Source organism: Trachypithecus francoisi, unplaced genomic scaffold (assembly GCF_009764315.1).
Source record: "Trachypithecus francoisi isolate TF-2019V2 unplaced genomic scaffold, Tfra_2.0 Lachesis_group17, whole genome shotgun sequence".
In the NCBI taxonomy this organism is placed as follows: Eukaryota; Metazoa; Chordata; class Mammalia; order Primates; family Cercopithecidae; genus Trachypithecus; species Trachypithecus francoisi.
In genome coordinates, this window is record NW_022681462.1 from 88395393 (window position 1) to 88539082 (window position 143690).

The 143690-nt window shown below is 47.9% G+C and overlaps 1 protein-coding gene, 1 long non-coding RNA gene, 1 other non-coding gene and 1 pseudogene across 3 annotated transcripts in view; 3 read left to right on the forward strand and 1 right to left on the reverse strand.

The window, feature by feature from the left end:
- Positions 1-11919: 11919 nt before the first annotated feature.
- Positions 11920-12023, reverse strand: LOC117063112. The gene has a single exon (XR_004428735.1). It is a non-coding gene; the product is annotated as a U6 spliceosomal RNA (small nuclear RNA).
- Positions 12024-34674: 22651 nt separating this feature from the next.
- Positions 34675-39633, forward strand: LOC117062864 (annotated as a pseudogene).
- A 15606-nt stretch (positions 39634-55239) lies between these two features.
- LOC117063025 lies at positions 55240-61429 on the forward strand. The gene is made up of 2 exons (XR_004428677.1): positions 55240-55533; positions 60455-61429. It is a non-coding gene; the product is annotated as an uncharacterized LOC117063025 (long non-coding RNA).
- Positions 61430-137314: 75885 nt separating this feature from the next.
- The window catches only part of LAPTM4A (lysosomal protein transmembrane 4 alpha), a 19186-nt gene continuing 12810 nt past the window's right edge, over positions 137315-143690 (forward strand). Inside the window, exon 1 of the mRNA XM_033176480.1 lies at positions 137315-137957. Coding sequence (XP_033032371.1) covers positions 137847-137957 — 111 coding nt within the window. The 5' untranslated portion in view covers positions 137315-137846. The remainder of the gene's footprint in view (positions 137958-143690) is intronic.

Consider the following 143690-nt stretch of genomic DNA (forward strand, 5'->3'; position numbering starts at 1 on the left):
GTTACTGACTCACAGAACGGTCGTTAGTTCCTCAAAGGGACAGGAGCAGCAGCCTGGCAGAGACAAGTTACTGGGAGTTACTGGGAGCTCTCTGGTGGGTCAGTCACTAAGAGCGGGCCCCAGGTTTGTGCTGGGCTAGAAAGAGCTCAGCAACAGCGACCTGCACAAAGGTGGTCTGTGAAACCTAGGGCAAGGGTGAGCCCTCGGGCAGGAATTCAGGGGCCTCTGGCCTGGTCAGCTCCCTGAAGCCAGGGGGGATGGAGAGTGGGAGCCAGGGCGGAGGAACCACAGGCTGTCCTGAGGAAACAGTCCTGCCTGGAGACCCCGCTGAGCGCCAACATTGTACAGCCCCAGCTCCCTCCAGGGACCTCGCCCTTGGAGATCCCAGCATCCTGCCGGGAAGACACATATCAGACCTCGGGGACTTGGCTACCTGTGAGCCAGCAGGGAACGCTTGGTCAGGGGTCAGGGAGAGGCTTTCTGGCTGGCCTGGAAGGGTGGGTGGGATTTTCCCATGGGAAAAGTCTGGAGAACAGAAAAAATAGGAAAACCAGGTCAGGCAGGGAAGTGAGTTGGTGGGAGGGTGGGAGCTGAGGCCTGGAGCCTGCCTCTGTGGGAGAAGGGAGGCTGCGGGCAGATGCTGGGTCCCTGTTTCCCTGTTCCCCTGCAGCACCCACAGAGATGGCTAGAACAGGCCACCCTCAAAGGGCACAGTGGGCTCTCATGAGTCAGGGGCTAGGCTGGGGAGCACCCTCTGGGCCCTATTTCCCAGGTGGCCTTCCCACCATTCCCTCCCAGCTTGAAGCCACTTCCTGCAAGAGTTAGTCAGCTCTGCTCACATGCCCGGCTGGGGGTGCTCAGACAGCACAGTGAGACAGCTGTCTTGGGCCCCCTGGACGCTTCCTTTGTGCTGTCCAGGAGAGAGCCTACCCTCTCACCTGCCACCCCACCCCACGGCTCCAAGTCTGTGGGGCAGCCTGCTGGGAAAGGAAGTCCTCAGGTCACTCACCTGCTCAGCCAGCCACCTGGAGGAGCCTCAGAGATGAACTGTGGGCTTCTCCTCACCGTCTCTTCCTCCTCCTCCTCCTCCTCCTCTTCCTCCTCCTCAATCCTGCAGTTCTGGCCTTTGCTTTTCCCAGTTACTTCCTCAGCAGCTGCGCTTTGATTCCAAGACCGTCAGCACCCACAGGAAGGGCTCGCAGAAAGAGGCAGGCCCGGAGCTGCTTCCTAAGGTGCCAGGAGGACCTGTCTAGGACTCCAGAAGCTTCCAGGAGTCAGGAAACCTGGCGCAGAGACAGTCCTGAAGGCTGTCAATGGGGCAGCTTGGCCTCTCCTTCCCCGCCCTCCATTCTGACCCTCAGATTCTCTCCAGGCACAGCTGGAAGTGAGGTGAGGACAACAGCTGGGGGAAGAAGGCAGGACTAGGTCGAGGGATTCTGTCTGTGGGACAAAGAAGTTTATCTGCCTGATGGGGTCTCCAGGTGCAGCGAGCTACCTCTGAACATGCTAGGGTGGGGATAACACGGACAGGCAGGGGACAGAGAGAAGAACGGGCCACTCTTTCCTCATTGCCTCCACCATCCTGAACACACGGGCATTCCTGGCTCTCATACCAGCCAGGTGCCCCCTCTCGGCTTTTCCCTGGAGCCCCTGGTGATTTGAGGATGTCTTCTCCCCATGCTGGGCTGCTGTGGGGGATGTGGGGGGAGGCAGTCCTGGGGGCCCAGTGCATACAGCTGGAGGTTTAGCCAAATGCACTGAACAGAGGGACACTGCAGATGGGACTCATGACAGTTGCACAGCCAGGCCCTCCCCCGCCCTGCCAGTGAGACTGATGACTTCCTGAAAAGGGGTTACATGGAGAGTTTGCAACATGGAACATTTGATGTGACCTGTGAACTTCCTGTTCAAATGGCCCCTGGGGCTCTTGACCTACTCCCGAAAGTGTCACGTGCACAGTTGGAATGAGTCCTAGGAAGCGGGACTTCTCCGAGCAGAGCTGCTTGCAGGCTGTGCCCACCGTGAGCACCAGGATCCAGACTCTCCTACTCCAGAGGGCTCTTCCGAGTTGCTGCCGCAGAACCTGCTTGTGGCCTGTGGCTCACGACGTCAAAGGAGGAGCCAATGGGAAGTAGATCTTCCCAGCAAGAGGGCCTTCTGATGCCCCCCACCCTCCTCAAAGCACTAGGGAAATTGGGTCTTAAAAAAGGCCTTGGGAACCCAGTGCTGAGCCCTCGGGCCCTGAACCTCTCGTGTGTAAATCTGCTCTGGGCCCCTACTCAGGTTTATTGGGGGCCTTGGAAGATTCCCTGAGAATCACTGAGCAAGGCCCTTCTCTAGTAAGGACCATGGCTGTCATTGACCTTACTTACATTGAAGGATGGGCAGTGGGCTCAGCCCACTCTCTACTCCCACCCCGTCCATATCAGGGGCCTTTGCAAAACCAGGTTGGCCAATTCTTGCCCTGAGCACTCTTGTTCAAACCATCTTCTCTGAGCTGGGCCATCTATGCCTTGCTTTAAGAAAGTCTCTACCTGCTGGTGTCTATGGAGACTGTGCATTCCTCCAATGCTGTGATAGCCTGGCCGTTCCAGTATAAGATGCGGGCCCCTAGCTCTCATCTGAGCTCTGAGGGTGCAGTCTATGGGGATCATTGACCCTCCCAGTGTTTATGGGGAATTCTGTGATGGGGAGACCTGTTTCCTGCGTGGAATCTGAGAAGAAAATGCTTTGGAAGAAGCACAGTTACCCTAATTTCTTGTGTAGCGACATTAAATTCCGCCTTTCATCCTGATTCACACAACTGAAACCCTTGAATTATATTTTAATTTCTTCACGCCCAGAATGGTGTGGGTTCCACGGTTGAACCCCTGATGATCCTCTGGGAGGCCCGAGTCCTCGGCGGCTTCCATGTGCCCAAGAAGAAAGATCCAGATCGCCACGCTCAGCCACTCCTACACTACATGCTCTGTGCACAGGGAACAGGAGCGATTGCGGGGACACTAAGGAGGGGCCCCGGGCCTGTGCCGGGGCCCAGAAGCTCCCTGGGAAAAAAGCCTTCTTGAGTTTTTCAAGGTCTCAGCATGACCTGTCAAGGTGGGGCAGGTCAGGGCACTGTTCCCTGGGCCCTGACACTGTCTCAGCCCGCCAAGGTTAACGTCCACTCAGCCGCCCCTGTTACCTGCATGACATCTCATGTGACCAACCAGCTGCTCAGACCTGGGCTGCCCACAGCATTAGCTGTCTGCCCGCTGGGCTGCCTGTGAAGCAATGTGGCTGGATCAGGCCTCGACAGACACTAATGAATACCAGGCCCGTGGACTGGGGATAGAGGTGGTGGGAGTGGGGGGCTCAAAGGCAAATCGGCCTCTCAGGAGAGAGAGTCATGGTAAGTCACCATGGATAGATGGACTGACGCACTGTGCAAACTACCACCCCCTCAGACACGTGAGTATAAGATAAGCCTCTAAGGCCGCACCTGGCCCTCGCCCTCTGGGGACTGACCACAGGGTATTCTGTGGGTGAGAAAGGGAAGGAATGGCTGAGAGGCCATCTGAAGAGAGGCTAATGCATGACTGTGGTCAGGATGATGAGGTGAAGCCTGAGAGTGTTTGCTTTCCTGGGAGAAGGCAAACTGAACAGTGACTCAATTGAGAAATATGCCATCAAGTGCTTGTTTCTGAAAGAACAATGTAATCAGAAGGCAGTCCAATTGGGAACCACCAGTGAGGCCCGAGGAGTTAAGCCACCACCCTCTGCCACCTGTGGTTCCGCTCCAGCACCAGGGCCCACCTCCAAGGAAAGCCTAGATCTGACCTCCTGCCCCCTGAAAGCTCCAGGGAATGGATGGCTAAAGGAAGATCTAAGCCCAATGCCTCCCAGATGGAAGCACTGCAGCCTGTTCAGCTTTCCTGGCTGATGGGCAAAGGTGTTTTTTGGCTGGCAACTCTGGCTTTGTTTAACTACTGGCACCTCTGGGGATGGAGTCCTCCCAGACCTCTCCTGTGGGCACAGCAGGAGACCCAGGAACTCTAGGTTGAGTTCATGCATCTGAGAGCCTTCTTCCTGCATCTGAAGGGGAAGGATGAGGCCAGCAGCCATTATTCACTGACCCCTCTCCATGGCTCCCAGGCCATTCCTGACATGGCTTGTCTGGGAGAACTGGATGGGTCCTGGCTAAACATGGTAGAAAATCAGGGATTCAGGAAGGCTGGGTATACATGTGCATTTATCCACCTGGATGTTTGCAGGCACTGCCTCAAAGTTATCATTTCCATCCCAAACACCAGCCTCTCCCCCTGGGTATCCTCTCTCAGCATCTCCATCCCCTCCGTTGCCTGAGCCAGACGTGCAACTGCTCCTGGAGATTCTTCCCTCTCTGAAATGCTCCTGGTTCCACCTGTTGAATGTCTACATATGTCTTGGTTCCAGCTCTTCCTTCACCCTTGTCACCACTGTCCTGGTTTACTGCTTCATTTTCCTTCATCAAGATGATAGTAATAGTCTCCTAGCTGGTAACTTTCCCCAGTCTCATGCCCTCTATCAATCAGGCAGGTCGAATTCAAATTTGGATGATTCGAGAAGAGTGTACAAAGATGTGGGCAAGGGGCAGGAAGACCCATTGAATCTGAGGTGACCTGGGAGAGTGCTGTGCCTTTTCTGAAAAGATGCAGCCAGCTTGCATACAGCCTGCAGGAGGGAGTCAGGGAGAACCCTGCTCTCCTCCCTCCCCGCATCTCCTGCTGGGGCTCCCCAGTAGCTGGGTTGTCTGTCCACGGGAGGGTGAGGGAGCCCGTGGATGCTGTCTGCTCAGGTTGGTTTTCCTAGTACAGGGCAGCAGAGAGAATGTTCTGGAAGGTGAAGGAAGGGTGTTCATACAGATGCAGACCTATTCGCCACATAGTACCAGGGAGATGTTTCTAAAACACGTACCTGTACATGAGCCTGCTTAACATCCTGAGAATAACCGAAACAATTGTGTGAATGAACGGCAAACACCGTCGTCACCCCCGTGGGTCTCTGCTGCAGGCTCGGCACCAGCCTCGGCCCCTTTCACAAGATCTAACTCTCTCTCTCTGTGTGCATCATGACCTTCAAGGTCGATGGCAGTGTCCCATTTTACAGCTGAAGCAACTGAAGCTCGGAGAAGCAGACGCATGTGTCTCACATCCAGGACCTGGTAACACTAGAGTCTGAGCGTGGGGCTGAGTCAGCTGTGACAACATCTCTTCCTGGGGCCTTCGAGGCCCTATGGGTTTGTCCTCAGCCCTCTCCACTCTTGGCCCAGCCCTGCTGCTCCTCGCTCCTGGGGCTCCTGGGCTGCAGCCAACCTGAGTGACTGGTTCTCAGGAGCCTCCCTGCTCTCTCGCCTATCTGAGCCTTTTGAGGCAGGGGTGTATAAACGATGGCCCAGAGGCCACAGTACTGCCTCCATGCCTGCTTTTGTATGGCCTGTGAGGGAAAAACGCTTTTTACATTTTCAACAATTGAAAACTTCAAAAGAAGACTATTTTGTGACACGTGAAAATGTGGCATTTCAATGTCCATAAATAAAGTTTTATTAGAACACAGCCCCACCCGTTTGTGTGCCTCTTGTCTATGGCCACTTTTGTGCTGCCGTGGCAGAGTTGAGTAGTTGAAAATATTTCCAAATGGTTACTCTCTGACCCTTTACAGGAAAGGTTTGCCAACTCCTGCTGAGTTGTACGGCTTTATGACACACAACTCAGTCTTCACTGTATTTTTGTGTGTGTTTAAATTTCACCTGTAACTAACGAATATATGCACATTATGGAAGATTCAAACAAGGCAAGAATATGGGGGAAAGTATCGGAGTTCCCTGCCCCCACCTCCTTCCTCGGGTGATTGCCATTAACACCTCTGAGCCTTGCAGATACTGCTTCTGCTTCCTCTGTCTGGGTTGCCCTGTGCTGCTTCTGTTTCACAAAATCCCATCACACCTCAGGGCCAAATGCTGCCGCCATCTGGTCTACACCCTCTGAAAGCGGCCTCTGGCCCTGCCTTCCTGGCACATGTTGCTCCAAAGGTAGCATCTTGTAGAGACTGAGAGCATGGGTGCCAGACCGGCTGCCTGGGTCTGAACCGGGCTGTGCCACCTATTAGCTGTACCTCCCTGCGCAAGTTGCTTACTGTCTCTATGCCTTAGCCTTTCCCTCATCCTTAAAATGGTGGTCATGGAATGATCTATGTGCTTCACAGGCTTGTGAAGCTCATGTAATAAATAATTAAACACATGTTGGCCGGCACAGTGGCTCACGCCTGTAATACCAGCAGACAGATCACCTGAGATCAGGAGTTTGAGACCAGCCTGGCCAACATGGTGAAACCCTGTCACTACAAAAATACAAAAAAGTAGTCTGGCGTGGTGGCGTGCACCTGTAATCCCAGCTACTCAGGAGGCTGAGGCATGAGAATCGCTTGAACCTGGGAGATGGAGGTTGCAGTGAGCTGAGATTGGGCCATTGCACTCCAGCCTGGGCAACAAGAGCAAGACTCTGTCTCAAAATAAATAAATAAACAAACACATGTGATCTGCTAAGAACAAGGTGTGGTATACAGACGGTGCTGCTAGGGAGCCATCATGGTAGCTGGTGCCCATGCAGCCTGCATCCATGCCTGGCTCCCCCACCAGGGTGCAGGCCCCCGAGGCAGCGAGTGCGTCCTCTCTACTCTTAGCCCAGAGAGGCGTTCGGGAAACAAACAACGATGCTGCAAGAAAGGCGTGACAGGCCTCAGGGCCAGGGCCTCAGGTATCCTGAGAGAACGAGGGCACCATGGGAGCCAGAACACCCAGCTCTTCTCGGACTGGGCTGTGAGGATGTCCCAAGCACATGACCCAGAACTTGGGGTCCTTGAGGCTGGGCAGGTGAATCTAGGACAAAAAAGGACACAACTTCTCAATAAGCAGAAGCCCACCCTTTTTTCATTGTTGAGGGGCCTTCAGAGAATCTGAGGATCACAGTGTCTCTTGGCTGTGAGGAGGGGCCAGGGAGCTCTGGCAGGCCCAGGCCTGGGCACCCAGACTCCTGGGTTCTTTTAGAGGGGCACCCAGCAAGGCTGACTGAGCCCTCAGATCAACTGGGAGCCTCATCAGACTAGCAGGGTTCAGACTTTTCAGAACGCTGAGGAGGGGGGTGAGGGTGGGGTAAAGACACCTCCACCCCTCCCACCTTCACATAATATTATCTTTCCCCCTCCCCACCCCCACACACAGTGCTGCCCCCGAACCCCAGATGCACATCCAACCTTCTTCAGTCTTCCTAGCTTTTGAGGCAGTGAAGCTGGACCAGAAATGGACGCACAGTTTATTTAGGATAAAGGACTTTAGTGCTCCACTCAACAAGCAAATAAAAGGCTGAAGCCTCGGGCGAGGCTGGGGTGGACAGGTATGGCAACGTCGGCAAATCTGGAGGCAGATTTGGCTCCAAATGAGCTGTGAGTTCTCCACCACCACCACCATGCAGGCTCTGGCGCTTGAGACCCCGGACGCTCCCAGGGAGGGGCCCGGGGGCTGGTGTGGGTGTGGGCACATGCCTGTGCTTCCCCGAGCAGCCAGGGCCAGAGACCCAGCTCCACAAGGCTCAGAGGGTTCATAGAGAAAGGGGAGGAGGGGCCTGAGGTGTGTCTCCCTGTCTGCCACGGGCCTGGAGTGGGCGGGTCCTCCTGCATCCTCCAGTCCCGTCTGGAGTCTGATGCTCTGTGGCTGGAGCAGCGTGGGACAGGCTTAGGTGACACTGTTTGAGGAACATCCCCCTCGAGGCTGGTCTCATCCCAGCAATGGATGGCTGGCAAGAGGGGCTGGAGTATGCATGGGCTGGAGTGGGGGGATGGCATCAAATGTGATTGTAGTCACATCTACACATCTGGCCAAGCTGTCCCTTATTTCCCTCCAGCTTCATGTCCCTTCTTCTGGGAGCCCGCCTGGCCCTGCCCTACTGGGCCGGCCTCTGAGCCGGGTGGTGGGTGCGGGCGGCGGGTGCGGCCACCGTTGTGCAAGGGGTGAGCTCACCCGCCGTGCCCGGCCTGGCCTGCACTGACCTGCCCGCTGCTGGTTAATCATTGTTCAGACACCCTGGCAGGCAAGTGGGCTGTGGAGGGAGACGTGACAGGGCAGGGCCGCCTCTGCCAGGTCTCAGCAAAGCTCTGCCAGCAGGCCCAGGGCCGGAGCTTCTCCCCTGGACCCCACAGAGAGCAGCCTGCAGTGGGGCTGAGACCACCTCTCCTAATTCCTTAGGAGGAACTCAGTAAATATTTTTGATAGACTCAAAGAACACCCCTTTGTAGGTTTCTTGTGTTGGGGTAAACTCCCAGCAGTTTAGTAACATAGCTATGAGGGCAGGCCCCAGAGTCCAAATGCTTTGGGTCAAACCATAGCCCTGCCACTTACAGGCTGTGTGAACTTGGCAGAATTTCATAATCTCTCTGTGCCTCAGTTTCCTCGGCTGTACAAAGGTATTGATGATGACGATAGTGCCCTCCTCATAGGACTGTTGGGAGGATTAGGATATATATAAAGTGCTTACTAGGCCCATGACAAAGAAATGCCAGTGCCCGAACCAAGACTGAGACACTCATCACGGCTCCCAGCTCATTCCCAAAAGGAAGATGAGTGGCCAGCAGACGATGGGCTGGGCTGTTTGTACCCTCACATGTTCTCCTGTGAATTAGGTATGACTTTCCCCACTTCCCAGATGAGAACACTTGGGCTCAGGAGAGGGGTGGGGAGGGATGTTATGTGTGAAGCAGCTGCTGAAGGTCACAAGATAGAAATGACGAAGCTGGGTTTCAAGCCCACGTCCATCTGCACCCAAATGCCATGTTCTCCCTATCACCCAGCCCTGCCAGGTTTGCAGATCAAAGATGCAAATCTGAACTTGCCAGGCAATTAAATTCTGCCCATGCTCATTGACATTCTCTGAGCGCGGTGGGTAGAGGGGTGGTGAGGAGGCTCTGGACTGAGTTTGCTATGAGAAAGACAGAGATCAACAATGCCCAGCCCAGTCCCTGGCCCAGAGAACCCTAGATGGATGAGGAGATAGCGTGAGCTGTGCACTGCCCGGCAGAAGCCCAGCACCACCATGGCTGAGACCCAGGTGGCTCCAGGACCCCCAGACAGGCAGGGTCAAGGAGGAAGCTGGTGGGAAAAGGGCCCTGCAGCAGCACACTGGGTTTGATTTGTGTGATTGTTTTCAGTGTGTGTATATTTGGCATGGTTTAGTTAGGGGTGAACTGCAGAGATCAGAGGCCTAGAATCCCCTTCTCCTTCCCGAGGCTCCTTCACGATGCTGTGACTAGCTGGGACTGAGTAGAGACAGCCATAGAAACAGGTGCCAGACTCCTGTTAAGGGCCCTGACAGAGGAGCACTCGTCTCCTGGGAAGAGTCTCAGCCCTCGGCGCGGGCTCTGTGGTCTGCTTCAGAGCCGCACCTTGAGGGAGAGTTCCGGGCATCCAGCAGCTTGCCCCGGGGTCTGTGCGGGCATTTGTGGGCCCCATGGGAGCCTGTACACCATGGGATAGGCAGCTAGGAAAAATCCATGTCAGACACACAATCTGAGACCCTGGGAAAGAAAGGACCTTGAGGCCAAGGAGTGCGGCTCAGGGACCTGTGTATGTGTATGTGTGTGTATATGTGTGTGCGTGTGCGTGCGTGTGTGTGTGTGTCTCTCTGTATCTGTGTGTGCATGAATGTGCACTGACGGCCGGCTAGGGCAGCAATGTTCCTCCTCAGAACAGTGAAATTGGCAATGGCTATCTCATGACAGCCCCAGGAGCCTCCCCCTGCCTCACGGGCACACCACCCTTCCTTCTGGGGGCGCCCACTCACACCTGCCCTCAGTCTAATGCCCAGTGCCCCCTGCCTTCTCAGCCTCTCCTCATCCAAACAGGCTCTCAGAATATCCTCTGAGAAAGTCACTTCTCCTGAGCTGTTGGTGGCTGAAAATGAGGGCTCCTGTGTGGCCCTCCCAGCCATTCTCACCTTCCAAAGACAGTCCTCCTGTCCCTACATGCAAGGCAGCAGCTATGACCAGGAAGGACCTGGCTTTCTAGGACACAGAGGCAGCCTGCTCCTGCCTGGCTCCTGCTGGAGATGGAAGACATGCCCGGCTGTGGAGTAAAGGCAGCTGAAACCAGTCATGGCCACCATGACACATTCCAGCCCCTGAGGCCAGACTGAGCCATGAGACTCTCCTACCTACTTACTGACACACCTGAGAGGCCTCGGGCACAAGAGACACTTCCTGGCCATGGCTGAAGCCACAGATAAAGGTGTTGGGGGACATAGGTGAGACGCTGGTAGGGCAGAAAAAGTGTGTGTGATACATGGTGTTGGTGCCAGACGGGTGTATGGGAGATATTAGAAAGATCCTAAAGGAGGTGAAAAAGTTGTAATCTCCTCTCCAATCTGTCCTCCACACAGACCTCCAGTATTATCTTCTCTATCTCAGCCAGTCCAGCTGTTCAGTGATACATGGTGGTGGTGTTAGCGAGGTATGTGGTGTTCCTGGAAGACATGAGAAAGATACACAGATCATGGAGGAAGCGAAGGTTCTAATCTTGTCTTCAGTTTGTTCTCTACACAAACACTACTATTATCATCTTCCTCATCTTAGCCAACTTGGCTGTTCAATGATGATCAGGTTCTTAGGATAAAAATTAGTGTCTCCTAATCCCCAAAGGTAAGATGGAAAAGGGTCTTCAGGCCCATACCCTTGCCACAAGGAGATATGTTACAATGAAAGCAAATTTCAGACCATATTCTGCCACAATGACATACTTTTATTAGCAAATAGTCACAAAAATAGTCATTTGTCTGCCTCCACTAAACTTGGGCCATCCCCTTTCTCTACCACTAGGCATGCTGAAGAGCACTCACATGGGAAGTCCAGTAGCTCAAAGATGTGGCGATGTTCTGTCAGCGAGACCAACCGAGCTTCTGGTTTGACCAGCAGACAGAGTTGTCAAGGCCAAGAGGTGACTCAGAATAAAATAGGAATAGACCCAGAGCACCAGTCCCTGGTTGTCAGGCACCCAGGTTTGGTGGATTCCTCTGTCTTGTTCAAGCAAAGACATAGGTACCTAAACCATCTTTCCAGCTGAATATAGTTCTCGAACATCACTTACCTCACCAACAACAAATTACCTGGATATTGTTTATGCTAGTTAATTAATTTGGGGGAAAAGATTTAAATAAGTAAATTTGAAGCTCTTGCTAGCTACTTCTAGGGCGTGAGTTACTTTAAGTGTTAACTCATCACCCCTAGAGCATACATTACAATCAGCTCACACACAGAGACACTATCTCTTCTGTTCCTACAGTGGAGCTTTAAAGTAAGTCACAGACATTACACTAACCTGGGGTGTAACCCTTGGCACTATTGACATTTTGAGCCAGAGAATTCTTTGTTGGGGTTGGCGGCAATCTGAGCATTGCAGCCTTTAGCAATAAAAACTAATACTTGGCCTTTATCCAATAGATAATAGTAGCATACCCCCCTCCGCCTCCAAGTTGTGATGACCAAAAGGCCACCATACCTTGCCAACTGTTCCCTGGAGGCAAAATCTCTCCAGGTTGAGAACCATGGAACTAGAGTGACCATATTTATTGTCCACTCTGGGACACTTTCTTCTTAAACTTACATATCAGAAAATGTTAACTAAATACAAAAATAGAGAGACTAGTATCATCAATGTACCACCACCCCATGTATCCTGGTTTGAAGCAAGTTCTAGACAATATTCATCTCTAAATATCTAAGTGTATATCTTTATTTTTTAGATTTTTTAGTTGGCACATAATAATTGTACATATTTATGGGGTATATAGTGATGTTAGAGGCATATAATGTGTACTGATCAAATCAGGGTAATTGACATATTCATCTCTCAAACATTTATCATAGAATATGGAATGCTTCACAAATTTGCATGTGATCCTTTGTGCCGTGCCATGCTAATCTCTGTATCATTCCAATTTTAGTGTATGTGCTGCCCGGGTGAGCACTAGATCGATTGAACTATCTATCTATCAATCTATCCATCTTTAAAAGATAAGAACCCTTTTGTTTTAGATGAAGTCTCACTGTGTTGCCTGGGCTGGAGTGCAGTGGCTCCACTCAACGGAGTGAAGCCTGAATCCCACTGCACTCCAGCCCGGGCAACACAGTAAGAGTAGTCGATCCAGCCCGGGCAAGGTACCCAGAGCAGGTGCAATCCCACTACTGATCAGCACGGGAGTTCTGACTTGCTCCGTTTCCAGCCTGGGCTGGTTCCCCCTCCCTAGGCAACCTGGTGGTCCCCTGCTCTCAAGAGTTCACCATATTGATGCCAAACTTAGTGTGTACACTCAATTGGCATAATGCACTACAGCCCAGAATTCCTGGGCTCAAGTGATCCTCCTGCCTCAGCCTCCAGAGTAGCTGGGACTACAGGCATGCACTATCATGAACTGTTTTTTGTTTGTTTGTTTTTTGAGACAGTCTTGCTCTGTCCCCCAGGCTGCAGTGCAGTAGCATGATTTAGGCTCACTGCAACCTCTGCCTCCTGGATTCAAGCAATTCTTGTGCCTCAGCCTCCCGAGTAGCTGGGATTACAGGCATGTGCCACCTTACCTGGCTAAATTTTGTATTTTTTTAGTAGAGACAGGGTTTTGCCATGTTGGCCAGGCTGGTCTTATACTCCTGGACTCATGTGATCCACCCGCCTTGGCCTCCCAATGTGCTGGGATTACAGGCATAAACCATCATGCCTGGCCCATAATTCTTTCTTTCTTTTTTAATGTAACTATAATATTATTATACTTTAAAAATTAAAAATAATTCATTAATATCATAAAATATCCAGTAGGTAAAACCAGGATACTCTTGAGACTGTAATGGGCAATCAGTTTACTAGGAAAATCAGGCACAAGTTGGAACTGTCCAGGCAAACCAGGACTGAGCCAGGCACATGGAGCATTTGTTTTCCCTAAATATAACCCTTTCTAATGCACGTGTCTGAAAAGTCATTCCCCTGCTCAAAGCCTCTAAAGGCTTCCAGCAGCTAAATACAAATTCTTGACTCAGCCCAAGTCTCAAGGCCGTCTGTGGTGTGCCCCCAACTTGCTCCTGCCGTCTCCTCCGATATCCTCCTGCGGCTGATGTGGTTCCAGCTGGTGACTGCATCACCCAAGGAATCTGGTGACTGCCACCACTCCCTGCTGCTCGCAGATATTGCTGCATGGGGCATGGCACTGTGCATGCTGGAGGCACTGGTGGGCAACCTGGACATGGATTTTTTGTTCATTTGGATTTTAACTGTCCCTCTAAGTTACCTGAATTTGAATGTTGGCAGAAGTAGGATATTAGGGTTTGCTGTGAAAAGAGTTCTGGGCTAGAAGTGGCTCAACCCGGACTGATTTTTTTTTTTTTTTTTTGCAGGGGAAGGGGGTCTCTTCCTTCTTACCTTTCTTTTTTAAAACATGTATCTGGGGCATACTTTGCTCCTAATTGGCTAAAACTACTAACTCCCAAATGCAGAGGGCACCTGTCCATTCTCAGCCATGCCCAGGGCAGGGCACAGAGCTGGGGCTCCACCACGGTGTGCAGACAGAACTGCTGGGAGTGCAGGTGCCATCATCCCCGCACAGACAGATGGCAGACACACAGAGCTCAGCCTGTTAGATGAATGTCAGCTCCACTGCTTCCCCAGGGGCTTCTCAGAGCCCAGGGCTCCCGCTAAGGATCAACTGCCTTCTGTGCCTGGAAGAGGCAGAATTTCTTTCCTCTTTACAATCCAAACTCCACAGTCAGGTTTGCTGGGTGACTCCTGTCTCTAAGTCCCTACAAAGCTCCTGAAGGTTGAATTTGAGGACTTCTGGCCGAGTACAACTCTGAAGAATGAAAGAAAGCCATTCTACTTGACATGAAGCTAACAAATAACTGGAAAACTTTTCCAGGCCCTGCAAGGATATAATCCTTGGAGCTGTCTCAGCCTGCATGACCGGGGCCAACTGCAGACTGGCCATGCAGTTCCTGGTCATCAGCCACCAGGATGCCTGCCAGATGGACCTCACCCTCGTGCTGTCAGAACCCCTTTTCTCCCCACATTAGCCAGGCCGCCATCCATCCACTCGCGGAGAGGTCTCGTTTGTCTGGGTCCCCACCCAGCCCACAGCAATGCCCAGTAGCTGCCGCAGACTTGTGGTGGCCTGCTGCGTGCCCTGTCCTCTGCTGCGTGCTTGTTAGGGCCCTGGGGGTCCTTTCCTGCTAGTGTCCCTTCCCTCATTTACTCATCGAGGATCTGCCACGTGTGCCGGGCTCAGGAGTAGGTGCTGGGACACATTAACACCAATTCCTGCTGCATCACGGGGCTTCCGTCCCAGCGGGTTGAGCACCCGGGGCCACCATGATGAATTTTCACACAGGGGTTGGCTTCTCCTCTCTTCCCAGAAGCCCTGGGATCCTTTTGCAAATCATTCGCCTCTTCCCAAGGGACCTGGTTTGCAGACTAAAGGGCCTTAACAGAGGCCTGGCCGGGTCAGGCCACAAAAGGCTGCATTGCAATCTCACCCTGGGCAATGTCGCCAGTCCCTCCATCTACAAAATAGATCTGTCAAGTGGCCATTCTCTGAGGAAAGGAGATGGGGTTCAAGGTGATTTGCTATTTCCACTGGAGTGCAGTGTATGTTATGTGTGTGTTGTGTGTACAGCAGTGGGGATTTAGACTTCTATGAGCAATCTGGTGAATTCTATGAGGATTTTTATATGGCATCTAAGAGGATTCTATGAAGCTTCTATACGAATTCCATTAAGATTGCATAAGGATTTCATGTTCATCCACAAGAAGTAGGCATGGGTTCTATAAAGATTCTAAGAGGTGTTAGTGTGTGAGCAGCTGAAGCCTTGAAGTGTGGGTGTATGAGCCAGTGCTTTGCTTTCAGTTGCACCCGCCCAGCAAGAAGGGAGCTCCCACCCCCACTTCTCTTCCCCTATAACCTGAGTAGCATTTCTTGTCTGCTGGGCTCTTCTTTTGCCCTGTACAGAACCAATTTAATGAAATGAATTATAAAAGGAATAAAAGGAAAAAAGCAAACAGCACATGGGGCCCTTGGCAGAGGACAGCCTCCAACATGAAAGGTTCTGAGGCGCATCAAAGATGCCAAGAGACAAACACACAGCGCCCGCCCCTGCCTGCACCATCGCTGTGACTTTCCAACCCCCAGGAGCTCCCCAGAGCCCTCCTTTTCTGAGCCTTAGGGATGCGGGCAAGTGGGCTGCGGCCCTGGCAGCCTGAGGAGGTTCAGCTGCTCCCACGTCTGCTGGCTCCTGGGCAACTCTCTGCAGGTCCCCACAGGCCCCATTCTCCACCCAGGGTGGTGGAGGACAGCCACACACAAGCAGCCGGAAAGAAACCAGAGCATGCTCAGGCCTGGGGCTGGGCTTGGAGGGGAGAAGAGGGAGGGCCCAGACCTGGGGGTGGGCAGGGCTCCTGTGAGTTGGAACCTCAAGACCTTCCTCCTCCAAGAACCACTCCTCGGCAACTGGCTCCATTCCGGCGGGCAAAATTGTTGTTTTTCATTTTATCTGACTTTCCTCTAGGGCCAGTACTGTCCAGCAGATTTTTCTGCATTGATGAAAATGTTCTTTATCTGCACTATCTGACACAATAGCCTTTAACCAAAGGCGGCTGTTGAGCGCTTGAAATGTGGCTATTGTGACTAAGGAACTGAATTTTACATTGCACTTAATTTTAATGAATTTAAATATAAATTGTCAAATGCGGCTAGCAGCAACTGTGTCAGACAGTGTGGCTTGTGAGCAGGGCTCTTGTTTGATTCATTGGTGCCCTCCTCTCTAAAACTACAGCACCCCCAAGAGGGTCTGGCCTAGGCTGGGCTACAGCAGGCGTCAGCCTTTCTGTCTTGCGGGACTTCCTCCCAGCTCACACCTGTCTGCAGTAATGGTTTTGGTTTGTTGGTCTCCACTGGGCACAGGTCACCAGGGCTGAGGGTATGCCTTGGCCTGGGGATGACTGAGGAGACCCAGGTTCTAGTCTGAGCATAGCCCCATGCTTTGTGTGTGACCCTGGGCAGGTCTGCCCCTCTGCAGTGAGGGAGCAATGCTCGACTATGCCTGAGGTTTAATGACCCCCTGTACTATCCCCCCTCAATCTGTTCCAGTAGCCTGGGATCAGGGAAGTAAAGCCCACAGACGTTCTGGGTCAACTTCCTTGCTTCTCCTCTTCTCCCATCAGGCCCTCCAATGGAGATCATTATCCAAATGATAATGGTTAAGAACTTGGCTTTGGGCCGGGCGCGGTGGCTCAAGCCTGTAATCCCAGCACTCTGGGAGGCCAAGACGGGTGGATCATGAGGTCAGGAGATGGAGACCATTCTGACTAACACGGTGAAACCCCGTCTCTACTAAAAAACACAAAAAACTAGCCGGGCGAGGTGGCGGGCACCTGTAGTCCCAGCTACTCGGGAGGCTGAGGTAGGAGAATGGCGTGAATCCGGGAGGCAGAGCTTGCAGTGAGCTGAGATCCGGCCACTGCACTCCAGCCCGGGCGACAGAGCGAGATTCCGTCTCAAAAAAAAAAAAAAAAAAAGAACTTGGCTTTGGGGTCAGACTAGCTTTAGACCTCAGCCCCACTACTGACTGCCTGTGGAGCTCTAGTACCTTTGGCTGTGTTCAATGGGGGTTGCATTTGGTGTCAGAGGTCCTGGGTTTAAATCAGCGGTGTGCTAGAGACAACTTGTACACACCCATGAGAATAGCTTGTCCTATTTTCAAGGGATTTTCTGAGCCAACTGATAAACACAATTGTTTAATATAACAATTAAATTATATGTAATTGTTAAACACCTCTATGTCATCTACTATATGTGTGGTTCTCGAGGGCAAGGATAAGGTGGGAGTTATTTATGACAGTCACTCCAGGGACTTTTCCAAACCCTCTTCCTCCTGCAGTTCCAATGTACCTGTTCCTCCTTCAGGTGTGAGCAGAAGAAAAACAGGGTGGGGACCACCACGCCATCCCTCACTGTGTCAAACGCAGAGAGACTAACGGGCCCCACAGGGCCTCTTGTTCTGTTGTGTGGCTGCCCTGGGACCCTGCCCAGCTGTCCCTGGGGCTGTGAGAAGGCTGGGGGCTGCTGTAGGGAAGTCTGGATTCTGGGTCTCTCCATCCAGGACCCTGGAGTCCACCCATGTCAGGAGCAGGAAGGAAACACTTGTTTTCCTGCACATGGTGTGTTTGCGGGGAGGTGCTGGCTGACACAGCACAGCATGGGACTTCCACAGCAAGCCCCAGGGTACTGCCCACAGCAAGTCCTTCTCCCAACCCGAGGCTGAGCTGCACCACGCACTGGCTGCCCTAAGTGCGGTGGCTGCGCCAGGGGCAGGCTGAGCTCACAATTGGTTAGTGCAGCCTTATATTTTTGGTTATACTGTTCTGCTCCCCCACACACATATAGACCCAAGATTTAATGCATGCGCATTTTTTTCCGGGAAAATTGTCTATGGATTTCATCAGATGCTCCGAGGGACTCTGATCCCTTTATCATTGCACAAAATGGTGACTAGAAGGAGGCTTTGGCCTTGGAGCTGGGAGATGTGGCTTAGAATTCTCATCAGTTCTAAATTGCTGCATGAACTGGACAAGCCACTTTATTTTTTGCTCTCTAAAATAAGGCAACAACCTTGTCTTGAGTGGTGATTTAAAAACAGGTTCACAATCGTGTTCACATATCCTTTGACACTCTTTCCATGAAAAAATGGAATCTAATTGTCCTTCCTTGAATATGGGCCAGGTTTGAGGAGACATTTCTAATTAATAGAGGCGGAAATGGTGCTGCGTGACTCCAGAGTCTAGGTTAGAAAAGGGGATGCGGCTTCGGCCTGGCTTGCTCTTGCTCAGGACGCACACCCCACGAGCCCTGAGCCCACGTAAGAGGTTCCAGCTACCCTGACACCGCCATATTGGAGGGAGGCGTGGCTGCAAGGAGATAGACAGAGCTGTGTAAGGCACCTCAGCTGTGCCTGCCCCCTGCATCGGGTCTTCCCACCCCAGGCACAGGCATGTGAGTGAATGAGCAGCTTCAGATGATGATAGCCTCCAGCCTCCAAGCTGCCCCAGCTGAAGCCAAGTGGAGCAGAAACAACTGCCCCGCCCAGCCCTGCCCACTTTGCATATTCATGAGCAACACAAATACTGCTGTTTTGTTTTAAACAAAACAAAAACATGTGGGTGGTTTGTTGTGCAGGGTTAGGTTAATATCTGGGCACCTTGCCTACCTTCAAGGGAAGTCGTAAGCATCACTTGGTATAATACTTTCACATGTCAGGTACTCAGCAGCACTGAATGTACGGGACCTGCAAATTGGCCAGGTGATGGGGTAACTGGGACCTGATGGGACTTCTGCTTAGTTACTAAGCCATCTAAGTTACTAGGAGCTTTCTGGAGAAGAGGGTTATTTGCGCCAGCCCAGTGGGTCCACAGGTTTCCTGGAGAGGGCATGTGTCCCCAGACCAGAACCAGTCTCTTTGGGGGAAGACCAGAAAGGGAGGTGTTCATTTTCCTGTTGACTGTTGGCCATGACAGGCATCCCAGGGAGAGGTGGGGAGCATGAGGAGGAACTGGGAGCAGTGGGCCGAGGCTGGGTTGGGATAGCAGTGATCCCAGCAGGCCCTGGAGCCTGGCCTCTCTTCAGTCCGCAGCCTCACTCTGTGCATTGTGTTATCGCGCAATCACCCCGACTATTTACTGCTCTCGCTCCCTCACAGCCCAGGCACTCCTCCAGGGAAGGGACTGTATTCGGCAGATTTTGAAGCCCCAGAACTTAACACACAGCCTACAGGGAGTTAGGTGTCCAATAAATGTGTGTTGAAAGTTGAACTTGGTGCATCTTACTGAGTCGCCAATGCCCAGGACCAAGGGCGGGGTGGCTGGGAGGTGAAGTGGCCCATCAAAAGTGGTTCTGCAGGCATCAGAGGGAGCAGAGTGGGAGCCCTTCTCCCTGTGGGGAGTGGAGGCCTAGAGGGCAGTGCTGTCACCTCAGGCTGAGTTTGGGGGTATCCCTGTTTTGGTTTGTACCCCATACTCCATGGCCAAATCCCTGTGGCAATAACTTGCCCAGTGCTGCTGGTCCTGTGGGATGAGGGTCCCACTCCTGGGGCCCTGCTCCTCAGGGCCAGACCCCTGCCCACCACCCGGGCCAGGCCCCCGATCCCCTGCCCCACCACAGCTGACTGGCTGAGGTCCCCCTCCCTGGCTGGTCATACAGCTCTGACTGCATGTTCTACCCGCTCATGACTTCTCACACAAGGAAGTTTGCCCAGGCCCAGCACTAAGAGCCACATGAAGAGGCTGCAGAAGAAAATGATGAGTCGTCTGAGGCTCTTAGACCCTCAGGAAGCAACCCAGGCTGCCCTGCGCCCACACCCCAGCCTGGATTTCCTATCAGACACGGAGCTTTACGGCAGGAAAGCCTGCCCGCCAGAGCCTCGGGGCCCGGCCGCTCCATCCGCCTGCCCTTGGCCTGGATGTCTGCCCGAGCAGATGCAATTTAACTTGCTGCAGGAGGAATATCTATAAAAAGTTAACATCATCATAAGAGCAGCCTGTCCACCCAGGGCTGAGCTGCTGGAGGGAGGCCCAGCAGCTGGGTCAGTCCCCACTTTGGAGACCACGACTTTAACGTCCAAACGCCCTTCCCATGCCCCCAACTCATCTCAAAAAGATGTCTTGACTCCTGATGTCAGAGCTCCCTGACGGGCAGCAGGGTGACCCCGTGCTGCGTGTAACAGCCATCCTTCAGAACTGTCCATGCCATGCAGGGAGGGACCTGAAGCCCCGTGCACTGGAGACGGGACCACATCATGGGGCGGCGGGTATGGTCCAGCGTCCTGCAGCAGAGGTGCGGGCTGGGCTGCCTCAATGGGGCTTCTCTCTGGGGCCTTTTAGTCTGAGAGAAAGCATGAGAGCAAGGAGGGTGGTGTTCCACAAGTGTGTGGACCGGCAGACCGCTATCTCAGGCCTTTGTTCGAGCGGGGATTAGGGGAAACGACTCCCATGGAGGAGACTCTGTTTGTTCGCCCCAGTCCAGCACTGCCTGATCCCCGTGTTGCTGGAATTGCCACTAAGCTTTCAGGGAGGGGAGGTTCCAGGGGAGGTGTTCTTGGCTGGGGAGGGTTTACCCCTCAGCCAAATGCCGCTCACAGCTGTGGTGGCCCTGCAGCACCCTCCCTCCTGTGCAGTGCTCAGGGCCCCCCACCCTACCCACCAAGTTGGGAAAGGTAAAGACAGCAAGGTGAGCTGTGGCTGGCTCATGGAGCCCACTGTGTCCATCTTCAAGTATTTGGAGGGCTTTTTTCTTTCTTCCCACACTGCCCACATCCCCTTTTCTGGGCCTGGCCAACCCCTATATCCTTGGCACACAGTGATGGCCACGGATGGGCATTGGACTCCAAGTGAAGAGACAGAGACTCAGCCTCATTCCGCGCTGGCCTCATGCTGACAGGGGCCGACTGGCCGATGTGATGGACACATTCCTGGGATAGCTTCTGTCTGTGAAATCTGAAGTCAGACCCCCTCATTCTCTGGGCAGAGTCAGAGAGAGGATGGATAGGACATAACAGCCAAGGCAGGGCCTGAAGAAGAGGAGCAGAAGGCCTGAGTGGCCACGCCTGGATACAGAGGGAGGCCTGAGTGGGAGGCTTGCTCCCCTGTAATCTCAAGAATGGGTCCCTGTGAGGACATCTGGGGACAAGGGGGTAAGAGGAATGGCGTGGAGGAGGCACAGGGGACCTGCTTCTACTGAGGCTTCCAGTGGACTGGGAGACATGACCCTGGAATAAAGGACTGTCTGTGGTTGCTTCAGGGCTCTCTGTCTGTGCCTGAAAGACTGAGAGGAAGGTGTGCAGTGGTAGTAACACAGGCCAGGGGTGGTGGCGCACCCCTGTAGTACCAGCTGCTTGCGAGGCTGAGGTGGAGCATGGCTTGAGCCCAGGAGTATGGAGTTATGTCCTGGAGTCATACAGTTATGCTGTAATGAGTTATGGTCACACCACTGCAATCCAGCCTGGGTGACAAAGCAAGACTCCCTCTCAAAAAAAAAAAAAAAATTATAACACCATTAAGAGCAAATATGGGAGCTAGACTACCTTGTACACACACACACACACGCTGGAATGCTCAGAAGCTCTGAGCAGGGCAGGTAGTAATTATTATGCACCTATTGTATCTCTGTGAGGCCACTGAGGAAGGAGAGGTCTCTCTGCTATAGAGGGATTTCAGTCTATCCAGGAAGGACACACACACACACACACACATACACACACCAGACACCCAGGCTAGAAGGCAGTGCATGAGTAAGCATTAGACAGTGGCTGTGTCACCCTACTCTATGGATGTGAGTAACGGGGCTGATCAATGCCATGGGGCAGGCGGGGCTCGTGAATCTCTTTCTTCTTGGTTTGGTATGAACCACAGCCGCCCTTTTCCAGACATGAGCATCCACAGATTTCTGAGGCCTTTCTCCCTAGATTGTGACAGGCTCCTGCTGTCTAATTTAAATGAGAGTGCGTCTCATTTAAACCCTGCTCCCTCACAGTGTCCCTGGCAGGCAGGGTCAGCCCCAGGAGATGGGGAGAGTTGAAGTGGGTTCTACCATAGAGCACAGAGACACAGCGGCATGGGGCGGGGGAGGGGAGCTGAGCACACAGGCCGGTGCTGTTATGACCACGTGCTCCTGCTTGGCCTCTCGGCTCAGAGACAGGGAGCATTGCTTGAAGTCCTCTGAAGTCTTGGGTTGAAGATCCCCATCCCCTGAAAAGAGCTGAGTTAGCAAGTGGAAGGGGTCAGTCATGCTTTGCTGAAGCTGACAAGGTGTGTGTGTGTGTTGTGAGTGTGTATCTATGTGTGGTGCATATGTGTGGTGTGTGTGTTGTATATGCATGTGGCGTGTGTATATGGTGTGGGTATGTGGGGTGTACTATATGTGTGCATGTCTGTGGTGTGGTGTGGGTGTATGCTTGTGTGATGTGTGTGGTGTGAACGTGGATACATGTATGTGTGTGCTGTGTATGTGTACAGTGTGTGTGTCTTGAGTGTGTTGTGTGTGGTGAGTGTGGGTGTGTGTAGTGTCTGTGCTGTATGTGGTGTGTTGTGTGTGTTGTGAATCCATGTTGTAAGGGAGGTATGAGTGTGTTGTGTGTTGTGAGTATGATGTGGATGTGGTGCGTGTATTGAGTGTGGTGTGTGTGGTGTGGGTGTGGTATGAGTGTGCTGTGTGTTTTGTGTGAGTGTGGTATGAATGTGCAGTGTGTGTGATGTGTGTTTGAGTTTGTGTGTGGTGTGAGTGTGCTGACTGTGGTATATGTATGTGGTGTGTCGTGTGAGTGGCTGTTGTGTGTTGTAAGTGTGTATTGTGTGGTATGAGTCTGTGATGTGTGTTATGTGTGGTGTGTATGTGATGTGAGTGTGTGGTGAGTATGGTGTGTGTGTGGTGTCAGTGCATATTGAGTATAGAACGAGTGTGTGTTGTGTGTTGTGAGTGTGGTAGGGTGTGAGTTGTGTGTAGTGAGTGTGCCATGAGGGTATGTTGTGTGGCATGTCTGTGGTGTGAGTGTGTGTTGTTTTATGTGTTGTGAGCATGGTGTGTGTTGTGAGTGTGATATGTGTATGGTGTCAGTGTGTGTTGTGAGTATAGTGTGTGTGTTGTGTTTGGGAAGTGTGTTGTGTGTTGTGAGTCTGGTGTGTATATGGTGCAAGTGTGTGGTGAGCATGGTGTGTGCGTGATGTCAGTGTTGTGGGTATGGTATGAGTGTGTGTTGTGAATGTAGTGTGTATGTGGTGGGAGTGTGTGGTGAGGATGGTGTGTGTGGTGAGCGTGGTGTGTGCGTGATGTCAGTGTTGTGAGTATGGTATGAGTGTGTGTTGTGAATGTAGTGTGTATGTGGTGGGAGTGTGTGGTGAGGGTGATGTGTGTGGTGAGTGTGGTGTGTGGTGTGGTGTGTGCATATGGTATGTGTGGTGTATATGTGGTTGTGTGTGGTGTGTGGTGAGTGTGCTGTGTCTGTAGTGTGTGTGCTGTGAGTGTGGTGTGTGTGTGGTGTATATGTGGTTGTGTGTGGTGTGTGGTGTGTGTTGTGAGTGTGGTGTGTGCAGTGTGTATGCGGTTGTGTGTGTGGTGAGTGTGGTGTGTGTGTATGGTGTGTGTGGTGTGTATGTGTGGCGTGTGGTGTGTGTGTTGTGATTGTGGTGTGTGGTGAGTGTGGGGTGTGTGTGTGTGTGGTGTATGTGTTGTGAGTGTGGTGTGTGTGGCGTGTGTGTTGTGATTGTGGTGTGTGGTGAGTGTGGGGCGTGTGTGTGTGGTGTATGTGTTGTGAGTGTGGTGTGTGATGTGTGTGGTGAGTGTGGTGTGTGTGTTGTGATTGTGGTGTGTGGTGAGTGTGGTGTGTATGAGTGTGGTGTGTGTGTTGTGAGTGTGGTGTGTGATGTGTGTGGTGGTGTGTGTGGTGTGTATGTGTGGCGTGTGGTGTGTGTGTGAGTGTGGTGTGTGATGTGTGTGGTGGTGTGGTGTGTGTGTGGCGTGTGTGTAGTGTGTGTGGTGTATGTTTGGTGAGTGTGGTGTGTGGGTGGTGTGTTGTGTATGTTGTGAGTGTGTGTGGTGTGTATGTGTAGTGTGTGGTGTGTGTATGGTGTGTAGTGTGTGTAGTGTGTGGTGTGTATGTGGTTGGGTGTGGTGTGTGGTGTGTGTTTGGTGAGTGTGGTGTGTGGGTGGTGTGGTGTGTGGTGTGTGGTGAGTGTGGTGTGTGTGCTGTGAGTGTGGTGTGTGTGGTGTGTGTGTTGTGATTGTGGTGTGTATGAGTGTGGTGTGTATGAGTGTGGTGTGTGTTGTGAGTGTGATGTGTGTGGTGAGTGTGGTGTGTGTGGCGTGTGTGTAGTGTGTGTGGTGTATGTTTGGTGAGTGTGGTGTGTGGGTGGTGTGTGGTGTATGTAGTGAGTGTGTGTGGTGTATATGTGTGTGTGTGGTGTGTGGTGAGTGTGCTGTGTCTGTAGTGTGTGTGCTGTGAGTGTGGTGTGTGTGTGGTGTATATGTGGTTGTGTGTGGTGTGTGGTGTGTGTTGTGAGTGTGGTGTGTGCAGTGTGTATGCGGTTGTGTGTGTGGTGAGTGTGGTGTGTGTGTATGGTGTGTGTGGTGTGTATGTGTGGCGTGTGGTGTGTGTGTTGTGATTGTGGTGTGTGGTGAGTGTGGGGTGTGTGTGTGTGTGGTGTATGTGTGTGAGTGTGGTGTGTGTGGCGTGTGTTGTGATTGTGGTGTGTGGTGAGTGTGGGGCGTGTGTGTGTGGTGTGTATGTGTAGTGTGTGTGGTGTATGTGTGTGAGTGTGGTGTGGTGTGTGTGTTGTGATTGTGGTGTGTGGTGAGTGTGGTGGTGTGGTGTGGTGTGGTGTGTGTTGTGAGTGTGGTGTGTGATGTGTGTGGTGAGTGTGGTGTGTATGAGTGTGGTGTGTGTGTTGTGAGTGTGGTGTGTGATGTGTGTGGTGAGTGTGGTGTGTGTGGCGTGTGTGTAGTGTGTGTGGTGTATGTTTGGTGAGTGTGGTGTGTGGGTGGTGTGTTGTGTATGTTGTGAGTGTGTGTGGTGTGTATGTGTAGTGTGTGGTGTGTGTATGGTGTGTGTGGTGTGTGTGAGTGTGTGGTGTGTATGTGGTTGGGTGTGGTGTGTGGTGTGTGTTTGGTGAGTGTGGTGTGTGGGTGGTGTGTGGTGTGGTGTGTGGTGAGTGTGGTGTGTGTGGTGCTGTGAGTGTGGTGTGTGTGGTGTGTGTGTTGTGATGTGGTGTGTATGAGTGTGGTGTGTATGAGTGTGGTGTGTGTTGTGAGTGTGATGTGTGTGGTGAGTGTGGTGTGTGTGGCTGTGTGTAGTGTGTGTGGTGTGTATGGTGTGTGTGTGGTGAGTGTGGTGTGTGGTGGTGGTGTGTGTGGTGTATGTGTAGTGTGTGGTGTATGTGTGTGAGTGTGGTGTGGTGTGTGGTGTGTGTGTGGTGTGTGGTGTGTGTGTGTGTTTGGTGAGTGTGTGTGTGTGTTTGGTGAGTGTGGTGGTGTGGTGTGTGTGTGTTGTGAGTGTGGTGTGTGTGAGTATGTGGGGATGGATCCTTGAGAAGGACCAGGACATCTGCCGCTGTGGCCTGGCAGAGGACCTCTGCTCAGCATGGCCAGGGAGGGTAATGAAAGGAAAAGTGAAAGCCTGAGTCCCCTTTGTAGGCCAAGCTCCCGCCCTTCTATGGATGGAAGAGGTTTCCTTGCCTGGCTCAGTGCAGACGGGAGAGGGAGGTGGAGAGGAGGGCCGAGTTCAGCTTGATACTCGTAAAACCTCTTCCACTGAGTGTCTCTGGGCTCAGGTCCCTGTGGAAAGCCTTGAACATCACGTAGCGGATTCCTGAGTGTTCCTAGCTCCTCTCTATGTCTGTAATACACTTCCCTCCCAGGCCACGCTAGTGCCCTCCTCATCACAGCCAGGTGGAAGACAGGACACAGGAAACCGGAGAGTCAAATGGCCAAGCCAGGGTTGTGGGGAGGGCAGGGGTGTCTAGTGTCCCGGCTGGAGGCTGCTCTCGGCATGCTGTGGCCTCCTCAGGAACTTCCACATCCCCTGATCATCTTCTGCCCAAGTCTCTGGTGGGGGACAGGCAGCCCGAGTGACATCCCAGGGTCTCTAAGCCATGTCCAATTCACCCGCATTCCAGGGAAGGCATGGGAAGTAGGGCTGCCTGATAAAACACAGGTCACTCGGTTCCATTTAAATTTTAATCAAATAATAAATACTTTTTAAAGGATGAGTATGTTCCCAATATTGCATGGGACATACTTATACTTAAAAAATCCTATTGTTTATCTGAAATTCAAATTAAACTGGGAGTGCACTGATTTTATTTGCTGAATCTGGCAAACTTCACTTGAAGGGAAACGACAGTTATTGTCATGCATCATTGAGAGAGCCCTTTCTATGTTCCAGGTACTGGGCTGAGTCTCTGAATGTGTTATTTCCATTTACACCTCCCCACACCACTACCCCGCACCCCAAACTTGGATCCTTTGCTTACCACATTTAAGATTTCTGCCTTGGCCAGGCGCGGTGGCTCAAGCCTGTAATCCCAGCACTCTGGGAGGCCGAGACGGGCGGATCACGAGGTCAGGAGATCGAGACCATCCTGGCTAACACAGTGAAACCCCGTCTCTACTAAAAAATACAAAAAACTAGCCGGGCGAGGTGGCGGGCGCCTGTAGTCCCAGCTACTCGGGAGGCTGAGGCAGGAGAAAGGCGTAAACCCGGGAGGCGGAGCTTGCAGTGAGCTGAGGTCCGGCCACTGTACTCCAGCCTGGGCGAGAGAGCAAGACTCCGTCTCGAAAAAAAAAAAAAAAAAAGATTTCTGCCTTGTCTTTTGCACACCACCTGTACAATTTCTTATTTCTTTTCTTTAAATCAATTTTCTTTTAAATCAATTACCTTTAGAAAAGCTTAAATCCACTCACCTTTTTTTTTTTTTTTTTTTTTAAGACGGAGTCTCACTCTGTCACCCAGGCTGGAGTGCAGTGGTGCAATGTCGGCTCACTGCAGGCTCTGCCTCCTGGGTTCAAGCAATTCTCGTGGCACGCGTACCACCACGCCCAGCTAATTTTTGTATTTTTAGTATAGACAAGGTTTCATCACATTGGCCAGGCTGGTCTCCAACTCCTGACCTCAAGTGATCTGCCTGCCTTGGCCTCCCAAAGTGCTGGGATTACAGGCGTGAGTCACCGTGTACAGCTCAAACCCACTTAACCTTTAAAGGAAGTTTTATATTCATTATCACTTGTCATGAATATCTGCAAAATTCAGTACGATGTTATCATTGCATTGCCTTTTGGATACCCTTTTTGAGGCTGAGGCATTCTGAGGAGGAGACTTTCTCCTTACGTCATCAGGCAAATTTGGGGGAAAAGAAAAAAGAGATGTATTTCTCACTGTGTTATTTATCTTGTTTAAAGGTATGGCCACGTACTGGCATAAAATAATCTATTCTACCACCCCGAATCTCCAGTGATGAGCATTCTACAATTTAGGGAATTGGGTAGAATTATTATCCATATTTTACAGATGGGAAAATAACTATGATCACAAAGCTAAGAAGCTAAATCAACTTCATTAGTAGCAAACCCTGAATTTGCATGGTGCAACTGAAATCAGCATTTCAGGCAAGGAAGAGTAGGTGGGATTCCAGCCTCAAGTCTCCTTTCTGAGGAACTCTCTCATTCTGCTTCCCACTGACACCTCTGCAAGATGCTAGCCCCAGGGTACCCATCCTGCCTCGCTTGGCCTCCTGACACAGACTAGGTCTCTTACTGACACCATGATGAATCCTGAGTGAGATAAGCAAGGAAATAAACAGAAGCCAAGGATCACACACATGATTAAGCTCCCCCAGCTCACTTCTAACCCACAGATGTGATCTACAGCTCTCTTGCTCCTCAGACTCCCAGACCATCCCACTCCGCACCGCACCTCATGTGCCTCCCAAACCACTGGCCAGACCTCTCAGTTTCTGCTCTCTGGCCTGCCTCCCTGTACAGGGTGTCATCACTCGCCCTGGTCTCCTTCATTCCTCAACCCCTTTGCTGCCCAAGCCAGGAATCTGGTTCTAACCTGTCTCCTCCATACGAATCTCTCATCTTGTCCTCAGGGAGTGCTCAGCCACCTGACCCCCATCACCAAACCTAGGGTTTAATGATCCTCTAATCTTTTAATGACCATAGCATCCATTTACCAAGTTGGGCTCTGCCTTGGTCACAGAGTCAGGCACTTGTCCCCCAGAAGAGAAAGGCAGACCTCGCCTGTGAAAAACAAAGGTGAAGCAGCAGGAAAAATGGGGCTGTAGTTAGGTCTTCCTGGAGTCTCGCTGGGAGGCCATGAACTGTCTGCTCGGTCCACACTCTGTAAGCCAAAGGGAGACCCTGCAGCTCCACTGTCTTCACACTCCAGAGCCTTCCCTGGAGTGGAAGCTTTCTGTGCCTGGCACTTAGAGCCGGGGGGCCTGCATTTGGCCCCAGACTTCCTTCTCTGAGCTTCAGTCTCTTCTTCCATAAGATGGTTCAAACATTGCTTACCACAGAGGGTTCCTGAGTATCTCATGGGAACAGCTAGGTGAAAGGCTATGTTCCTATATGATAGTGACCACTTGATATTATATGTTAACAACTTGTCTGTACAGCACAATTAAAATTCACAAAATATTTAGTACCAGTCCTGAAAAGAAATGGAAGAAACTTACGAAGAAAACAATAAAACGTAATGATGAACATGAAAGAAGACCTAAATAAAGGGAGATATATATTCTACTACACTGGGAAATTTCAATATTTTACAAATATCTCTTATAAAATTATCTATAAATTTGGTGCAATCCCAACAACCATCTCACTGGAATTCTTCATTAAAATAGACAAGGTGATGATTATATTCACATGGAAGAAAAATGCATAAGAAAAGACCTTTGAAAAGGAAGAACAGTAAAGGGGAACTTATCCTGCCAGATATCAAAACTATTAAGACTGTGGTCAGGCACGGTGGCCCCCACCTGTAATCCCAGCACTTTGGGAGGCCAAGGTGGGCAGATCACTTGAGGCCAGGAGTGTGAGACCATCCTGGCCAACACAGCAAAACCCCGTCTCTACAAGAAATACAGAAAATTAACCAGGCATGGAGGTGTGCACCTGTAATCCCAGTTACTTGGGAAGCTGAGGTACGAGAATCACTTAAACCCAGGTTGCAGTGACCCAAGATGCCGCCATGCACTCCAGCCTGGGTGACAGAGCAAGATTCTGTTAAAAAAAAAAAAAAAAAAACTATTAAAAAGATAAATTGAGGCACAACAAAATGTCGATACGTTTATTTGAGCAGACAGGGATTTATGAATTGGGTTCCAAACCAGAAGTGGTTGGGAAGTTTTCACTGAGGTAATATAAGAGGGAGGCTTTTATAGGATGAAAAGGGAAGTAAAGCAAAAAAAAAAAAAATTGGTTGTAGTTATACACTTGCCTTCTTTGGCTTACCCTGTTGGAAACTGCTTCTAGTTACATAAGTTTGTTGGCTGCTTCTGATTGGTTGAGCTTAAATTCTATTTTTCTTTAACAGAGGCATTTGGGGCCAGGCATAGTGGTTCACACCTGTAATCCCAGCACTTCAGGAGGCTGAGGCAGGATGATTGCTTGAACCCATGAGATCGAGGCTGCAGTGAGCCAAGATGGCACTACTATACTCCAGCCTGGGCAACAGAGCAAGATCCTGTCTCAAAAACAAAACAAAACAAAACAAAACAAAAAAGCATTTACAAGAAATGGCCCAGGTTAAGTTTCACTCATGTTTACAAATCAAGCAAGGTTAAGGTCACTTATCCTAACTGCCTTTGTCTATGTAGGGATTCTTCAGATCTGGTCTCCATTTTAATTTACTTTAACAAAACATGTTTTTAAGTTATAGAATTAAAAATAATAAAGGGGCCGGGCGCGGTGGCTCAAGCCTGTAATCCCAGCACTTTGGGAGGCCGAGACGGGCGGATCACAAGGTCAGGAGATCAAGACCACCCTGGCTAATACGGTGAAACCCCGTCTCTACTAAAGAAGACAAAACACTAGCCGGGCGACGAGGCGGGCGCCTGTAGTCCCAGCTACTTGAGAGGCTGAGGCAGGAGAATGGCGTAAACCCGGGAGGTGGAGCTTGCAGTGAGCTGAGATCCGGCCACCGCACTCCAGCCTGGGCGACAGAGCCAGACTCTGTCTCAAAAAAAAAAAAAAAAAAAAAGGAATAAACAGACAAATAGACCAAAGGAATAGGATAGTGAGTGCACGAACAGACTCTCGAATATGTAGAAACTAAGTGTACGATACAGTTGGTATTTCAGACGAGTGACAAAACATTCAATTAAAAATTTTAGGAGAAACAACTGCAAAAAATGAAAATCAAGTTTAATTTCTACTTCACACCAGTCATAATAATAAACTCCAGGTTACTTAAAGAACTAAATATGTTTTTTTAAACTGCAAAAGAATTAGGATAAAATGTAGGAGATTGTTTTTGTGGTTCTGTGATAGACAAAGCATATGAAGTAAATAATATACATATATTTTTGAAAAAGAAGAACTGGCCGGGCGCGGTGGCTCAAGCCTGTAATCCCAGCACTTTGGGAGGCCGAGACGGGCGGATCACGAGGTCAGGAGATCGAGACCATCCTGGCTAATACGGTGAAACCCTGTCTCTACTTAAAAATACAAAAAAAAACTAGCCGGGTGAGATGGCGGGCGCCTGTAGTCCCAGCTACTCGGGAGGCTGAGGCAGGAGAATGGCGTAAACCCGGGAGGCGGAGCTTGCAGTGAGCTGAGATCCGGCCACTGCACTCCAGCCTGGGTGGCAGAGCAAGACTCCGTCTCAAAAAAAAAAAAAAAAAAAAAAAAAGGAAAAAGAAGAACTAAGTGGGAATTAGCCTACTCAATTCCAAGATGTTATATAGCTATGATAATTAGGACTGTGTGGTATTGTGGAGGGATGGAAGCATAAATCAATGGTAGAGGATGGAAAACCCAGAAATAGACCTACACAGATATGCCCAACTGAATTTCAAAAAAGACGCAAATGCAATCCAATGGCTGAAGGATAGCCTTGTAAACAAATGGTCCTGGAACCATTGAACATCCATAGGTAAAAAAGTGAACCTTGACCTAGACTCCGGGCTGTATACAAAAATTAACTCAAAATGAATCACAAACATAAATGTGAAACCTAAAACTACAAAACTTTTAGGAAGAAAATACATGTGAGAAATATTTTTGTGGTTTTGGGCTAGACAGAGTTCTCAGCCTTGACACCAAAAGTATTATCCATAAAAGGAACATAAATAAATTGGGCTTCATCAAAACTGAAAACTTTTGCTTTGTGAAAGACCTTGTACAGAGAATGAAAAGACAATCCAAAGATTGGGAGAAGATATTTGCAAAACACAAAGGACTAGCACCTCGAATACATAAATTTCTCTCAAAACTGAACAATAAAAAACAAAGAATCAAATTCAAAAATGGGCAAAAGACTTGAACAGACATTTAGTCAAAAATGGTGTACTTCTGGTTATAAGCACATGAAAAGATGGTCAACATCCTTCGCCATTAGGAAAGTGCCAAGACTATCACATGAGATTTTACCACACATCTATCAAAATGGCTAAAATAAAAAATAGTGACAACATCAAATGCTGACCAGGATACGAAGAAATGGATCACTTATATTTTGCAGATGGGAATGTAAAATGGCATAGCCACTGGAAAATCATTTGGAAGTTTCTTAAAAAACTAAGTGTGCAACTATCACAAGTCTTAATTGTACTTTTCAATATTTATCCCAGAGAAATGAAAACTTAAGTTCACACAAAATCTTGTACAAAAATATCTGCAAACTGGAAACAACCCAGATATCCTTCAATGAATGGTTAAGCAAATGGAGTGCAACCACACCGCGGATTACTTCTCAGCAATAAAAGGGAACAAGCTATCGATACACAAAACCACTTGAATAAATATTCAGGGCATTATGTTGGCTGAAAAAAATGTCAATCTCAAAGGTCCCATACAGTTGATTCCTTTTATACGACATTCTTGAAATGACAAAATCATAGAAATGGAGAACAGACTAGTGGTTGCCAGAATTAAAGAGGGGGTGGCAGTGGGTGGGGGAGTGGGGAAAGGGAAGTGGGTGTGGCTCTAAAAGGGCAACACAAGGGCTCTTTGTGGTGGGAAAATCATTCTGTATCTTGACTGTATCAATGTCAAGTCCAATGTCAGTGTCCTAGTTGTGATATTCCAAGATGCTACCATTGGGGGAAACTGGGTAAAGGGAACATGGATCTCTCTATATTACTTGTTACAACTCCATGTGAATCTACAATTATCTCAAAATTAAAAGTTTATTTTAAAAAACTACAAAAGAATTAGAAGAAAATATAGGATATTATTTTTATGAATTAGCGATGGGGAAAGCTTGTGCAATAAGGCAGTTAATATAAAAGCATTAAGGAAGATATCAATAAATTTAACTACATAAAAGGATACCACCAACATGACCCAGTGCAGTGGCTCACATCTGTAATCCCAGCACTTTAGGAAGCCAAGCGGGGAGGATTGCTTGAGTCCAGCAGTTGGAGACCAGCCTGGTCAATAGAGTGAGACCCTGTCTCTACAAAAAAAAAAAATAGCCAGGTGTGGTGGTGCACACATGTGGTTCCAGCTACTTGAGAGGCTGAGGCAGGAGGATCACTTGAGCCCAAGAGTTTGAGGCTATAGTAAGCTATGATTGCACCACTGCACTCCAGCCTAGGTGACAGAGTGAGACCCTGTCTCTTAAGAAAAAAAAGACACCATCAACAAAATTGAAAATTAGCAACCAACTAAAAAAATTGTAATAATTACAATATACAAATAATATTCAAAATATGTAAAAATCTGCTATAAGTCAATATGAAAAAGTAAACAATGCTCAAGAAAACAGGAAAAGAATACGAAGGGAAAAATCACGAGAGGAGAGATTCAAATGGCCAAAAATCTATGGGAAGCTGCAATATCCCTGATAATAAAGGAAATGTAAATTAAAATAATGGAAGACCATTTTTTATTCTACCAGACAAGCAAAATAGTAAGTTTGATTGAATGTAGGGTGGGTGAAGATGTGGGCAGTAGTCTCATATTCTGCTGATGGGAGTATCAATTGGTGAAGTCACTTTGGAGGGCAATTTGATAGAAGCTACTAAAACTTCAAGTGTACTTCCCTTATGATCCAGCAAATCTACTTAGTGTATCTACGGAGAAACAGTCATGTGTGCATGAGGCAGAAGGCAAAGAATCCTTGCTGCAGCTTTCCTTGTCGTAGTAAAGAACTGGAAGTGACCTAGCTGTCATCACTGGGGAATAAACTCTGGTGCATCCATTCTGCGGAATGCTGAACGTACAGCACATAGGAAAGAGACAAAGCCAAGTTGCTAAATAATACACAGAGAATGATAGACACCATTAATATAAGCACACACACACACACACACACACAATTTCTGGAGGTAATTTTCATTTTATATGCATAACCACAAACCTCAAATGGTCACGCAACACAACCTGGTAATTCTAAAATGTTTCTCTACTAAGTTTCTTTTCTCTGTCTAAAATGATTATTTTGTACATTCTCGCACTTCCCATCTCCCATATCCTCTCCCCACGTCACATCCAGCTGATGACCTTTCTTAACACTTCAACTAAAAAAAATCCAGAAGCCCTCAGCCAGGGACAACTGTGCCTCCCACGATGAAATCTCCAATCCTTCTTGAATATGTGCCAACATCCATTTTCCCTCACCCTGCCAACCTCCCAACCTCCCTCCAGCTCCTTTCAAAGGACAATCCCTTCATCTGCTATCACCTTGCTAAAGACTTTGCTCCTGCAATTATCCTCTGTCTCCTGCATCATTAGATTCCCCCTCCCTACTCCGTCATTCTTGTCAGTACACAAACATGCTCCAGTATTTCCCATATTCAAAAACAAATCTCCTTTCACACATACTTTCTTACCATGTCTTTGCTCTTTGGGGCAGACAGACAACTGTCCACCAAAAATCCATGGCCTCTTTGCACAGTGTAGCGCCGCTGCTGGCAGTGGCTGCCCAGCCAGGGACCACATTTCTCGGCTCCTTTAGCATACTCATGGGAACATGAGACTGAGGTCTGGATAACAGAATGTGGGCGGAAGTGGTGTATGCAACTTCCAGGTATGGCCCATAAAATTCTACACGATCCTCCACATTCTCTTTCCTCTTCTGCCAGGTTGATGTTGACACCTAGGGAAACTAAGGGTGCCATGTGTTGAAGATGTCTAGGCCATAAGGTAAGTACTTGGATCCCTGAACGACTGTATGGAGCAGAGCTCTATCCTCACTTCTCCCACTCCTATCACTGACTGGAATTTAAAAGAGGAAGAAATAAACTTCTATTTAGTAAAACTGCCTAGATTTTGGTGGTTTATTTGTTATAACATCTGTCCTTATCTTAAGTAATACACTCTTTATTTATAACAAGACTTCTCAGAAGGGTTGTCTCTATTCCCTGGAGTCAGATCAACCAGTTTTTTCTGGGTTCAAATTCCAGTTTTATCATTTCCCAATGTGTGTGATCTTGGGCAAATTACTTAAAGTTCTATACCTTATCTGTAAAATAGGATAATAATTGTACCTACCTCAAACAGCTATTGCACAGATTAATATATGTAAAGCACTTAGATCAGTGTCCCTCACATGGTAAGTTTTATATAAATTCAGCTATTACTATCACGTTAAGCCACTCACACCATTCCAGCTCCCTTCTGTCTCCACCACTCTACTGAAACTGCTCTTGTCAAGATGGTCTCTGTGCTGCAAAATGCAAATGTACATTTCTCTTGCCTCACTTGATTCAATTCTCAGCAGCAACTGACACAGGTGTCTGCTGCCTCATTTTAAAAAGCATCATGGAAGAGAGATTGCAAACAGACACAAATGCATTTCCTTTTTGAAATAATTTTCTTCCTTTTTCTGGTTGTAGCGCTGTGCAGTGAGGATCTCTAATATATGCCTGTAGCCATGCTGTCCAAGGGCCTGCTGCAATATGCGCAGGTCTTTGGATGCAAGAAAAGGGCTACAGCTGTGACTCACAGCAAACACAGCAATGGCCTCATCAAGGTGAATGGGTGGCCTCTGGAGATGATCGAGCTGCGCATGCTGCAATACAAGCTGCTAGAACCACTTCTGCTCTGGGCAAAGAGCGATTTGCTGGTGTGAACATCTGTGTCCATGTGAAGGGTGGTAGTCGTGTGGCCCAGATTTGTGCTTTCCATCAGTCCATCTCCAAAGCCCTGGTGGCCTATTACCACAAATATATGGATGAGGCTTCCAGGAAGGAGATCAAAGATTTCCTCATCCAGAACGACCAGACCTTGCTGGTAGCTGGCCTGCTTCGCTATGAGTCCAAAAAGTTTGGAAGCTCTGGTGCCTGTGCTTGCTACTCGAAATCCTACCAACAGGCCAGGTGCAGTGGCTCACGCCTGTAATACCAGCACTTTGGGAGGCTGAGGTGGGCGGATCACCTGAGGTCAGGAGTTCGAGACCAGCCTGGCCAACATGGTGAAACTCTGTCTCTACAATAGTACAAAAATTAGCTGAGCATGATGGTGGGTTCCTGTAATCCCAGCTACTCAGGAGGCTGAGGCTGAAGAATCACTTGAACCTGGGAGTCGGAGGTTGCAGTGAGCCAAGATCGTGCTATTGGCACTCCAGCCTGGGTGAGACAACAAGACTCCATTTCAAGAAAGGAAGGAAAGGAGAGGAGAGGAGAGGAGAGGAAAGAGGGGAGAGAGAGAGAGAGAGAGAGAGAGAGAGAGAGAGAGGAAGAGAGGAAGAGAGGAAGAGAGAAGAAAGAAAGGAAGAAAGGAAGGAAGGAAGGAAGGAAGGAAGAAAGGAAGAAAGGAAGAAAGGAAGAAAGAAGAAAGAAAGAAAGAAAGAAAGAAAGAAAGAAGAAAGAAAGAAATCCTAGCAATAAGCTCATCACAAGGATCAGGATTCACTTGTATAATAAACAATGTTAGAGGGATTTTTAAGTTTCAAAAAAAAGAAAAAAAAGAATTTTCTTCTTGGATGTTATGATTTTTCACTCTCTTCAGCCTCTTCCCCCCACCTCTCTGGCCATCCCTTCTCAAGGTCCTCTGCTGTCTCCTCCTGCTTTTCTCAATGTCTAAATGTTGGTGTGTCCCGGGCTATATCGAATGTGCTTCTGTAGCCGTATTTCCTTCCTGGATGATCATGAAATATCATGAGGACTCCCACTGTTCTGTATCACATCCCACCTCTCTCTGAGACTCCAAACTCATATATCTCAGCTCTCTGACATCTCACCCAGACATCATAAACGTAACAGATCCAAAACAGAACCCTCTGTTACAGGGCTGCCCTTTCCTACTCCGCCCATGTCTTTTCTGAATTGGGCAACGGTACCACCCCACTCAACTGCGCCAGTCAAAAACCCAAGAATCATTATTGGTCTCTTTATTTCCTTTACGCTTTCATCACAACCATCACAAGACTCCAAAGTTCAATTTGAAGCCATTCACTTCTCCCTTCACTCTTGCTGCCCTAATTCGAGCCGTCCCCACCCTACTTTGAATATCTTCAACATTCTCCAAACTCATCTCTACATGGAAATCCTAGGAATATTCTAAAAATACAAGTCATTCACATTCACTCTCTTGCTAAAAATCCTGTAATCTTTTTTTTTTTTCAAAGATGGGGTCTCTTTCTGTTGCTCAGGCTGGAGTGCGGCGGTGTGATCATGGCTCACTGCAGCCTCAACCTCCCAGGCTTCTCACTCTGTGTTCCAGGCTGGAGTGCAGTGGTGCAATCATAGCTCACTGCAGCCTCAAACTTCTGGGCTGAAGTGATCCTCCTGTCTCAGCCTTCTGAGTAGCTGGAGTTACAGGTGTGCACCACCATGCCTGGCTAATTTTTTAAAATTCTCTTTTTGTAGAGATAGGGTCTGGCTATGTTGCCCAGCCTGATCACAAACTCCCAGCCTCTAGCAATCCTCCCACCTTGGCCTCCCAAAAGTGTTGGGATTATAAGCATGAACCACTGCATCTGGCTCTAACGTCTTCTAATTGCTCTTAAAATAAAACCCAAATGCCTTCTGTATTCATTCATTCTTGCATTGCCACGAAGAAATGCCTGAGACTGTGTAATTTACAAAGAGGTCTAATTGTCTCACAGATCCACGGGCTGTACTGGAATTATAGTGGCTTCTGCTTCTGGGGAGGCCGCAGGAAATTTACAATCATGGCAAAAGGTGAAGGGAGAGCCAGCACTTCTCATGGCCAGAGCAGAAGGAAGAGAGAGGGGAAGGTGCCACACACTTTTAAACAATCAGATCTCATGAGAACTCATTCACTATCTGTTCATTATTGTGACATAGTACCAAGGGGGGAATCTGTCCCCATGATCCAATCACTTTCCACCAGGCCCCAGTCCAACACTGGGAATTACAATTGAACATGAAATTTGGGCGGAATACAGATCCAAACCATATCACCCTCCCTAGTCTCCAGCACTCCGATCTCACTCTCATTCTCCTTTTGTGACCACTGTTGGTCACGCCTTCCAGGATTCTTTCTGCCCTCATACAGGGCAAGTTTGTTCCTGCCCCGCTGTTACCTCTGTCTGAATGCTCTTCCTCCAGGTCTTCAGCTGGATGGATGGCTTTAGATCTCAGTTCAAATGTCTCCTCCCCAGCATGGCCTGCTCTCCCCTCCCCCAAAGATCATTGTATCGTATCCTCCTGTTTATTTCCTTAGCAACGCTTTTCACAATCTAGATTTTCTTATTTACTATTGCATGCATCCTCCCCTCCCCAGCTAGAATGTAAATTCCATCAGGGTAAGGACCTTGTCTGTGTTGCTACCTCTGTGTCCCCAGGGCCTACGGCAATGCCTGGCTTATAGTAGACATTCAATAAGTATTTGTTGAATGAAGGAAATTCATGCAGATGTATGGGGAAAGATCTGGATGAATAAATACCAAACCGATAAGACTTTATCTCATGGGATTATGCTGGGATTTGGGAATGGAGCTTAAAGTTGACTTTAGCTTAACTGTATGGCTTGAAAAAAAATTTTAATTTAGTGAGGGGTCTATATTCATGTATTGCTTGTGACATTAAAAATAAAGCAAATACTTGTAAGTATTTTGTAAACTGGGAAGTATTCTACACAAGAGCAAGGAAATTGTATCAAAGGACACTATCAGGAGAGTGAAAAAACAACCCACAGAATGAAAGAAGACATTTGCAAATCATGTATCTGATAGAAATTAATATTCAGAACATACAAAGGACTCCTACAACTCAACAACGACAACAACAACAAAACACCTTGCTGGGCATAGTGGCTCACACCTGGAATCCCAGCACTTTGGAAGGCCAAGGCAGGTGGATTGCTTGAGGCCAGGAATTCGAGATCAGCCTGGCCAACAAGGCGAAGCCCCGTCTCTACTAAAAATACAAAAATTAGCCAGGCGTGGTGACACACACCTGCAATCTCAGCTACTCAGGATGCTGAGGCACGAGAAACGCTTGAACCGAGGAGGCAGAGGTTGCAGTGAGCCAAAATTGTGCCACTGCACTCCAGCCTGGGCAACAGAGTGAGATTGTCTCAAAAACAAAAACAAACACCTCAATTCAAAAATGGTCAAAGGGCTTGACTAGACATTACAGATGGCAATAAGCACATGAAAAGATGCTCAGCATTATAAGTCATTAAGGAAATGCAAATCAAAACCACAACGAGCTATCACTTCACTTCATTAGAATGGCTATTATTTTAAGATAAAGGGAAGTAACTAGTGTTGGTAAGCTTGTCTAGATATTAGAACCCTCATGCATTGTTGGTGGGAATTTAAAATGGTGCTGCCACTGTGGAAAATAACTTGGGAATTCCTCAAGAATTGACACATAGGATTGCCATATGACCCAGCAATTCAACTCCTAGTTACACACCCAAAAGAAGTGAAAGCTGTGATTCAAACAGGTGCCTTACATCAATGTTCATTGCAGCATTATTCATAATAGCTAAAATGTAGAACAACCCAAATGTTCATCACAGATGAACAGATAAACAAAATGTGATGTGTATATATATATACACATATATATGTATGAATATATACAATAGAATACTATTCAGCCTTAGAAAGAAATAAAATTCTTTCTTATATAGAATAAAATAAAATTCTTTCTTAAAACACAAGCTACAATGTGGATGACCTTTTAAATAAGATGCTGAATGAAATAAGCTGAACATAAGAGGACAAAGATATGATATCACTTATATGAGGTTCCTGGAATAGTCAAATTCATAGAGACAGAAAGTAGAATAAGGTTACCAGGTCCTGGGAGAAGTTATTGTTTAATGGGCATAGGGTTTCAGTTTGATACGATGAAAATGTTCTGGAAATGGATAGGATGATGGTTGCACAACTTGTAAATGTACTTAATGACGCTGAATTGTACACTTAAAAATAATTAAAATGATATATTTTATGTAATGTATATTTTACCCCTGACCCGCCCCCCAACCCCCCACCCAACACACACACACACAGAGTGAGGGGATTATTGTTAGAATTTCTCCCTGCTATGCATCAGGACCCACCCAGCTTACTGGGGCAGATGACAAAAAAAAAAAAAAAAAAAAATTACCTTGTTTCAAAGACATCCCCTCCCCCAGCTAGCACCAAAATAGAGGTGAAAATGACATCTGGCTCTAGGAGCGCGTGGGAGTTGGACGACTGGCTGTCTCGGTTCTCAGCAGGCGTCAGCCACCAGCCCCTGCACCCTGCATTCTGCATGCTTTGGGCTCCTGTGGGCTCTACCCATTTTCAGGAATTCTGGAATATTTGGGGCCTCAGAGGACTCAGGCTACCTCCTATGCCCATCAGCCTGCCCAGGCCCAAGACAGTCCATGTGTGGATACAGATGACAAAACTTTTGCCAGCAAATAGGAAGTGGCAGGGTGGTCTGTGGGGAATTCATTTGTCAGTTGGCAGCTTGTCTCAGCCCTGTCTCTGGCCCCCACATGTCCAGGTTTTAAGTTTGCCCATGCAATTGAGGAGCATTGGGATCTACCAGGCAGTCCCTGCAAACCAAGCCACAAAAACGAAACAGCCTTTGGCTCCTGAGAAGATTTTACACATCCCTCAAGACTTTCATTGCCCACATCTTCTGCCTGTCACCGTATGCTTTAGGAAATGTATGAGCAGTAAATCAAATTAACCTCAAGGAGTGTCCCTCACTTACCGAGCATGTGTATTCCATCAGAAATGGCTACAAGGCAATGGACTTTTAAGGGAATCTCATTTCCCCACTGATTTTCATTTTAAAATCAGGAATGTGTTCTTTTGGAGAAAAAAACAATTGACCATCCAGACATGACTTCAAAAAAAATCTTACTTAAGGATATAGAAGATCTTAACGTGTTATACACACAAAAAGGGTAAATATTGGATGAAATATTTGCATATTTCACGCAAATCTCAGTAAGATTTGCATATTAACAATGCTGCACTCTCAAACAGAAGATGAATCATGAGATGCCATATTTAAGTAAGTCCCATTCATGTGACAAAAAGAATGGAAGAGAGACTGCAGCACAGTGGTAGGAACCCAGGCACAACACCATTGTCCCCTCTTTATCCCCACTATAAGCTCCAGTGGCCCTAAAGCACCAGGAATGTGGTTAAACTACCTACTGACTTTAAATGCCTTCCTCATCTGTGGATTCCTGACCCATTTTTTTTCTCAGTTCCTCTAAGTACTTTATTATGAAAATAGCTCAGAAGAAATTGACCTCTCTAAGACTTGCTTGGCCATTTATTCATTCAAGCCACACTTATTGCACACCATAATAAGGCCATTCTTGAGAGCATCGAGGTAAGCAAACAGGAGTAGTCCTTGCCCTCATGGAGCTTATAGTCTTGGGCCAGGCATCAGATAAATAATCACACATACATACATGTATGTACATTTAAAATAAAGAGATAAGTAGGTAAGTAGTAGGAGCATTTCACAAGGAAGATGTGGCCCACAGAAGGCTGAACTGAGGAAGCAGGGTATGAACTGAAGTCTGAAATATTCATTCATTCATTCATCCTCTTGACAGATGTTTATTGAGTGTTAACTGTGTTCCAGCTATGGGGATACTTTGTTGAACCAGTCAGACAAAGTCCCTGTCCCCATAAAGCCTCTTTCTAATGAAAGTTACTGAGTGGTACTGGGAAGGGACACTGTGGGAAGGACAATTAGAGGGAGAACAGTAGCCAAGGGTCTGAGACAGGAAGGAACATGGTGGCCCCGAGGGACAGCCAGGTGCTATTTGGCTGGAGCGCAGAAAGGAAGGGAAAGGCAACTACAAATGAAGCTGGGTAAACAGGGACCCAGACCAGAGCCTTGTGACTTACGGTGTCGATAATGCAATCACTAGACTGCGTCTGTATTAACAGTTCTGTTCCCAAACATAATGCTTTGGTTTTATGCCCATTGGTGAATGGTGGCTTGCTGGGCTTGACAAAGCACTGATTGCTCTCAGGCATTATCTGATGGACTGAGTTTTGCTTTCCCATGTGCATGTGTAACAGATGGCAGCAGCCTGGGCAAGCCAGCCACCACAAGATGGACTCGTAGGACACCCGAATTTCTCAACATTTTTTTTTCTATGATGTTCCTTTGAGGAGATCTTTTACTTGGTTTGCTACTTCCTAACCCTGTGACCATGTGCAAGTTACATAACCACTCTGAGCCTCAGATTCTTTGGTGTAATACGGGGGATAATAATACCTCCACTTTGGAGTGGTTGTGATGACTCATTGAATGAAATGCAAAAATCTATGTGAAATTGCCCAGCACACTACCCAGAACTCAGTAGACATGCCTCACAAATGCTATTTCCTTTCACTGACCTCTTCTTTAATTTGAAGTTTTGTTAAGTGAATTTCTGTTAAGCAAGGGATCTCTGTTCTCAAATTACAGTAACTGCTACTTTCCAGGGCAAGAGGTTATATTAGCAAGACTTCCTCTTATAACAGTTAGGGAATGGACAGCCAGGGGAGATGGGGGAGAGTGTCCTTTGAGCTGTTGGGGTGAGACTCCATCCTGAAACAAAGAAGCAACAATGAGAAAACCCAGGCCTTTGTCTTCCTTCTTTTGTGGGGACCAAAATCATATGCGTCTATGTGGGTGAGAGGCCATCACGTGACCACGCCAGCACTTTAAAGTCGGTGCCTCTGAACACTGGTCTCAAAACAAAATAATTGCATACAGACATTCCTTTTGATCACATTCTAATACCGATTTACAACTCTGCTTCCTTGTAACCCCAAAGAAAGCCCTAATCATGGAGCACATACCAAAGCTTCGAATTTTGAGTGTGTAGGAGTGGGTGTCTGTAAGTGTGTATTTGTATAGGGGGCAGTGAGTGGCGGTTTACTAATGTCTAGTTCCCCTGCCCCAAATTAAGCTCTCGATGTGGCTAGTGGGATATTTTCATCTGAATGGCTCAGTTGAGCACTGGAGGCAGAAGACAATTTTTTCTGTGGTTTGCTCCAGGCCAGGCAGTTTTTCCATTCTGTTCTTTTATTATGATCATGATTACTTCATTACCTACCCTGATGGGGTTTCTTTGGGTCCCAGTCTGTTTTTAATAAGAAGCAGACTAAAAACAAAGTTTTGGTTGTGTTTGAAATCTTCAGCTTTTTTTCTGAAATAATAGGTTAAAGAATTTTATTTGTCTTCTGAGGTTCTGAGGTTGGCTCAGAAATTCTCTGACCCAAGCCTTTGGGGAACAGGGAAATGGCACTTAGAATACAACAATCAAATGCAGATTCCTGGGCTCTGCCCCAATCTGCTGTATCTGAAACTCCAAGGTGAAGCTCAGAAACCAATGTTTTTAGCAGTAATATCAGTTGATTCCTATGAATAAGAATAAAAGTTTAAGGTTTGAGAACACGGTGTAGAAAGAAAAATCCATCAATCAATATATTTCTTTTTAATTACAATATAATTCAAATGCCATCAAATTCACCACTTAAGTGCACAATCAGTGGTTTTTAGTATAGTCACAAGGTTGTGCAACCACCATTACTATCCAATTCCAGAACATTTCTATCCTCCCCAAAAGAAAATCTGTGTCTATTAACAGTTAGTCCTGGCCGGGAGCCGTGGCTCATACCTGTAATCCCAACACTTTGGGAGGCTGAGGCGGGTGGATCACTTGAGGTCAAGAGTTCGAGACCAGCCTGACCAACATGGTGAAACCCTGTCTCTACTAAAAACACAAAAAAATTAGCCAGGCATGGTGGCACACACCTGTACTCCCAGCTACTCAGGGGACTGAGGCAGAATTGCTTGAACCTGGGAGGTGGAGGTTGCAGTGATCCAAGATCACACCACTGCACTCCAGCTGGGGCGACAGAGCAAGACTCTGTCTCAAAAAAAAAAAAAACAAAACAAAACCAGTTAGTCTTAATTTCCCCCTTCGTCTAGGCCTTTGCAACCACTAATCTACTTTTTGTCTCTGTGGATTTGCCTATTCTGTACTTGGCATATAAATAATAGCATACAATTTACGGTCTTTTGTTCCTGGCTTCTTTCACTTAGAATAATGTTTTTACGGTTATTCATATTGTAGCATGTATCAGTACTTCATCTCCTTTTCATGGCTGAATAATATTTCATTGTAAGGACATACCACTTTTGTTTATCCATTCATCAGTTGATTATCAATCAATAGTGAGTACCATTTATACGCAAGACAGTCTGCAGGGCTGCCCAGGGGATGGACATGAGTCAGAAAGGACAGCTCTCCAATAGTACAGGAAATCAAGAAAAGGGAATGTAGAACACAGCACCTGGCACAAAGCAGAATGGGTGAGTGAATGAATGAATGAAAGCCCACACGCAGGAAAAGAAACTTAACTTGTAGAGGCAGCATGTGCTGGTGCCCAGTGTGGGGTAGATGGCACTGCCCAAGTTCAGGACCAGCAGTGATAGTCACTCACTCAGGTGTGGGAGGCTTTACTGTAAGTTGGGTCTGGGCCCTGGGGTCTCCAGAGATTAATCAGACATGACCCATGCCATTGAGCTCATGGACTATGAAGGAGGCAAAATATGGCATGGATCGTAGATGACATATAATAGTGGGGGAGGAAGGGGGCAGTAGTGGGTAGACAGGAAGACCCCTTCTGGCTCAGAGGTCAGGCAAGATGTAGGAGGAGGCAGCATTGGAGCTGGGCTTAGCAGCTTGGGTAGGACTTAAAGAATGAATGAAAGACCACACACACACAGGAAAAGAAGAAGTTAAATGGCAGATAGACAATGGGAGCAAGTTACCAAAAACCAGGGGCAGAAATGTGTGAGATGGGCTCAGGGACAGAGTTCCAGGACACCTGTTTTACTGAAGTCAGTTGTTCTCCATCCTGGCTGCACATCAGAGTCACCTGGGTGCTTAAAAAATACCAAAGGCTGGGTCCTGCCCCTAGATATTCTGCTTTATTTGACCTGTTTTGGGGGTGAGTCTAAGTAGTGATAGTTATTAAAAGCTCCCCAGGTGATTCTAATGAGCAACCAGAGTTCAAAACCACTGACTCAGAGGATTCAAGAGAGACAGTTGGCCATTAGCCTGGAGCGTGAGGTTGGGAGTGGACTGTACGCAGGCAGACCACATCATTTATTCTCCAAACTGGGATACATTTTTGCATGAAGCAGGGTGCTATGAATCATTATGCCAAGATAGCAGGTATAAACTAGATCGTCCCAGACAAAGTGGGGTGTATGTCCACCCTAACCATGGAAGAACTTGAATGCAGGCTATGGGATTTGGACTTCACCCCATCACAGATGGGAGCTACTGAAGGTTTGGAGCAGACCACCGACACCCAATAAAATGTGAGGCAGGAAGGCAGAGGAATGTGGGGAGGGTTGGGCTGGGGAAATGAGGAGACAGAAAAAGTGTGTGCATGAGAAGTACTCCCCCAAGCGCACTCCAAATAAACTTTCAATTTAAATAAAAATCGTGTGCTTGCTGGGCAGTGACTGTTTCAAGACAAGTCATTGCCTTCTCCTCCTCCTGCGTGAAAATTGAAGTGGGGTGTTTGGGCTTCCCCTAGCACCCTGGACACCTCTCTGGGAGATCCCCTGAGGGCTGTTTGCATGGACAGTTTCCTCTGCTCATTTGTGAACTGTGAAAACTCCAGGCAGCCTCTCTGGAGAGGCCCAAGGGAAGGACTCTTCCATGTCCTCCGGTGCCCTTGCCCTTGGACTTGGCGGTCCCAGCTCTATAACGTCCAGGCCACTCCTCCGCACTTCTGCCTCTTGGAGAGACCCTGTGTCCTCTTGCTCCTCCTCCAGCTTCCGGATCACTGGGAGGTGCTGCGGTTGTGGCTTTTTCCCTCCATTTGTCAGGCTCACAGAGCTTGTCAGGTGAGATATACACTTGTCCCACCCAGCCCGAGGCCAGAAAACTGGGTGTGTTTGGCTGTGAGCCCAGTGAGAGTAGGCCGTCTCCGAGCATGGGTGCTCCTCTTCCCAGAGCCTGGCACTCGCAGATAGTGTTGGCCAGGCCTGCCCACTGTGTTGACTGGCATTTGGACTGGCACCTTCAATATCCCCTGACCCCCTAGTGCAGAAAGAAAGCACTGGCCTCAGGACTGGAGCAGGTGAAGGGAAGATGCAGACCATCCGTCCTCCCACCCCCACCAGGCTGTGCTCCCTATCAGAATCCAGCAAAGCACAGAGGAGGACCCTAATGCCAAACACAGGTCCACAGCTGGGGTGGGATGGCGGGAAAGGAGAGAAGCTGGAGAGGAGAATGAACACCTCCAACACTCAACAGCCCCTTCCTTTTCCTTTTCTTTCCATCTGGGAAAATATATTTAATTCTCTCAAATAATCTCACAATATCAACACATAAGTACAGACCAAACTACCCACCCCTTGCATTCCCGGTGTTGGTGGTCCAGGAGGGAACTGACTTCAGAGACTGTTCCAGCCCAGCTCCTGCCATGCCCCTGAGTTGACAGGGAGAGGTCTCCCTAAAGCAGGCAGCAGAGGACAAAATGTGGCAATCTCTGGCCTGAACCCAGTAAGCAGTGCTCAATTCTGCCACCCCTAGCCTGCATGGCCTCAGGGCTGGGGACTGGGGACAGGGAGTCTCAGTTCCTCCTAGCAAGAGAGGAATGCCCGCTGCAAGAAGGAAATGCTTTGTGATAAATCTTCAATGCTAGAGGCTGGGCTCTTCCAAGAAGTGAGTAATCTCAATGTTGTCATCTGGTGAATGGGTGTGTGGCAAGTTTCCTGGTTCAGAACTTTTCTTTCTTTTTGATAAAAGTTGCCATCAGCTCCTTCTTTATCCAGCTGGTTAAGAACAGGCCTTCTTTGTTCAGGAAACTATCCTTTGAGTGGTCCCTCTTGGCTAGTCACACGTTAGGCTAGTGGGGCAAGGGGGAGCTGGTTCCTGGATGACCTGAGGAGTGCAGGACCCTCTGGTCCCTGCATGGAAGAGCAGGGAGATAATTTGCTTGGAGCCAAGGAACATCTGGGAAGAAAGGAATGAAGACAAAGACCTTTTCCACGTTAAAGTTGGAATTTTCCTGATGAGGTTTGAGATGAAGTGCCCCAGCAACAGAATCCCCACAGCCCCCAAGGGAATGGCACCAGGAAGAAAGAGGGGTCAGAACGGGTGACCAGGCTCAACCCCAGGGCCTCCATATTCCTGGGGCATGGAGTGTGGCTGAGGACAGAAGCCCTCCTGGGCTCAGCTCTGCCGGGGCTGTGCGCTATTTGGGAGCCTGGCTAACCTTGGAAGTGTGTCCAAGGTTGGCACACCTCTGCAGACCACATAACAGTCAGGACCAGTGAGGCAGGATCTCATCAGACTTTGCAAGACCATTTTCTTTTTTTTGAGACGGAGTCTCGCTCTGTCGCCCAGGCTGGAGTGCAGTGGCCGGATCTCAGCTCACTGCAAGCTCCGCCTCCCGGGTTCACGCCATTCTCCTGCCTCAGCCTCCGAGTAGCTGGGACTATAGGCAGCCGCCACCTCGCCCGGCTAGTTTTTTGTATTTTTTAGTAGAGACAGGGTTTCACCACGTTAGCCAGGATGGTCTCGATCTCCTGACCTCGTGATCCGCACGCCTCGGCCTCCCAAAGTGCTGGGATTACAGGCTTGAGCCACCGCGCCCGGCCAAGACCATTTTCTTTAGAGACACATGGTGCTGTGCAAGGAACAATGGAAATGAGGACCACCTGGTTCTCCAGCTCCTCTCTGATCGCCATTCGCAATCAGAATTACCCGTAGGACCGAGTTTGCCCCCAATTTCCTTGGGGGAGTGGGTGAGGAATTAGGAGTAAGAAGGGGTAAAGAGGAGTGACTTCCTGTTAATATGGGCCTATGGGAGCTCAAGCAATTATTGACTAAATAAGAGGGATTACATTTGCACCCCAAACTGGGGAAATGTGTTTGCTTAGGAAAAAGCCCAGAAAATTATACAACGAAAAGTTATTAGTCATCACCTCCAGCTGGTAAGATATCAAGGGATGCCCTCCTTTTTCCTTTCTGTATATCTGTATTTTCTGTTTTCTCCCCACAGTGATTATGGAGTGATTTGAGTTATTAAAAACACTTTACAGTAGCTCAAAAAACTTATTATGTAGAGGCCCCAAGAAAAGGCACATTATGTCTGCTGTCATTTATTTCAAGAGGTAGAGAAAAGTATATTATGTTTGGGAAAGATTTTTCTTAATCCAAGTGGTTAAAACAGAAAAGTTAAGTGCCTACTGATGTGTGTTCAATTGTCTGGAAAAAAAATCAATTACATGGCAGTTTAACCTGCAATGATGGGAGAGACCAAGCCGCACATGGACTCATTCAAGGAGCTGGGAAGACAAGATTCAGGTGGGGCAAGTCGTGAACAGGATTTTCAAGTCTCTATGGGGTTGCCCTAGGGTAGAGGGAGCCGGGGGGCCTATCATGTGCAGAAGTTACAAGTGACCAAACCAAGCAGGCCATAAAAAGCAGGCATTTCCGGCAGCCTGGCAGGCATGTCCCTGAATGGAATGTCTTAGGAGAAGATGTAATGAAATGACCTCAAACTTCTATCAACAAAGATGTTTTGTCTGCTGATTATTATGTCATCATCAGTGTGACGGGAAAGCCTGTGAGGATGAGGAATAAGGAGAGAAATGGGGGGACAACTGAGTCATCAACCCCTAAGAGAGAAGATGAGGAGGGCATGGCCCATTTGGAAGGGTGGGTGTCCGGTTGGTGTAGACATGAAGAGAGAGGGAGTGGGTGAGGGGGTGTGGGTGAGGAATAAGGAGTAAGAAGGGGTAAAGAGGAGTGACTTTCTGTTAATATGAGCCTATGGGAGCTCAAGCAATTATTGACTAAATAATTAGTCAATAGGGAGGTCTGGCTGGTGTAGAAATGGGAAGGCAGGGGGAGGGTCCCCTCAGAAACAGGAGCTTCGGGAAAGGGAGTGTGACATTCAAGCACTAGCCCCTCTAATGCATACGTCTGTGTGAATTAGTGCCACCTCACCCTAGGGGATGTGGTGAGTGGAAAGTGAGCTAGATTTCATTCCTGCACTTGCTTCCTTGGCCATCTGCCCTTGTTCAGTAGACAATCCACACGCATGTACCTGGGGGCCCAGGGCAGCCACAGCACAATAATAAATGTGTTGTCAGTCTGCAAATCACCTCAGCCAGCAGCTGGGGTACAGGAGCAGGATGAGACCTCGATGAGGAGGCCAGCACCATGCATGGCATGGTAACAGTGCCCAGGGAAGCAGGCTGAGGTCCAGGGCAGAGTTCTATGGCCAATGGTGGGTTGGAATGCAAAGCAGGGAAACTGACGCTGAATTCCTTTTGTATGGGCAGATGCAAATGGAGGGGGTGGGTGACTTTGAGGCTCTCCATGTTCCCAGAGCACATCTCAGGCCACAAGGCTCATTCTAAGCCCCTCTGGAATAAGCTGCCTGCAGAAATGCTGCCTGTTCTGGCCAGAAGGGGTCCATAACATGGGTAAGCAGAGCAGGCTGTGCAGCCTCAGCCAGCCCACCACAGGCCAGGACCAGCGGGGCCGACCAGCTACAAGACCTGCTTACTGCTTTGGCTGTCCTTTATGGCAGAAGTGCTCAAACTTGATCGTGCATCAGAATCGTCTGGAGGGCTTGTGGGATCCCAACACAAAGCATGTGATTTGGTAGGTCTCAGGTGGGGCCTGAGGATTTGCATTTTGTATTTCTCCCAAGTTCTCAGGTGATGCTTTAGAAACCGTGTTCCAGGGATGCCTTATTTCTGAAGCCCAAGGCTTCCATGAGAACCATGACCGCTTGTTCCTCCTGGATTTTCTTGTCAGTCCCAGGGCCTCAGGGGGTTCCCATTATCAGTGCCCCTCCAGGCTTCTCTGAGGTTGCAGCTCCATCTCATTTTCCTGGCAGGAATTGACACCTGTTTCTTCCCTTCTACTCTGGACTTTAAAGCAATGGATTTCTTAGAGAAAGAATTAGCCATGCCCCGATTTGGGTAGAGGGAGGGGCTGGGGGCCATCCTGGACCTCCTGTTGTCTCCAGTGTCTCAGCACCCACGGGGCAGCCCTGGACCCCAGGGAATCTCGAGATTGATTTCCAGGACCCTGCTGGGCAGGTGTGAGGGTTATAAGAGCTTAGTTACTGGCACAGCAGCGATGATTTGCCCTAAGATCCTAACTGAGCCCTAAATCCTTGCATTAAAGTTCTAAATGAATCAGCCTCGGAATTAGAACAAACTCCCCTGGGGCACCTCTCAGGTCTCGGTTTCCCCAGCTGTAAGTGAGGCTGCTCCAGATGATCCCTGAGACAGCTTTCGGCTCTAGCATTCTTGATTCTGAGGAGGATGATGGGTCAGAGGAAAGAGAGGGCTCATCAGGGTTTGCTGGGAAAGGGGTGGAGGCGAAGGTGATGTCAGCTGTGGTGAGCTGGGCCTAGAAAAGCAGTGTGAGTCACTGGGCATGATGAGGGGCAGGATGGAGAGCCAGGGAAAGGCTTTAGTGGGGAGTCCTGTGGTCAAACCATCGACTAGGAGGCTGAGGCTGGCAGTCAGCTGGGGTTTGGAGCCCGAGAGGTTGCCCAATGTGCCATTCAGCCTCTGACTCACGGGGCAGGGGCCAGTGCAGCATCCCATGGCTCTGGCCTGGATCTGTTCAGGCTCTGGGCTCTGGAGAGCCATAGGCCCTTGTTGGGAGTGGCCACGCTAGAGGGATGGCTCCCAGGGCCCTGACCTAGCACCATGTGGGCATGGGACTTAGGCCTCTGTGTAAGCCAGCCCTGCAGCAAATTCCCTACCTGCAAGCAGCCTACCCAGCCTGACCCCCTCGGCCTGACTTTGGTCCTGGGGCTGCCTTGCTCATGTCCCTGTACCTGTGCTTGTCTCTCAGCCCCTCAAAGACAGGGACTGGGACTTGCCTGCTCTTGTAGCCCCCTGCACAGCCCAGCTCAGCACCGTGCTGGACTCCTCATGGGGACTGAGGGAACTATCCACCTCACTCCAAAAGCTGCTTTGGAAAGAGACAGGGGTGGAGCTGAGGTCTGACTGGCCCTTCCCACCCCTATGCCTGCTTCTCACTTCTCTGTCCTCTCTGCCTTTTGCCAAGACCCTTGGTGTCTTGTGCTGGTGGTCACCACGCTGAGATGGGCGGCCCAAACCGAGATTCATGATACAGGGGAGATGCACCAATGCCAGCAACCCTTTGCTGACCCCTCTTCCTGGAGGGCACCGGGCTCCGGGCTGACACACCTCGGTTATGGTCTGGCTCGGCCACAACTAGCTGTGTGTGCATGAAGTCCCTCTTGTTCTCCAGGGCCGGCTTCCTCATCTGTAAATTAGGAGCAATTATTCTCGAGCTACCGGGTCACCTGACACAGAGAAGAGGCTCCACCAATGTTTCTATTATCATTGTCATTAAAAAACATGGCAGTCAGAGAGGTTGGCACCTGGGTGCCTGCCATCCCTGGCGTCCTGAGAGCAGGCTCAGCTGGGCCCAGAGCCCTGGAGAGATACTGGTGGGTGGGTGGGTGTGCAGCCATCTTTGGGGGAACAGAGTGGGATATGGGGAGGGGGCCAGAGTCCAGGGGGACTCCCAGCCTAGCCTGGGCTGTGGTTGGGGGAAGGCCATGGGCTCCGCAGGGGCTCTGATCAGGTAGGGGCGGGCTTGGAGGTTATTTGAGGGCACAGGAAATATCTGGAATCTATGGGAATGGGAACTCAGGTCAGAGGTCACCTCAAATTAAAACTGAAAAAGCCCCCTGTGTAAAGGGAATCAAAGGAGGTGAAGACGTTTGCTCTTCCGGAGTCTCCTGAACCCAGATGTTAGCGGTTAAAATTCCTGTGGGGCTAAACGGTGGACACGGGGAGCCGTTTTGGGGCCCAGCAGGGCAGGAGCCCAGGAACAGTGTGCATTCTCATGTACCCTCCAGGACATTGCCCCAGGGGTTATGAGCAGAGAAGGGCCTGTCCCTGCAAAGCTGGGTGCTGCATGGGGATGGGCACTCTGGGGTCTAGGGCCTCTCTCAGCCCTTCACTCTGGGCTGGCTGCTCCTTGGAATGAAACAGGATCTGGCATCCCTGCTCTAGTCTGAGCCAGGACAGCTCATTAGCTGGAGGGCCGCGCTCCTTCAGATTTATGGTCAGGAGACCCTCATCTGAGGGCCAAGGTCTTTTGATCTGAGCCCAGGGTTAGGGGCAGGGGATTCCTGGGTCTTAATTAGCCTCAGCTAGGCTGATGCTGACCAGGACTCTGTCCCAGGCCTCAGCCCGCAGCCCCAGCCCCCCAGGCTGATGCTTATTGGGGGTGGAGGGCTCTGGGAGGAAGACAGGCGTGTGTGGAGTTTGTTTCTACTCTGCAAGGCCTCATGGGCAAAAATACCAGGAGGGAATGAACAGCTCAAAAGGATCCTCCCCTCAGCCCCTCCCCAGCCTTGACCCATCCCCGACCCTGATTCTTCCCTTCACCACTCTGACCTCGCCCCAACCAAGTGTCACATCCTACCTGGGGTGGGGCTGGGGGCTGCCATGTACCTGGGCCTGTGCCAGGCACCTTGAGGACACAAGGCAAGTCTGGCAGAAAAGTCAGCTATATACACAACTAGAAAGAATAGATACAATAATAGGCTGTGCTTTGATGTCTTGGACTTCCTCAGGTCAGGGATGACCATTTGCATGAGGGATTTATTATGTCTTGTTCTTTTGTTTTTAGGCTTAAGGAGGAGTGAGCAAGTGTACTCAGGGGATACTTACTTAGAGACAGAAAGACATTAGGGAGAAGGGGAAGGGAGGAGAGGAAGGGAAGAAGACACTGAGACAGAGGCAGAGAATGAGACAGGAAAAGAGATTGTCAATCCTGAATCCAGCTGTGTCTCAACCTAGCTGACACGTCCTAGACTTCTCAGGAATGTGGCCCAGTAAATTCCCTTTGGGCTCAAGCTAGATTGAGCTGGGCCTCTCTCCTGAACAGTGTGAGTGAGCCACAGAGTGAATGGCTGCATTGGCAAATGTGTGCATTTATTTCAAAACACTGGGAGAGGATCCCACACTGGGCTTCCAAGGGAGAGGGCAGAGGGAAGGGGAGAAAATGGGACAAGCCTTCTGCCCTCAGAAGCTGACCATAAGTTAAGGAACCAGCATTCCAACATGAAAGCCACTGGGAGATGCTGTCATTCTGGAGGCAGAGGAGGGAGGGGGACAGAGAGGGCAGCAGCAGAGAGCAGAAGGACCAGGCCCAGAGGAGTGCGAGAAAGCTTTGTCTTGGTAGCCTACAGAAGGCTCTGGAAGCAAGCAGAAGAGAGAAACTCTACTGCATAAGAGCCTGGTGACTCAAGAGGGGCAGGGCGCCTTCCCCATCCTGGGCCAGGAGAGAGAAAATATCATCTCATTAAAGGATAGCTTTTTATTATGTATGAAAGATGAGTGTGAGGTTTTTTTCAGGTAGAGCCAGGACGAATGAGGATATCAGATAAGGGACCAAGGTCAGGTAATTCAGGCAGCATACAAATGCACCAAGACTTGAGTGCACTCTCTGTAGTCTATTTAAAGCCAGCTCTTCTATGATGCCCTGGTACTGTATTTCTTCAAATCCTCCCTCATTTTCTCTGGTCACTCAGTTTCTTATTTCTTTGAAGGACTGAGCATTTCTTAAGAGTTTCCTAGGGAGATGACTCTTCCCTCATGTATATGGCCAGGCAATGTGGATCACTTCCCAGATCATAGTTTCCAAACTGGAAGGTCTTTACCCTGCCAGCTTCATTATGGTATAGTTTGCATACTGTAGAATTTGCTTATTTTAAGCATACAGTTTGATAAGCTCTGCCAAATGGAAATAGCCACCTACCTACCATCAAATGAGACATTGATTTTTTTTATCCCCCCATAAAATTCCCTCATTCCCCATTGCAATCAATCCCTGCTCCCACATCCCACCTCAGGCAAGCCCTGACCTGCTTTCTGGCTGCAGCGCAGCCCTCCCTGGAGTTCAGATGCATGGAGCGGTGGAGTCTGCAGCCTTTTGAGTTAGTCAGTTTTCATTTGGCTGCTGAACTTCAGCGCAGTGCTTTGTGGGTCATCCATGTCGTTCATTGTATTACTATTTCATTCTTCTTTATTACTGGGGTCATTCCATCATACGAATGCCCTACAGTTTGTCCATCCACCAGTGATTCATGTTTTTGGAGAGAATAATAGGACAGGAGGAGGGCGGCAGGTGTCTGTCCCACACCTAGGGGACCTGTTTACTCTCACCCTGCCCAGAAGGGGTTGGGAGGGAGGGAGGCCAGAGCCTGACCCCATACACAGAACAGTGATACCTGCAAGGCCCAGCACTATGGGAACTGGAGGGTTGGGGGTCAGAAGGGACATCCTGGCCAGCTTTAATGATAAGAGCTGCCAGCCGGGCGCAGTGGCTCAAGCCTGTAATCCCAGCACTTTGGGAGGCCGAGACGGGCGGATCACGAGGTCAGGAGATCAAGACCATCCTGGCTAATATGGTGAAACCCCGTTTCTACTAAAAAATACAAAAAAGTAGCCGGGTGAGGTGGCGGGCGCCTGTAGTCCCAGCTACTCGGGAGGCTGAGGCAGGAGAAAGGCGTAAACCCGGGAGGCGGAGCTTGCAGTGAGCTGAGATCCGGCCACTGTACTCCAGCCTGGGCGGCAGAGCGAGACTCCGTCTCAAAAAAAAAAAAATAATAATATTAATAAAATAATAAGAGCTGCCATGTGTCATAAGAGCCTACTACGTGTCCCCATCTCCAGCCCTCACTAAAACCACTCAAGGAAGAAGCTTGAGAACACACCTTCAGGAAGACCAGGACACTTGCTCAATGTCACAAAGTTATTAGGTGGCCAGTTAGGAGTCAGGCCCTGGCTTATTGGTCTCCAAAGCCCCTGCTTCCCCCGCCTTCTTCCTGCAGGAGGTGGGAGTATCTTGGGAGTTCTGAAGGTCAAAGGCAACGAGAGCAGCCCAGTTGGGCAGTCCAGTGAAGCCCTGTGAGGGAGGTGGAGCCCTTCCCAGAGCACCCAGGTAACCCTGACAGACACTCGCTGCCTCCAGGGCCTAAGGAGGAGGGCGGACAGCTCTCCCATATCCTCGAGCGAGGAAAGCGCTCTCCTCGACTGCCCTCGCGTGTCTAGTGTGAGCTCCCACTGGGAGAGGGGCAGCTGGAGGAACTGAGGCACTCACTTGGGGGAGGGCTAGGGAGGGAAGACGCCCAGGCAGCGCAGACCTGGGAGTGTCAGGGAGGGAAGACCCCCAGGCAGCGCAGCCCTGGGAGTGTCAGGAGCAGGTCTGGGGGGGCCTGGAGAGCCGCAACCGGAGGCACTGCACCCATGAACCCTAGTCTTCACTCAAGCGGCCCAAAGTAGCCCCTGACGTTCTCTGCCTGTTTTTGATTCCTTCCATGCTGCTGTATAAAAGGCAGAGGGATGAGGATGGGAGCTGAGAATCCAGAAGTGGGAGTGAAGTCCCAGCTCTGTCACTGGCTGACTCAGCGACTGCTCCCTTCATTTTGGGTCTCAGTTTCCCCATCTGTAAAATGAAGCGGTTTTAGCGATGAGACAAACTCGAAGGGTCCTGCCTGATCTGAGTCTAGATCTTTGTGGAGTAAACAGTGACTCAAGGGGGCTGTGAGCAGGAGGCCCTCGAGGTGGGTGCAGGGTGCTGTCTCCTCTCTAGGCACCCTGGGCCTCTCCGCAGAGCCTCTCTCTGGAGAAGGAGCTTTTCCTGTTGCGCCTCTGAGAGCACCCCCTTTGTACTCTTGCTGAGGCTCCTTCAGGTTGCGGTGAAGTCCTGGCCCTCCAAAAGGGGGTGGGGAGGGGATGGGAGAGCAGAGGCAGCAGAGCCACGTTGTGCCCAGAGCAGGAGCTGCTCCATCGAAACCAGGTCAGCCTCTTGCTGTTACTGACTATTATCCTAGCGAAACTGGGAGAGCACACACCTGGGGCCATTTGCTCAGCGTCCACAGTTTTACGATCAGAGCAGCCTGAGATGAGGAAAGAATGAGTTCATCCATCCCTACAACCCCCGCCTTGCTGCAGGGCCAGTTTCACGGGGCACATGCCAGGCCCTGCGGCCTCTGCAGCCTGGCCCAAGGCACCATGTCCATGGAATGCAGGGAAGGAGTGTCTCCTCAGCCCCCAGCCTGCCCGCCTCAGCCTGCAGGGTGTAGTTAATGGGAAGAGGCTGCCAGCACCTCTGTCCTGGCCCAGGTGGGCTGGGGAGGCCTGGGGAAGTTGAGGGAGACAGGAGAACAGGAGCTGATTCTCTCCTCTCCTGCTTCCGCCCAGGACCTGTCTCTGCACTGGGACCGAGAAGATGCTTCATCTCACAGGTGAGACTTAGAGCTAGAAGCCACCATAAGGCAATTCCTGCCTCTCCTTGTTTTCTGGAGGTTCCTTTGAGAGTCGTTGAACATTTCTGCTTCCTGGAAGGTTACATCTCCTTCTTCCTCCCCTCTACCAAGCTTCTTTCTCTGGGCCTGATGCATCAAAGCCCCAGCCGGGTGAGATGGTGATGCCCCAGGTTCAGGCAGACTTCAGGGTAGGCAGAGCCCGGCTCCTAAAAGCCGTGTGTACATCTGGCTCTGCAATGCCCTTCAGCTGTCATTGAGAGCTGCCCCCTGCTGGAACCGGCCGCAGCTGCTCCCATGACTGGGAGCCCAACTTCTCTGTGGCATAGAAAAAGCCTTTCTCAGGCCAGGCACAGTGGCTCACGTCTGTAATCCCAGCACTTGGGGAGGCTGAGGTGGAAGAAACGCTTGAGGTCAGGCGTTCAAAACCAACCTGGCCAACGTGGTGAAACCCTGTCTGTACCAAAAAATACAAAACTTAGCCAGTCGTGGTGGCCTGCACCTGTAGTCCCACCTACCTGGGGGGCTGAAGCGTGAGAATCACTTGAACCTGGGAGGTGGAGGTTGCAGTGAGCCAAGATCAAGTGACCCTGTCTCAAAATAAAACAAAACAAAATGAAAACAAAGAGAAAAGGCCTTTCTTCTGAACTTCCCCAGAGCCTCCATCAGCTGCTCCAGATGTCACTGTCCTCCACCTGTGGTCCCTTGGTTAGGACTTGGGTGAAATTTTCTGGGCCCTAAGGACTCAGGTAGTGAGGAAAAGTACAGCAGGTGAAACGGGCTATGCAGATCCAAGGCTCACCTGGTCCTGGTTCCTGGTGATGAGGAATTGATGATTTAATGAGGGGTGAGCAGGGGCCCAGCCCCATCCACTGCACCCTAACCCAGCCGGGCCCTGGGGTCCTTGAGCAGCCTGGCACCCTTCAGTCCTGCTTTTCTGGCAGCTGCCTCAGGCTTGAGAATGAACTCTACCCAGTTGCTTCCACTTGATCCTTCCCATAGCGAATATCTGGCCTCCCTGCATCTTTTGCACGTAATTCCCAAACTGGAGAATTTTCCGCATTTTGAGTCTATCCCAGTCAAGGTAGAAGCCAGAACTCACTCCCCAGCCTCCTCAGGGGGCAGTCATTACGACCAGGCTCTGCTGTTCAAATGTCCCTGCGTGAGACTTGTAGGGGGTCCTCTATAGAGAGTGGGTGGTGGAGGCCTCTGGCCCTTCAGGGCAACGGTGACAGAGTCTTGGGGTCACACTGGAGCAGGGCTTTCTGGGGTGGGGGGTAGCCTCTGCTGTGCACCTTAGGTATTATTCTTAGCTCTGTGGCATCCAAGTCTGACTCTTTGGCCTCCTGCAGATTCCATGAGCTTCAAAATGGCTTTTAATAACTTGCTTTTCTGTGAAAACTAGCTGGGGTGAATTGTGTTGTTTGCAGTTTACCTCCCCTCCCCCCAGAGGCCCTACCACTGTTAGAATTCTAAACTCGCCATGCAGAGGGGATGGGAAAAGCAATCCTAGCAAAGAGTAGCAGTTCTTAACCCTTCAAGCCACCTGGGCACTTATAAACGCGCCCACACCCAGCATCCGGCTTGCTCTGGGCATAACCCACATCTGAGTTGTTAGGGTGGCTTTAAATTCCGCGATGTTATGGGATTACACTTTTCTGAAATATTTGCATGAATTGGCTTGGGTCCGTATCACACATGAGGTGAAGATTCTAAGATGTTTTCCCTTCCCATGTCTTCAGGGGGTCTGGAGGACAGTGAGTTTTATTCAGGTCCCTTCTCTCTTCATTGCTGTGCTTCTGCTTATTCTCTTCTTGCTTGCTGTACTGTGTCGCCCTCCACCAGACACTCCTGAGGTCCTTTATTCCCTAAAGGACACCAATGCAAGGCTAAGTGTTGAAATCTGGGAGCCAGAAAGTGGGGTGAATGATACCACAAAACAGCACAGCAGACCATCTCTTTTTTCTTTTAAAATTTTATTGTAGAATATATCACACACATTAAAGTGCATGAAACATAAATGTACACTTTAGCAAATTGTTATGAAGTGAAGACCTATATAACAGTCACCCAACTCAAGAAATAGGCTATTGCCAGCGCTCCAGGAGCCTCTCATGTGGCCCGCTGTAAACAGTCTTTACAGTGACATGTTTCATACATTCAGAACAGTGTATAAAACAGATGCAACTGAATGAATCATCCAAAAAGGAACACTGTGTGCCCATTAAATGCGGTATTACTAATATCTAAGAAGACTTTTTTTTTTTTCTCGATGAAGTGTCACTCTGTCACCCGGGCTAGAGTGCAGTCTTGTGATCTCGGCTCACTGCAACTTCTGCCTCCTGGGTTCAAGCGATCCTCCCACCTTATCCTCCCGAGTAGCTAGGATGACAGGTGTGCGCCACCATGTCTGGTTAATTTTTTTGTTAACAGTTTACAAAAGTCCTTTCTGGGGACATCACTGGACAAGACCATGAGTGAGCCTAGGGAAACACAGGCTCCCTGTAGCTGAGGCATTAGGCAGGGCTGTGATGTGAGCCAGCTCCCCCCATATCAGGATTTAGTCTTCCTTTTGAGTTGCCCAGACCTTTTAGAGAAGATTGTTCTAACTCCTTGAGAGGAAGGCTGCCTTGTGTTTTGGGTGTTTAGAGTCAGAGTCTGGGGTGGGGTCTCCATAGCATATGACCCAGAATCTTCCTGCCTTCTGGGCAGTAACCACCCTCAGTAATTTCCCAGCGGGGGCAGGGAGGGGACAGGAGGAGAGGAAAGAGGAGGGGAGGGGAGGGTTTCCAGGGATCTAACTGCTTCTTAAACAACTTTCAACCCATCTTATTTTAACTTCCTTCTTTACCCAGCTTAGAGAGGTTCCCTCTAGAGCCAGTTCCTGAGCCTTCTAAGCATCCTGTTCGTAAATGGTTTTGGTTCTAAACTCTCCCCCCGTGCCGGCCTAGGAGCTGGCTTTCTCCATCTTCGTGGAGGAATGCTCGTCTGCCAGCTCCCCAAGTTTTGCTCCTGTTTTCTCCTCTTCTCTTTCCCTCATTTTTGTGGTTTTATGTCTTCCTTTTAAAACTCTCTATTGTTGTTCTAGTGAGATTTGGGGGAAAATGCAATTAGATGTGTGTTTAAGCTGCCACTTTAACTTGAAAACCTCAAATATTCCTCTTCTGAAAATCCCCCAGCCACTTCCTGAGAGTAGGAATTTCTCCCAGCCCTCTCTTCTCAAATGCCAGCTTCCCTCCGTGTGGCTTGGATGCCTCAAACTCAACACCCTCATCGGCTTCATTTCTGTCTTCCTCACAGAGGCCCCATAGCTCCGTGTGAGGCCTGCACACAGGAGAGACAGAGACATGAACTGGGAGACTCCAGAGGAGGAGTCTGCCCTGGGAAGAGAGACGGTAGGGCCTGGGGCTGCTGCCTAAGTGGGGAAGAGCTGAGCCCCAGGTGAGGGCTTCCGGGCCCAGGCTCCGATATGGCCCAGGCAGACTCACAGACAATATCAATGTCCTGTGGTTTATGCCAGGATACCGGAAGTACGGGATAGAGCAGGAACCCAGAGGAGGTGTGACTCACCCAGCTGGGTGTCTTCAGGGAGAGCAGGGAAAGGTAAAGTGTCCTGGACTAAACTGGGCCTTGAAGAATGAGAAGCTCTTGGCCAGGTGGAGGAAGTGAGGAGGGGTATTTCAGGCAGGCAGTCCACTGGCCTGTGTATGGTACCTCTGCAAATTAGACAAAGGTGTCTGCTCTGGGCAAATGTAGACAGTGACAGAGAGGCCTGTATGTGCGAAAGCTTGGTGTGCTCTGTGGCAGGCAGGAGAACAACCCTCGAAGATGTCCAAGCCTTAATCGCTAGACCCTGAGAATTGGCTTGTGGATGTGATGAAGGACCTTGAGATGGAGCGCGTATCCTGGATTATCTAAGTAGGCCCTGGGTAATCACCAGGGCCCTTCTAAGAGGGAGGTGGAGAGAGAGGTTGGTGTCACAGAGAGATGTGACGATGGGAGCAGAGGTCAGAAAGAGATTGGAAGATGCTACTCGGTGGCTTTGCAGATGCAGGGAGGGGTATGAACCAAGGAATCGGGCGGCTTTTTGAGGCTGGGAAAGGCAAGGTAATGGATTCTTTCTCGGAATCTCCAGAAGGAATGCAGCCCTGCTGGCACCTTGGCTTTCATCCTTTAAGACCCACGTCTGGACTCCTGACCTCCAGAACTGTAATATAATCAATCTGCATTGTTTTGAACCCCTAAGTCTGTGGTAGTTTGCTGCAGCAACAACAGGAATTAATACCCAGGCCCTGGTGCTTTTAGGGAAGGGCTGTGGCCAATGTACCTGGGGCCTGGGGTGGGGGAAGTGGAGTGGGGACAGATGAGGCTGGACAGATAGGCAGGTGATACACAGGGCCTTCCAAGTCACAGCAAGGAATTTGCCCTAGCCCAAGGTAGTCCAGGTGAGACAGGAAGAAGAGGGGAGCAGAATTTTGGGGGGATCCCTGCTGTGGAAGATGGTCTGGTGGGAAGTGGCTGGGGCACACTGACGTTGGGGAGCTGCTGTAGATGCAGCAGAAGGTGACATGGCCTGGACCCAGCTAGTGGCAATGCGGGAAGGCATAGCCTGCCTGAGAGCTGAAACACAGCAGAGGGCAAATTCCTCTTCTCCCCTGCCCTTGTTTTTTTTCTTCCTGCCTCACCCAGCTATGGTGAGCCAAAGGCTCCAAAGGGCCACCTGAGATAAGGTAATGACTTCAGAGGAAGCTGGGGAATGTTCCCAACGGCTCAACTGGGAAAGAACAATTGACTTCCTATGTATGCGCAGCTACGCATGCACACTCACACCAATGACACACACACACACGAGGGGTTCTAGCATGCCTGTGGCCTTTCTCCTCATTGGTCTTCTCCTTCGCAGGGCCATGGAGAGGCTGCTCACCCTTGGCAGTCCCAGGAGCCTGAGGCGTGGCCCAGTGGGTGTCTGATGTCAGGCCTCCAACAGTGACTCCCTTTTGGGGCCAACAGGCGAGGGAGACAGGAGGCGGGGGTCAGAGGACTGAACCCTGAGTGGGGAGGCACAGGGCACGCTGCCAACCGACTCTTCAATCACACCTGTGATCACAGCAGAGGCGAAACTCTGGTCACTTCATTGGAAAGATCAAGATTGCAAACCACAGCACCCGGCGTGTGCACACCCTGCACCCTTCACTCAATCTCTAGCCGCTTTGAACCACCTGCAGCTCTCTGAATGCCACCTGTTTCACCTGTCTCTTTTTCTTTCTGGGCATCTTCTCTGCCTTCTGGTCTGCCTGATTGTCTCCTGATTCTTCAGGTCTCACATCAATAAATTCCTTTTCCACTGAGACTGGCTGGGACTGGCTGAGGTTCAGTGCACAGACCCTGGAGCTTGTCAGCTCTGCAGTGAGTGCAACCCTGCTGCCCACCAGCTGTGTGGGGCAGTCAGGGCTCCTCCCTGGGCAAGAGACAAAAAACACTGACTTAAGCAAAAACAGTATGTATTGGCTTATGAACCTGAACAACCCCAGGATGGACTTCAGGCAGGGGTTTATCCAGGACTCAAACAATGAAACCTGGGCTGAGTTTCCTACCCTCCATTTTTCAGCCCCATTTCCCTGGTGTGACCTCCGTTCTCAGATACACTCTGTCCAAAGCCCCAGGCCACATGGTCCCCTGCCCAATTTTATATTCAAATTTTAATTTATCTAAAACTTAAATATAAATAAACTATGTAAATCTGTAATATATAAGTATGTTTTATACACAATATGACACACATGTTATATTAAATAAATTTAATTTATATAAATAGTAAATGTTTTAATTTATTAAATTTATATGTATATTTAAAAGATAAAGGCAGAAAATAAAAGCATTTTAAAATGAAGTATTGTCTTCCTCCTTTTCTACTGGCCTGGGTCTTTACACTATGGCAGAGGTCTCTGCTGGTAGATGAGAGAAAGCTTTCTAAAGCTGAGACGTGTTTTTGAGAACTAAATGTTAGATGGAGGGCAGTTAAAAATTAAAATATACCTTTGGCCAGGCGCAGTAACTCATGCACATAATCACTGCACTTTGGGAGGCTGGGGGGGGTGGATCATTTGAGGACAGGAGTTTGAAACCAGCGTGGGCAACATAGTGAAACCCCATCTCTTCAAAGATAAAAAATAATTTAAAATGTTTAAAAATTTTAAAAAATTAAATGCACCTTTTCTTGACCTACTTCTATTCTAATAATTCTGCTTCTATGCATTTATCTTATAAATAGATGTCACTTGTTCAAAATAATTTATGCACAGGATTATTTATTGTAGCATTATTTGTATCAGTAGTGGACAGTTAGAAAAAGCATAAATATTCATTAATAGGCAATTGGTTAAACAAATTACAGGGCATTCCTGTAATGGAACACTGTGATACTATAAAGTCATAATATCATTAACCAAGAATGAAATCTCTGTCTTTTTTTTTGGAAACAGAGTCTCGCTCTGTAACACAGGCTGCAGTGCAGTGGCATGATCTTAGCTCACTGCAACCTCTGCCTCTCAGGTTCAAGCAATTCTCGTGCCTCAGCCTCCCGAGTAGCTGAGACTATAGGCACACACCACCATGCTGGGCTAATTTTTTTTTTTTTTTTTGTATTTTAATAGAGACAGGGTTTCATGGTGTTACCCAGGCTGGCCTCAAACTCCTACTCTCAGACAACTCACCTGCCTGGCCTCCCAAAATGCTAGGATTGCAGGCATGAGCCATCATGCCCGGCCTAAGAATGAAATATCTCTATAGTGACGTGGAATGAGCTCCATGATATATTAAATAAAAAAAATAGGCCGGGCACGGTGGCTCAGGCCTGTAATCCCAGCATTTTGGGAGGCCGAGGTGGCTGGATCATGAGGTCAGGAGATCGACACCATCCTGGCTAACACGGTGAAACCTGTCTCTACTAAAAATATGAAAAATTAGCCACGCGTGGGGGCGGGTGCCTGTAGTTCCAGCTACTTGGGAGGCTGATGCAGGAGAATGGTGTGAACCCAGGAGGCGGAGCTTGTAGTGAGCCGAGATCATGCCACTGCACTCCAGTCTGGGTGACAGAGCGAGACTCCATCTCAAAAAAATAAAATTAAATAAAAATAAATAAATAAATAAATGAAAAAATACAGAATATTATATAACCATTTATGTAAAATGGTTGTGCATGTATGTGTGTGTGCATAAGACAAACATGTGTAAAATATCGTATGTCAGGAAGGCAGAAATTCTGGAAAAGGGCGTGCTCCTCTGGAAATGTTCATAGGGTACTCATTAGCACCATCTGAATGTTGTATAATTTGTCTACATTTACCTATTCGAAAATAATAATTTATTTTATTTTATTTTTTTTGTGAGACGGAGTCTTGCTCTGTCGCCCGAGCTGGAGTGCAGTGGCCGGATCTCAGCTCACTGCAAGCTCCACCTCCCAGGTTCCTGCCGTTCTCCTGCCTCAGCCTCCCGAGTAGCTGGGACTATAGGTGCCCGCCACCTCGCCCGGCTAGTTTTTTGTATTTTTTAGTAGAGACGGGGTTTCACCGTGTTAGCCAGGATGGTCTCGATCTCCTGACCTCGTGATCCGCCCATCTCGGCCTCCCAAAGTGCTGGGATTACAGGCTTGAGCCACCACGCCTGGCCAATAATAATTTATTTTTAAAAAGCACCTCAAAATAATGAAAACATGAATAAATGAATAATGAATAAATGAAGTGCTTAGACCAGAGTCTGGCCTAGAATGATCACTAAGGAATTTTGCCTGTCGCCCCCTCCCAGGGCTGCCTTGGCCCTCTCTGTGCCCTCACCACATTACATACACACCTCCATCCTAGCAATTATATGACTGTGTCGTCACTGCCAAGTTCCACGCCTGTCCAACTGGACCAAATATGACGGCACTGCAGGGGCATTATTTTTTAGCTTTATGTCCTCTGCCCCTAACATAGACCCTGGCATGGAGTAGGTTGTTGAGTGAATGAAGGACTGAATACATTTACTAATGAATGTATTCGAGGGAAAAATGAGGCTTTAGTCTCTGCTCTCTAGAAGCTCATGGCCCAGTAGTGGGACAAGAGTCACACGGGACACATTTCAGTGACTACAGGCTGCATATGACAATGGCCCTGTGACCCTGGGGATCTGGGAGAAAGAGAAGGGAGGGTTCCCTAGAGCAGAGAAGAAGTGACTACAATCGGAGGGGTGGGTTCAGACCTGCCAGCAGATGGGAGTCAGAGCAGCAGCAGGACCACACCTGGTGTGGTGGGAAACACAGGGGAACCTGGACTTGGCCTCAATGGCAAAGCTATGTTCAGTTGACCCACTTCTCCCATGAGCCATGCTGGGAGATGGATTAACTATTCTGTTACAACACAGGCTTCAATCTCAGGGCCATGCAAGGACACCTGAAAGACACCTGAGCCTAACGAGCTGCTGCTTGGGGTCAGCACCCAGAGAATGGAGCTGGGTACCCAGTCAGCCCCTCTGCCTTTGTCTCCAGCCCTGTGGGAACTGGGTTTTTGTGTCTTCTGGAATCTCAGGACTAAGATCAGACAGGAAATATATACTCTTCCTGTATTTGTCCTAAAAACTGGCCTGCCTGCCTGGAATGGTTATTAACTTGATTATTAACTTGGTCATTAACCAAGACCTGACCTGACTTAACAGTGTCAATTCTTGGGGGCTGGGAGGAAGGTAGCACAAGGCTCAGGAATGCCAGCCAGCCTCACCATCAGGGAGATTGCTTTTGTTATCCGTCATTGTATTACAAACCACTCCAAAGCTCAGTGGCTTTAAAACCACCACCATTTTGTTGTCTCTCTCATGGTTCTATGGATTGTCTGGGATCAGCTGGGTGGTTCTTCTGCCGGTCTTGCTTAGGAGTCTCTCATGCAGGTGCTTTCAGATAAAGCCTGAGGCTGCAGTCAGCTGGAAGTTCAACTAAAATGCTGGATCAGTGAACCTCTCCTCCTCTCCATGCGGCCTCTCCGTGTGGTCTCTTCAGTAGGGTGGCCAGAAATCTTTCATGGTGACTCAGGGCTCTCCAAGTGAAAGAAAGAAGTATTAATAGAAGCTTCCATTTCACTTTTTTGTTTGTCTTTAGTTTTTAGAGACAGGGTCTCACTCTGTCATCCAGGCTGGAGTGTAGTGGTATGATTATGGCTCGTTGCCACCTTGAACTCCTGGGCTCAAGTGATCCTGCCACCTCAGCCTCCAGAGTAGCTGGGACCACAGGTATGCACCACTATACCTGGCTGATTTTTAAATTTTTTGTAGAGATGGAGGTCTTACTATGTTGCCCAGCCTGACCTCAAATTCCTGGCTTCAAGCAATCCTTCTATCACAGCCTCCCAAAGTGCTGGGATTACAGCCATGAGCCACTACACCTAGCCTAGCATTCCTCTTAAAGGCTAAACCTGAAGCTGGCATGGTATCACTTCCACCACATTCTGTTGGATAGTGTGTGTCAGAGGCCTGCCTAGGTTCAGTGTGGGAGGGGACTACATCAGCGTATGAATGCCACGAGTGTGCTTCATTGGGGCTCATCGCTGGAGGCCAGCTGTCAAGCATGGCAGAGTGTTAAAGGCACAGCTGAGGCACCAAGGAGAGAAGTGATTGGTCAGTGATAGATCCACGTCTCATGGTCCTTTCCACTGGGATAACTAGGTCCTGGGGCTGATCTTGGCTCGGTGTTCCTAGCACAGCAGGAGCCAAGCCCAGGTAGATCTGCTTATATATCACACTTTCTCACCCCCACTTCTCTGCACACTGTGCCTGTGCTCAGGGTTTTGGCCCCACCATTCTCTGAATGGATGCCCCTTGACTGGTCACTTTAACGCAGAGTTAAAGAAGCTCTCAGCATGGCAGTGGTGGTCTGGCTGTTGCAAGGGAAACTCCAGTCTACTATGCAGAACTGCCTTCTGAGCTGTTCCACTTGCTCCTCCCAAAAGCACCTCAACATCAGTACATCCAGAGCTAATCCCCTGCCTCCCACCTAGACACTCTCTAGAGGAGACTTTACCCAGGAGCTCCAAGGCCATGTGTCCTTCCCGAATAGATGGCTCAAAGACAGCCCCTATTATAGTAGAGCAGAAAAATCAAGTTTAATATGTGGAAATGCCCTTTGCCTATAGTGAAATGCAGGCAGTAACCATGCCTGACTCAAGATTATTTCTTGATAATTAAACTGAATAAATTATGTGGAAGCATGAAAAAGTGTGGAGTGCTATAACCAGCAGAAGGACTATTATTTAAAGCAGAGACATTTGACCTCTGTTGATTAGCACTCATTACCCACTTCAGACAACAGAGCCCTTTCCCTTAGGAAACCCATGCCATGTGGATTTGGATGGGGCTAGTCTACTGAGAAGTTGGTACACTGCCTTAGGTCTAGCCAGTCAAAGACTCCCTATCTCTGACTATATGGATTGGTTCAGAAGTGGGCATGTGCCGGGCGTGGTGGCTCAAGCCTGTAATCCCAGCACTTTGGGAGGCCGAGACGGGCAGATCATGAGGTCAGGAGATCGAGACCATCCTGGCTAACACGGTGAAACCCCGTCTCTACTAAAAAATACAAAAAACTAGCCGGGCGACATGGCGGGCGCCTGTAGCCCCAGCTACTCGGGAGGCTGAGGCAGGAGAATGGCGGGAACCCAGGAGGCGGAGCTTGCAGTGAGCCGAGATCCGGCCACGGCACTCCAGCCTGGGCGACAGAGCAAGACTCCGTCTCAAAAAAAAAAAAAAAAAAAAAGAAGTGGGCATGTGACCTCAGACTAGGCTAATCAGAGTCCTCCAAGACAGACTTTTTTGCTAGAGCTCTCAAGAAAGACACTTTCTGTCAGTTGAATTACTAAGGTCAGTCTGGCCTCCCATCTAATAAGAGCCCACTTGGGAAATGTGTGTGTGTGTGTGTGTCTGAACTATATATATTACATGATGGGGTGATTTGAGCATTTATATATATATATGAGAGGCAGAATGTTGACATTATTCTAGCCTCTGGATCCAGCATTGCCTGAAGTCAGACCAACCCTGACGTTTCAGTTCCACGAACCAATGTGTTATCTTTTTTGTAGCCTGAGGAGCCTAACTAATTATCTTAAAAAATCTGAGCTAGGCATGGTGGCTCATGCCTGTAATTCCGGCCCTTTGGAAGGCCCAGGCAGGAGGATCGCTTGAACCCAGAATTTCAAGAACAGCATAGTGAGACCCTATCTCTACAAAAACTTAAAAAGTTAGCCAGGTGTTGTGGTGCATGTCTTCAGTCCCAGCTACTCAGGAGGCTGAGGTAGGAGAATTGCTTGAGCCTCGAGCCAGGAGTTTAAGGTTGCAGCGAGCCATGATTGTGCCACTGTACTCTAGCCTGAGTAACAAAGTGAGACACTATCTCTAAAAAAAATAAAATAACAATAATAAAAACTATTTTCTCTTCATTTTCACTATTCTACGATTCTCTTCAAGTCTCAGCTTAGGCTGGGTGCAGCGATGGTTCATGCCTATAATCTCAGCACTTTGGGAGATTGAGGTGGGAGGATCACTGGAGCACAGGAGTTCAAGACCAACCTAGGCAACATAGCAAGACCTTTTCTGTACTTAAAAACAATTGGCTGTACATGGTGGCGTGTGCCTGTAGTCCCAGGTACTTGGAGGCTGAGGTGGGAGGATTGCTTGAGCCCAGAAGATAGAGGCTGCACTGAACTATGATTGTACCACTGTCCTCCAGCCTGGGTGACACAGCAAGAAAAAAAAAATACCCAGCTCAAATTCTCGTTTTCCAAGAAGCCTACTCAAATCACCCCATCGTGTAGTATATATAGTTCAGGTTACATTGCCTTATACAGGCTTGTGTGTACTATTACAAACTGGAGGTGGGGGATGGTTTTTGGAAACTATGTGGTCCCCTCCCAAGTAGCTCAGGAGCTTCTAGGAGCAGAAGTACATCAGGCTAGCTGTGAGGATGTGTACACTGGGCTCATTACCTGGGGTGGAGTGTGTGTGTGACGATACAGGCACCCACCTGAGATCCTGAGGGTAGGTGTGGGCGTGTGCATGTGACCAGAGCAGAGGTGATGTGCATGGCTGCGTGTGTGGTGAGTGAATGAGGGATGAGTGAGCAGAAAGACAGGCTCTTCAGGAGTCAGGACAAGTTCAGGGACAAGTCTCTGCAGGGCTGGCAGGAGCCCCAGAGCCCAGGCTTGTATGTGGCGGAGGGATCCAGCCGTGCCCTCTGCACTGGGTGCCATGGTCTTGCAGTTTGGTCTTGGGCTGGAACTTCCTTTACTTCCATGGTTCAGCTTTGTCTCTTCAACCACAGAAATCTGGGTCTTTTTATTTCTGCCTCCCCCACCCAGTCGGGATGGCCTGGGCAGAGTCCCCTCCGCTCTTCCAAGTGTCTCCAGGAGGAAGAGGGGCAGCCCTTCTCTGTTGGGCAGGCTAGATGATTTGTAAGTGCTGTTTTCTGAATCCTCACTGTGCTGTCACTTCCTCTGGCTCTTTGTACATTCAAGTGTCTCTGCCTGGGACATGACCCTCTCCCTGCCCTGCACCTACCTCCTTATCCTTTAGGTCTCAACTTGGATACAACTTCTCCAGGAACTTTCCCCTGCACCGCCTCCCATGCATGCGGGGTAGAGTCACATGGTCAAGGCTCCTGCAGTCCCTGTCTGCCGTGGAGCAAAGTATCCATGGAGCTGCATGTTACAGATATCAGTTTGTCTCCATCGCTTCTTCAGATTGGGAGCCCCTGGGGCTGTCCCCACTACCTGGTCTTGGTTTGCTCATTTCTTCAACAGCCCCAGCTAATGTACCAGGCACTGCTCTCAATGCAGGAAACACTGCAGGGAACATGACAGAGAAGGCCTCTGCTCTCACGGAGCTTCCAGCTTAGTAGGGGGAGAAACAACAAGCAAGTAAACAAGTGCTCAGAACACACATTTCACTGATAATCAAACAAATCAAGGTGATGCAGCCAGGAGAGCCTGGAGGGTGAGAGAGAGCCTCTTCTTTAAGAGCTGGTATTTGAGCTGAGATGTGCACAAATCCGGGCAAGAATATTCTAGGCAGAAGGACAAGCTGGAGAGCTCTTCCTAAAGTGGAACTATCTCCTACTTCCCAAGTTTGAGCAAGAGGATGAAGGTCGATGAAGGGGAGGAGTTGGAGAAGTTGAAGTCAGAGAGGCAGGTGCCTTGCACTGAATTGCAGGCCATGGCAAGGACTTTAGGTTTTACTCAAGTAACAGTAGGGAAGTGATCCATCTTATTTAAAATTTTAAAAAATCAGCCGGGCATAGTGGCTCACGCCTGTAATCCCAGCACTTTGGGAGGCTAAGGTGGGTGGATCACCTGAGACCAGGAGTTCAAGACCAGCCTGGCCAACATGGCAAAACCCCATATCTACTAAAAATACAAAAATTAGCCAGGCATGGTGGTGGGTGCCTGTAATCCCAGCTACTCAGGAGGCTGAGGCAGGAGAATCCCTTGAACCCAGTAGTCAGAGGTTGCAGTGAGCCGAGATCTTGCCACTGCACTCCAGCCTAGGCAACACAGCAATACTCCATCTCAAAAAAAAAAAAAAGTTTTTTTAAAAGATCATCCTGGCTGTTACAGGTGGAATGGACTTTGGGAAACAAGCAGGGGACAATTGGGAGGCCCCAACAGCCATGTGGCTATGACAGGTGATGGCTCAGACTAACGTGGCAGTGACAGAGATAGAGAAGAAAGAAGGGGCTTGGGACATACTGAGTTGAGTCTGTGGGACTTGGCGATGAATCTCAGGTGGCTAGGAAGAGAAGGAGGAGCTCCAGGAGGCCTTCTAGTCTTGAGAAATGGAGTGTGTGCTGGTGCCAGTTAGCAAGATGGGAAGGGTTGAGGTAGGGACAGAAATCGAAAGTTCTATCTTATCTATGTTAATTTTGAAATACCTGGTAGATATCCAAATAGAGATGACAAATAGGTGTAAGCCTGTAGCTCAGTAGAAAGGTCAGAGCTAAAGATGCAAGTGCGGGAGGCCTGAGTAGGTGGATGGTTTTCAAAGCCTCCAAGAGCTCATCTAGTTCAAGAGTGTCTAGAAAATAGTAGAAGGCCTGTGACCAAGCCGGACACACACGAGGACATATAGAGGTTGATGGAAACCAACAGAAGAGCCTGAGATGGGAAAAGAGAGAGAAGAAAAGTAAGAAGGTTGTTTTCTCTGAAACCAAGAGATCATTTCAATGATGAGACACAGCCAACCATTCAAATGCTGCTGATGGATCCGTTGCATTGACAGAGAAGTGACCACTGGCTTCAACAACATCCACGTTATTGGAGACCTTGACCAGAGCAGGGTTTCCCTTTCCTTCCCCTTCCTCTTCCTCTTCCCCTTTCCCTTTTCCTTCCCCATCCCTTTCCTTTCCCTTCCCTTCCCTTTCTTTTTTTTTCTTTTTCTTTTTCTTTCTTTTCTTTTCTTTTCTTTTTGTTTGTTGAGATGGAGTCTCGCTGTCGCCCAGGCTAGAGTAGAGTGGCACAATCTTGGCTCACTGTAACCTCCACCGCCAGGGTTCAAGCGATTCTTCTGCCTCAGCCTCCCAAGTAGCTGGGATTACAGGTGCCTGCCACAGTGACCAGCTAATTTTTGTATTTTTAGTAGAGATGGGTTTCACCATATTGGCCAGGCTGGTCTCGAACTCCTGACCTTGTGATCTGCCCTCCTTTGCCTCCCAAAGTACTGGGATTACAGGCATGAGCCACCGTGCCCAGCCGGCCTTCTTTCTTTTTCTTTTCTTTTCTTTCCTTTTTTCCTTCCTTCCTTCCTTCTTTCCTTTTGTCTTTCTTTTTCTCTCTCTCTGTCTTTCTCTCTCTCTCCCTCTATCCCCCCTTCCCTCCCTCCCTCTCTCACTCCGTCTCTTTCTCTTCTTTCTTTCTCCCTCTTTTCCCTCCCTCCCTCCCTTCCTTCCTTCCTTTCTTCCTTCCTTCCTTCTTTGACAGGATCTTGTGCTGTCACCCAGGCTAGAGTAACCATAGCTCACTGCAGCCTCAAACTCCTGGGCTTCAGTGCTCCTCCCACCTCAGCCTCCCAAGTAGCTGGGACTGCAGGTGTGTGCCACCATGCCTGGCTAATTTTCTTAAAATTTTTTGTAGAGATAGGGTCTTGCTATGTTGCCCAGGCTGGTCTTGAACTCCTGGGCTCAAGCGATCCTCCTGCCTCAACCTCTCAAAGCACTGGGACTTGGGCAGTTTTAGTGGATTGGAAGCAAGGGGAGCCCAATGGGGTGAGCATGGAGAGGGGGAGTGAGTTTGTGAGCGTGGCGAGTGTGGAGTGTGTGGGAAACCATCCCACTGTGGAGGAGAGCAGAGAATGAAACAGCAGCTGCTGAGGAAAGGGGCCTCAGAGGGAGATTTCCATTGGTGTGTGTGTGTGTGTGTGTGTGTGTGTGTTTTATTTTTTTTTTTTTTTTTTTTTTTTTTTTTGAGGCGGAGTCTTGCTCTGTCGCCCGGACTGGAGTGCAGTGGCCAGATCTCAGCTCACTGCAAGCTCCGCCTCCCGGTTTACGCCATTCTCCTGCCTCAGCCTCCGAGTAGCTGGGACTACAGGCGCCAGCCACCTCGCCCCGCTAGTTTTTTGTATTTTTAGTAGAGATGGGGTTTCACCGTATTAGCCAGGATGGTCTCGATCTCCTGACCTCGTGATCCGCCCGTCTCGGCCTCCCAAAGTGCTGGGATTACAGGCTTGAGCCACCGCGCCCGGCCGTGTGTGTGTTTTAAGACAGAGTTTTGCTCTTGTCACCCAGGCTGGAGTGCAATGGCACGATCTTGGCTCATTGCAACCTCTGCCTCCCAGTTTCAAGTGATTCTCCTGCCTCAGCCTCCTGAGTAGCTGGGATTACAGGCATGTGCCACCACGCTTGGCTAATTTTGTATTTTTAGTAGAGATGGGGTTTCACCACGTCAGCCTGGCTGGTCTTAAACTCCTGACCTCAGGTGATGCACCCACTTTGGCCTCCCAAAGTGCTGGAATTACAGGCGTGAGCCACCGCGCCCGGCCTCCGTTGTGTTTTGTTTTGATTTTGAGATGGGCGCTCCTAGAGCATGGGTTTATGCTGATGGGAAAGGCCCGAGAGAGACAGGGAAATGATATAGGAAGATAATGAGGTAATGTCAAGGGAATGACCTTTCCAAGGCAAAGGGATGGGTTCCAGAGCACAAAGACATTAAAGGAGAGAGAAGAAGGCAGAGCGAAAATCCCAGGGATATTAGGGAGGGTGCCATGAAGTGAGAAAGCCGGCATGGTGTGTTTCTGTCCACACATGGGTGTGGGCACAGAGGCGGACACTTAAGACAAGTAGTTCCTAGGTAACCCAGAGCTTCGGCCTGATCGAGAGGATGAGTCTGTCCTGTGGAAATATGGGGCTCAGGCCTTGGGCCAGGGTATCCCTGTTTCTGGGCCGGGAGCATCAGCACATCTGCCGGTCTCTGCTGATCTTGGACTCACCCACAGAGACGTCTGTGCCACCCCTGCTGACTCCTGGTGTATTCAGCGCTCAAGAAACTCTTTCAGTGGCAGAGGAGCTACCTGGGGTGGGATACCTGCGTGTGGGATAATTGCATGGGATTCTCAGTCCTTGCTTGCTCAGCTCTCTTCACATCCCTCCCACCCCAGCATGAGGTAGAGGAACCACACGATGAACCTGGGAACACAAGATAACACAGTGTGGGGCTGGGCCTGGCCTCAAATGTACTTGGAAGACAAACAGGCTGTCCCGGGACCCAGCACAGGCACAAAGAGCTGCTCAGATGGAGTTTTATTGGGGTATATGTGTGTCTCTCTCCCACATCATCTGGCACCCACCTGCCTCCAGAGAAAAGGCTTCTTCATCTCTCACATTAGTCATCCATGCCTGCACGAACAACTGGCTCTTTCCACAGCTTCCTCACCCATCCCGGGGCAAAGCTAGCACGGTGCCTGGTACAGAAAGCTGCTTCATACTTTCCTATCGAATAAACAGATGAATGTGCACCTTGAACAAGCACCCACCCACAGGCGAAAACACCCACTTCCTCTCCAGCCCGGCAGGGACCCCGCAGAGGCAGGAGCAGCCCTGTGGCCCAGTGCTCGTTCCCACCACAGTGATGAGGCTCTGGACCTTGGGCTGAGCTTTCTGCCCCCAAGTGGAAAGGCCACCTTGGGGACTGCTGGGCCAGGAGGTCAGCCAGTCAGCAGCCACACTGAGCAGGGACAGCTGTTTCCAGCAGAGCTCCCAGTTCGGGGATTGGGCCAAAGGGATGTGGCCCGGGTCCTGGCCCGAGGAGAGATGAGCCACCCTGCCCTTCTCCTGCTCCTCCGGCTGCCCCTGACCTCACCTCTGGGCTCCTCCTGCTCCTCCAGCTGCCCCTGACCTCACCTCTGGGCTCCTCCTGCTCCTCCAGCTGCCCCTGACCTCACCTCTGGGCTCCTACTGCTCCTCCAGCTGCTCCTAACCTCCACCTCCAGGCTCCTCCTGCTTCTCCGGCTGCCCCTGACCTCCACCTCTGGGCTCCTCCTGCTCCTCCAGCTGCTCCTGACCTCTACTTCTGGGCTCCTCCTGCTCCTCCAGCTGCCCCTGACCTCCTGCTCCTCCGGCTGCCCCTGACCTCCTGCTCCTCCGGCTGCCCCTGACCTCCACCTCCGTGTCTCCTCCTGCTCCTCCGGCTGCCCCTGACCTCCACCTCCGTGTCTCCTCCTGCTCCTCCGGCTGCCCCTGACCTCCACCTCCGTGTCTCCTCCTGCTCCTCCGGCTGCCCCTGACCTCCACCTCCGTGTCTCCTCCTGCTCCTCCGGCTGCCCCTGACCTCCACCTCCGTGTCTCCTCCTGCTCCTCCGGCTGCCCCTGACCTCCACCTCCGTGTCTCCTCCTGCTCCTCCGGCTGCCCCTGACCTCCACCTCTGGGCTCCTCCTGCTTTTTTTGGCTGCTCCTGACCTCCACCTCTGGGCTCCTCCTGCTCCTCCAGTTGCTCCTGACCTCCACCTCCAGGTTGCTCCTGACCTCCACCTCCGTGTCTCCTCCTGCTCCTCTGGTTGCTCCTGACCTCCACCTCCAAGCTCCTCCTGCTCCTCCAGCTGCCCCTGACCTCCACCTCCAGGTTCTTCCTGCTCCTCCGGCTGCCCCTGACTTCCACCTCTGGACTCCCCCTGCTCCTCCAGCTGCTCCTGACCTCCACTTCTGGGCTCCTCCTGCTCCTCAAGCTGCTCCTGACCTCCACATCCAGGCTCCTTCTCAGTGCCTGGTCAGCTGGATGAAGAATGGAAACCCCAGTCAGACTTCTAGAAGAAATCTGAGAAGCCAGCCTCGGGAGCACTTGCCGAGCCCTCCTGAAGCTGTCCTCCACCTGGTCGTGAGCTGGGAGGAAGACCGAGATCAAGTGACAGAGGGCCCAGAAGGGACACCAATGAGGAGAGCCCCTGCTGGCCTCAGCCCTGCTGGGCAGGAGAAGGCAGCTGCTGCAGGTTGCAGAGCAGAGTGAGGCTGCGGTGCCAGGGAAATGGGGGGCTGGAGACGATGAGGGTGACCCCACCCCAAAAGTCAGGGCTGGGAGAGGAGCATGACCCTGCCCAGCAGAGCAAGGGTCCAAGGAAGGCTTGCCTGTGGGGATGCCTTGAGGAGAAGCCAAGACAAGAGGGGAGACCCGGGGGCTGAGCCGGACGCCCCTGAGTGACCGTGTCAGCCCTCGCCATAATGAAGTACCGCAGGCTGGGCAGCTTGAACAAAGGAGTTTATTTTCTCACAGTTTGAAGGCTAGAAGTCCAAGATTAAGGTGTTTTGGGTTTGGTCCCTTCTGAGGCCTCCCTCTGTGGCTTCCAGACGGCCACAGCTGCCTGCTCGCTGTGCCCTCCTGTGGCCTTTCCCTTTCTTATAAGACCACCAGTCCCATTGGATTAGGGTCTCACCCTAACAGGCTCATGTGAACTTCACCACCTCTCTAAAGACCCCATCTCCAAATACAGTCACATTCTGAGGTACGAGGAGGTTAGGGCTACAACATACAATTTTAGGGGGACACAATTCAGTAAATAACAGTGGCTATGGAAACATTATCTTGATACTGACTGTGCATGTTATAGAACAATTGACTGCTGGGCCCAAATAATATACTAACAATAGGGCGAGAGTTCCTCTGGTGTGTGCCTGTGTCTGTGTCTGTGTGTGCATGCATGTGTGTCTACGTATGCATGTATATGTGTGTGCATGCATGTGTGTCTATGTATGCATGTATATGTGTGTGCATGCATGTGTACGTATGCATGTATATGTGTGTGTATGCATGTGTGTCTACGTATGCATGTATATGTGTGTGCATGCATGTGTGTATGCATGTGTGTCTACGTATGCATGTATATGTGTGTGCATGCATGTGTGTATGCATGTGTGTCTACGTATGCATGTATATCTGTGTGCATGCATGTGTGTATGCATGTGTGTCTACGTATGCATGTATATGTGTGTGCATGCGTGTGTGTATGCATGTGTGTCTACGTATGCATGTATATGTGTGTGCATGCATGTGTGTCTACGTATGCATGTATATGTGTGTGCATGCATGTGTGTATGCATGTGTGTCTACGTATGCATGTATATGTGTGTGCATGCATGTGTGTATGCATGTGTGTCTACATATGCATGTATATGTGTGTGCATGCATGTGTGTATATGTGTGTATGTGTGTGCATGCATGTGTGTGTATGCATGTGTGTCTACGTATGCATGTATATGTGTGTGCATGCATGTGTGTATATGTGTGTATGTGTATGCATGTATGTGTGTGCATGCATGTGTGTGTATGCATGTGTGTCTACGTATGCATGTATGTGTGTGCATGCATGCATGTCTATGTGTGTATGTATATGTGCATGCTTGCACATGTGTATATGTATGTGTGTATGCATGTGTGTCTACATATGCATGTATATGTGTGTGCATGCGTGTGTGTATGCATGTATGTGTGTGCATGCATGTGTGTGTATGCATGTGTGTCTACATATGCATGTATATGTGTGTGTATGCATGTATATGTGTGTGCATGCATGCATGTCTATGTGTGTATGTATATGTGCATGCTTGCACATGTGTATATGTATGTGTGTATGCATGTATAGATGTGTGCATGCACATGTGTCTATGTATGTGTGCATGCATGTGTGTATGTGTATGCATGCATATGTGTGTGCGTGCATATGTATGTATGCCTGTGCGCATGTGCATGTATGTGTACATGTATGTATATTTGTGTGTGCATGCATGTGTGTATGCATGTGTATCTGTGTGTATGTGCATATACATGTATGTATGTGTATGTGTGCATGCATGGGTATGCGTATATATTGTGTGTGCGTGTGTGTATGTGCATGCACACACACATGTACACAGCAACCTGCTGTTCACCCCCTAGGTCTACTTCTTTTGGCCTACCTGATTCTCCCCCGAGCCTGGGAGGAGGATGGGCATCATGGGCCCATTTTATGGATGAGCTTGCCAGGCACACCGCAGGCAAGGGTCAACCCTGGCACTGCTACCCAGCTGCCTCAGTGTCCTGGACACTCCCCACCCACTCCATATGCTTTCTAACAAGGTCACTCTGCGAGGACCTCTCACCCCCAGCTCAAGAACCCCCAGCAGTCACCTGGGCTTTTCTGCCTATGTGGTGCAGGAGGAAACTGAGTCATGAGGCTGTTAGGTTTGCAGCTTAATGCAGCTTCTTATCTGCCTGTGGCTTATCTCTCAGGTTTTTGATGATCAGGTTCTGTGCTGGCTCAAAGCAGGTCCCTCAGGCAGGGCACACCCAGCCTTGGCCCCACCCTGACAGCCTCAGCCCTCCTTTTGGGGGCCTTTGCCTCTCCCATGCCTGAGAAACCCGTGGCCATTCCTGTTCCTCACTCTCGTCCCTCTGCTTGTGTGCAGAGGAATGGAGGTTCCCAGAAGCCTCCTGTGGAGGGATGAAAATGGTGGCAGGCAGGGTGGGTGCAGAGGGCAGCCAGGAGGCCAGAAGCCCAGTCTCCAGGACACCTGAGATTCTCATGGGGGCCACAGAAGCTGTGCTGTGCATTGGCCCTGCCTGGTCCCACCTGGCAGGATGGCCTTGACCAGCGGCCCTTGCCCCACCGATTGAGGCCTTGCCTGGATTTCCGGTTGGAAGGCTTCATCCAGATGCTTCTAAAGTGCTGAAACTCTCAAGTCCCTGGCTCCATGGCAATGGCAGGACGGGAGGCCTGAGGGCAAGTCCTTCCTTATTCTGGCTACACCAAGTGAGGGATCCCTGGGGCAGGGCTGTGGTCTGGAGGTTTCATCTTAGGCTGTTGGGTTCTTCCGGCCAAGCAATTGCTTAAGTGTCCTAAAGCAGGGGACCTAGAGTGTCACCATCTGCAAATGTGAGTTTAATCCAGACACTGTGACCTCTCCTCCCTGACCACAGTGACCTGTGAATGGATTGACAACTATATTGTCACTGACCCCATGACACCTAGATGGCTTGGACTATTTGGGGTCTCTTTTCCTAGGTAGACCCAACATTCAGGCCTACCCTAGTTAAGGCTTCAACAGAGGCCAGAAAATGATGGCCAAAAACCACATACTGCCAGAGCTGTCAAGGCCCCTCCATCTAGCCCTCTCCCTTACTGTGCAGACCGTGGGGCCCACAGCTCTCTTGCTCACGTCGGTTCTAGGCCGTGTTCAATGGCTGCCATACCCTGGGCCAACCATGCACCCAGAAGGTGGTAAACACTCAGACATGCTTGTATTTGTGAATGAATAGCCAGGTCCAGTCCCTGGTTAGGTAATATCTCTTTGGCCCATCCCCACTCCCTCCCCGCTCCCAGTTGGGGCTATGGCCTGAAGGTCTTGAGAGCAAGCTCTTCAGTGCGGGTGGTGGGGACACCTCTGTATTTTCACCAGGAGCCCACAGGAGGTTGCCTGGGTGGAAAGGGACTGCACATCTGTCCCTGGCCATTGCCGTAAGCATGAGGCTTCCATTGATTTGCGTGAGCCTTCCCAGCAGGTAACTGAACCTGACTGATTCCCCTCAGATCAAACCCTGAGGTACTCTGGGCTGGGCTGTGAAAGGCACTGGCGGGGCCTGGCCAGCCTCCAGGAGCAGCGTGGGAACGTGGCCTTTAGCCCTGCCAGTCCGCACTGGGGGGCTGGGGCGGAGGGGGCTACTGAGGGCCAGACACCAGGGCAGCCTCTGACAGACACTTCTGGAAGAACCTCAGCGATCCCACAGTGGCCACTTCTCCTGTGTTCTCCCTCACTCCATGGGTTTCCAGACTTCTGTCTTTTGATCGTTGAGGGGGCTCTCGGGAACCCCTTTTTCCCATAAGCAGACATGCAGGGCTCCCGACCTGTGCTGTTGCCTCCCCTCCTCAGAACAACCTTCCCCCGTCTGGAGAAGGATGATGGTGAGTGGAGGAAGCCGCTTGGAGGAGGGCGTCAGAACCTGAATCTGACAATCCCATCATTCTTTCCACCACATCTTTGGGAGAAGGTGGCTTCTATGTGTTGACCCATCAGTGACTCTGAGTGTGGGAAACCAAGGGTCACGGGGGTGGGCACTCCTGCCTAGGGGCAGTGAAGCTGCTGCTCTGAGAACAAGCCTGCTGTGCCAGAAAGACTCAGTCTGGCCTGGCTGATCCGGAGCCTGAGGCTGCAGGAAACCTGCCTTTCCTGCCCGGCACTCCTGCCCCATTAGGGCCCTGGGAGAGGGCAGGGCACTCTCACCAGTTCTCACACAAAGGTCTCTTGGGTTGGGTTCCAGAAAAACAAGACCTTGCTCCAGCCAGCCCACTCACTCTTCTTCTCTGCTTGGTGCAATGGAAAGTGGTAGACAGTCCTGGGTTCAATGAGGCCTGGGGCCAAGCCAGGTATTCTCTCCAGCCTGATTTCCCGCTCTGGAACACTGTAAAACAGGATCGCAGCACCTGCTTTAGTGGAGTTGTTGTGAGAGTTACCTGAGGAGATGTAGGCCACAACCCTCTGCATCTTGCGGGCATTCCCTGATTGGTAGTTCTCGTCCCCACTCTGGTTCCCAGAGTCCTGAACCCTGGGGCTGTCTGTGCCCCTGGCCCAACCCTGCCAGACACTGGTCATGCCCAAGGTTGAGCCTGGGCTTCCCAGCTCTTGCTCTTGTCTCCCTTTGCCCACAGCCAGCTGCTCTGGTGCTCTCCTTGGAGGCTGCTAGGCTAAGTCCCACCTCCGAGCTGTGTGCTGCTGGAATGAGACTGCCCTACCTCCCGACCTGTGCTGCTGCCTCCCTCCTCAGAACAACCTTCCCCCGTCTGGAGAAGGATGATGGTGAGTGGAGGAAGCCGCTTGGAGGAGGGCGTCATGGGTCCCTCCCTTCCCCTGGACCCATGTTTCCTGCTCCTTCGAGGCCCCTCTTCCAGACAGATAAAGGTCTCTTCCTCACTGAACCTCATCAAAGCACCCTTAGCCCCATGGTGGCCATCGTCCACTGGCAGTGTCTGCCAGCCACCTGGGGCCCTATTAGCAAGCCCCATACATGCCTCACTGGGAAATTCAGCTGACCGTGCAGGATCCTCACAGAGCAGCTTCTGTACACTCTGACCTGGGTCTGTTTGACACAATTATGGGGTCCTGCCCTTTGAGGGAGTCAGGACGGTGGCACCAGCGTCATTGTGCCTTCTGGGCACTTAGTGCTTCATACCCAAGATCCCCAGTCCTCACAACAACTACAGCAGGGTGACAATATACCAGCTTGACAGATGGGTATTATCCCCACTCACAGGGGAGGAAACTGAGGCTCAGAGAAGTTAAGTGACTTTCCTGAGGTCACACAGCTAGTAAGTGATAGATCAGGGACTTGACCCTAAAGTCTATGTACTTTTTGTTGCATAAAGAAAGGTACTTCTGGCGGGGGCTGGAGGTGAAGAGATATCTCAGATCTCTTGGGCGGTACAGGGCAGCAGCACCCCTCATTTGGTGCACCCCTAGCCTGGTGGAGTCATCTTTGGAAATCCCATTTCATCTTTGACCCTTTAATGTTTGAGGCCTGACTCTTGTCCACTCTAGATGGCCATCAGGGAAATACTCAGCTTCAACTGGGCCTCCATGGTGGGAAGATCCTCCTCCTACCCAGCCAAAGCCTGTCTGCCTGCTGCTTTCCCTGTTCCCTCCCTCGGCCCAGCCCCATGGTTCTGGTTCTGCCCCATAAAGGGGATCGAGGATGAAATGGGAGTCTTCCAGGTTAGGTGACTTCATGGACTCAGGGGCTGTCTGCTAGGCCCAGAATACATCAGAAACACTTCATAGCTTCTAGTCTATAGTTTGCAAAGAGACAGATTTGAATTCATATGGTGGCTGCAAAATGTACTGTTGTGACACAATGGAACATTTATTTAACTTCTCTGAGCCTCAGTTTTCTCATCTGTAGAACAGGTTCTTATAAGAATTAAAAACTGAGAATACTGGCCGGGTGTGGTGGCTCATGCCGGTAATCCTAGCACTTTGGAAGGCTGAGGCAGGTGGATCACTTGAGGTCAGGAGTTCGAGACCAGCCTGGCCAACATGGTGAAACCCCATCTGTACTAAAAATACAAAAATTAGCCAGGCGTGGTGGTACGTACCTGTAATCCCAGCTAATTGGGAGGCTGAGACAGGAGAATTGCTTGAACCCAGGAGGCAGAGGTTGCAGTGAGCCGAGATTGCACCATTGCACTCCAGCCTGGGGAACAAGAGCAAAACTCCATCTCAAAAAAACAAAAACAAAAACAAAAAAACTCCAAAAAACTGAGAATACAGCTTTTGGTATTGTACATGCTATATAGTAAATCCTCCATAAATGGTGGCAGTTGTTAGCATTTCTGTAGTTCTGGATATTCTGGGTAGAGTCACCTGCCCAGGAGTTGGGGAAATGTCTGGATTTCATTACTGCTCTATACTGACAGTTCACAGGGATGATTCACTAGGTAGAGGAACACTCTGTGGATCAGGAGGGCCCACAGTGGGATGAGCTTCCACAGGGTCAGGAGAGGCAGCCCGGAGGAAGTGAGCTCACATCCAAAGGCAGCCACAGCAGCCCCTGACTCAAGGGCCTAAGCCTTGCCCCCTCGTTAAGCCCTCTGCTCACTTGTAGCCTCACCCCACAGCCCCAGTGAGCAGAAAGCACACCTGGGAGTGTGAGCGTCACGGACGTGGTGAAGCGGGGTTCTGCTCTGTAGCTTTTGTGGAAGGCCAGCCCTGCCCCTGACTGCACAGGCAAGGCGGGCCCAGAATGGCATCAGTTTGGCCTGCATGGGAGGGTCTTGGACACCAGGTTGAGGAGGCTGTTCTTTCTGTAGTAGGACAGGAGCTGGAGGTGACAGAAGCGGAAGAAGCTAGCAGCTGGCTTGTTTGGGAAGCCAGGGAGTGATGGACAGGACCAGCTGCACAGGAGGGCTTCCCACCATCCCAGGGCCCGTGCTCCACATCTTCAGAGTCACCCTTTAGCAGGGCCTGCTAGGCTGGGCCAGCACTGTATTGAGTCTAGCATAGAGCATCAGCCTGCCTCAAGGCTGGGCCTAGGGCCCCTGGGAGCCAGGCCCCAGCACACTTGTGCTGTCTGGCAGGAAAACTGTCAACTGTTTTAACTGGATTTCCAGAGCTCTCAGGCTTGGGACGGGGACCTCAGGGAGAGAGGCTGGGGGAAGAACCAGGACTTTTCCTGGGGCTTTGGCTGACTCAGGAGCTTCAAAAGCAAAATTGCTTCCAGTTTTTGTTTGCATAAAAGAAGCTGGTGAGAAGAGGAAGTAAGGTATGTCTGCTTGTGGACAAGGTCAAAGAGCTGTAAGATTTCCAGGGGATGGAAACACTTCTCAGGTGACCAGGCATTCCCACTACATGCCCTGGTGGCTTTGCTGGTCACAGCATGGCGGCAAATTACCTGTTATTAGAACAGTCCGGATGATGAAGTCATTGCAGACCTAATCCTATTTATTTCAATGACAGCTTTGGCAGAGCAGTAAATCTTACTGCCAACCATGTCTCTTGTGGCCAGTTCCCTGAAGGAACTACCATCAGACGTGACTATAGGGAGGGGTCCTTGTTAGAGCCTAAATTTGCTATTCGTCACCTTTCTCCTCCAAATGGCAAGTTCTCCCAGGAGAGCCTGCCCATGTGGCAGATTGTACTTTCAAAGTGTATCTCATCTCACTTGCTCTCCCTGACACTCCTCCCACTGAGTCCAGGAGAGGTCTATGTCACCTCTCCTTGTACCTTAGTGGAAGAAACTTTATGACTACCTTGACGAGTGGAAGTCATTGCAAAAGAGACACTATGTGACTTCCACAGCTAGGTCAGAAAAATGCCACGCACTTCTACCCTATGATCTTGTAACCCTTGCTCTTGGAATCCAGCCACCATACTGTGAGGAAGCCCAAGCCACACAGAGAGGCCACGGGCAGCTGTTCTGGCTGGTGATTCCCCCTTAGGGGAATCAGCACCAGCCAACAGACATGTGAATGAGGAGACTGTCCATATGCCTCCAACCCCAGACTGCAACTGCATGAAAGACCCTGCATGAGAAGCACCCGGCTGAGGCCAGCCCCTAGAGTTGTGAGAGGTAATAAAATGATTATAGTTGTTTTAAGCCACTGAGATTTGGGATGATTGGTTACATAGCAATAGATCATCAGAATACCCATGAACAGTGACAATGGACAACGCTTGCTTCTCAGGCATCTCTTATTGAAAAATGGAAGTCCAATCCTTCCTTCTGAACTTGCCTTCTCAGGTTCTGAAACTTCCTACTATCAGGTGATTCAGTCTCTCAAAGTGAGATTTGAAAGTGGGACTTCCAGGCCGGGCACAGTGGCTTACGCCTGTAATCCTAGCACTTTGGGAGGCCAAAGCGGGCAGATGATGAGGTCACGAGTGACCAATATGGGGAAAACCTGTCTCTACTAAAAATACAAAAATTAGCTGAGCATGGTGGCTTACACCTGTAGGCCCAGCTACTCCAGAGGCTGAGGCAGGAGAGTCACTTGAATCCGGGAGAGGGAGCTTGCAGTGAGCCGAGATTGCGCCACTGCACTCCAGCCTGGGTAACAGAGTGAGACTCGTCTCAAAAAAAAAAAAAAAAAAAAGTGGGACTTCCAGTTGTCATAAGCTGTCAGAACACTCTTCTCACTTTCTTAAGGAAGTTAATCTCTTTAGCATTTTTACTAAGAAAGGCAGTTATGATGTAATGGAAAGCTTATGACTCAAACACCAGGTAGACCCAGAATCAGGTAAGATTCCCGATTCTGCCAGCTCCTGGCACTCTTTCCTGGGATGAGTCACTTTGTTTCTCTGTGCTTCAGGAGTCTCAGCTATGAAATGGGAAAACTCACACTGATCTTCTAGGATGCTGTGATAATTAGAATTAGAGATTTTTTACAAACAGTATTATTCTTTAAAAAAAAGGGGGGGGATTTGAGATAGCTTATAAGCTTATGAAGATAATACATATAAACTGCTTTGTATTAGCAATGACAACTTATATTTGTCAAATGTCTACTAAGTGCCAGGCACTGTTTTAAGTACTTTTCACATATTAACTTTTTTGGATGGTTACAACCTTGTGAATTAGATATTACTACTATCTGCATTTTATAGATGGGGAAATCAAGGCACAGACAGGTTAAGTGACCTTCCCCAAGGCTATACAGTATGTAGCAGAGCTGGAATTTGAACCTAGGAAGTTTGGTCCTAGAGTTGGCTGTGACATACTGCATCTTGGTAAATGTTTAACTCTGGATTATGGGTGTGATGGAGTAATGCTTGGCCATCTCTTCCTGAAGAACTGATCTGGAGGAATCTGGTGCTTGAACCAAAGTGCTATCAATGATCCCTAGCACTGATGTGTGCTAATGGGAGACATATGGTAAGGATGAAAGTCACACCCAGCAGCCACAGGCTGCTATGGGGGGAGTGACAGACCAGAGAAAAGGAGACTTCTGAGGAAAGGATATTTTGTAACATCAGGACAGTAGCACGCATCTGGAGCATTCAGGGGCCTGAGTTACTTGGAGAGAGGCAGCATGGGGAAGTGGAGCTTGTTGCAGAACCCTTGATACTGAGACTTGCCCTTTTACTCACTAGCCATGGGACCCTTGCTGAGTCACCTGCCCTCATCTCTGAAATGACAATAACTTGTGCAACCTCCCAGAAGACAGCATGTAAACCAAGTGCCTAGAAAGCCAGAAATGGAAGCTACCACTAAGTTTTGGAGGAAAATTTACTTAAAATGCATAAGACACTTCCTTGTCTTCTTTATTTATTTTTATTTTGACGAGGTTTTGCTCTGTCGCCCGAGCTGGAGTGCAGTGGCACAATCACTGGTCACTGCAGCCTTGACCTGCCAGGCTCAAGAGATCCTCCTGCCTCAGCCTCCCAAGTAGCTGGGACTACAGGCACATGCCACTATACCTGGCTAATTTTTTTGAGAGATGGGAGCTTGCTATGTTGCCCAGGCTGGTCTCAAACTCCTGGGTTCAAGCAATCCTCCTGCCTCAGCCTCCCAAAATGCTGGGATTTTAAGCATGAGGTACTGCATCTGGCCCTTATCTTCTTAAACAGAGAGTCTTGAACATCACTTAGCTTTTCTTCATGATTCAGTGTTAATCACCGTGCAGTGTTGATCACTGTGAACATCCATTCCCATACTGAGCTACAGAATGAGGAGGGGCTTAGAGGACACTGCCTTGTTGGGTGTGACTCTGTCCTGCACTGGATAGCCCCAGGCTGCTGGGCTTCTGGAGGCCTCAGGCTACGCTTCAAAAGATGAACAGTTTCATCCCTCACTGAGGCTATCACCTGTCACCTCTCAGCACTGTCAGAATGTTGGCCTAAAGCAGTTTAATGAGACTGATTCGTTGCTTCTACTCTTTTGTGTATTTATAAACCAGATGCCTCCATTTGTTAGAAATGTTTATAAAAGCAGGGATCCTGAGTACAGAGAACCTGAGTACAGAGAACAGAGGGGTTCAGTTCAGGGTAAAGCGCATAAGCTTTCATGCATAGAGCTTGTGACATCCGTCTTGGCTGCTCAGGACCCTGTTTGCTCCCTTCATGGGTTTCAACCACTCCAGACGGGGAACGTGTCACTGTAACTGGTGATGGTGACCTGTCAGGGACTCTATTTAGTTCTTTTTTGTTTGTTTGTTTTGAGACAGTCTCGCTTTGTCGCCCAGGCTGGAGTGCAGTGGCATGACCTTGGCTCACTGCAACCTTCACCTCCCTAGTTTAAGTGATTCCGCTGCCTCAGCCTCCCAGGTAGCTGGGATTACAGGCGTGAGCCATCACACCCGGCTAATTTTTGTATTTTTAGTAGAGATTGGGTTTCGCCATGTTGGCCAGGCTGGTCTTGAACTCCCGACCTCAACTAATCCACCTGCCTTGGCCTCCCAAAGTGCTAGGATTACAGACGAGAGCCACCGTACCTGGCCTAGTTCTTTCTTTCTTTCCTTCCTTCCTTCCTTCCTTCCTTTCTTTCTTTCTTTTCTTTCTTTCTTTTCTTTTTGAGACGGAGTCTTGCACTGTCGCCCAGGCCAGAGTGCAGTGGCAGGATCTCAGCTCACTGCAACTTCCGCTTCCTGCGTTCAAGTGATTCTCTTGCCTCAACCTCCCGCGTAGCTGGGACTACAGGCATGTACCACCAAGCCCGGCTAATTTGTTGTATTTTTAGTAGAGACAGGGTTTCACTTTGTTAGCCAGGATGGTCTCCATCTCCTTACCTCATGATCCGCCTGCTTTGACCTCCCAAAGTGCTGGGCTTATAGGCATGAGCCACTGCGCCTGGCCTATAGTTCATTATTTTTACATTGATCTGTTTCTTTTCCTTTCTCATGTTTATTGTCACAGTAACTTTAGGGCAAACTCAGTGTCCTTCCCAGGACACCACCACCTCTGTCTCTTCAGTCCCACAGCCTCCATCCATTCCCTTGCCCCAACTTCTGACACAGCCTCCTTCGATTACCCCTGGCAAGCATTTTCTCAGTGCCTCTACATGCTCAGTGTGAGGCCATGCACTCAGTGGGGGCTGCTAGAGCGGGCTCAGCCATAGCCCTGCCTTCCAGGAACTCAGAGTCTGGTTGAGGAAGCTAAGGCAATGCCTAGGAACAGTTAGGATACAAATAGGATGGTGAGAAGCTGAGGCTGGCCAAATCTATCCCAGTGTGATATGTGAGCACAATGGATGGTCAGGAGCAACAGCTACAGGCATTATCAGGAAAGGAGTTAAGGAGAACACTTGCAGTGACACAGGCTGGAGGAACAGCTAATACTTAGCAATGCTCCAGCTCCAAAAAATGCTGGCAGGTATGAGATATGGGCAAAGCCAGCCCTGGATCCGCTGAGAGCAATGAGGACTGTGCAGGTTATGGAGCATGGCTGGATCCCTTTGGGACTGGCTGATGGAGACCCTGTGGGCTTGGGCTTGGGGATGGGTGGGGAGAAGAACACCAGGAAACAAACAGTGAGCAGGAGGCGTCTGAGTGGAGGAGGGCAGGAGGCTTGGGCAGTCCCAGCTGTGGAGGGTGAGGGTGGGGGCTGAGGCAAGTCATGGAGGGGGTGTCCAAGCTCCCCCAGCATCCCTGGAGTCTGCCCAGGCTGAGCTCAGCCATAGCTACTCTGGCCAAGCTGCAGACACTCAGGTTCTCCAAGGCTCTGGCTCCAAGTGACCCCTTACTCTGGCAATTAACAAAGTGAAATTGTAATGGGCAATTAGCAAAGTGAAATGTAAACAGAAAACAGGAAGCCTCTCATTCAATTACCTTGAAATTGGTTTTAAGCCATGTTAACTGAGAACACACACACTCCCTTCCTGTTACACCTCATGCACACACATCACAACAAAAGGAAGTTCCTGTCCTTGCAAATTTGCAAGTGGCAGGGAGCATGCATGCTCAGTGAATGGCTGGGCATCCATTCCTTGCCCCACTCCCCCAACAAAGCAAGCTGCTTTGAGCATAGAGATAGATGTTCCAGGAAATAGGGCCCTGGAAGAGCTTCAGGAGATTCTTTGTGCGTCCCCCAACTTTGTTAGAGCTCAGAGAATCAGCACATCATCCATACCCATCCTGCCCCGATATGCCTAGCTCCCAGTGCTCTGAGGACTCAGCAGAGGGGCAACACACTGCACTTGCAAGGTTGGGGTCCTAATAAGAATTCTGGCAAGGGCAGGGTCACTGGAATACTGGCTGTTGGTCCAGAGGCCCCAGGAGTGGAGCAGGACAACTGTGTGTCAACATTGCTTTGCACACACTCTTCACCTTCCATTCCATCCTCTCAGTAGACACGTGGCATCTCCACTTTGCTCACATGAAGCAAGCAGGGCCCAGAAGGGTGCAGCCACCAGTCACACAGTTGCTGGGTGGGCAGAACAGACTCCTTACAGCTTTTAGGGCCCAACATGACACAGAGGGGCCACTCAGGTGGAGGTGTGGAGATGTCAATGGCAATTCTCACTCTGTCAAAATATGGCCAGGTGTGGTGGCTCACGCCTGTAATCCCAGCACTTTGGGAGGCTGAGGTGGGCAGATCACCTAAGGTCAGGAGTTCAAGACCAGCCTGGCCAACATGGTAAAATTCCCATCTCTACTAAAAATACAAAAATTAGCTGGGTGTGGTGGCACTCCTGTAATCCCAGCTACTCGGGAGGGTAAGAGAATCACTTGAACCCGGGAGGCAGAGGTTGCAGTGAGCCGAGATTGCGCCACTGCACTCCAGCCTCGGAGACAGATTCCATCTCAAAATAAATAAATAAATAAAATAAAATAAAATAAAATAAATACAGAGATCCCTGTGTTTCAGAAACTATCAACAAGATGTGAGGGCCTCTGGCCATCCTGAATGTCCTTGATTCTGCAGACCACACTTCCCCAGCTAGGTCCTAGGGAACACTCTCATCCCAACGGTTCTGTCTCTTCCCCGAGAGAGGCGCTCAGTGCCCCCAAGGCTCAATTGCACCGAGAGGTGGGTGGCCCAGCATTCAGCTGTAGACAGCTTTTCCCAAGATGTTGGAACTAGGCTCCATATCCTAATGAGATGCTTACCCCTTGAATGCCTCCAGTTTTCACTTGGCAGGATCATGCTATAACTGAAATTTCATAATCCGTAGCTTCTGCTTGTAACTTGACAGAATCTTACCTAACAGATCCTTTAGTCCACCTAGTGGTGGCTCAGAGCCTTGGGGGCACTGAGCGCCTCTCTCGGGGAAGAGACAGAACCGTTGGGATGAGAGTGTTCCCTAGGACCTAGCTGGGGAAGTGTGGTCTGCAGAATCAAGGACATTCAGGATGGCCAGAGGCCCTCACATCTTGTTGATAGTTTCTGAAACACAGGGATCTCTGTATTTATTTTATTTTATGTATTTATTTATTTATTTTGGGATGACCTTGGCAACATCCCTAATAAAATTGTTGCTCACTCTGCTTTAATTCAACCCAGTCATGGGATACCAGGTGATAAAATTGCTCTATATTCTTTACTGATTAAATAAATGTCTGTACTATTGCTAATATTACATGGATAAATTCCTCTGGGAAAGTTGAGACTCATATACACAAAATTTAAAAGCAAAACAGGCCAGCCACATGGTTACAAGTCTCACCTAATTCCCCATGATCATTTCATTTATTTATTGGTTGCCTTTGAGTCTAGTTCATGACTCAAAACTACTACACAAACTGAGACTATTATTTTGCTTGATATTTTCCTTTTAAATTTTTATTTGTTATTTGTTAAATTTTTGCAGAAGTACAACTCCTAACAAATAATGCTGGCCTATACTTTGAGATGATAACAGATGCCTACAGAACAAACTGAAATTAACAATAGATTCTAGGTAGACTTAGCCTGAGAATCACTCCCTCCGGACCTCAATTGCTCCAATGCGGCTAAAAGGGGTTTGACACTGACTCCTAGTTGCTAATCACATCCCTTTAATGTGGGACCAGACCGAGCCAAACTGGGACAGGTCCCAGTACTAAGGGACAATCAAAATCTAACTACAGGAATATTGATCAGCAGTGCTTTTGGAGAAAGATCTTGATCAAAAGGGGGAAATGTGGAAGTTGTTAGAATCAAGATGAAGTTACTTGTGTTAAAAACTCAGACAAATAGAGTTAGGGAAGCCCATGAAGGAAGGGTTGTCATGCACAAATACCTTATAACAAGAACTATCACAAAAGATTCACCAACTTCACAATCTTGCATAAAGGCCAAAGCAACCTTACAAAAAAAAAACTTTTATATGAAAATCTACCCAGCAATTGCCTGTCCAGCCTCAGACTGGTACCATCCCCCTCACCACCTTCTTCTTCTTCTTCTTCTTCTTTCTTCTTCTTCTTCTTCCTCTTCCTCTTCCTCCTCCTCTTCTTCCTCTTCTTCCTCTTCTTCTTCTTCTTCTTCTTCGACAAGGTCTTGCACTGTTGCCCAGGTGGAATGTAGTGGTGCAATCCTAGCTCACTGCAGCCTTGAACTCCTGGGCTCAAGCAGTCCTCCTGTCTTAGCCTCCTGAGTGGCTGGGACCATCATACCAGACTAATGTTTAAAAATTTGTTTGTAGAGATGAGGTCTCATTATGTTGCCCAGGCTGGTCTTGAACTCCTAGGCTCAAGCAATCCTCCCACCTTGGCCTCCCAAAGTGCTGGGATTATTGATGTGAGCCACCACACTCAACTCACCATCCTTGTTACCAGTCCTTGTAGCTAAGGACAATTGTCTCAAAACAATTATGTAATCCCACTTCTGACACCATTATGTCAAACTGAATAACGAATAGGAAGAATCTGTAAAAGAAACTCATGTTTATTGAGGAATAGGCATTGCAATGGGAATATGAGTATCACAGTAAACTATGTTCATATGCCCATGGCAATGTCTATTCCCAAATAAACATCATTTTCTTTTAGAATTTTCCTCTCTGTTACTTAGTTAGACAAGGAACACCTTTCTGTCTGCCATATCCTGAGTGTGTGTCCATGGAAATGCCAAGAAAGCCTTGGGAAGTACTTGGCATGCTTTAAGGCGGAGGACAGGGAGGTCAAGCAGCATTTTATAAAGATCCTTCTGGCCGTCCCAATGGAGACAAAGGGACAGGAATCAGGGAAAGGTGTTGGGGGCTGCTGTCAGAGTCCAGGAAGAGGTGAACCAATGTGTGGCCTCTGTTTTGACTTTAGGACCTCCTGAAAGAGTCCTTGATACCCTAAGGGGCACCAGACCACTTTGAGAACTGTTGAATTCGGAATATGGTCGTATGAGCCACAGGTCCGGGTACAGATCTAGAATCTAAACTTTTTTTTTAAAACAAAAGCTATCTTTGGCATTCGGGTTCTGTTTATTTGTTCATCCAAAGAATCTACATTGAGGTTTCAGGCTCCTGTGATATTCAGCTGAATCAGGAGACAGTAACGGGAATCATACTAATTGTGTTAAGTAATTCGTTAAATGTAGGCAGACAAACACAATTACAGACATTATTTTGTTTTCATTTATACGTCACTTTCCAGCACAGAGACATAAGCAGCATTATGGAACTTTAGAGCTAGCAGGGGTCTATGAACTTCAGTCCAACTCTCTTATTTTAAAGATGGAGAAGTTATAGCCCAGGTAGCCCAATGCAACCCAAGTTAATAAGCCTTGAGCATCTATGATGTGGCAAGTAAAATCAAGCAAAGTAAGATGCCAGTAACTGATGGATGAGATGTTGTTTTAGATAAGGTGTCCAGGGAAAGTCTCTCTGAAAGGTGACTTTTGAGCAAAGGTCTAAAGGAAATGAGGAAGCAAGTCATGTAACATTTCAGGGAGAGGTTCCAGGCAGAAGAACAATAAGTGCAAAGGTCATGAGGTCAGAGGATGCCTGGCATATTGAAGAAACAGAAGGGAAACAGTGTGGCTGGGATATGGGGCATGCAGGGCAGGGGTGGGAGCAGAAAGTTAACTCAGAGAGGGGGCAGGACAGATTTTGCAGGGCCTATAACGCCACTCACTATAAGGACTTGAATTTTGTTCTGAGTGAGCTGAGATACATTAGAGGGTTTTAAGCAGAGACATCCTATGATATGACTTAGAATTAATTTTGGTCACTACATGGAGAGTAGTCAGGCCTAGAGGGCTAGGGCAGAAGCCAGGAGATGAGTTACAAGGTTCCTGTAGTAATTGAGACAACAGATGATGATGGCTGGGGCAAGGGCGATAGGAGAACAGAGATGATATGTAACGAGACAGAATGCAGATACACACTGAAGGCCGTGTCTTAATGAAAGGGACTTGTCCTAGTCACACATAATCAGGACGTGAAATAGCTGGGGTTAAGGCCTCAGGTCTTCTGAGTCTCTGGCCAGTGCCTCAGTGCCTTACACATCTCTAAATGTCACCACAACTGGGAAGGTAGGTTCTATTAGTACAGTTTTACTGATGAAGAAAATGAAGCTGAGGAAGAATAGAGAGACCTTCCCCAGGTCCCACAGCTGGTAAGTGGCTGTCTCAGGACCACACCAGTCAGACCCCAAAACCCTATTTGCCAGGGTATCACTACCGACCACCTCCTTCCCATACACCTCAACCAACACGGTCACGGGATGAGGATGGCTGTGAACATGCCCCAAAGTCTCCTGCCTTAAAATATACCCATTGGTGGCTCTTCCACTGGTCTGAGATCTCCATCACTAGAGATTTATCTGTGGGGTGAGGCACTGAAGACCACCGTCAGCTACGCAAAATGAGTGATTCCTCAAATCCCAATGAGCCACAAGAGTGCCAGGGAGCCCAGGAGGGTAAAGAGCAGGGGGTCCAGGCCAAGCCCTCACAGCAGTGGTTTTTGGATGGCAAGAGTTGGATCAGGGACAGATTTGTTTCCTGGGACAATGAAGACATTTTTCTTAGCTTTCTTGTTTTAGAGGAAAGAGTGGCTGTCCCCAGTTTGCTCAGGAGGTCGAGAGCAACCTGAAATGACAATGTTATTTCTAACAGAGTGAGGGGGGGGGGTTCCTCCCTTCTCCTGCACACAGAGCATTGCAGGAGCATGAACACTGCCCGTCTCAGGCAATTTAGGTTCTTTGGATAGGCAAAAAAAAAAAAAAAAGGGCAGGGGGGACTTGGATGCTGAAGATAGACATAGAAACTTTCTCTCTCTCTCTGTTTTTTTTTGGTTCTAGATTTACACCCACACTTGAGGCTCACATGATCATATCCTGGTTTTTTTTTTTTTTTTTTTGAGATGGAGTTTCGCTCTTGTTGCCCAGGCTAGAGTGCAGTGACACAATCTCGGCTCACTGCAACCGCCGCCTCCCTGGTTCTAGCGATTCTCCTGCCTCAGCCTCCAGAGTAGCTGAGTAGCTGGGATTACAGGCGCCCACCACCATGCCCAGCTTTGTTTTTGTTTTGTTTTGTTTTTTGTATTTTTAGTTGAGACGGAGTTTCACCATGTTGGCCAGGCTGGTCTTGAACTCCTGACCTCAGGTGATCCACCCACCTTGGCCTCCCAAAGTGCTGGGATGACAGGAGTGAGCCACCGTGCCCGGTGTCACAGGTCTATATTCCTAATTCAGCAGTGCTCAAAGTGGTCCAGGGATGCTTGGGCATTCCTGAGACATTCAAGACAGAGCATCCCAAGATCAAAATTGTTTTCATAACAATATAAACTGATTGCTATTCAGATTAGAAAAATAAAAATATATAACCATACAAACACGTTATTTGCCCTTTCCACTTTCAGTCTGTCTCAGGTGTACAGCGGAGTTTTCCAGAGGCTACATGATGTGATATGGCGAGAGACTGGATTTAGAAGCAAATGTGAAAATCAGTTGACTTCTACTAATTCAGGTCTTAAAGAGAGGGTTGCAAAAGTATAAAATAATGCCACTTTCTTTACACTAAAAAAAACCGAGTTATTTTTATTAAAATGTTACACTAGCTGGGTGCAGTGGCTCACATCTATAATCCCAGCACTTTGGGAAGCTGAGGCCAGTGGATCACCTGAAGTCAGGAGTTCAAGACCAGTCTGGCCAACATGATGAAACCCCCGTCTCTACTAAAAATACAAACGGCCAGGCGCGGTGGCTCCCTCCTGTAATCCCAGCACTTTGGGAGGCCGAGGCGGGTGGATCACAAGGTCAGGAAATCGAGACCATCCTGGCTAACACGGTGAAACTCCGTCTCTACTAAAAATACAAAAAAATTAGCTGGGCGTGGTGGCGGGCGCCTGTAGTCCCAGCTACTCGGGAAGCTGAGGCAGGAGAATGGCGTGAACCCGGGAGGTGGAGCTTGCAGTGAGCCGAGATGGCACCACTGCACTCCAGCCTGGGCGACAAAGCGAGACTCCGTCTCAAAAAAAAAAACAACAAATTAGCCAGGTGTGGTGGCGCCTGTAGTGCCAGCTGAGGAGACATGAGAGAGAGGCTGAGGCACAAGAATTGTTTGAACCCGGGAGGCAGAGGTTGCAGTGAGCCGAGATTGCACCACTGCACTCCAGCCCGAGTGACAGAGCGAGACTCCGTCTCAAAAAAGAAAAAAATAATAATAAAAAGAAAATAAAAGAAAAGAAAAAAGAAAAAAGTTATGTTATTATAAAATGAGATTTTTAAATAAATATTAAAATTCTCAGTGTTAGTTGCCAGTATAGTATAACTCAATAGATATTAGCCACATAAACATATTGGGATCCTCAATAATTTTTGAGAGCGTAAACGTGTAAAAAGTGTCAGGGGAGAAACTGGTTCGTGTAGAGTAGTTGTAGCCCGGCTTGGGCGGCTGCTGCCCCTGCCCCAAGAAGCCAACCGAAGCCTAGTGTTTCCCTAGGAATGTACCAAGTGCAGACCTGCACGCCGGGAGAAGATTGCTGGAGGGTCAGGCAGACGCGGCTAAGACTAGTTGACATTACAAGGCAGCGACGCCAGAGGGCGGCCTTACCCACGGGCAGATTTCTTGTAGTGATGGCTGCAAGATGACTGACGCAAACGTCAGTTTTATTCACCTCATTAACAAAAAGCAATTTTGGTTTCTTGTTTACAATGATATAATTTTTACCTCTCTTGTGTTTCTCTGGCTCAATATAGGTTCCAATAAACACGTGCTGCCTGCTCATTTAAGGACTCCACACTGGGTCATCCTATGTGCTGGGGAAGGCACTCCCTGGTCACACCCCTCTGGCCCCTCAGGACAGAATCACAGAAGGACACATCAGCCCCCTGACCCTGTGTCTCCTGAAGTGGCCGCTGGAACACAGGCCTCCCACGGGTCCTGGTGAGGGTGGGCGGACATTTACTCCAGGGACCTCCATAGTGGGAACCATCCAGGCCAGCCACTCCTGGTTCTGACTGACATCTCACAGTTTGCTTTGTGATACCACAAAGATGTTTTCTTGGTTCGTGTGTGTCTCTGGCCCATCCCTGTGGTTCCCAATGACTGAGACTGGTTCATAGCAAGTAACCAGACCGGGTCTTTAGAGGTAGGATTAGAGGAGGGGATGGGCACTGGGAGGGTAAGGGACCCAGCTTCCAGGAGGCCTCTTGAGTGCCCTTAGGCCAGTCATGTGTTCCCTGGAGCCACAGCTTCTCATCTTTCAAAGGGGACTTCTGCCTGGGTCAGAGAGCTGTTATGGGACTCAGGTGGCACAACTGTGCAGTGAGCACTGTCTGCCATGATACTGAAGTATGAAGTGCGGGTGTTTACGGAATTGTCTTCTCTCTCCTATTGGTGGGGGCGGTGGAAGGTGTTTTTTGTTTGTTTGTTTGTTTGTTTGAGACGGAGTCTCGCTCTGTCGCCCAGGCTGGAGTGCAGGGCCAGATCTCGGCTCACTGCAAGCTCCGCCTCCCAGGTTCACGCCATTCTCCTGCCTCAGCCTCCCGAGTAGCTGGGACTACAGGCGCCCGCCACCTCGCCCAGCTAGTTTTTTTGTATTTTTACTACAGATGGAGTTTCACCGTGTTAGCCAGGATGGTCTCGATTTCCTGACCTCGTGATCCACCCTCCTCGGCCTCCCAAAGTGCTGGGATTACAAGTGTGAGCCACCACACCCGGCCGGTAGTGGAAGGTTTTTAACAGGGAAAGAGCGTAGTGTGTTTTGTGCTTTGGAGGGGTTTATCTGGTGACTGGTGAGGAGAATATTTGATTGATTGATCAACTGAGACAAAGTCTCTCTCTCTTGCCCAGGCTGGAGTGCAGTGGCATAATCATGGCTCACTGCAGCCTCAACTCCCTGGGCTCAAGCCATCCTCCCACCTCAGCCTCCTGAGTAACTGGAACTGTAGGCATGTGCCACCATGCCTGGCTTTTTTTTTTTTTTTAAATGTTTCATAGAGATGGGGTCTTACTACATTGCCCAAGTTGGTCTCAAACTCCTGGACTCAAGTGATCCTCCCCGCTTGACCTCCCAAAGTGCTAGGAGTACAGGTGTCAGCCATCAGGCCTCACGAGGAGAATGTTTTAGAGCACAAACTAAGTGGAGGGATAGGAGTTAGGAGACAGTTGACAGGGGCCAGATAAAAGATAATGAAAGCCATTCGAGGCAGGCTATGAGAATGGAGGACAGAGGGTTGGTGGGTGAGAAACCCTGGGAGCAGATGGAGGAGGCTTGGTAATTGGTTAGATTAAAGTGGGAAGGGGCCAGGGTAAGAATAGCCTAGGACAACTCCCAGGGCCTCTAGATGGGGAAGGAGTAACTTGTTCTTCTAGACAGAGGGCGTTTTCCTCACTGGTCCAGCCTCACTGAGTTTGCTCAGATCCTGAAGGTGGTACAGGCTTTGTGTCTGGCAGCCCGAGGGCTCTCAGAGGGGCCTCTGTGGTCCCAGTTGGCTCTTCAGCAGCCAGGACCCTGCCCCCCTCAACCACTGACTCAGTGGGATGGATACAGGCTCCCACAAATAGGACTCCCCCTCATTGTGGTAGACAGTTCATTAAATGTGGGCAAACATATTTACAGGGACTATTTCATTCCCTTTTATAAGTCATTTTCCAACACAGTGACATAGCAGAGTTGTTGGACATTGGAGCTACTAGGACTTTTAGAATTCTAGTCCAACACCTTCATTTTACAGACGGGAAAATTGTATCCCAAATAATTCAATTTGACAGGCAATGAGCATTGAGCACCTATCATGTGGCAAGTACAATCAAGCAGAGTAAGAGACTATGAACTGATGCATGGGGTGACATTTTAGGCTACTCAGGGACAGTTTTTCTGATAAGATGAGACTTAGGACCTCCCAGGCACCTCATTGACATGAAAGCCCTCAGCGGAGGCAGAAAGTGGACCGCAGAACTTCCTTTCCGCAGTAAGTTTATGCTCTGACTCCTACCATAGGCAGACTTAGCTGGATGCCTTTGCTTCCCTGGCTACATTCTAGGACCACAAGATCTGGTTACATTTTGGGGAAAATGGTATTTCCATCTATATTCAAAGGGTGGAAAAAAATACCTACTGTCAGAGAAATTGCCAAGGAAATGTTTCAAGAAAATGTCCCAGACCAGAGGGACAGGTTTCCATGTTAAAAGGGCCCATTCCAGCACAATGGATGAAAAGAGACCTCACAAGGTCGGTTATTGTGAAATTTCACAACACTGGGGACAAAGAGAAGATTTAAAGGCTCCCAGAAGAAGAGAAAAAAAATCCCCTCACATACAAAGGAGACAGAAATCAAGCTGGCTTCGTGTTTCTGAGTTGCAACATTTTTTAAAGCAATGGAGCAGTGTTTCCAAAATTCTAAAGGAACATGATTTCTAACCTAAAACCTACACCCAGCCAACCTGTCAATCAACTGCAAGGGTAGAAAAGACTTTTCCAGATATTCAAGTATCAAAAAATTGGCCCCAAATGCACCTTTTCTCAGAAAGCTACTGGGGGATGTGCTCTCTCAAAACATGGGGGTGAAATGAGGAAGAAGGCAAGGGAATCTTAACCCAGCAGAAGGATGAAGGGATTTTCCCAAATGGTTATGCGCAGGCCTCTAGGGTTGAGAAGAGCTTCCCAGGAAGTTGAAGTTGGTAGGACACCACAGTCTTTCTGAACAGCCTGAAAGGAGATTTCTATACTTGACAAAAACTTTAGGGTTTCATTAGTAATAAGTACTTAGAAACTTAAACAAACTAAAACAAAGAAGCAAACAACAAGGTAATGATTAATTTCAGGAAAGGTACAAAAATAAGCAAGCAAAAAGTTACCAAGGTCTACTATGTGATTCAGCTATATTACTGAGGTAGTAATAATAATGTAAATGCAAACTCTTAATGAACTAAAATTATAATGTAACTCTATCTGAAGGGATAGGAAGTATGGTTTATGTATAGTGCTCTCACATAAACATCTCATCTTCTGTAGCAGAAACTCAACGAATGACATTAAATGTAGAGAAATCAAATAGTAATATAAGCATAATATTTAGAGCTATGAAGTTAAATACTAAAAGAACCAGCTGAAAGCTTGGGAAGCAGGAAAAGGCAAAATCTGAGACTGGGGGCAGGGATCCTTAAACTATGACCATGCATAAGCAATAAAAATTCAAACAAAACACCCCCCTCCCCAGGCATTCAGTGTTTTTCGTGGTTTGGCCTCAAGCTGTTTTTACAAGCTTATTTTCCACTGCCCCGCCTTCTTCTGACATACCCCTGAGGCCCCAGCTTCGAGGATAAACCCCTCCCAGAAACTGCCACTTTCTCTAGAATGGCTTCCTCCTGCCTGTCTCAAGGTCCTAACTTAAACCCAACCTCTCCCAAGAAGCCTTCTCAGATCCCACCCACCACCCAAGCAGGAATCAGCTGTTCAGGCTTCTTCCTCCATACTGCAGCCATCCTGCTCCTCACGGGCTAGGGATCCACGCATGAGGCTGCCTCCCCACTGGGCCCCGGGAGCCTGAGAGCAGGGCCTGGCCGCTGTCTCCTACAGGGCCCAGCACCCCTGTGTCTGGCCCCGTTGCCTTGTTGAATCACAATCCTTGGCATCAGGGCCAGACTCGTACGTGGGGTGATATCAGTCACTCCAGAAGCCCCAACCCTGGGCCGTGAGGGTGACCGACAGTGACTTCCTCCTGCCTTTCAGGACCAGAGGTCTTCTTTCCCTGCTGGGTTCATGCTGCCAACAGGCTTCTCCCAGGCTGCCCCCCACTCACTGGCTGGGTCCAATCTTTCCCCTCGCAGCCCTGTCCCTCGGCCTCTAGGCTCTCACCCTGTTTAGAAAGCAAGCTTGGTACAGGAGTCAGATTTCTTTGGAAAGATGGAGGGATAGTTAATTGAGAAAGCAGTACACGTTCTCCTGATGTCCTCTCACATGAGGTCACCAGCCCTCAGCATGGCCTTGCCTGAGGGATTTTTGCAAGGCAAGCTTGCTGTGTCTTTAATAAAAGCTCAAGCTCCCAGAGAGACCTTGTTGATATCCTGCAGGGGGTACCTTTGAGAGGAGCATGGAAGAGAGATTTTTTTTCCTCCCAGGCTGGAGGAAGATCACAGGGAAGCCCGCGAACAAAAGGCCAGCCCAGGTGCACCTGGGCCTCCTGGACCTTAGACCCCAGGGCTTCCAGCCTTGCCAGACATTCCTGCACTGGGAACGTCACTCTGAAGGCTGAGAGCCACTGACCCGACGGGTCCATGTCAGATTCCTTCAGTCGGTGGTTGTCCAAATGGTAAACGGGAAGTCCAGTAACTTATGACAGGAGGAAGCTTCTGAAGTTTCCATTGATGTGTAAGACCCCCACAGCCTTGGCACAGTCCTGGTGTGAGGGGATTGGGGGCAAATTAAAGTTGATTTAGAAGAATTAAGGCTAAGAGTCAGTGGGTCTCAGAGATTCTGCCCTTGCTGCCTACCTGGGCTGAGTGTGCACATGGCTGGGATCTCAGCAACACGTGAGGATGGCTTTTGTTCCCAGGGTGGCTATGCCAACGAGGATGGCGAGGTCAGACCAGAGACTGGGTGCCAAAAAGTGCCATACTGCTTACAAGGGGAAAGGAATTACCACGAACAGTTTAGGCTAATTAATTCATCTTGTGAAGCTGGAAGGGGTGCCTGGATTCATGGCCACCTTCTCACAGGACAAGACCAAAAGGTGGCCAGAGAAGGCTGGTGGCTGGGAAGCCCCAGTGTCTGCCTCACACCTGCTTCAATGTGGGCCCTACTGGGGAGGACTTTGCATGCCGCTGTGTAACCTGGAAGGAAGGGAAGAAGGAAAGAAGACCGACCTGTTCTTTCTGATGGAGCACACCCCACCCTAAGCCTGAGGCAGGCATGTGTGGGCCTGCCTGGCTCAGTGGTGGGGAGGCCACCAGAAATGTCTTGCGGACACAGGAGCTTTCTGGGAAAACATTCAAATTTGAGGACACAAAGTGTCTCCTCACAAAGAGGACCCAGACCCAAGTCTGAATCAGTAAGAATCCCTTATTGACAAATCCCGAAGATGAGGAATGATGGAAGGCCCACCGAATGGTTGCCACTCTGATTCATTCCCCCACCCGGCGCCCTCATGCCTTCAACAGTTGAGTTAGTTCTATAGTCAAGTTAAAATAGAATGAGTGACTTCACCAAAGCTCTGTGAGTTATTGCACCTTGCACTTTGAAACCACCTGGGAAGTGTAGCATTTTCATGGAACAATGTGGCTTGGAAGAGTCCAGAGAACATACTGCCGCTATGGCACCCCATGGGGAGCCCGGTTCATCATCATAGTGGTGACCTGGGGCAGTGGCAGCGGCACCGGGCAAAGACGGCAGACCCTGGTGGGATCTGGCAGCAGACCCCAGGTGGGTCATTGTGGCCCTGGCAGGTGACTTCATCTACAGGGGGACACCAGTCGGGCCTCAGCAGGCACATACCCCAGGAGTTAGAAATAGGCACCCAGTCTGGGCCCCTCTCCTCTGGTCAGAGACAGAACTTGGCAAGCAGGGCTCAGGCTGTGTTCCAACCTCTGCGTACTCCAGGCCAGGCACCTTTGGATGACAGCCCTGGACACCAGTGAAATCCCGTAGGAAATCCAGATGTGCAGAGAAGAGACTGGGGGTGCTGTGGAAGTGGGGGCTGGGGAAACACCCTGGCTAGAGCAATGTTTTAAAATCTAGAAAACCATGAAGAAAATAATAGAAACCTTTTGTAACCTCAGCATTGGATCTTCAAGTTTCAGAAAACTCGATGCAGAGCGAAATCTGATTCTGAGGGTCGTTTAAAAGACCTTCCTTCAGGAGATGCTTTGGGTCTCACTGGCCGAAAAAGGGCTTTGCTAGACTCAGGAGCAGCTGCTCCCTCACTTGCCTGCAGTCCTGGCCAGGATAACTACAGTTTATGCTGAAAAGCGTTACTGCTTCCTGTGCAGTCCCCACTCAGGAATTCCATTTCTCTTCATAAGAGTCCATGTGTCAGATTCCTGGGGCTCACCGTCCCTGGAAAGCCCCCAAGCTCTGGAAAATGATTCATCGATTCATGCTCATTTCAGAATATTGCTTGAGAACCTTCTCTGCCCCATCCTTACCCTCAGGAAAAAAAAAAAAAAAAAAATCAGTGTGTAAAAAGGCCAGCACAATCGCTGGCACTCCTCCCCTCTGCCTGCATGGGCCAGCACCTCTGACTCCCTGCAGCTGTCCCTTCCACTCAAAGCCTGGCCCCGCTGTGTCAGGGCCATCGTCCTCACACTGCCTGCCAGAGATCTGGCTCAGGCTGCTTCCTCGCAGCAGTCATTACCAGGAGGTCTCCTTGTACTTCCCCAGCTTCATTCCGCCTTTCGCAATGTCCCTTTCTACTGGCTCAGGACTAGTCTCCACCCTTTTCTTAAAGGTCCTAACAGATGAGAGAAGGTGATTGCAATGGAAAGAGGAACTGCTTCCCTTGCCCTCCTCTGATAAAGCTTCAAGGCTCTGAAGGTCATAAGAGGTAGAAATGGAATAAGAAGGGTATCTTGAGCCCCTTTAGCCCTGCACAGTGTGAACACACATCACCCTCACACGCACACTGACACAACACGCTTGCGTGCTCACACCTGAGTGCTCACACTGTGTAACGGGCTCCACCTCAAGCTCACTCCTAAGAACTTGAACGCTTCCCTAAGTGGGAAAGGGGTTGCAAACAACTTCCGACACCAGAGATGGAGGCTTTAGTTGTCTTTTAAGGAAGATCTTTCTGTTTTTCTTCCCTCCGTGTCTCTCTCCTTTCCTTCCTTTCTTCTTCTTTCCTTCCTTCCTTTTTTTCCTGGCTTCTTTCCTTCCTCAGCAAAAAGGGCCCTTGAGTCCCACAAATGTAGTGTGACCATTGTCCTTGGGGGAAACTGTAGTTATTAACTCATAAAAGATTGTGTATAGACGCGTGTAATGAGGAATGTCTGAATTGTCACCAAAGCTGCTGGGAATTTGTGTGGAGTGGGAGGTGGCGAGGGGTGTATGTGCAGGGACAGTGTGGAAAGAAGGTAAGAAAAGAGCTTCCGGAAGTGTAGAGGAGGAGGAGGGACAACCCTGGGACTTCATGTGGCTTGTTCCTAGAGTGAGGTGGTCACTGCCCAGGCGTTTCACACTGGCCGTTCTGTGGGCTTCTCGAAAGTATTTTCTTCAGGAAAATGAAAATACATAAACACCAAAGATATGCTCACAGATAATTGTATTACATTGTTTGGAAGTAAAAGAACTGTTTCTTAAAAAAAGTTAAAATATTATAAGCTCCACATAATCAACACGTTGAAATTAATGGCTGAACTGTGTGAGTGCATACTGTCAGCATGCTATGGACATGTTGCCCTCCATGAGCTGGTGCTCCAGTGTGTTTGGGGAGGCCATCCCAGGTGGAGAGGGCTTCTTTGAGGGGGTGCAGGCTGAACAGAGGGAGGAAGCCGAGGGGCTGCTTTCATGAGACACTTGGTGGGAGGCAGGATCAGGAACAGCACTTTTCTTCCTCATTTACATGGAGGCAGAGCACCATCACTGCTCTGGCCATGGGGAGTGGAGCTTGGTAGCTTTCAGGTGGTCACATCACCGAGAGTCCTTCAGGAAACTTGAAGAGCAATGGGCACTGACTGGGGAGGACAGGCCAAGAGGGGATACCAGGAGTTCAAGGATATCTGTGGTGGACCAATGGGCTCGGGAACTCTTGAGGTCCCCTTTTGAAGATGCCCAGAAAATAACCAAGAGGTCAAACACAGGCTGCAGAGGTACTGAGGGTCTGCCTCGCACTAATAGGAGCTCAGAGTCACTGACATTTGGGGTATCTGTTCAAAGGAATCTTTTCTACTCTGTTCTGATAAAAACAGGCACTAGCAGCTATCTCAAAAGGCCAACCTTAGATTCTATAATAATGATGTCATCTGCAGGAATAATTGGAAAAGTTGGGTATCTTGTGACCTCCGGAATAATGGCTGGCAATAATTTCTGTCTACACCTTAGCAGAATCTAGGCTCCACTCCTCCCCCTAACCTGGTGGTCTCTCATTAGCTTTACAAAGGTGGTTGAGTTTTGGGGGAAGGGCTATTATCATTTAAATTATAAATTATTGTCTTCTAAAGCTAGCCCTCTGCCTATGAATAATGAAGTCAGCTTGAAGGCAAGAGTGAGGTTGGTAGATCAGATCTCCCATTTGCCCATTGTCATAATGTTCTCACTGTTATCATTTTTTCAAAGGTGGTTTTAATTCCACATACTCTTTAAAAGAATTCACCAGATCCTTGAAATTCATCCAGGGACTCCAGGTGAAGAACAGCAAAGCTAGAGAAAAGGGTGTTTGGTAATCTTGATTCTAATGAAAAAACCAAACTTTATATTGAAGTTAATCTTGTTCAAAGTTATCGTATCTTAGGGGAAGTAGTGCAAAATGCAGAAGTAGTTTAAACATTCATCAGAAGGGTCCTCATTCTACCAGGACAGGACATTTACCCCCCAATCTGTGTGTGACACTTTCAGCTGCAATAAGAACTTCTTTCACCAGAGTAAGTTCAACAAAGGTTTATTTCTTAAAAAAAATACAAACAAACCCAGATTATTTGATTCTAAAGCTGTGGTTTTTTATCCCCCCATTATACCACAAGTACCAAACTAGACAGATGTTTAAGTTATTTAATAACTATGATTAAATTGTTGAACTATAATCAAAGGATGTAATTTGAAAAGAAAATTGTTGCATTCAAATTCCCAACACTATGCTGAAGGGAAAGTTAAGCAAAGAACTTTGTATTCTGGTCAGGGAAGAGGGAGTTGGAGACAGGCAGCAACTAGAAACAAGGCAGTCAGTGATCAAAGGAGAGAACTGTAAATGCAGGTCCAAGGACAGGCCAGGCAGCCTGCATGGCTTTCTAGCAGAGACCATGGCTGGAGAAGGGAGGCTAGGGAAGGTTGATAAGTGGGAGAAGCGTGTCACTTTAAGTGTGTCACTTCTTCCTACCAAGTCTGAGGTTTCCTGTCTGGGCCGTAAAGGGGTAAGAACAGATCTTCCTAAAAGCCTTCCCAACTCTTCGTTCCATGACGGTCCAAGGGAATAGCATAGGCAAAAGCTGTGAGGCTTGATTGAACCACAGTGAATTAGTTGTTTGTCTAGGAGTCCTGTCTACTTAGAAAAGTGGATGCGTTCCAGGAGATTACAGGGGAAAGGCTAAGACTCCTCAGATGTGAACATGATTAACCTTGGTGCTGGAGACAGTGGGAGCCATTATAGGTCCTAGAGGAAAGAGGTAGGAACATGATTAATCCAAACAGCGAAGGATGGAGTGAGGAGGGAATGGAAATCTGTATGTGCACTGCGTTGAATATTTTCTATTTGCCTCTCTGCCCAGATCTATTTTGTGCCCTGCTGTCTACCAAGGACCCCCTGATGATTACATCAAGGGACTCTGTCTTAGTCTGTGTTCTTTTGCTGTGACAGAATACCACAGACTGGGTAATTTATAAAGAAAAGAAGCTAGGCCAGGCTCAGTGGCTCATGCCTGTAATCCCAGCACTTTGTGAGGCCAAGGCGGGAGGATCACCTGAGGTCAGTAGTTCAAGACCAGCTCGGCCAACATGGTGAAACCTTGTCTCTACAAAAATACAAAAATTTAACTGGGCATGATGATGGGTGCCTGTAATCCCGGCTACTCAGGAGGCTGAGGCAGGATAATTGCTTGAACTGGTTTCACGTGTGTCTGTGTGAAGAGCCCACCAAGCAGGCTTTGTGTGAGCTTTTTAGTCACCTGGGTGCAGGTGGGCTGAGTCCGAAAAGAGAGTCAGTGAAGGGAGATGGGGTGGGGCCATTTTATAGGATTTGGGTGGGTAGTGGAAAATTACAGTCAAAGGGGGTTTTTCTCTTATGAGCAGGGGTGGGGGTCACAAGGTGCTCAGGTGGGGGAGCTTCTGAGCCAGGAAAAGGAATTTCACAAGGTTAATCCTTCAGTTAAGGTGGGGCAGAACAAATCACAATGGTGGAATGTCATCAGTTAAGGCAGGAACTGGCCATTTTCACTTCTTTTGTGATTCTTCACTTGCTTCGGGCCATCTGGACATATACGTGCAGGTCACAGGGGATATGATGGCTTAGCTTGGGATCAGAGGCCTGACACCCGGGAGGCAGAGGTTTCAGTGAGCTGAGATCATGCCATTTTACTCCATTCTGAGTGACAGAGTGAGACTCCATCTCAAAAAAAGAAAAGAAAAAAAAAAAAAAAACAGGAAAGAAGTGTACTCAGCTCATGGTTCTAGAGGCCAGGAAGTCCAAGAGCATGGCACCAGCATCTGTGAGGGTCTTCTTGGTGCATCACAACATGGTAGAAGGCATCACATAGCAAAAGGGCAAGAGCAAGAAAGCCAAAGACAGCTTGCTTTTTATAGCAGAGCCACTACCATGATGGCATTAATCCATCCTCGAGGGCAGAGGGTTACATTTCCAATGCATGATCTTTTGGGAGACACATTCAAACCATAGCAGATTCTCTTGCTAAAGAGAAGCACAGTAGGCGATCAGAGGGTGGGGAGAGAATGAGGTAGGACTATTTACTCCCCCCACTGACCCCCGCCCTGCCACCAACCTTGCTGAGCTCAGGTGCCGGCTGCATTCCTCAATCTATGGGGAGCTTCAGCTCTGCCAGGTTCCTGCCAGGCAGTTCCTTCCCATTGCCTCTCCCGGCCTAGTTTCCTGCTGCAGCTAGTTCTTGGATGTCCTTAATCTTGTGTTGCCAGAAAAAAAAAAAAAAAAAGTGAATGCCCTGTTAAGTTTACTTTTCAGATAAATAATGAATACTTTTTTTTTTTTTGAGACAGAGTTTTGCTCTTGTTGTCCAGGCTAGCATGCAATGGTGTGATCTCAGCTCACCGCAACCTCCGCCTCCCAGGTTCAAGCGATTCTCCTGCTTCAGCCTCCCTAGAAGCTGGGATTACAGACATGTGCCACCATGCCCAGCTAACTTTTTGTATTTTTGGTAGAGACAGGGTTTCTCCATTTTGGTCAGGCTGGTCTTGAACTCCTGACCTCAGGTGATCCACCTGCCTCAGCCTCCCAAAGTGCTGGGATTATAGACATCAGCCACCACGCCCGGCCAATAATGAATATTTTTTTAGTATAAGTATGTCTCAAATATTATTGCTTTAGGTATACTTATAAGTATTTATCCTGAAAAGATTATTCATTGCTTATTTGAAATGCAAATTTAACTGGACACCATATTTTTATTTGCTGAATCTGGCAATGCAGGTTTAATCCCTCTAAGCCCACCCACATTTTGTAAGGGTCCCTTCATTAAAGCTTTTCAGCGGAACCTCTGGCGGGTTTCCTGCTGCTTCTGACACACCAACAAGCCCTCCTATTTCCACAGAGGTTCTTGGTGTTGCAGCAGCTGCAGGCCCTGCCCTCACTGGGAATGAGCCTTGCCAGGGCCCCTAGCCCCAGGTGCCCACATCTGCTGTCATGCACCCTCCTCCTTCAATGCATAATACCTGGAAGCCCTGAGGGAAGCCCCTCATGGGAATCAAGAGGCATTGGCTCTCTGCATGGAGCAGAGCTCAGGTCAGACAGTGCCTGTGAACAACAGCTGTACCCAACTGAACCTCCCCCACAGGCTTCAATGCCTCTGAAGAGAGCCTCACACTGCCCACAGCATTAGAGCTGGAGGTGGTGCAGGGCAGTGGAACCGCCCAGGCACTGCAAGAAGGCAGCCTCACAGCCACTTCCTGCTTGGGTGGCCTTGACGGCTCTGAGCTTCAGTTTCCCGTCGATAACTTGGAGGAAATATACTTCCTCCTTCCCCCACCCCAGGACTGTTAAGAGGAATGGAGATAATCTATGTAAACATTTTGACATGTAAGAGGTATTCCAAAACTCATAAGCATTGTAATTACAGTGAGTTGTATATGTCTGTCTCCCTCCCATAACCCCCGCGGGCTAGCCAATGGCAGTTCTCAGAACAGTCCATGGAGTAGGAGCTAAACTGGGTTAACCATCTGACCAAGGTCGCAGGATGGAGAGAACCGGTGCTGTCACTGAGTGAGTTTCCAAGAAGGAAGAGTTATTTGAACCTTCAAAGGCCCTGAGCGGGACCCTAAGGCCAATAGTGAAGCAAGCAGAGTCAGCGACCTCTTTCTGACCTGCACGCAACAAGCCCTCCCCTGTCCACTGTGGTTCTGAGTGCTGCAGCGGCAGCAGGCCCTGCCCTTACTGGAGTGACCGTTTTGACGATTTTGTTTCAGCTTTCAAGCAAGCCCGCTCTCCTCCTTGTTTTGTGCATGTGATACAGCTTTGCTGATGCATTAAGTACAAACTTGATCTGTTTGTCATGTGACACTGCACTGGGAGGTGGGGCTGCGACAGGGTGTTTCTGGGGCGGGGAACCTCTTCCTCCAGACAACATTCAGACCTGCCCGCAGCTCTTTGGAACCTTCTACTTCTTTTTTTTTTTTTTTTTGAGACAGAGTCTCGCTCTGTCGCCCAAGCTGGAGTGCAGTGGCCGGATCTCAGCTCACTGCAAGCTCCGCCTCCCGGGTTCACGCCATTCTCGTGCCTCAGCCTCCCGAGTAGCTGGGACTACAGGCGCCCGCCACCTCGCCCGGCTAGTTTTTTGTACTTTTTAGTAGAGACGGGGTTTCACTGTGTTAGCCAGGATGGTCTCGATCTCCTGACCTTGTGATCCGCCCGCCTCGGCCTCCCAAAGTGCTGGGATTACAGGCTTGAGCCACCGCGCCCGGCCTTCTACTTCTTAGGAGTGCCAAGATTTCTCCTCCAGGGCCACAACCTGGCAGATCTTGGCTGGTTTTTCCTGGACCATCACCCACTCACCAGCTCGAGGATGCCCTCACCAGAAACCCAGGGGTTTTTGGGAGGACTGTGGAAGGTGGAGGGCGGTGATGGGGCTCACTTAGGAAACCTAGAAGTATACCCCAGACACCCCTACCTCCAGGTGACAAGGACCTCTGAAGACCCCGGGCCTGTCACTGGGGCCAACTGACTCCTGGTTTGGCATCCAGCACAGGCCTCATCTGGGCTTTGCAAAATAAACACCTGGCCACATAAAGGCCAGAGCCCCTGCTAGCCTCAGACCTTCAAGGCTCCCCATGTCCCCATGAAGTCAGAGGCTTGGAGTCAGGCCAGGGCTGGCCAGAGGTAACCCAGTAGAGACTGGGGAAGATCAGAACCACCTTGCAGATCCAAGTGCCTATTCCTCAGTCATGAGGACAGAAGCCACACCTCCACACCCCATCTCAGATGCCATTCTGCAGAGGCAGGAGGAAAGAAAGGAAAGCTGAGACCGAGCTGATGGAGGAACCCCATCAGAGGCTGAGCACCTAGGAGCCAGAACATCATGTAGAGGAATCATTTAACCTAACGCAGCAAATGGAGTCTCTTCCATGGACTAAAAGTGTTTTGCTTCTCTCTGCTCAATGGATAGCAGCTTATTAGGAAGATCAGATCCATCCTACACTAGATTTTAAGAGCTGTTTTTTTGCAAGTCTGAGGTGTGGTGTAGATCAACGAGGGACTCTGTGGCAAACTGAGCAAGTATTTGAAGAAAGTCAAGAATTATAGGACCGTAGAGGACTTTGAGGGAACAGGGATGCTTTAAGGATGCTTTTGAGGCTGACATTTAGGGCAATATACTTTAACAACTGTCGTAAAGTGTCCAGGAACCATGTCGTTGGGATCTTCAGAGTTCTCCCTGCTGGGTAGTTTTTTTAGCAGTAAGCTGTCTCTATGGCCATATGTCAGGGGACATAGGACCTGGGCACAGGGCATGATTTCAGTTGGACCACAGCTCTGAGGATGAGGGCAGCTGTGTGTGGCTACAGACCTTGTGGAGAGCTGGAAGGACCCCACTGACCATGACCGAAGCAGCCACCCCCATGCCCAACCTTCTCCCTGAAATGCATCAGAAGTATTGCTTGGACCCATTTAAGTGTCTGTAGGGTTCCTTGATGAGCAGGTCTCATCCTTTTTCAAAGGGTGGCAAGGACCCCTCTCAGCCTTCTGGGCTCGAGGAAAGACCCTGGAGAAGCTACCAGTGAGTGAGAGAACTTTTTTTTTTTTTGAGACACATCTCATTCTGTCACCCAGGCTGGAGTGCAGTGGCATGATCTCGGCTCACTGCAAGCTCTGCCTCCCGGGTTCATGCCATTCTCCTGCCTCAGCCTCCCGAGCTGGAACTACAGGCGCCCACCACCACACCCGGCTAATTTTTTGTATTTTTAGTAGAGATGGCGTTTCACCATGTTAGCCAGGATGGTCTCGATCTCCTGACCTCGTGATCCGCCTGCCTCGGCCTCCCAAAGTGCTGGGATTAACAGGTGTGAGCCACCGCGCTCGGCTACCCCCAGTGATTTCTGAGTTCTCTCACTCACCAGCAGCTTCTCCTCCCAACCCTCCCTGCTCTCTCGAATTGAGGGCACTGGTTCTATTCCATCTGCCACCCCTTCTTTGGCCCTCTCTGCCCTGAGATGCTGAACAGTCGTGGGAACTTCATACCTTGGGACACTGCAACCTGGAAGCCGAGTTAGCTCACATTCCTCCAGACAAAATTATTCTAGACCAGATCAGGCCTCACACATCACCTCCTCTCTGCCACCTTCTTCCCTCGGTAGAATGAATCATGAATCATGTTCCCTTGGTGTTTGGAGGCATGGTACATTGTATTAGTGGTTTACCTACCAAACCCAATCTCTTCACCTCACTGCCAAGACTTGACAAGACAGGGTGCTCTTCAAGGACAGAGACCGTGTCTCACTCACTGCTCTGAGCTATGGGAAGAGGGTTAATTATCTAGATTTAATTTTTATAGGACCTTCGGAAAGTGTCTTGACGTTTGAATATAAACATACAGAATTTGCTTTCCTGGGAATGGTTTTGCTCCAAATCAAATAACAAAGTTACACAGCATAGGGCCAACACAGCATGGGTGGGGGAAGTTGTTCTACATCACTCTAGCTCCCTGTGCTCCTATGTTATGCTAGGATGGACAGAACCATTGCCCAGACTGTTTTAACTCTAGCCTCGGATTTCTACTTATCTGCTTCATTCCTTCCCTGAGGCTGCTGACTGCTCAAGGAAATAAGAGGAGCAGGAGTGCTGGAGAGAAATGAGAACTGACATTTACTTGGTGTCTCTCATGTGGCAGGCATTGTGCTGGGTAATTAGTATCTGCTCCGTGCAGTGCATGATAAGATGGTATACTGTCTACTGCTGGGTGCAAAGTTCAATGTGTCAAGAACTGTGAAGGGTCTGATATTTTATCCTACTTGCAATCTAGTAACTTAGCTTGCCACAGTTTCATAGATACTGACATAAGACATGAGACTCCTGGATCAGAGACAAAGGATTTATTATTACTCACCCCTAGCACAGCAAGCAGCCTGAGCTTCATGCTTGTTTCGATTCTCTTTGCCCTGTAAGTCCCACGAGGCCAATACGAAGAGGCCCTGGTGGATGCAGTGTGTTTGTTTCACAGCTGATGAAACTCAAGACTAGGAAGTTCCAGTTTTTTATAATGAGCTGCAAACAAACCTGCTCAAACTTTCACCTAGGGGGAGGCATTGTCTTTATTAGACTGGGCAGTGAACAAACTTGCTGTTCACTCCAGAGGGAGGCACTGTCTCTATAGTCCAAGGCTATTCGTTGTACATACTTGAACAGATAATACAGAACAAAAGCTGTACTCACAAGATGTGCAGAAGTATGAAAGACCAGTGAAGAATGATCTCCCAATACTATGTATGTATGTTAAATCACAGCCATTAATTACTTTTCTCAAATCTATCTTTTTGTGCTTGACATACTAATATATGATGGAGGCATGCCAAATCTCTCACCATTATGGGGGATTTATTGATTTCTCCCTGTAATTTTTTCATGTTTGCTTTTTATATTTTGAAGCTTTTTTTTTTTTTTTTTTTTTTTTGAGATGGAGTCTCGCTCTGTCACCCAGGCTGGAGTGCAGTGGTGCGATCTCGGCTCACTGCGAACTCCACCTCCCAGGTTCATACCATTCTCCTACCTCAGCCTCCCAAGTAGCTGGGACTACAGGCGCCTGCCACCACACCCAGCTAATTTTTTGTATTTTTAGTAGAGACAGGGTTTCACCGTGTTAGCCAGGATGGTCTCAATCTCCTGACCTTGTGATCCGCCCACCTTGGCCTCCCAAAGTGTTGGGATTACAGGTGTGAGCCACTGTGCCCGGCTGAAGCTATGTATTTTATTCACACTTTGGGCTTGGCAAAGTGTCATGCATCCGTGTATAGATCCTGTTATTCTGTTGCTTTCAGAGGGAATTGGGGTCCAGATTCTAATTGTCTTTAAGTTCAGAATCTGGATCAGAATCAGAAGAGGGTGGCCAATGCTGCTGGAGGCTACAGGCTGCAGGGAAGAAGTCAGGAAACAAGCATGGAGCTGACTGTGGGGGTTCATGTTTCAGGGTTCTCATCTGGGCACCCAACAATCCTACACACAGCTCATGGGTGAGGGAGCCCACAGCAGCCCCTCAGAGCGAACAGGGATGGCACAGGCCCTGGGCTGGAACTAGGCAGTTGGAAGAACAATTGCATCTGCAGAGGGAGGAACTGAAAAGACATCCTTCCATCTGTATCCCAGAATCCCGTGTACAGCCTCTCCATCAGGACAGGGCCGATGCTGGCTCCTTGGCCTCAGGTTGGCTTCATGAGTAGTCCAGTAAAAGTCCTGCAAACTCGTCATGTGCCAGCTCCACTGTGTACCCGTCTGCATGAGATGCTGGACAATCACTTTCAACTGTTCATGATTCTTCCTCGACTCTTTACATTCAAGAGATTTCTTCAAATTTAAGAGATTCTTTTAGGAAACTGGATCTCCTGGTCACTCCAAGTATTAATGAACTAGTCAGATGGTTTTTCTGGTTCCTCAGTTTCATTTTCCTCCTTTACTTCCTGCGGGTTTCTAGTGATTTCAAGCTGAAGCCTTCTTCCATTTTATTTCTGAGTTTTCTTCTGGGATTCTTTACACTGCGGCCACAGGGCCTAATCCTGGGTTGGCAAAGAACTAGCACTCATTCTGTGCTAACAGAACCCAGGAGTGTAGGGAGGTGCACTTGGGGAAATATGTTGCTCCTCTCAGCCTCTGGAGGTCTCTCATTTTGAGGCTATTTAAACAAATGCTATACGGCTTTACAATTGTTACATCTTCCCAATGAATTGAACCTTTTGCCATTATGTTATCCTCTTTATCCCTGGTAATGTTTTTGTCTTAAAAATCTATTTTAGGCTGGGTGCGGAGGCTCATGCTGTTAATCTTAGCACTTTGGGAGACCAAGGGAGGAGGACTGCTTGAGCTCAGGAGTGCGAGACTAGCCTGGGCAACATGGCGAGACCCTGTCTCTACAAAAAATATAAAAATTAGCCAGGCATGATGGCGTGTGCCTGTAGTCCCAGCTACTCGGGGGGCTGAAGCAGGAGGATCGCTTGAGCCCAGGTGCTGGAGGTTGGGGTGAGCGGAGATCGTACCACTGTATTTCAGCATGGGTGACAAAGTGAGACCCTGTCTCAAAAAAAATTTTTTTTAAATAATAAATTAAAAGTATATTTTGTCGGATGCCAACTTTCTTGTGGTTGCCATTTGCATGATCTATTTTCCCATTTTTTGATTTTCACATTTTCCATGCTCTTATGTTCTCGGTGTGTCCTGTGGAAACAGCACATGGCTAAATTTTTTAACCAAACTGATACTCTTGCTCTTGAATGGGAAAATTAAGAAAAATTAAATTTATATTGCTTTTTGATATATTTGGACTTGTTTTTAGCCATCTTACTTTGTGCTGTCTGCCCCACTGCTTGGTTTTTCTTTTCTTTTTTTCTCTCCTGTCTTACCTGTTCTTTGTTACAGAGACTAGAAAAGAAATTCTGAAAGGGAAATGGTCCACGATGTTCATCAAGAAGAAGACAACAAAGGTTACTCTAATAACCCCAGCGCTAACCAGGCCAAATGATTGCTTTTTGTTTTTTTGCTCCACCAAAATAAGGGTTAATCTTGAAAAAATTTAACCTGCTTATTTACCGCTTTTTTTTTTTTTTTTTAGTGAAATAAGAAATAAAAAGAAAAAATTAAAGCCTTTTTTGCAATCAGCCAGGCAACGACCGTTGAACACCGACTTTGTGTAAACCTCTGAGCCAGAGTCTAGGACTCCCTCCTGGGGCTTCCATGCTAAGGGGAAAAGAGACAAGTGCCCAATCAAGCTAATTCACACATGAGATCAGCACCATGAGGCCGAGGTGGAGGAAGCAATTTCAGAGAGGAAGGTGAGGGATGGTTTCTCTGAGCTGACATCTGCAGGAGAGAAGGGAGGTGACCTTGGGAAAGAGCAGGAGAAAAGGGTGAAGGTGGTGCAGGCAGAAGGAATCACAGGTGATAGATTGAGAGACAGGAATAAACTAGGTCTGTTGAGGGCAGGATGGAGGCAGGGTGACTGGATAGAAAGGAGCCAGGCAGAGCTAGATGAGGTGCGAGGCAGGATCCGGATCACAACAGAGCCCCGAGGCCATGGTAAGAGACAGTCATGGCCTGTTTTTATTTTTATCATGTTGTAGAAGAAACTTTTTGTTTGTTTGTTTGTTTTTTTTTTTTTTTTTGAGATAGAGTCTCGCTTTATCGCTGGCTGGAGTGCAGTGGCGTAATTTCGGCTCACTGCAACCTCCACCTCCTGGATTCAAGCAGTTCTCCTGCCTCAGCCTCCTGAGTAGCTGGGATTACAGGTGTGCACCACCACGCCCAGTTAATTTTTGTATTTTTAGTAGAGACGGGGTTTCACCATGTTGGTCAGGCTGGTCTCGAACTCCTGACCTTGTGATCCACCCGCCTCAGCCTCCCAAAGTGCTGGGATTACAGGCCTGAGCCACCGTGCCTGGCCGAAGGAACTTTAAATAGGGTAAACAATTCATCCCAGGCTGCTTAGAACATTCTCAATTTTGGCACTAAAAGTCCTATGCCCTGAGAAATCTCTCAGTTCTAAGCAAACTGGGACCACTGGTCACTTTAAGCGAATAGTGAGTATAAATCCTGGCCCACATTTAGGTCTTCAGGAAACACCACTTTATTTCCAGTAGCTCAGCCTAATTTTGCCTTAAGCCCCTCCCTTCCTGAAAGGTCATATTTGAGACCACTTTCCCCTTCAGGATCACAAGGGAATCCTTATTTGGCACTCAGGAAACATGGCAAGGGCCTCTAGTTGGCATGATTACAACAGGTGCTTTGACTGTTCAAGACTAACATGCCCCTTTAGTGACTCTCCGTAGGTAAAGTCGGTTTCCTTTGTTGTGGGATTCAGGAGGACGAGAGAAATCTTGTGTTGAAACAGGAGAATCTTTATTGAGTGCACTCAGGCCCAGCTGACTCACATACAAAAGACTGGGCCCAGAACAAAGACAGCACCTGACTTTTATACATGCTTCACAAAAGGAGGTGGCCTAGCTTGAAGCAAGCTTACAGTGGTGTGAAAGCAGGGATACAGAAGCAGGACAGAGACAGGATTGCATATGACCATTGCCAAGCAACCCAGATGTCCATTATCTAGGTTTGCCTGGGCACAGGCTTATCTTATAACCTTCACTGTGGTGCCCAGACAGCTGTAGCTCAGGCCTACTCAGGCTTTTCATGACCTTCATTGTACTTCTTAGATAAAACAGAATACTTGAAGTCAATAGTTACAAGAACAGGAATCTGTAAACTCATTCCATAAAACAAAGGAAAATTTGTTTTTCTTTTCCCTGTGTTGAGGGAGTGCTGGGAGAGTCTCCAGAGCACATAAGATAATATTATCAAGATTTTCCTGGGTCCAGGCTGTGCCTGTTGCCTCTGGGACAAGTCAGCCTAATACAGGAAAACGTGTTTCTCTTTCTTCTTAATTTTATTTTTCTTTAATTTCCTGCCTCAGCTTGGCACCTCAGACTGCCAAGCTCTCTGATCTGGGCACCTCCTAAGGCCTCTTCCTTGGAACCTTGACTGGGCTCCTCCCTGCTCTCGGGAATTAAGGAACTCCCTCTCTTCTCAATCCAGAAAAAACCTCATCTCTGTCCCTGCTGCTGTATCCAGACACACACCCTCTCTCCCCACACCCCCCCAGGGCACCTCACCAAAAGTCATCTCTGATTTAGGCTTCTGTAAAAGCTGAGACATTGTTAGGCTGCTTGATAGCCTTTCTAGAATTCTAGAAACATAGGATTATCAAATCTGTCCACCTGCTTGAAAAATGATGGGAGGGATGGGAAAGTGAACCAAAGAAGAAAAAGGTATAGGGAGAACTTTTCAATGACTTTTTCTACACAAGGAAAAGCAGAGGGATAAGGTAGGGAGGTACTGCATATTCCAAGTGACAGAGGATGGTAGCTAGAATTAGAGAGGTGGCAGTGGAGATGGAGAGAGGGGACAGTTGTAAAGCATATTTTGGTAGTAGTGCATGCTGAGGGAGGTGGGAGAGTGGGGACAGAGGCACTCAAAGATCTCACCTTGGGTAATCCTTTCAGCTTGAGCATGTGGTGTAAATAATTTCAGTCTGAACTGGAAACTAAGGGCATGTGCCCACATACCAGACCAGAATGCACAGCAGACACCATTTCTGCCTTAAGAGGGAAAGCTCTGGAAGGGGTCATGGTGTTGGGGGTGTCCATCTGAGGGTCTGCTCTGTTACATGAGGGTAGCAGGTATACAAGCATACAAGCCACCACTGGCAGTTTATTTGTTTTTAGAAACAAGGTTTCACTTTGTTTCCCAGGCTGGAGTGCAGTGGCATGATCATAGTTCACTGCAGCCTCAAACCCTTGGGCTTAAGCAATCCTCCTGCCTCAGCCTCCCAAGTAGCTGAGACTACAGGTGTGAGCCACCATGCCTAGCCAATTAAAAATATATATATTTTTTGTAGAGACAGGGTCTCGCTATGTTGCCCAGGCTGGTCTCAAACTCCTGGCCTCAAGCAATCCTTTCACTTTGGCTTCCCAAAGCGTTGGGATTACAGGGATGAGGCACTGTGGCCAGCCCATCGGCAGTTTTATATCTTGGATGCTCTAAAGGGCCTTGGTGATATTTGTCTTTTGTAATGTGGTGCTTAAAAATATGATGCAAGACAAGCTGTACTTCAAAAATACACAAAAATGTACTTAAACCTCTTTAAAAATTTCAGAAAATAAACAAGATTTTAGTTACAGGTTATGTTCGGGGAGGGGAAGCCTGTTACATTTCTAGACAGCTAGAGCAGTGGGATAAACTCCTTTACTAACGTTTTCCCTTTGACATTGGTGAGAGTCAGCAGTTGATTGTTCACTGGGTCCTGAACCATGAAATGCTAGTTTTCTGGAAAGAAAGAAAAGGAAAAGAAGGAAAAAAAAAATCCACTAAAGAATTTCCCTTCCCTTTCTACTCCCTCCAACTCCCAAAACAAGAAACCCAACAAAACAAACAGAAACCCAATCCCTCACAAGTGCCCCTGTTGAGTGAATGAGTGGCATGTGGCCTTGGATTCTTTCTGCTCACTGCTTTGAAAACAACCTCCAAAGGAGTGCGTGGGGTGATCCTGGTGAGACCGGGAAGCAGAGGAACAAGTCCATCTAGAGTTTGGGGGAAAGTCAGGGGAAGTGGGAGAAGGGGAGGAGGCTGCTAGGAGTCTGGGAAAGAGGACAGAGGGCTGGAGGAATTTGAATTACACAGTGAATGTCAGCCTGCCCTTAACTACTACCAGATGCTAAGCCTGAGTTTGCAACATATATTGGCTGAAATTGCAACACACGTTGGCCTTTTTTTTTTTTTGGAAGCAAAGCCCTGTTATTGTGGAGTCAGAATCTTAAAGAACTGGGAAAGCAAAGGTATTATTTACCTGTCCTCATTTGCAGGGATTTCCTTTGCAAGCCTCCTGTGAGAAGGATATCTTTCTACACAGATCTGCAAACCCAAAAGGTCAGGTCTGCATATTCCCCGCAACCAGAAAGACATTTTACTGGGTGAGGCTCACCGTCTGGGAACCTATGTCATCTTCCCCAGCCTGGGGCTAAGAAGTGAGCGGCCCAGATTTCACCGCAAAGCGAAAAGCTCTGCGTGGTGGAGCCAGTGGTGCTGCTTGGCTGACTCAGCCCCCTTCTGGCTCTCACAGCCCCTCCGTGCCCCTTGGAGCTCCAGCCCAGTCTTTCCTGGTCCCTGGCACAAGCTGTCCACACCACTACAAACGAGTGAACCGTACTCCTGGATCCTGTCCAGGCCCCTCAGGAGCACATCTCTTGCCTCCATCCCTGTCCACCCCCACTTGCTATGGCTTTTGCTCTAAAAGGGCCACTCCTATGCCTGCAGCTCTGAAGTGGGAAGTCTGGGATACATCTCTAGCCGATGGAACCCGGATGTAAAGCCAAGGTTTCTTCTGCATATGCCATAAAATTTTAAAAACACAAAAAGTAGAGAGTGAAAGAAAAAATAAGCTGCCATTCTTCCCTATTCCCTAGCCTCTCAGTTTCCCCCTTCCAGACAACCTCTTTATTTCCCATACCATTTTCTTTTCTTTTTTTTTTTGAGATAGAGTCCCCCTCTGTCACCCAGGCTGGTGAGCAGTGGTGCAATCTCAGCTCACTGCAAGCTCCTCCTCCCAGGTTCAAGCCATTCTCCTGCCTCAGCCTCCCAAGTAGCTGGGACTACAGGTGCCCACCACCACGCCTGGCTAATTTTTGTATTTTTAGTAGAGATGGGGTTTCACCATGATAGCCAGGATCGTCTCGATCTCCTGATTGCGTGATCCACCTGCTTCGGCCTCCCAAAGTGCTGGGATTACAGGCATGAGCCACCACGCCTGGCCTGTGCCATTTTCTTTCTTTCTTTCTTTTTTTTTTTTGAGATAGAGTCTCGCTCTGTCACCCAGGCTGGTGAGCAGTGGTGCAATCTCAGCTCACTGCAAGCTCCTCCTCCCAGGTTCAAGCCATTCTCCTGCCTCAGCCTCCCAAGTAGCTGGGACTACAGGTGCCCACCACCACGCCCGGCTAATTTTTGTATTTTTAGTAGAGATGGGGTTTCACCATGATAGCCAGGATCGTCTCGATCTCCTGATTGCGTGATCCACCTGCTTCGGCCTCCCAAAGTGCTGGGATTACAGGCATGAGCCACCACGCCCGGCCTGTGCCATTTTCTTTCTTTCTTTCTTTTTTTTTTTTGGAGACAGAGTTTTGCTCTTTCGTCCAGGCTGAAGTGCAGTGGTGTGATCTCAGCTCACTGCAACCTTCGCCTTCCGATTTCAAGCAGTTCTCCTGCCTCAGCCTCCCAAGTAGCTGGGGTTACAGGCACCCGCCACCACACCCGGCTAATTTTTGATTTTTGATTTTTGTTTGTTGTTTCGTTTTGTTTTTTAGTAGAAATGGGGTTTCACCATGTTGGCCAAGCTGGTCTCAAGCTCCTGACCTCATGATCTGCCTGCCTCAGCCTACCGAAGTGCTGGTATTATAGGCGTGAGCCACCGCTCCCAGCTCCCCTACCATTTTCTTACAACCACGATAATTCCATATATAGTCGTTTATATATACAAATGCATAGTGATGTTTTACTCAATGATATACCACATATACACCAGTGATCCCATGAGATTATAATGGAGCGGAAAAATTCCTATCCTCCTGACATCGTAGCTGTCATAACATTGTAACGTAATTTTTTTTTTTAAACAAATTTAGTATAGTGTACAGCAGGGGTCCCCAACCCCTGGATCTCAGACCAGTACTGGTCCACGGCCTGTTAGGAACCGGGCCACACAGCAGAAGGTGAGTGGCAGGCGAGCAAGCATGACCGTCTGAGCTCTGCCTCCTGTCATACCAGCAGGAGCATTAGGTTCTCATAGGAGCACGAACCCTATTGTGAATTGTGCATGCGAGGGATCTAGGTTGTGTGCTCCTTATGAGAATATTTGTTTGTTTGTTTGTTTGTTTCTTTTTTGTTGTTGTTGACTCCTTATGAGAATCTAACTAATTAATGCCTGATGATCTGAGGTGGAATAGTTTCATCCCCAAATCATCACCCTACCCCTGTCCGTGGAAAAACTGTCTTCCATGAAACTGGTCCCGGGTGCCAGAAAGGTTGGGGTCTGCTGGCATATAGTTTTTCTAAAGTCTACAGTAGTGTAACATCCTAGGCCTTCCCATTCATTCAGCACTCACTCACTGACACCCAGAGCAACTTTCATCTTATAATCTCCATCCATGTTAAGTGTCCTATGCAGATGTAGCATCTTTTATCTTTTATACCATATTTTTACTATACCTTTTCTGTGTTTAGTTATGTTTAGATTCACAAATGCTACAGTATTCAGTACAGTAACATGCTGTATGGGTTTATAGCTTAGGAGCATAGTCTATACTATACAGCCAGGTGTGTAGTAGGTTACACCATCTAGGTTTGTGTAAGTATATCCTGTGATGTTCACGCAACAATGAAATTGTCCAATGACGCATTTCTCAGATGTGTGCCCATCATTAAGCAATGCATGACTGTATTATTTAAAAACTTTTTTTAATGGTAGCATATTTTATATACTGTTCTATATCTGGCTTTTTAAATTCAAAAATTTATCTTGGAAATATATATTATGCTTCTTAGTACATTTAGAGCTACCTTTATTTTTTTTGAGACAAAGTCTTGCTCTATCTCCCAGGCTGGAGTGCAGTGGCACAATCGCAGCTCACTGCAACCTCTGCCTCCCAGGTTCAAGTGAATCTCCTGCCTCAGCCTCCATAGTAGCTGGAATTATGGGCACCCGCCACCACACCTGGCTAATTTTTGTGTTTTTAGTAGAGATGGAGTTTTAGCATGTTGGCTAGGCTGGTCTTGAACCCCTCACCTCAGGTGATCCACCCACCTCGGCCTCCCAAAGTGCTGAGATTACAGGCATGAGCCACCGCATCTGGCAGAGCTACCTTTCTTTTTAATGGCTACATAGTATTCCACTCATACCCATGATGGTTATTTGTTTGTTTGTTTATTTATTTATTTATTTATTTATTTTGAGATGGAGTTTCTCTCTTTTGCCCAGGCTGGAGTGCAGTAGCAGGATCATGGCTCACTGCAACCTTTGCCTCCTGGGTTCAAGTGATTCTCCTGCCTCAGCCTCCTGAATAGCTGGGGTTACAGGTGCACACCACTTTGCCTGGCTAATTTTTGTATTTTTAGTAGAGACGGGGTGTCACCATGTTGGTCAGGCTGGTCTTGATCTCCTTACCTTGTGATCTGCCTGCCTTGGCCTCTCAAAGTTCTGGGATTACAGGCGTGAGCCACCACACCCAGCCCCGGTTATTTTAAATTTAATTTAATTTATTTTATTTTATTTCATTTTATTTATTTGAGACAAAGTCTCGTTCTGTCGCCAGGCTGGAGTGCAGTGGCGCAATCCTGGCTCACTGCAACCTCTGCCTCTCAGGTTCAAGTGATTCTCCTGCCTCAGCCTCTGGAGTAGCTGAGATTACAGGCATGTGCTACCATGCCTGGCTAATTTTTGTATATTTTTATTAGAGACGGGGTTTCACTATGTTGGCTAGGATGGTCTCGATCTCTTGATATTGTGATCCACCTGCCTCGGCCTCCCAAAGTGCTGGGATTACAGGTGTGAGCCACCGTGCCTGGCCTGCCCCGGTTATTTTTATGTCAACTTGGCTGGGCCACAGGATGCCCAGCTACTTGGTCAGACATTATTTTGGATGTTTCTGTGAAGATGCTTTTCAATGAGACTTACATTTAAATCAGTGAACTTTGAGTGAGTAGATTGCCTTTCACAACATAAATGGGCCTCATCCAATTATTTGAAGGTCTCAGTAGAACAAAAAGTTGACCTTCCCCAAACAAGAGGGAATTCTGCCACAGACTACTTTCAGACCTGAATGGCAATATCATTTCTTTCATGTATCTCCAGGCTCAGTGCCTTTAAAGTCAAACTGCAACTCTTTTCTGAGTTTCCAGCCCACTGGCCTCCCCCATTAGATTTTTGGCTTGGCAAAATTCCACAATCATGTGAGCTAATCTCTTAAAATAAATTTATTCAAAAATATACAACACACACATACATGCTTTCTATGGGTCTATTTCTCTGAAAAATTCTGACTAATATAAAACCATAGTCTATCTGACATAGTCCATTAATGGACACAGGTTTTTTCATTTTTCTGCTATTACAAACAATGCTGCAATGAATAAATATGTCATCATGCACACACCAAGCCCATATTTTAACCACTGTGCTATTTTGCTTCAGTACAAAGGAATTTAGAAAATCTTCTCCCCAAGTAATAGACAGACTAGCCTGGATATGTCTTGCTACAAATCTTAGTGTCATTAGTCATTAGGAAAAGTGCAAATTGCAATAAAAATAAACTATCCTCATGTATTAGTCCATTCTCGCATTGCTATAAAGAAATGCCTGAGATTGAGTAATTTATAAAGAAACTATGTTTAATTGACTAACAATTCTGCAGGCTGTACACGAAGCATGGCAGCATCTGCTTCTGGGGAGGCCTCAGGAAACTTATAATCATGGCGGAAGGCGAAGGGGAAGCAGGCACATCTTATATGGCTGGAGCAGGAGGAAGCAGGGGAGGTGCTACACACTTTTAAACAGCCAGACCTCACGAGAACTCTATCACAAGACAGCACCAAGGAGATGGTGCTAAACCATTGGAAAGCAGCCCCATGATCCAATCATTTCCCACTAGGCCCCACTTCCAACACTACAATTCAACATGAGATTTGGGCAGGGACACAGATCCAAACCATATCACCTTATACGCACCTACTAGAATGGTTAAAATTATAGACTGGCCATATTAAGTGTTGGTGAAGATTTGGAGCAACTGGAACTCACCCTGTTGGTGGGAGTATAAAATGGTGCAACTACTTTGTGAAACAGCCAATTTCTTAAAACAATAAAAATACATGTATGAGATGACTCCGACATTACATTCCTAGGTATTTTCCCAAGAGAAATGAAAGCATATGTCCACACAAAGACATGCACACAAACGTTCATAGCAGCTTTATTTGTAGCAGCCAAAAACTGGAAACAAACCAAAGGCCCATCTACCTGGTAAATAGACAAATTGCACTGTATCATACAATGGAATTTTGCACAGCAATAAAAAGGAGGGAACTATCAATTCCTGCGGCAACAAAAATGAGTCTCAAAGTAATTATGCAGAGTGAAAGAAACCAGACAAAATGTGTAAATACTGTGTGATTCCACTTATATAAAATTCTAGAAAATGCAAATTAATCTGTAGTAACAGAGAGCAAATCAGTGCTTGTCTGAGAACCGAGTTGGGGAGCCAGGAAACTTTTGGTGGTGAGGATATGTTCATTATTTTGATTGTGATGACCATTTCATATATGTTGAAACTCATCAGATTGTACACTTTCAATATATGCAGTTTATTGTACTTCAATTATATATCAAAAAACTACAAAACTCTTATTTTGAATGTCAAAACGTGAATAATAATGTTTTTGTTGTTTTGGTAGGTATTTTAGAACAATCTTAATCTCTCCATGTAAATGAATGCCTTAGGCAGACTAGAGAGAATGTCAGATATTCAGAAAAGTGAAAGAGAAAAAGCACATTAATATTTTTCCAAAATATCATCCCAGTTGCAAATTTATACAGTGAGTATGCCCCTGACTCCCACACTGCCCTTCAGTTTCATGGCCCACCACGCCCCAAGGCCATCCGAGCTGCACCGTGCTGAACTAGCAGTTTCCCAGATACACCAGGCTGTGGCTACCATGATGGGTAGAGCAGGCAAAGCTAGGACCTGCTGCAAAGTCTCCAGAGAAGAGGCTCACTCTGCAAGATGCCTGAGGATGTCCAAGGGCCCCATGCTCTTCCCTGCTCTAAACTGAGTGCTTCTTGCCTGGCCCTAAGCTGTGAAAGAGAGCGATGAGTCACTACCACAGTGCTTGGCAAGATGCCAGCAAAGGCCGGGCGCGGTGGCTCAAGCCTGTAATCCCAGCACTTTGGGAGGCCGAGACGGGCGGATCACGAGGTCAGGAGATCGAGACCATCCTGGCTAATACGGTGAAACCCTGTCTCTACTTAAAAAAATACAAAAAAAAAACTAGCCGGGCGACGAGGCGGGCGCCTGTAGTCCCAGCTACTCGGGAGGCTGAGGCAGGAGAATGGCGTAAACCCGGGAGGCGGAGCTTGCAGTGAGCTGAGATCCGGCCACTGCACTCCAGCCTGGGTGGCAGAGCAAGACTCCGTCTCAAAAAAAAAAAAAAAAAAAAAAAAAAAAAAGATGCCAGCAAAGAGGCTGGCACTCCTCACCACTTGGCAGCCTGAGCAAATGCCCACCTGCCAGGCCCATACAGGCCCTTGGCAGCTGCCCAGGTCCAGGGTTGGGTGCTGGGATGAGCAACAAAAAGCTGCTTTATGAAGCTCTCTTGCTGTCAGCACAGGTCAGAGGCCAGAAGAAAGTGGATGCACTGAGAGAAGAGAGGAAAGCTACACCCTGCAGGCAAGGGCTGAGTCAGTTCTCCAACATGCTGGCCCAGCCCTCTTTCATGGCTGTATGCCAGAGAGGCCGGGGCCTCTTCCAGATTCTCATGCTCTCTGTAATTCAGCAAGCCCCAAACTCGGTGGCCTGGGATTGTCCGGAAGCAGAAGACTGGGCAAACTTTGACATCTTCTTCTTCTTCTTCTTTTTTTTTTTTTTTTAAGACGGAGTCTCGCTCTGTCACCCAGGCTGGAGTGCAGTGGCACGATCTCGGCTCACTGCAAGCTCCGCCTCCCGGACTCATGCCATTCTCCTGCCTCAGCCTCTGGAGTAGCTGGGACTACAGGTGCCCGCCACCACGCCAGGATAATTTTTGTATTTTTAGTGGAGACGGGGTTTCACCGTGTTAGCCAGGATGGTCTCAATCTCCTGACTTCGTGATCCGCCCGCCTTGGCCTCCCAAAGTGCTATGATTACAGGCGTGAGCCACCCCCAAACTTTGACACCTTCGATGTAGTTTTCACTGACATCCATTGTTCTCGGTGTCTGGAACTCCCTCCTTCCCCAACCAGCCCACACCTAGTTCCTCAACCCCTGGCAGAAGGGTCTGCTGGGCTTGTTACGCTTCTGTTAGACTTCAGAGGACGATATTCTCCATTTTATGAGCTAAACACCAGAGTTTAACATATCCTGCCCATCACCTGCGCACCCAGTAGGGACAAATGTCAATGGAAACTGCACTATTTATTATTTTTAAAAATTGTAGTCCAGGTGTTTGGCCAATCTGTATTTTTAGGATGAAGAGAGAGATGCTTGAAAGCTGAGATCATGAAAGCAAAAACGCCAAGGATTCTGGTTTCTTTGATTTCACTTGCTGAGATCCCCTTTTCAGCCCATGACTCCGCCCACTCTCCTATTTTGCTGGGTTGCTGTTGCTCACACACATAGGATCTTTAAGTTCCCCGGAAACTCACACACTTGGTTATGTGTGGCTATTTGTCTGGATTTTAGATGTTCAGCAGTAGCTATTAAATTGAATGGAGAGGGATATTTCACTCTCAGTAATATGTATTTAGAAGATCCTACCATCAAAAGCAATGTGGGGTAAACTCAGTGTACAAAGAATCCCAAGATCAAGTACTTGTGAGGTATTAAAAACCCACCAAAGGCAAAATCGCTCAGAAGCCTGGTTTGACCTTGTCCTGAATGTGGCAGGGATAGTAGGGGCAAATGTATTCTGCCTGGTTAGGACATGTTTGACACATATGGTCAAGATCATGACGGCTTGGACAGAGAACTAGGGAATGTGTTTCATACTTTTCAGAAATAATATGGAGCCTAGGGATCAGACCACAGGTGTGCCTTACCCACTATGTCTGATGCAACAGTATATTGGTCAGGGTTCAACCAGAGAAACAGAACCAGCAGGCGATATGCACTGAGAGATTCTTGCAAGGAATTGGCTTCCACAGCTGTGGGGGCTGGCTGGGCAAGTCTGAAATCCACAGGGCAGGCTGGAACTTTGGAGTGCGGCTGAAGCTGCTGTTACAGGTAGAGCTTCTTCTTCTGCAGGGAAGAAGAAATTCTATGCCCCAGATGATCTAGAATAAACCATTTTACTTAAATCAACTGATTATGGACTTTAATCATGTCTATAAAATATCTTCACAGTAACACTTAGATTAGTGTTTAAATGAATAGATGTAGAGTGCTACTCAATCAGGGTGATACTTTAAAAAGCCATCACAACAGATTCTGTCTATGGGCCTCTGCCTAAGCTATTTCCAAGGGTCCTCTTGAGAAATCTGGTGGATCAGAAGGTGAGGCAGCACCTGGAGTACCTGAGAGGTAAGTCCCCTACGATGAAGGGGTGAAGGTAAGTCCCCTACGATGAAGGGGTGAGGGGAGGGCCCCCAGCCCGGATCATCAAGCACCACCTGGCTGTCCATGGAATTTCAGGAGGCCCAGAGCCCCAGAGCTGGATGAACCTGTAGGCACTCCTAGTCAAACTCTCGCATTGTCCATTGGGAAACCTATGGCCTGGATCAATGAAATAGCCAAGACCAACCAGAAGAAGAATCTTGGTCTCCCATCTGCAAGACTGGGGAAAAAAGTTAGAAGACTGAGGGTATGAGGAAGGAAAGAAAACAGCCTAATGGAGAAGAGCCTCAAACCTCAGACCTGGAAGTGAGCCTGGGGCTTCCCTAGTCTACCCCTGCATTGCACAGATGGGGAGACTGAGGCCCTAGGAGGCGGAAGGACTGACTCAAACTCACTCTGTGAGTTGAGGGTGGAACTGGAACTGAACTCAGGCCCATACCTCCTGGGAAAGTGCTCAATGCCCTCTGCCCGCCCAGCCCTCCTGCCCTCCTAATGAGCTAGAGACACTAAAAGTTGCCTCTCCAGGAGAATCACTTGAATCCAAGAGCCCAGATCATGCCACTGCACTCCAGCCTGGAGACAGAGCGAGGCTCCGTCTCTAAATAAATAAATACGTACATACATACATACATACAAAAGTTGCCTCTCTCACCCCTAGGCATTTTGAGTTCATGTCTTTGCCACAAAGTGTTCTTGGAATCAAAGAACCAATTCATTAATCTGGATAATTAGTTTAGGAACCAGAGGGCTTGGAGACCGTGCTGTGAGAACAACTCCAAGCTCAGTCTCTACACTGAAAAACCTAACTACATCTGACCTGTGTCTACAGGTGACACCTCATCCTCAGCCAGGAAAAAGCTGGAGGCTCTGCACGGGCCTCCCCCATCCCACCCTCCCCAGTTCTTACCCCCAGAGGGACATATGGCTCAGGATGGGTGTCCTGTGGGCAGTGGGGCAGGGACACCCTCCTCTTGTTCCTCTCCTGTATTTTACAAATGGCAACATTGAGCACAGAGAAATCATCTGTTCATGGCCATCCCACAAGACAATGACTAAAAATTCTAGTCCTCTGTATTAGTTCATTTTCACGCTGCTAATAAAGACATACCCGAGACTGGGCAATTTAAAAAAGAAAGACGTTTAATCGACTTTCAGTTCCACCTGGCTGGGGAGGCCTCACAATCATGGCAGAAGGTAAAAGGCAGACTTACATGGCAGCAGACAAGAGAAGAGAGCTTGTGCAGGAAAACTCCCTTTTATAAAACTATCAGATCTCATGAGACTTACTCACTATGATGAGAATAGCATGGGAAAGCCCCACCCCCATGATTCAATTCCCTCCCACAGCATGTGGGAATTCAAGATGAGTTTTGGGTGGGGACATAGCCAAACCATATCATCGTCTATTTCTCATTTCAATGTTTTTCTTCTTCTTCTTTTTCTTTTTAATATTCATTTCCAGTTGATTCCAGCAGGGCAGCTCAGCACTTAGATAAGGCTGCCCTGAAAGTGTCTGAAAGTATTCAAAGATTTCTTACTGAGTGTTAGTGGCCAGAGGAAGGTAGGCAGGCTTGGGAGGCTCAGTGAAGTATCATCTAGCTATGCCAAAGCTTACGTTAGAGGAGAAGTGTTTACGCATGGGTTTGAGGACTCATGCTTCAAAAAAATCACACAGAGAAATATTGTGGGCCTCTGGGAGAAATTTGAGCATTGGCCCGGCTGCGAAGCTGCATAAACAGTGGTGATGACTGTGGTTAATCCAAACCCCACTCTGGGCTCTGCAGAGTCAGTTCTGCCTGTGGCTCGTGAAATCGCCACTCATTACTGAATGCTTTTAGGGAGGAAGAAACTGACACAAGTAGCAGAGGCAGAAAGCTGCCCTGGTCACATCATGCCACTGTTGGGAGACGCCCTGTGTCATAAAAGGGCACATTTCTAAACGACTAATGCTAACCCCAGATGCCAAAACTGGGCAGAAGCAGGTTTGCAGAGCTCTCTAGAATACATGTTCTTCTGAGCTTCAGTGGTCCAGTTTTCCGCAATTCACAGCTGATGACTGCATGTCTGGATTGCCCATCCATCAGCAAATATTTATCAAGCTGGGCTAGTGTTAGGTGGTTTGGTACATAAAAAGATTTAGAAACGTGTCCCATCCCTCCAGGAGTTCGGTCTAGCCAAGGTAGTAAGACAAACTCACACTCAGATACTGAACAAAACCAGCCGGGTGTGCTCTTGCCCAGCAGCAGGCATGGACTGTGCCCGCACAAGGAATGTGAATGGTGCCCTCTGGAGTTGTGCATCACCATGGCCCAGGCTGGGTAGCTCAGAGGAAGAGCAGATCCCAGTGGGCTGGGCAGGGCAGGGCAGGACAAAGAAGGTGGCTGCTCTATGCCCAAATCCCTCTTCTTCCTTTCTCAGGTGGCAGTCACTGGCTGAGTTTTCTAGCCAATGGCAGAGGACATGAGACCCAGGGACAGGCCTGGTGAAGGGCTGGATATAGGAGCATCACAGGGGAGGCCCACTGACCTCGCCATGCTTCTTGTTCATGCCAAGTCCCATGGGGTGTTCTGTAGCATCGCTGCACCCCAGCCAGCCAGTCTTCAGCCTTCTGTCCCTCTGTCCCTCTGTGCCCATTGGATGGGGCCCATTGCAGGTTGACTGGGCTAGCTCTTTGCCCTGCTTGTTGATGCCACTTGTAATTTCCCATTTTTCCAATCAATCATGTGATGTAAAGGGCAAAAGGAAAGTGCCCGCCTTCCCAAGTGCCTCCCCTGGTGTCTTTCTAGAGGGAACTGTGAGAAATAAATGTCTGCTGTTTATTAGTCACCGGGTCTATTGTATTCCGCTATAGAAACACACATGGGGCCGGGCGCGGTGGCTCAAGCCTGTAATCCCAGCACTTTGGGAGGCCGAGACGGGCGGATCACGAGGTCAGGAGATCGAGACCATCCTGGCTAATACGGTGAAACCCCGTCTCTACTAAAAATACAAAAACTAGCCGGGCGAGGTGGCGGGCGCCTGTAGTCCCAGCTACTTGGGAGGCTGAGGCAGGAGAATGGCGGAAACCCAGGAGGCGGAGCTTGCAGTGAGCTGAGATCTGGCCACTGCACTCCAGTCCGGGCGACAGAGCGAGACTCCGCCTCAAAAAAAAAAAAAAAAAAAAAAAAAAGAAACACACATGGACTAAAACATCAGTCCAGCTTCCCTGGATGGTTTCCCGGAATCCACCTCTGATCTCATGAGCTGGTGCTGGCTATCACAGCTCAGAGAATCTGACTCCATTTTCACTATAAAAGTTTTGTCATGTTAAGCTTTTATGAAGTTACAGTTACTTCTCAGATTAACTTAGAAACAGCCAAATTACACCCATTTCTTGGAGTCTATAGCTTTGTTTTAGTTTGCCTTTCTGTTAAAGGAAAGTCTAGAATCCAATGCTAATAAACACTTTGATTAAAATATACTCCTTTTAATGAGATCAAGTCCTTTACAGGGACAGGGATGGAACTGGAAGGCTGTTATCCTAGGAAACCAACACAGGAACAGAAAACCAAACACAGCATGTTCTCACTTAAAGTGGGAGCTAAGCAATGAGAACACATGGACACAGGGAGGAAATAACACACACTGGGGCCTGTTGGCGGCAGGGGGCATTGTGGGGAGGGAGAGAATCAGGAAGAATAGCTAACGGATGATGGGCTTAATACCTAGGTGATGGGTTGATCTGTGCAGCAAACCACCGTGGCACGCATTGACCTATGTAACAAACCTGCACATCCTGCACATATACCCCGGAACTTAAAATAAAAGTTGAAGGAAAGAAAAACCTATACTCCTTTTAAGCTACACAAAAGGAAAGGAACAGATCTTCCTCACACCCCTCAAAAGAAATGAACCCGGCAGACATCTTAATCAGGAATTTCTGGTTGCCAGAACTATGAGACAATCCATTTCTTATTTAAGTCACCCAGTTTGTGGTCTTTTGCTTGGTAGCCCTAGCAAAACAATGCACATGGGTTCTCTTTTTAAATCGTGTAGCCAATATCTTTTTGCTCCTCCTCTGAAATAAACCAGGTTCCAAGAGGACTTGGGTGCCACCAGGTCTGCTCACCCAAATCCATTGACAAGATGCCACACATTTGCACTACATGGTGAGTCCCTCACTTTAGGAATCATGTTTACTGATGCTTTCTGGATTCTGCTGCCGTCTGAACCTCATAGCTCTTTGCCAGCTTCTCCTATATGGCTTCTGTCTAATCTTAGCTGCTGTTAGCAGCCCTGATTCATATTTTGAAGGCTATGGATTATATCTGCTCCCAAATTTGCTGAAGATAAGCTTACATTTTTTTTTGTTGTTTTTGTAGCATTTAAAAAAGAAGAAAAGAAGAAAGATGCTGAATCTGTTACTGCATTCACACCAGAAGTCCTTAAGGTTAACATTTAATCCCATAATCCTAAGTAGTGAATTCAGCCAAGTGCATGGAAAGCACTTTTCCCATGGTGATAATTACATGGTACTTTTCATCTTCAAGGTAGTTGGCCAACACTTACTAATTAATTCTTCTAATACCCTGGAGCAATTAAAAATAAAAACCACACATTTAATTTGACTAGAGGAGATAATTACTAATATCAGCAGACAAGAAATTCTGCAACGGACTAGAGATGAATAATTAAATTGTGGTAGAAATATTTCAAGGCATGATTGCCTTCTGCTTTCATTACAGTAAGAACATTAAAGCTTGATTAAGAAAGAAATCTTATTTCCCTTTTACAGGTGAAGAAACTGAGATTCAGACAAGGAGCTTTTTGTTAAGCAAATACTAATTAGCTAATAATCTAAATGGAAGTTAATGGAGAATTGTTTGAACTCAGTGCTATGGTTTGAATGTTTGTGTCCCTCCCAAATTCAAATTAAAATTCTATCCACAAGGTGATGGTATTAGGAGGTAGAGCCTTTGGGAGGTGATTCTATCATGAGGGTGGAATCCTCATGAATGGGATTACTGCCTTTACGTAAAAACCCCCTCACCCTTTCAACTATGCGAGGACACAGCAAGAAGATGCCATCTGTGAACTGGAAAGCAGGCCCTCACCAGACTCCAAATCTACTGACACCTTGATCTTGGACTTCCCAGTCTCCACAACCATGAGAAATAAATACTGTTTATAAGCTGCTCAGTTTATGGTAATTTGTTATAGCAGCCCGAATGGACTAAAACACCTAAGGTATTAAGAATTTTGAGGCCGGGTGTGGTGGCTCATGCCTGTAATCGCAGCATCTTGGGAGGCTGAGGTGGGTGAACCAATTGAGATCAGGAATTCGAGACCAGGCTGGACAACATAGTGAGACATCGTCTCTATTTTGATTTTTTTTGATGAAAAGAAAAAAGATTTTGAAACTCCGAAACCTGCTTTTCGCCTCTATTAAAAAATCTTCAGGTGGCAGCTCTTAGTATCCTAGAGTCACATTCTGAATATTTGTAACCATTGTTCACAAGGGCAGTCAGAAGGCTCAAGTTAGTGGTTTCCAAACTTACTTTTTGGTGTAAAGCGTCTTCATACTCTTAAAAATTATAGAGGACACTGAAGAGCTTTTGCTTATCTAAGGTAACTATTGATATATCCTTTACTAGAAAGGAAAATAGAGAAAATTTTTAAATATTTCTAAATTGATTTTTAAATGACAATAAGTCCACTATAGGTTAATATAGACAACATATTTTTATAAAAAATAACTACATTTTTCAAAATGTAAAAAAGAAAAAGAAAATGTAAAAAAGTTGCAAGAAGAGTGGCATTATTTAATAGTTTGCAAATCTGCTTAATGTTTGGCTTGATAGAATAGATAGAATAGATAGATATGGATTATCATATCTGCTTCTGAACTCAATCTGTTGCGATATGTTCTTTTCGTTGAAATAAAAGAAGAAAATCTATTCTTACAGATATGTAGTCAGAAAAGTGAGGAGTATTTTATGAGCCTTTTTAGATAATTATGGCTATTCTTTTTTGATTCTACACCAAAACATAGTCAATGGAAATTCCTTAAAACGTCAGTTGCAACGTGGAACCTGAAACTGTATCAGCAAACTTTTCAAACTGTTACATTAGAAATCATTGGTCTATCTTGCATTTGACTGGCTCTTTTATTTATGCATGATTTTGTAACATTATGCCTTGGTTCTTTGGCAAATGGTTGGTTTAATTATGCAGATAGTCAAATTTTGACAACATTAGACAACAACAAAAATCACATTAGTTTATTTCACCTGTAATCTCATCACAAAAGTCTTGAATTATCACTGTCAACCTCATGGTGGTGGACACTATTTCTTCCAAATCTCTAATTTTCCTCTTGAAAGCTCTAATTTAATCACTGCCCACAAATACTCTAGTTGTCTTCCTTGAAGGGACAGACAGGCTCACTTCATTCATTTTCAAGAAAATGACTGCCAAATATTCATGTCTGAAATTAATATTTGCCTGTCAGTCGTTCTTTAAAACAGAATGGTGCTCCATGAAAAAGCGACTAGTTCAGTTCCCCTGCCTTAGCCTCCCAAAGTGCTAGGATTACAGGTGTTAGCCACGAGCCTAATGTGTATAATAAGCAATGATCAGATCAGGAAAATTAGCCTATCTATCACCTTGAACATTTATCATTTCTTTGTGTCGTGCACATTCAAAATCCTCTCTTCTAGATTATTGAAAATATGCACTACATTTTTGGTAACCATATTCACCTCACAGTGCTGCAGAACACTAGAATTTATTCCTCCTATCCAGCTGTATAGTACTTTTGTATCTGTTAACCAGCCTCTCCCCCTCCTCCTCTCCCTCCTTCTCTTCTCAGTCTCTAATAATGTTTATTCTACTCTCTACCTCTATGAGCTCCATTTTTAGCTCCCACATATGAGTGATAGCATGTGGTATTTATCTTTATGTACCTGATTTATTACATGTAACATAAAGTCCTCCAGGTTCAGGTATGTTGCTTCAGTTGACAGGATTTCATTCTTTTTTATGGCTGAACAGTATTTGATTGTGTATATATACCACATTTTCCGTATCCATTCATCTGTTGATGTACACTTAAGTTGGTTCCGTGTCTTGACTATTGTGAATAGAGCTACAATGAACATGAGGGTGCAGGTATCTCTTCAATATACTAATTTCCTTCCCTTTGGATAAATACCCAGTAGTGGGGTTTCTGGGTCATATGGTAGTTCTATTTTTAGATTTTTGAGAAACTGCCATACTGTTCTTCCGTAATAATTATAAATCAACTTTTGACATTAACTATTGGCTTGCATTGTGGTAGATGAAGACCGATCACTCTTGGACTGTCATCTATTCCCCTTCCTCCCAACCCTCCCAAAATAAACATATCTCAATATTTTATAAGATACCCAATATTCAATGTTTATTTGATTATGCCCATGTAATTACTATTCACAGCTACATACTGTGGTACACTCTGATTACATTGCTTTTCTAAATTTTTGTTTTTCTTGAACTTATAATAATTGCCTTGTTTACTAAATTGCTTAATTTTCTTTGTGCTTGTCATTTGCTCAGTTTTGCCACACTTTCCCAATACCTTTCATTGTAGTTTTCCTGCCAGATCTACCCAATTAGGTAGCCTATCAGTTCTAATTTCTTTCTTGCTCCCTGATACCTTCATTCTCTTCTATTAGTACTGGTGGCTTTCTAGGCCCCCTGCACAGCTGTCATCCTGAGACTTTCTTTTGCTTTCATATTATGAAATTTACTTGACTTTTGTCCTTAGTTTGATCTCTGGTTTTTTGGTTCTCATCTCTTCCTCTTGGTTTTCTCCTTTTTTTGGTGGAGTACATCCTCAAGTAGCTTCGTTAAGATGAAAACCCAGTAGAATTACAGAAGGCAAAAATGATGATTGTGCTCCAATCTGAAATGGTTGACCTCTACACCTAATGTACAGTCTTCATACTGAAATCTCCATTATTCTCTGGAGTCTTCATCCATATCTCACTTATGTTGAATCTCCTGTTTTCTGCATCCCACATTTCCTCTTTAATGTATTCATCTCATTTCATTTTGATGGAGCATAACATCTAGTGGCTGAGAAAAAGATACATGGGAGGTAAATTTTTTGAGGCTTATCTGAAACTGTGTTTATTATATCCTTATACTTGACAGTTTGGCTGTGTGTAGAATTACAAATTGTAAACATTTTCTACCCATAATTTTGAAAGAAAATCTCTATTGTGTTCTAGAGTCCAGAGTTGTTGAGAAGCCTAAGGCTATTTGACTATGAATTTTTCTATATGGCTTGTTTTTCCTTCCCTCTTCCTGGAAGCTCATAGAATCTTCTCTTTGTCCCTACTGTCTTGAAATTTCACTCCGATGTGCCTTTACATGGATCTATTTTATTCCAATAATATGGTCACTCAGCAGATACTTTCAGTCTTGGAAATTCATTCTTTTAGATCTAGGAAATGTTATTATGATGATGACTTCCTCTTTTTCAGAAATTCCTGTTATTCAGATATTGGATATCTTGGACTAATCCTCTAATTTTAATTTTTTTCTTTCTTATTTTACATGTCTTTGTCTTTTTATTTGCTTTTGGGAAATTTTCTCAACTTTATTTTCCAATCTTGAGTTTTTCATTTCTGCTCCCATGCTGTTAATTTCTAAGATTTTTTTTTGTCTTGTGTAATTGTTTTGGCACCTTATTCTTGATGTATGCTCAGAGTGTCTTTTTTTTTTTTCTTTTCTAAGTTCTCTTGACATTTTCTCCTAGACCCTATTTTCTAATTGTCTGGCCCCTGTCTTCCATGCTGGGGGATTTACTTAGAGTCTGGTATCCCTACATTATCTGTTCTCCATTAGGAGTAGGGAATTGAAAGATTGGCTGTAAACTCTGACCATATTGGTGAGATTTGTAAACTTTGGGCTTCACTTTAATTCATTTGAATGGTTGGCAAACTACCAATGCTGTTTATCTTTACGTCTTTCCTCTTAGATGGGTCATGGAGTGAATTGGCTCTTGTGGGGCTAGAAACTTACACAATTAGGGACCTTTTTTGTTTTGTTTTTGAGACGGAGTCTCACTCTGTCGCCTAGACTAGAGTGTAGCGGTGTGATGTTGGCTCACCTCTGCCTCCCGGGTTCAAGCGATTCTTGTGCCTCAAGCCTCCCGAGCAGCTGGGACCAAAGACATGCGTAACCATGCCCAGCTAACTTTTGCATTTTTTGTATAGATGGGGTTTTGCCATGTTGCCTAGGCTGGTCTTGAACTCTTGAGCTCAAGTGATCTGCCTGCCTTGGCCTCCCAAAATGCTGGGATTACAGGTGTGAGCCACTTTACCTGGCCAGGAAGCTAAATTATTTCTAGAAAGATGGACTGTGAATCAATTAAAGCTCTTTTCTTTATAAATTACCCAGTCTCAGGTAGTTCTTTATAGCAGTGTGAAAATGGACGAATACACGGGGAAATCATCTTGTAAATAACTGACAACTGGGAAAAGTTAAAATGAGAAAAGAAAGGAGACTGACACACAGCCCTCAAGAGCACCAATATTTAGGGGGAAGGACAGTAGAAGAGGGAACTACAGAGAAGAATAAGAAGGAGCTGCCTGAGAAGTACACAGAAAAAAATAGTGGGTGGTTAATCAGAAGCCAAGAAATAACTTCTAGCTCTAAGGAAGAGTCAACATAAAAATGCTTTAAGAGATGGGATGAAGACTGAAAATGCTCATTGAGTTTTTTCCCCTGTAGACTACAAACACTCCACGGAAAGGCGCGATATCTGCTGTGTTGGCTTTTTTTTTTTTTTTTTTTTTTTTGAGATGGAGTCTGGCTCTGTCGCCCAGGCTGGAGTGCGGTGGCCAGATCTCGGCTCACTGCAAGCTCCACCTCCCGGGTTTACGCCATTCTCCTGCCTCAGCCTCCCGAGTAGCTGGGAATACAGGCGCCGGCCACCTCGCCCGGCTAATTTTTTTGTATTTTTTAGTAGAGACGGGGTTTCACCATGTTAGCCAGGATGGTCTTGATCTCCTGACCTCATGATCCGCCCATCTCGGCCTCTCAAAGTGTTGGGATTACAGGCTTGAACCACCGCGCCCGGCCTTTTCTTTTTTTTTTTTTAATACTTTTTTTACTTCAGATTTTTGTGGCTACACAGTAGGTATATATTGTCTTGTTCATTCTCGTATCCTCATCACATGGAATATAATAGATTCTCAATAAAAATAAACTAATGTGAATAGACTAACACATATAAAAGAGAAAAATAGGTTAAACTATGTTAGCTAAAGAGCTTCAACCTCACTCTAATTTCTTTCGTTGTGAGTTTTCCTAAGCTATTTTCTCCTAAAAATGTTAACTTTCCTTTCCCTATCCCCAAAAGATGGGTTGTTTTGCCAATAGTACCTTAAGATTTTCTCAAAAAAGTTGGTCTATATATATTAGATAAAAATTCTCTAGACAAAACTCCATAACCGTATTTCACTCCTCTAATCCAGTTATGTATGCTATTGTTGTGCCAAACTCCTACTAACCTCAGTAGAGAAGGTACCAGGATCAAGAGGCCAAGAAGAGACTGGAGAGCCAGTAAATGAGACATGGGTTTGTAATAGGAGCTTACAGTCCAGTGGTGACAGAGGGGGAATAGTCCATGGCAGCGGGTTGGACAGAAGAACCAGCTATGTATAGAAGTGGTCCAGTGGTAGTGGGGTGGACAACACATCTCCCTTTCTACTGTCCCCTGGCAGCGGGCTGGACAACGTAAGTGCATGGCCCAAGGGCAGGAAAACCGCAACTGCCTGTAAACATCATGCCGTTTATACAGCATTTTCACCGAACAGCCTCCCACTAACGACCTCTACCTGGCAACCTGCATTTAACCTAAAACTCAGGACCCTAATACACTGTATGGGCCATGTTCCAAGGGATGGGCCAGTGGGTGGGGGTGGGGGTTTACGATGTTTATCATAGAAACAGAACAAATCTCTGGGTTGGCCACTCCCAGATTCCCTAGCTCAGAGTACACATTCAGGTGCATCTACCATACAGGGTCATTCTCAGGGTATGCTTACATTATTGCTATCAGATGTGTTTATGTTGCAGGTCTCTAATGATTTACACCTCCCTAGTTCCTTGCCTGGGGTAGTCCCAGTACAGGGAGAGCAGCCCTTATGAGCTGATCTGATGCCATGCTATGTACGCCTGATTTTGAATTGATTTCGGCTTCTAGAGAAATCGGATAATTTCCCCTGATTTTGTTGTTTTTGAGATGGAGTTTTGCTCTTGTTGCCCAGGCTGGAGTGAAATGGCGAGATCTCGGCTCACCGCAACCTCCACCTCCCAGGTTCCAGCGATTCTCCTGTCTCAGCTTCCCAAGTTGCTGGGATTACAGGCATGTGCCACCACGTCCAGCTAATTTTTTGTATTTTTAGTAGAGACGGAGTTTCTCCGTGTTGGTCAGTCTGGTCTCAAACTCCTGACTTCAGGTGATCTGCCTGCGTCAGCCTCCCAAAGTGCTGGGATTACAGGCGTGAGCCACCGTGCCCGGCTCCTCGATCTTATCTTTGTATTCTTTTTTATTGTATTGTATTTATTTTTGTCTGCCACATTTCATATCAAGACAGAATATCAGTGCTGCACATTAGGATCACCTGGAGAGCTTTCAAAATTGTCAATGCCCAGGCCTCACCCATGCCAGTTAAATCAGAAGGTCTGGAATAGTAAGCAGGCACCAGTGGTTGGTAAAGATTCTCAAGTGATGCCAATGTGCAGCCAAGTTTGGAAACTATTGGCACAACAGGTTTTAATCTCAGTTCTGACACTGGCCTTGCAATCTCTGATATGTAATTTAACTTCTCTGTAGAATTAAATAACATAAAAGTACCTATCTGAGTGAGTTGTAGGGATGAAATGATTCAAAATAAAGTGACCGGATCTGTGCCTTGAACAAAATAAGGGATATGTAATTGTGAGGCGGAGTTAAGATAATCTACTCCCTATATAAGTAGAGAAATGTCATAATTCATTGAGTTAAATAGCCAGCCACACCCCATCCTTTAGGGTGGGCTGGATTAACTACTGCTTCCCAGATGGTTTGACAGTAAGCTCCATGGACAACTCCTTCCGTGGTTAACAAATAGTCTCTGCTCTCCTAAAATTTGTATTTTATTGGGGAGATAATCAACAAATACATACATAATTTCAGGCAGTGTTCAAAGAAGTCATGGCAAAGAAATAACCTTTACTCTGAATTCACTGTGGTCTCTGGCTAAGAATACGCCCTGGCAGAAGGGAAGCCCTTTCTAGTCTCTGAAAAGAAGTGTGTTTACCAAAGCATTAAATGATAAATACATTTTTTAAAGGTAAAGTCACAGGTCTTAAACAAATGCAAAACAAACACGTGTAAAAAATTTATTTACTCATTAACAAGGGGACCAGTAAGCCGTTAGAACCAGCTGTAAGCAGAATTCAAAGCACCCAACTATATTGTTGCATCAGGACTGGGGAATGAATTTACAAATCGATGCAAAATGGCTTTTCTCAAGGAAGGGTAAGACACAGTATCAAGTCCAGTGGAGGGGGTCTTACAGAGTTCTGTAAAGCACCACAAAGAAAGGCGGACAGCCCCCCTAGTAACAGAATGCTCGGTTCGGTGTGCCAAACTATGACTGTTTTTTCATTGAAGACATTCAGTAATTTTTTGTCCATTTCAACGTGTTTCATAATTTTTCACTACAAAAAAATCACTCATCTCTAAAAACCCAGCAGCTAAGCAGTTCTTCCACGTTATTTTGTTTTCATTTATCCTTAATCTTTTTGCCTTTGGCAGGGTTGGATGGTCTTTCTTCGCCCCCACCAAGGAGGCTTCGGAGGGAAGGGAGGGTGTTAATCCAGCCCCTCCACTCCTCCAAACAGCCTCCCATTTCCGCCACAGGGCCGAGAACCTCTCCAGGCTGGGCTTGGCCCCGTCCCTTCCTCGCAGGCCCCGCCCCCAGCCCGCGCAATAATCGAGCTGCGCGCAAAGGTCACGTTATCAGCCTGTGACGCTTCCCAAGCAGTACGTGGCACACATTGCTCAGAAAAGCCCCTTATGCCCGCTTTTTGCCATCCGCGCTGTCTCGTGTCTCCCTTTTTCCATTAAATGCCTCTTTTCTTGCGGGTCTCATCTCGGGGATAGTGAACTACGGGGCTACACCTATCCGCAACTATCCTAGGCCCAAGAGCCAGCCCTTGCCCTCACGTAACAGGCGGAGACTCGCTGAGGCGAGTTGCACTTCTAAGTGAGCGTGAGGGCTTGTCAATCTCTTAAGTTTTTCCAATCAGAAGTCCGGTCCATCCAGCCTTCCGCTCCCCATTGGCCTGTGTGGAGGGAAAGGGGTGGTTAAGCCGAAGTCGCTGCGCTCAGTGCGCAGGCGCGAGAAAACTGCCAGGGGCCCGAGCCGGGGGCTGGCTTGCAGACGCGTCGTTGGGTTTTGGGGGCTTTGAAAGAGCCGTTTGAGTTTGCCTGCGGTTGGAGAACGTTTGTCAGGCGCCCGGACAAGAAAGAGGCCCGCCTGTTAACGATGGTGTCCATGACTTTTAAACGGAGCCGCAGTGACCGGTTCTACAGCACCCGGTGCTGCGGCTGTTGCCATGTCCGCACTGGGACAATCATCCTGGGGACCTGGTACATGGTAAGGCGGGCGGGCGTGGCGCGCATGTCTGGGGGGCATGGGGAGCGGGGCCTGGTGCAGAGGGGGTGGGACTGAAAACGGGGTGTTGGGTGGGGCGGGGACTTGGGGGGACGCTGCTTTTTAGGGCGCGCCTACTCAGCATGAAATCCAGGGACTTTGGGGAAAGTAACCTTGTTCAGGAATCGGAGTGGGGGGCGGGAGGCGGTGGTAAGCATGGGGAGATTGTTCTTTGGCAAGACTCTGAGGAGAAAAGCGGGCTTGAGAGAGCAGAGGCGATGCAGGCAAAGGGACGAGGGTGCTAGGATTTGGTGGGAATTCCTCTGTTTTGGCTCTTGTTGTATTTCTGCGATCTGAAAGGCAGCCCCTCCCTTGCTCCTATCCAGCGCTCCATGGAATTTTTTCCCCTAATGAAATAATTAGGAGCGGACCTTGATAAATGCAGCCTGGTTTCGACATTGGTCTTCCCGTTGGGAAAGCGAAAGATCCGGCGGTAACCCCGTTGTCCGTGTTTCTTGGACTTTGTTTTGTTTCAGCGCCTCTCTTGCGTCTCCAGAATCGCTTGGGGGCGATAGGTTATGCCTGAGTTGACGCCTGACCAGCTTTTGTCCTGGTGCAGCCTCCTCCTTGCGCAGTAGGTGCTTTTCGTAGCCGATCCGCTGTTTTTACAGAGACCTTTATTGAGAGCCCTCTCCATCTTGGCCACCTAAGCTGATATCTCCTGGGTTCCAAGATATGTGTGATTCTGCCCTAACCAAGTTGACACTGTTGTTGCCTGGTGATTCACTAGTAATACGTTTGTGATTTTTCTTTTTTAATTCACCATTTATAGTATCCATGCACATTAAACCTAACTTCTCCGTGACTTCCAAATATGGGATTCAGTTTAGGTAGTTCTAGGTTATTATGACTTTTCCGAGGCTGTGACAAACTTCCTACATGGTCGACTTGGCCACTTTCTTTAATGACTTCGTGAATGTGGTTGTGTGGGTGACGTTGGTGATACTGTGCAGTTTTTGATACTTTAAAAGAGGAGGAGAGTTATCCCAGACACAATCTGTTTTCTCTGTACTTGCTGCTTCTTCCCACTCATTGTCTTGAAATCATTAGTAAGCATTTGGAAAAACGCCAGATGAGAATCATCTTAAATGAGGCAGGTACTGTTTCATGGCCCACCTCCGGAGGACCACCTGACTCCACTTGACTCCTACCTGCCTGTTGTTTTTTACCGTCTTGTTTCTGATGTACGTTTAAAAAACAACACGAATGTGTAGGTTTGCTTGTGCTGAGTTTATTTTCATGTTTCCTATACTTTTATGTTCAGAAATACCGCCTTATTGATAGAACTATATCACATTTTCCCTCAGAGGCTCTTTCGTTCTGTATTTTAACTGATTTGGAATACTAAACATCATATAGTTAATGGCCATCAGCTGCATTATGTTTCTGACTTCCTTTTATATCTTCTCCATTTTGCTGAGGGGCTGGGTCTAATTTCTTTTGTTTGTCCTTAGCTCTGCCTTCTATTTCCCTAAATGAATAATTCATACCTTGAGGATCCTCAAGCCTCTTACTCAATTCCGTCTTCCTCGCCCCCAGAATATGACTTTCTTTCCTATTTAACTAAGAGAATCCATCGGCCTGGCTCTCTCGCCTGCAGTCTTAGTCTTCTTGTTTCTTCTCAGATCCTTCCCTCCACTCACAGAACAAAGGATTCCTAACTCCTCAAGAAGAGAATACCACCATTTCTATGTCAGCCATCCGAATGTAATTGGCTGTATTTCTTTTCAGTTTTTTCTCAGGCAGATGTTTTGATGCTGTGGGTTCAGCTGGAAAATGAATAGAATAGCAGGATAAAGTGGGAACTACAAACAGGAAACTCAAAATGCAGAGAGAAAAACTTCAGTAGGGGCGTTTATTCTTTCAAAGTAGGGAGTGAGGAGTTTACATCTGTTCCCTACTGTAAGCCCTTGTTATGAGAAGGGTTCACATTATCTCTGAAGACCATGCTTTAGTTTCACAATTTTAAAAAGATGCCATAGCTGTTCTTTGCATAGACTTCTCAGATTCATGTAAAACATTTTATTGTAAACTACTTAAATCATTTAACCTGTCTTAAATTGGTTAAGAGATTTACTGACCACCTGCAGTGTAAAAGGCTTTGGTGGACATATAAAAGGAATAAATGACAGGGCCTATGTGTCATTTGCCTTTTGTTTTCCTATTACCTGCCAAGCGCTAGACTCTCAAATGTTTCTTGTCTAACACAGCATCTGCCCTTAAGATGTTTATGGTATCACAAAAAACTTGGAGCACAGATATGAAAAACATATGGTACAGTCATGAGGAAAAGGGGAACGTGATCAGTAATATCAGATTCTAATCAGAATAAGTACTGGACAAAGGCCATTCGTTTTGTTTATTATAGTTTTGTTGATGACTTTCAAAAGTGTAGCTTCAATACCATAGCAATGTAAAGAGTCTCTGCCAACTTGGGGAGACATGTAACACTTATGATACAAGACCACTTAGGCCAAAATGTAGTATAATACTTCGAAGCAAAGAGGGCCTGTCCAAGTAGTGCATTTTGTTCTCAGAAGCTACTTTACTAAGAGAAACAATATGGGGATGAGTGAGTATTAAATGTCACTTCGCTCCCTACCTGCCTTGTCGAGGTACTCTCTTCCTTGATTCCTGATGAGGCAATAATTCGCAGTCTGCATGGGAGAATATTCATGTTTCTTTTTACATTACCTGGGCCGGACTTTGAGATGCTGATTCCCCCTGTGTCATTTGGAACTTGGGGATGCCCCTCTCCCTCGCTCTGAGTGACTGTATCTGATACAGTCTCATTGCTTTCTAGCCACAGCTTCTACTGGTCTAGTGTTAAAGTATTGTAACACTATATACTAAAATATTCATTGTATGGAAAATAGTGCGGTGGAACATAGAGAAAGCCAGAACGAGTTATCATATGCACCGGAGGTACCAGCCCTGAAGTGTTAGCCTTTGGCGTTTTAGATAGAAAAGAAGTGTACCTGGTGAAGTAACAGGAAATTTCAGAATAAGCTCATGTTTAAATTCTGGCATTCCTGAAATTGTTTTCTCTATCATTTATTGAAGAATTTGAAGCCAGTTGATTTTAAACAAGTTTCTTATGAGGTATAAGCTCAAATGTTTATTGAATAATTGAAAATGGACTTGAAAGTGTGCTGTGGTGGATACACTTTGTGGTTAATGGTGTGTACTACAAGACTACATTTTGAGCATTTGTAATAATTTTATCTCTTAGACTTAATATATGGCTAATTTTTCATGAGTGTCTCAACCATAAGCAGTTTGAAGTTCTATATCTGGGAGAGAAGTAAAAACAGATTTCCTTAAATTCTATTCCTTTCCAGCCCTCACCTCTGACCTCAAGTAAGCATAGCTTGTTTATATTTCAGTTAGTTTCCTTCCTTAAAAAAAAGGAAGTTTTGTGCCTCCACCTTTGCATATGCTATTCCTTCTCCATGAAATGTTGCTGTCCTCGCAAGTCACTTTCTAAAAATTTTGTTAAGGACATTTTCATACATGCAAAAGTAGTGAAATAGTACGAAAACCTCCCATTTATTCATTACCCAGCTTCAACTATTAGCAACGTTTTGCCAAGTTCAGATAATTTAACGGTTAACTCACATGTTTTCATGGTAAAGCTTTTTTTTTTTTTTTTTGAGACGGAGTCTTGCTCTGTTGCCAAGCTGGAGTGCAGTGGTGCGATCTCGGCTCACTGCATCCTTTGCCTCCCGGGTTCAAGCGATTCCCCTGCCCCAGCCTCCCAAATAGCTGGGACTACAGGCACCCACCACCATGCCTGGCTAATTTTTAGTATTTTAGTATAGACGGAGTTTCACCATATTGTCCAGGATGGCCTCGATCTCCTGACCTCATGATCCACCTGCTTCGGCCTCCCAAAGTGCTGGGATTACAGGCGTGAGCTACCGTGCCTAGCCAAGCTTTCTTTACTTCCTAGCCAGAGGGATCTGTTTTTCCCACGGTGCACCTGCAAAAGTTTCTAGATACTTCTTGTACGTACTTATTAAATAGTACTCAGTACACATTGGTAGGATTGTCCTTTTCTCTTATTTTTCTCTCTACAGCAAGATGTTCTGGAGGGAAGAGGGTGATGTCTTACTTTATAAGGGTAGTGGCTCACGCCTGTAATGCCAGCGTTTTGGGAGGCCAAGGCAGGTGAATTGCCCAGGAGTTCAAGACCAGCGTGAGCAACGTGATGAAACCCCCTCTCTACCAAATAAAACAAAATAAAAATATATATAATATATATGAACTGTCCCCTCCAAAAAATATTGTGAATACTCAGTTGTATCTGCATGTAACAGTAAACAGCAAAAAACTTTTTTTTTATTATACTTTTAAGTTCTAGGGTGCATGTGCACCACGTGCAGGTTTGTTACATAGGTATACATGTGCCATGTTGGTGTGCTGCACCCATCAGCTCATCATTTACCTTAGTTATTTCTGCTAATGCTCTCCCTCCCCCTGCCCCCCACCCTCTACAGGCCCCCGTGTGGGGGTGTGATGTTCCCCACCCTGTGTCCAAGTGATCTCATTGTTCAGTTCCCGCCTATGAGTGAGAACATGCGGTGTTTGGTTTTCTGTCCTTGTGATAGTTCGCTGAGAATGATGGTTTCCAGCTGCATCCATGTCCCTGCAAAGGACATGAACTCATCCTTTTTTATGGCTAAAAAACGTTTTAGAGATAGTCACTTTTGATCTTTATCAGATAACAAACTTTGCTTAGTTCTGTAGACTGACCCTCCTGTGGGTGCTTTCTCTGCATAGGAAGCTCTTATCTGGATGCCTCCTTAAACCAGACACACTGTTTTAATTATTATCTCAGTAGATACTGGCTCTGGGCAAATTACTGTGGGAAAACTGAAAAATGATTTTTTTTAGTCTCCAAAGAATCTTCTGGAATAGATGTGGCAGTGAAAGAAGAAAACAAAGAATTCCTCTCTCTAGACCCTGTGCTTCCATGGATCTGAAACAGTTATTTTGTAACAAGTCAAATCTAACAGATTTCTTGTGGTACACACTTATAAGATGTACAAGAAGCTTTAAAAAAATGCACACCACCTGGTTTGACTGGTTAAATTTACAGTACTGTTAACATATTAAGTGGTGAATCCGCAGCCTATGCTGCTAAAATATTGCTGTATTCTATACCTCTCCATATTGCCAAGTTTAGAAGTTAATAATTTAATCTCTCTCTTTTTTTTCTTTTTTAAATGGGGTTTTGCTGTGTTGCCTGTGCTGGTGTGCAGTGGCACGATTATAGCACACTGCAGTCTTGAACTGGGCTCAAGCGATCCTCCCACCTCAGGCACCTGACCAGCTGGGACTGCCGGCACACACCACTGTCTCCAGCTTAATCATTCTTTTTAAATTACATTTTTTATTAACTTTCTTTCCTGAGTACAGTGAAAGGAAATGAATCAGGAATAAATTTTTGTAATAGTTAGTACATAGTTGGATATTTTCAGAGAAATTTTATATTGTAAGACTACAGTTAATTTTATGTATTTTTAAAAAGCTAAACATGTAATTTAGAAATACCAACTTTAATCAGAGGTAAGTTGCCAGGGCTTAATGAGCACAAGGTTCATTGGTGAATATGTTTAAGATCAAAGGATACCAGGAGCAGTGGCTCATGCCTGTCATCCTAGCACTTTGGGA